Raw genomic sequence first — 144,179 nt, 5'->3', positions numbered from 1 at the left:
CCCTGTATAAATTCAGCTAGCATAAAGTGCCAAGTTTTTGGGTTGTTCTCACTTCAAAGCAACAAACCAGATATAAATGCAGTACTCCATATAAAGCTATGCAGGCTGGAGGACAGTTTAAAATGTATGACAGATTTAGTTTACTTACAGTGCTTATAATACAATAGCAAAATCTGCCCAATACCAAGTATTCTATTAACAGAATAAATAGACTATTTTAAATCTGAAAGTCACTCTAAATTACTGTGACAAAACCCCCAACCATGATAAGAACTCCTATATAATACAATAATGCAAACAATGAACAGTGAGAGTGATAGAGTATTTATTAACCATTATTTTCATTCCTGATTTATCATCCTACCTGTTCATAAGCCCAGAACTTAATAGCTGTTTCAGGAGCTATTTTCACAACATTTACACCATTTCCCCTCCAGAGGGATCGGACACCACCTTCCTTCAACATTTGCTTAAAACCACCGGCTATATTCATTTTGTTTGATTTTGAACCATGAACCTAAAATAAACCAAAGCCACAGTAAAGATTAGACTGTAAACCTCATCACCTAAGTATTAAATTGCTTAAATATGTCAACTAGCAAAAACACATCCACTATTGAAAAAAAAGTATCATTTTAGTGGCACAAGTACTGTAATGTTTTGTTTACATTTTTGCCAATATCACTGTGGAAAAGACAACTTTTAGGAACACAAGATGTGGAAATTGTCAAAACACAACTAGACCTCCAGAATTTAGATATTGCATTTGGCCATCAGTTTTCCGTAACAGCTCTCTAAACACTGAAGTGATACACTGGAAACTAAAAAGTTCTTGAACATTGCACCTACCTGCATCATCACTTTAAGGCGATCTAATGGTGCTGTACCTGTTCGAGAAACAGCACCAGCCACTCCTCCCGCCAACAGCTGTTTCCACCACTGTCCAGTCTTTTTCTCTTCCTCTGTGAACTCATCTGGGACAGTCAAACTATCTCCTATATCCAACACCTGTTAGAATCAAAAGCAAAGATGTACAAATAACAGTCTCATTCCATCATCTCAATTTTATCAACAGTTCTAACTCCAAATTAACCTACCACCTCAGAATATGCAAATAAAATGCTAGTTAAAAATAAAAAAATCTAATTTACATTCTATAATTAGCTTGCTATGGATTGCTACTGCTATTCAATGAATAGCAACTTTTAATTACTTTTACATAGATATCGAGTAATAACCCCACAGACCCACCATTTCAAAGACTGCACCATCATCATTAAAAATTATGACAAATTTCCCCCTTGAGCATGGCCCAAACAAAGACATTCTGTCATGATCAGTAGACCTTTACAGTGAGCACTAAAGCTCAAATGCGTATATGTTGCAGCTAACCTTTCACCAGACAGCCTTCTGGGATTAGTTTGGTAATCTCTTAAGGATGCTAACAAGAGATTTCTCTCTCACGGTAATTTATTCACACATATTCCCCCCACCCCCTCCCAGCATTGTAAAGTAGCATTTTTATAGCTGATATATTGGAATATTCTATTTCCGGTAACTGCTGTGTATTATCTTACAAAATGGCAAGTTTGACTAATGCTTTATAAGTTTTCTTATCATTGGTTACACTGAAAGACACATTAATTACTTTTATCAGCTATAAAAGTTTGAAATTTCATTAAGAAGTGCATGTTTGTATTACCATTCTATCTGATCATAGAAGAACATTACCGTAGGCTTTAGCGATAAAGCTGTCCAAGACATAAGACTATAGAATCTCACATATCACTTAAACATAGTTTCTGCTCTTCATGTAATTTGTAACCATGATATACAAGAAAAAATACACTGTAGATAATGCAAAGACAATATTATGCATAAATTAAACCTATAAAAGAAGCAAGAATGTTTTAATAACTGCTAAGTACTGACCAGAAAGCGTGTTAACTGATAAACTCTTTTTTTTAACTACTGTTGATTTTAATTGTAGACACAACGTCCCTAATTTATGCTGCGTTCCCTATCTATTGAGTAGACAGAATACTGTCTTGGTCATTTGGAACACAAGAATTGCAGGATGCAGATTATAGATATAGCCACTGGACAAACAGGATAAGCACCAACTATTCTGGACATTGAACACAGAACAGATCAACTGAAAAATCCTTTCATCTGTCTGACATTCGTGGTTTCCAAGTAAGGTGTCATCACTTGCTCAACTACATAGAGTCATCAAAAGATCAATCAGAACTCTCAAAATATAAATTCTATGTTCTTAGAGATATTATGCCTATCTACCAGGGTTTAAACCTTGTGTCTGCCAAGCCCTAAACACAACTAGGAAAAAAAGCTAAATTTGAGGGGGTTTATAACAGAAAGGCCACAGCTACCAACTCATAATAATTCTATGCCAATGCAGCTATCTGCTTGGAAGAGTCTAACAGCAATTAAAACTTTACAATAAAAACAGAACTGGAATAGCTGTCAATGCCAGCCAGGCATGTGAGGTCTCACATCTGCTCTTATCTGAAAGACCAGCTGTGTTGCTATATAGCTGGATTTTCCTTGCTGTGATAACTGGGTCATCAGCTGACTGCAACACTGGAAGATCACAAGAGACTTCTAAACTTGTTTCTTGGGGGTAACTAACGGCATTCCACAGTAATAAAAAAAATCCTATGGTTAATAATAGTAATACAAAGCATTTTATTGAAGCAAAGGAGGGGGTTTTTTTCCACTAAACAAGCTGAGACCAAGACTATCTGATCTCATAGCAGTGCTTCAAGAGTATTCTTCAGCGAACAGGGAGCTAACTCCCTTTTGGCAAGCATTTCTGAATTGAGGTTGTACAGTGTGAAGCACTCAAAGCTTTCAGATCTCAAACTGTTTTTTATTAAGGAAATGATGACTAATCCCTGAAGATATAAATGGTCTCACTATATTCAAAGAAATCTGTCTTTACCTAACTTTATGGATTACTCCAATAATCTACAGGAAGAATATTTAGCAAACAGGATTACTATTGGTTTACTTACCTTATTATTTGTTCTTAAAAGTCAGTCACTGAGGTGGCAAGAGCTCCACTCAATAGTAACTTAAAAAAAATTATCTGCACAGTGGATAGCCTATTGCTGTATATTCTGTTATTCTTAAATGAAATTCTATAGCACAAAAGAGTGTGAGAACATGTGCACAGAAAATAATCACTAATGACACCAGTATTTTTATGATAATATTACTATATAAACGCAAATACAGAACTAATTTCAACATAACAGTTAAAATGTTTCTATAATTTGTTTCAACACATCAAAAGCACTGAACATAAGAATGTACTGTAATGCGAGAAGAGAAAGAGTTAATATTCCACAAAAAGATAACCACAATATCTCCAAAGGAAGAAAAGGATTCCTTCCTAAGAATTACTGATAATTACTGGTAAAGTTTAGATGAAGTTCTTTGTTCAGAAGAAACTCACATCACACTATCCCGCTTGTAAATGGGTGAGTACGAAGTGAAAAGGAAACCCAAACAATCTTAAATACAGGTATGCTTGAAATATAACAACTGCGAAGCTGCTGTAATCAATATTGCAAATTAACCCATCAGAGATTAACTTAAGAGTTGCACTAAGTTAAAAGAAAAGTTGAACTTACAGTGGAATGTTTCCAATATCGAATTATTTCCTCAATGTCTGTAGCTGGGTTAAACATAAAATGATCTCTCCACTCATTCCAGTCTACTGTCATTGTCCCATCAGCATCAATACTGAAAAGAAATTCAACAAAACTAGATAAGGAAACAGTAGCAGAGATGGGGTTTTATTCTGTTTTGTTGCCCACCCCACCCCCCTTTTTTTTTTTTTAATGTCCATCACACCAGTGACAAATTACTATAAATTCCATATGGTGACTTCAAGGCTGGATCTGTCATAGCCTTTCAATACTATGCTTTTCTTAATCCAAGTGCATTTGGCATACTCCATTTAAAAACATCATATAACGGTTCATTCTATGAACACCATTTACAGGTAAATGAGATAACATTCTCCTCCCAGAACCAGATGCCCAAATAGTGACTAGACTTACTATCACCCAAGGACAAATGGAATATGTGAGAATTCCTATAAAGGAACCAGTGAAGGTACCAACACCTTTCAAAGTTATAATCCCATTTATCCTGTTCTCTGAATTATAAAAATACCATAATTAACAATGCAAAGAAGCTTAAAATACTTTAAGAGATAATAATTCCTGACCTTTGCAGGATCTTTTCTGCCTGTTTTTCTGAAATGCTTATACCCAATATCTTGAGGGACTGGACAACTTCTGATGCTTCAATTTTTCCTTGAAACATTAAAAGAAAGATGATACATACTTAAAACAGGGAGCTTAATACACTTACCACCTTGGAGCCCACCAAGTTCCACTGTAACACCTACATAATAGCAAAGAATTTAAAAATCAATTTAAACATAGATAATGTATTTTGATTGTCTACTACAAGGACTGAGCAAAAGTAAGTACATTAAAATCATGCAACGAAATGAGATTGAAACATTCAGTGACTTAAAAACTATTTTATCTTTAATAGATACTTAGAAACTTCCTTATAGTTTCTCCACCTGGGGAACAAAGAGCGCCAGATCAATGGACTTGGAAGATAAAAAAAAGGCTATAGTAATTTATTATTTCAATCTATAGTAAACTATAATTATGATCCTATTAAGGAAAAGAAGCAGGGGTTCCATATTCACAACTTTTTGTCTCCAGTTTAGACAAAGAATATAAATTTTAATGCTCAGTTTCTTCAAACAACGTTTGAACAAATAAAATAAATCAATGTATACCATCATTGTTTTTGTCCAAGCTCTTAAATGCCAATTTCATCTTTTTCTCATGATCTTTAAGATACTGCATAAATTCTTCAAAATCTAGCTGTCCATCCTGGTTAGTATCTCCAGCTTTAAAAATTTTCTGTTGAGAGAAAAATCAACATTTGACTTTTCCAAATTACAGCAGGTCACAAAGCAACAGCAGCATGGCAGCCCTGGCTTTAAGAAACACATCATACTGGCCACTTTGGGAGTCAAATCAGGAAAACACCTAAGCATACATTTCAGAGCTATATTTTGTTTTCAGAATTTAACACACTCTCAGTATTTTCATAAAGAGAGAAAACACTCAGCAGCAAAGACAGATTTAAGAAAGCATTATTTATTATTTACATAACTTTTAATAGTAAAAGATTTTAAGGTTTCTAACCAGCACTGGCAAGTTACACCTACAGGTATCAAATAATTTGTGGAGTAGTTGGTGGGGGACAGGACAAAATCATGAAAGAGAACAGCTTTAAGCCTGTGACTTTCCTGGTTATACATTAAATTTGTCAGTATGTCAGTAAAATTAAACAAATACAGTCTTAACTATCCTCTTTAACCCAGTGGTCTGTGAATTATGAATTATAAAGAAAAAAATACAAATAGCAATTAACTATTTAACTGCTGACCAAAACATACACAACAGTCTTGGCTGACTAGCACTTCTACCCCTCAGGGTTTGAGAAGGTTGGGCTTTCTGCTTCAAACTGAAGCCCTGACAAAAATTTAAAACAAACAACAACAGAATTGTAACAAATAGAAGCACAGTTATCTTCTATTTTTGCATGTGTCTCCTAGTAACTGTCCTACAGATAAGAAACATCTACACGTAACATTAACTACGAGTTGAATGCATGGTATACAATTGCCAGCACTGCAGGAAACAAGTCTGAAATACAGCCTAGGCATACACTTCCCCATCGACAAAAGGCCAGAATACTTTACCAACTTTGTGTGTGAAAACATACTTTTTAAAAAAGGGAAATTACAGCAGCCCCCCCCCCCCCCCCGCCAAGCATCAGCCTGTAACTGCTGAGGAATGTCTTCAAAGGCAAAGCCCCGAGAAGAGCGAAGCCCAGGCTAACAAGCTCTGCAGGATTTATTAGCTCAGGCTTTATGCCACAGCAAGGGCTGCTCCACACACGGAGGGCTGCAGAGAGAGCAGCAGGGCTGAAGAGAGGCAAGGCCCACAGCACACCGCCATAGGTGCCTTCCACCCGCTCTCGCACTTCCACACTGCTGTTGTCTCCCCTGGCAGGAAGCGGGCAGGGAAATCTACCCCAAAACACTGCTCTAGCACACAAGATTTAAGCGGAAATCACGCCTCATCTTTTTCTTTGGGCATCAGTCCCTGTGGTTTCCCTCAATGTGTGAAATCCTGCGGGGGCAGCACTCTGTACAAGACGGACAGGAGACCAACCTGACAGCAAGATCTCTTCGTTAATTTGCAGTAAGTTTCAGAGCACTTCAGGGTACACATAAAGCATATGCCAAAAATGCTTCCAAATATCTTCTATTCTGCAGACTGCCTTGCACAACTGTAGTTTCTGAATAAAATAACTCTCAACAAGATTTGCACAGCTGTTCTAATCTGCAAAATATGTTTTTAATCATTTTGTTTACTCCACTATAATTAGTAGAAGTCCTTAAAAGACCAACAAGTTCTAGCCTACAGAAACTAAGCATAAAGGAAGTTGAAAACTCTGGTGTATGTCGCAGGTGTCTGAAAAAAAATTGAAGACATCTCAATACATTTATGTGGCCTCCTTTATCTTTCCTATCCCTCTAGTAAAACAAATGTACTTTAATGTTTATTCTCAAAAAACCAAAATCAGTAAGATTATCATAGAGTTCTCAATGGAAGGGAGGAAGACAATGTGGTACTGCACAGTGAAATAAGAAGCAAATTATTTACCTCCCATAATACAGCATGTTAGGCACAATAAAATCAACGGAAGTTACTGCATACTCAAATAAAGGTGTTTGGTATCAGCTAAAAAAATAGTGTTCTTAGTATACTCATAAGTCCAGCTTGACTGTCATTTCTATAACCTGTCAACAAAAGTATACTCAGCAATTCAGTTTCATGCCCTTGCCAATACAGTTAGGGCTGTTCAGAATTTCCCATTACGAAAAAAATAGTTTACGTTTATTGAATTTTATGGATGCATTCCTGACCGTAACGTTCTCACAAGAAATTAAGAAAGGCCAATAGATTAACCATTCAAAAAAAACCAAACAAACATTAAAAAAAAAGCCAAAACCCACCATTAAAAATTACTCTAGCCAGAAAAGAGCCCCCCACTCAAAGACACTGCAATCTCAACCTGTCTCGCACTCCATGCACAGCACCTCATACCGCAGAATCTGAGTGCCCTGCTAGACTCCCACAAGCTACTGAGAAGAGGTAATTTACATGGCAGTCATACACACACTTTGAGTGAATTCTAATCAATGCGAACTGTTACTATTTCCTACTCCTTTCTGAACTACACAAAGAAAAACATAGAACAAGGAAAGCGTTGTTCTGGCTCACAGATATGACAAAACCTAAACTAAATTCCAATTACAAAACCTCCACTGCTGAGGATGACGTGAGCCAAAGAAAACAGAAATTCCTAGGAGGTTTAGAGAGCTGGCAATTAGCATGTGTGAAGGGGAGCACCTTTCATTTCATCTGCCAAATGAACAGATTTTATATTGCAACAACTAGAGAAGGGTAAGCACAAACATACTCTCCATTCCCTGCTTTTGTTTTTACAGTTATTTTCCAGACTTCAAGCCAGTCTCTGCCAGTCTCTGTGCAGCAGAACAGAAGCGTCAGGGAACAAAACCAAATGCTTTTCCTCAGCAGGCACATGCATTTTTCTCACATTACAAATCTAAAAATTCATACAGACAAAAGCCCCTTGTTGTCTATGAAATGTACTAATTATGTGGGTGTTAAAGTTTCAGACTAAACCCAGTAATTTGCAAGTTTGTGGAACAAACAGGAACACTGAAAGGAGCTTTCCTTCCGCTTGGAGGGCAGAAACTCCCTCATGGGGGGTTGTATACTCCATGGGCACAGCCAGCAGGAAGACACTTACTTGATTCTGTGACACACTAACTCCCAGGTACAAACTGCCCATTCACAGCATCAAATAATAATTCAGGTTGGAAGAGACGTCCAGAGGCCATGGAACACAACCCCGGCTCAAAGCACATCTAATTACATCAGGTTGCGCAGGACCACATCCAATTGAGTCTTGGACACCTCCAGGGATGGAAATCCCACAGCCTCCCCAGGCAACCTGTTCCAACGTCCAACCACCCTCACTTCAGTTCAATAAGGAACCCAACTCTGCTGTTCTGCATTTAATAGACTACCAGATTTTGCATAGTTACAACCACTTCACAGAATCACAGAATCACTAAGGTTGGAAAAGACCTGTAAGATCTTCAAGTCCAACCTAAAAAAAAAAACCAAACAAAAAAACACCAAAAAAAGAAACACACCCACACAAAAAAAGACAAAAAACAAACCACAACACACCAAAAACCAACCCACCCAACACTACACAGCACCATGCCCATCAAGCCACATCCCACAATGCCACATCCACACGCTCCTTGAATACCTCCAGGGAGGGTGACTCTACCACCAACCTGGGCAGCCTATTCCAATGCTTCACCACTCTCTCAGTAAAGAAATTTTTCCTAATATCTAGCCTGAACCTCCCCTGGCGCAACTTGAGGCCATTTCCTCTAGTCCTATCACTTGTCAATTGGGAGAAGAGACCAACACCCACCTCTCTGCAACCTCCTTTCAGGTAGTTGTAGAGAGCGATAAGGTCTCCCCTCAGCCTCCTCTTCTCCAGGCTAAACAACCCCAGCTCCCTCAGCCACTCCTCATAAGACTTGTGCTCCAGACCCCTCACCACCTTCGTCGCCCTTCTCTGGACACGCTCCAGCACCTCAATGTCCTTCTTGTCGTGAGGGGCCCAAAACGGAACACAGGATTCGAGGTGCGGCCTCACCAGAGCCGAGTACAGGGGCACGATCACCTCCCTGCTCCTGCTGGCCACACCATTTCTGATACAGATACACTTGTCACTGTGCCACTTCCTGGTTCACCAACTTCTCTGATGGAGGAGAACTGGATGCATTTTTAAACAGGCATGCTTACAACAATAGAGCAGGAACCAAATTAGATGCCAGTCCTCGCTTGGAAGTCCTGGGAAACAATGTTCAGTGTGCCTGCCACGTAAAACCTGCCATTTCTTGTTACAGACTTAGTGTGGGATCACCTCACCTTTATGCAGGCCCAGCACCAAGAGGAAAATGTTTATTTTTGAAGGCGTGCCATTTCTACTCTCATTGTCTAAAAACTTTAACCCCGAGCAATAAAGGTAATTCACTAGATAAAACAAAATGGTGACCACATAAAGAATTGCTAATTACTGATAGATACAGGAAGATGGTTTAGATGATCTTTCCTTCTAATGCTATGGGCCTTCATACATACTGACTACAATGCTCCTGTGCTGACCTATTTGGTCATGGCACTGCTGCCTTTTTCTTTTTTCCCCTCTTTTTTTTTTATTCTGCTACTTCTGTTCTTTTTCTGCTGTAAATTTTGTTAATAACAGCTGCTTTTGAAGTCTTGCACAGTGAGGCAACACCAATGTGAAAGGCCACAAGTAGACTGAAGCACCGAAGAATTTTATTATTTTTTTTTTATTCTGAGTTATATAAAGGATGTTGCAGTGTTGAATTCCTACTCCTCCAGAAGACCTCTGTATTTGGTGTGGAAATGTAAGCCAGTAGGTCTGTTAAAAAAAAAAATCAGAAAGTTACAGACAGGCTTTATATACACCTAAAAATCCTGACACTCTGTAAGTGTCCTGATGAATTACTAGATTGCTCTGGGCCAAAGTTATGAACTTCAACACACTCATAGCTACAATGTAAAGACAGAGAGAACAAGACACTAGAAATCTTAATGCTTTTATGTAACTTTTCTTTTAAATTCACAGTTTAATTTTTATATTACTTAGCATCATTATTTGTGTATTGCACATAAGCCTTCACATTCTGGTTACAAAACTGAATCATACATGAAAGGTGGGGCTGCTCGGTACAAATGATTAGCAATCATCTATTCGTTAGCTTGTTATTTCAGCTAACTATTATAATGTAAAGAACATTTAAAAGGAAGTGATCCATCAAGAAGTTACTAAGTGTTTCTGGCTTCCTATTATGCTATCGACAAGACGCAAGTTAAAAAAAGCACTTAAACATACATAATTGGTGCAATTAGCAATTCATTGTTCTGCAACCTATGACTAGAGTTCCAAAGGGCACAGTTACAAATACTGTATAGAAAAAACACCAGCACCACAAGGAAGAACAGCATCGTGTCTTTGGACATCCACAAATTTCACATTTTCTTTTAAAACCAGAGGTGTTACATATAAAACCAATCATGATATTCCCTTCTTCTCTTCTCCACTTTTTCTGTTCTCTCCCCCTTCACCTCCAAAATAATTAGTGCCAGTCTTTCACATAGCTCTGCATTCCACAATTTTAAGTTTCTTAAAACTGACAGATTGCACTGTGATCTTATTGGAAGCCAAATTCAGTCACAGCTCAAGTATTCGCAACTCTTCTCTCTTTACTGGATACATATCCTACAACACTAAAAACTAACGCTGTCCTTATCCTATCTGCCAAGACTACACAAATTTATGACACACAATGATAACCCAAAAATCAGTAGTAAAGATTATTAAAGTCAGTCTTGTCAAACAGCATCAGTTGGGAGATAAACCCAGCACAAAGGGAAAGGGCCTGAGGATGTGTCCACACAGTATTATACCCCAAGCAATGAGTCCACATAGCACATTAATGAACTAAGCTGCCACTTAACCTCCAGAAATCCAACATAACACTGCATTTTGAGCAAAATGGTAATTTGCACTGCCTCCATAGACCTCCCAATTTGTTCAAATGCTGCATTCATATTTATTTGCTTCCCTCCCAAAGGATATACCTACCTACCAACATATAACCAGTACCCAAGCAGGCTCTTTAAACCTGCTACAGACAGACCTTAACAGAGTCCCCCACTCCAGTACAGCAGACTTGCACCCTTGGCAGTAGCAGAGATGTTGCTATTGGTTGCAGAGCTTTCCCTTCTTGTTCTTTGTCCTGAGCACTACTCTTCCATGCAGGAGGAAAGCACTAGCAGCAGTCTTCACAGAATCATAGAATGGTTTGGGTTGGAAGGGACCTTAAAGATAGTTCCAACCCCCCTGCCATGGGCAAGGACACCTTCCACTAGACCAGGTTGCTCAAAGCCCCATCCACCGTGGCCTTGAACACTTCCAGGGTCTTCTCACTGGTCCATTTAAGGTAACAGAAGCTCTATAAAATGAGCCTAAAAAGGAAGAGATGCAAGTCATGAGTATGCTCTCCAATATACCTTGCAGAAGCTGCTCCGTCAGGACCTGGATAAACTCTCCAAACTCGTAGTTACAAATTAGATTCCAAGAATCTGAGACAGCATAAATGGGAGATGCAAACTATCCCTTGTACCTTAATTCATCATTCCTTGCAAATTACACTGGTATTTTTGACTTCGAACATACTCGGTGGACTGACTTTTTCCATTAAATAAGACTACTCTGCTACAGAGGTATCCCCACCTTAACAGTCATCTTGAAAGATTTACCCGTTTACCTTGTTTGTTTACCTGAGACACACTGCTGTCTCGAGACAGGGATTTAATAAAGCATTTCAACATACAGTTCAGAGATCTTCCAGAGGTGGGGGTTCCCATATTTGGTGCCTGGCATTCTTGTACTTTGCAGCAACAAGAGGAAGAATTAATCATTCACTGTACCCTGTCGCTGTTCAGGAAAAAACCTATCAAGTTAGTATTAAAAAAATTCACTTTATCTCCTTGGATGTTTAAAATGTTATGAAAACAAACTTACATTCATTTCGCTCTTTCATATAGAGACTTGGAGACCACAGCACATACCAGTTAAAAGCTTCTGAAGTTGTACACATTGAAATGAAATAATGACTTACATGTTTGCTTACAACTGAAGTCAGATACATTATTGAATATGTTTGTGGTATTTCACAATTAACTCCCCATAAATCAGACATGATCGTAACACCTCTTATGACCTGAAAAGCAAAGTTTAAAGGAACTAAGTGGTTCCAGTTTTCTACAATCACATGACACAACATCTGTTTTGGTAAAAAGTTGAAGATGCCTGCCTACTCTAAATCTATAGTACCAGTTTTTGGCAAACTATTAAGGTGAGAAAGCTTCATTTCACATAAAAAAAATGGCACACAGACATGAAAGTGCTGAAGCTTATAAGACTGCTTATATAATCTGCATATCACGTGTGGTAATTTTTAAGAGTAGATATCATGTGATCAAAAATGCCCATGTTTCTTCTAAGAAGTTGCCGAAGTAACTAGTGCTTTTTGTATGTTTCTAGTCAAGCTACAACATAATGAAGAGGCTTCAGGAAACTTTGTCTACTAGCCTTCTAATTTGCCATGTAAGGGAAGTTACCAAAATTAGGAAAAGCACAAAAATCTTAATAAAACAGTGGAGAAATAGTCAAGGACCTATTTATCTCGGTCACTAAACAAGTACGTGCTTTCTGGACTAAGAACAGCTATGATAAGTTTAAGCTCTGAAGCACTATCTAGCTGTAGTTTTTAGAGGCTAGAGAAAAGCACAGAAGGGAACAATACACACCTGGCCCTGTTCTCACTTGTCCTCTTGCACTGAGACACAGCGCTGTAACACAGCACGGGGGCCTGCCTCACCTGACGGAGTTCGGAGTTTTCTTTGGTTTAAACGCAGCAACACACTTCAAGTGTTCTGAGTATTTTTAGACTTCGTTGGACTAAAATTTTCATAAACACGGTCGATTACTCTAAACAGACCATATTCTGATTGCTGAGAATTTAGTCTCGTTGGGCCCCGTTTCCACCACACAGAAGTGTCTCATCACACGGATACTTCATCTAAAGGAGCCTTAACAAAGCCAAATACTTATGTCAAAACCTGACAGAGAGTCAGTCCAAACAAGATCATTATACTGTTTCCAGAATGTAGTTATTCATTTCAGTAACATCCTTCTACTCCTAGCTCCAGGACTCCATGTATAAATAGTACCTGAATTTGAATGCTTGGCTGTTCCTATCCCAAACTGAAGCTTGAAATACAGGGTTTGCCTCCTGCAGGTTTACTGTTAAGGATTGACTGCAACAGAAGGAAAGGGTGAACAAAAATAGTACTTCATATAACCACTCGCACCATTTATGGTAGTCCCACCTAAAAGACTCATGGCATTCTGAAGACACAGGATGAGATCATTTGAGATCTGATCCCAGCATCTATTTTGTGCCTCTACTGGACAACTCCGCTAATCAAAGTGACCATACAATAGCTGTTCATGTTGCTTGTAGAGTGCCATTTGATACTGTCACCACACTGAATTCCTTCTTCGTAGGTGCTGACGTATTATGTCAGGAACCTTTTGTAAAGCTTTGAGAAGTTACCCATTCCTGACGGGTAATATACTACAAAATAAAACAGGAGTCATCCTGGCAGCCTCTAAGCAGCACACATTTTGGATTTTCCAGTCGTTTACTTTTGTCTGTCAGATACTGACAGGAGACAGGTCAAGTAGAACACAAAGTCAGGAGCTTCTGTCACGTTGTGCTATGATGTCTTGCTACGGGGAAAAAATAATTCTTCCTTAGAGGGACATGCAACCTACCTCCAAAGCTTACCACATGGTTTCACATGAATTCTCGTATCTACAATGTTACTTCACCTAAGAGACTGTCTCATCACACATCAAACATTAATAAAACTGCCAAGACAACTGATGAAAGGTAAAATAAAAAGAGCATACCAGTAGTCTGTTACTCAAATGGATAGCAGCTTTGTATCTTTTAAAGACATGCATATTCCTTCTAGAGAGGAATTACATCCGAAGAGAAAAAAGTAATACTAGTAGCACAAACACTAATTTATACCCTGAAGATGACAACTCAGGATGAACCACCTGATTTTGCAGTGAAACACAGTACCACTCACATAGTCCCTCACCAGGAGGTAACCAGAAAGAAGCTGTGCCCCCAGAAGTACGGTCACCAACACTCCTGTGTACATGGATTTCATCCCATGCAACGAAAGCCAGTCCTGCAAGAGTATTTTTGGAAACCTAACCCAGACCTGCATCTAGAACATAACAATAGTGCAAGGCCTGAGACCCCAACCCAGCCATGAGGCACTGAAGCCTACTCTGCTTCAGGTTACCCCAAGGTCTGCCCATCCCACAGTGCCACCATGTTGGCAGGGCTGAGCAGTTCAGTAGCTAACACTTTGCCACATTGTGTAATATTTCCACGTCTCATTTCCTTACTCATTAGTTATTATAAGACTACTTCTGCCTCTCCCATTGAGGATCTGACTTCATTAATAAAATACCTTTTTACCAAGTAGTAAAAAGACACTTTACTGAATTCAACGTCACTTTAGAGCTTGCAGTGAAGTAAGTGGGAGAACGCAGCTTCGAGCTGCAAGAAAGCACAGGAAGCATATTAGCTACGTAAAGACAGGAAAAAAGCTGGAGGCAATTCTTACTGAGGCGCTCTTATAACAAGTCTAGTTATTAATAGTTATAGATATCTAGTCTGGTTTCTCATTCAAACCGTGCCCACCATTAAGTTTAAAATAGTGAACATATATAAGTTTCAGTGCACTCCAACAATTCTTCCACCCCTCTCAAACGTGCAACATGACTCATGGCTTATTTTGTTTACTCTGTGTTTCTTAAGCAACTAAAGGCAGCCAGTTCCTGCTCTCCATTACATCCAGGTAAGTTTAGCTTATCTCTGTTGATTTAATGGGTTTCACTTCCAGTTCATCCTGCAGCAACAGAGAAGAATTTGACAGATACTCTGATGTGCACTATTAATGAAAGGCATCACACCAATCTTGAGAAAGAACTTGGAACTTCAATTCTAAGTTGCTCAAAACTTAAGAAACATGCCACTTGCGTCTCAGGGCTTTCAGTGAATTATGTGGGAAGACCACCCTCATCAAACACCAGAAAATTAACTGGTCACCTGTTCCCCCGTTGTTCAATGTAAGTAAAAACCCCAAATTGTTACAGTCAAACTGGTACAACAGGTTTTCAACAATGTGGATATAATGTGTGACTGAAGTTAGCAACTAGCACACTCTTAATACTGACAACTCTCATGGATAAGCAGACAGTCCAACCTGTCCCTCCTTTATACACTGAAAACTGAGAACACAAAAACATACTTATTGTAAAGATGATTTTGACCAGAAGCAATACTGAAGTGAAAGCGTGCTTTCATTTATACTCTCACGCAAGCATCATTCAAGAGGCCTGCTAGGCATTTTTCCCTTAAGTATATAAGACAGAGAATTAAATATACTAAAAAGAGGTAAAATAGAGACCAAATAATGAGACTATGGGAAAGAATTGGCAGTGTCCCACAATTAGCATAAGGTCACTGAAATGCAATTACTGACCCAAAGTATCTCTTCACACTGCAGTCAAAATTTAAGTTCACTTTCCTGAACCTCTTTCAGAAAGTCTGCAACAGCTAGTACAGACATGGCAGTGGAATGCCATCTAACCATTCTTTATACTGAAAGAAAGAACAGGACTGTTACAATAATAGCTCCAGCACAGATCTCAGCTGTACCTGTTCAGCTTAACTGATGACTCGATGACTCGAATTTTACTGACTGGTGAGGTCACAACACTGACAACAGGGGACAACGGAATGTAGTAGTCCAACCTGATCACTGCAGAATCCACGGTACAAAGACAGCGTGCTCTCTGTTTCGTGGTTTGATGGCTGCTGTTACAAGTGTGCAATTTAAATAGAACGGCCTTGGTATCAGACATAGCTGATGCCAAGAAGAATCATTTCCCTGTCTGCGTGTTCATGGAGATCTAGCTTCAATAACTAATTCTGATATTGCAACCTACTGTTATACAGATTTACTTACCTGCTGCGCAAAGCAAACCTTAATTTATTCTGACCTAGATTATGCAAAGGTAGAGTGAGAGACAAAAGCTGTAAATTACCATCCTTTATCATGCAGCAGGAGGAATGTGCTATCAAATATCACGCACCAATGAGTCAAAGCAAGTCAAAAGTCGACACACGATGAATAAACTCGACCGTGCCCACTGGGCAATAGAACCGCCGACAGCCGTACTGCTAATAGCACTCGCGCTCAAGATTCCCTCATTTGTAACCCCGAGGTGTGCCTGTACAATACAGCCCCTGGAGCAGGCACGGCGTCCTCGGGAAGGAAAAAGGAAGGCCCGAGGCCGACTTCACCCAGAAGCGGCCCAAAACCCCCGGATGCGGCGCCCGGGTCTGGAGCAGCCCCCGACGCGCCGACTGGGCTCTGGGGCCACCAGCGCGAGCCCCAGCCGGAGAGCGCCCCTTCCCTCAGGGGCCGCGCGGCGGAGGGGGGGGGGGGGGGGCGGCCAGGCCGCGCCTCGCCCTCCCCACGGCCGCGGGGTGCCGGAGAGAGGCCGCTCGCCAGCGGCTGCTCCTCCGGGAGGCAGCGCCGGGGTGAAGCAGCTGAAGACCGGGGAGGGGCCGCCGCGCCCCCGGCCCGCTCTTACCTCCTCCGCCTCTTTTCCCAGGGGGATGCCCATGGCCCGGAGACCCGTCTGGAGCTCGGCGATATCCACCCTCCCATCTTCGTTGAGGTCCAGCTTCCTGAAGAGGTTGGCGTACCGGGAGTCGCCATCCCTGCTCCCCTCGCAGACGGCCACCGGCAACGCGAGGCCTCGCAGGAGCTGGAACATAGCGGGGCCGCGCGGTACGGACAGCGGGCCGCTCGCCCCTCGGCTGCTGCGGGCTGGGCGCGGACGGGAGGCACCGCCCGTGCGGCTGCCGACGCCCGCAGCTGCTGGAGGGAGGAGCCGGCCGCGGCCCGCCTCAGCGGCGAGGGGGAGGAGCGCCCTGAGGGCGCTCCCCGCCCTCCCTCCTCCCCCTCGCCGCTGAGGCGGGAAGCGGGAAACGAGCCGCTGAGGGAAGAGGGCGGGCGACAGCTGCAGCCCCTCAGGCCGGCCTCAGCTCTCCCTCCCGCACTTACACGGTTGTATCCGGCTAAACGGTTCTGGTACAAGCAGAGAACTACCAACAACGCAGCAAAAGACCTAATTTGGATGCTACGGCTCGTTCTACTCACCAACGGTGGAGGTCTGGGTTGAAGCTGTATAAAGAACCCCTAGTGTAAGGGCAGCCTGAAAGAGCTTGGCTTGCTTGGCCTAACAGAACAAAGACTAGAAGAGGAAACTAACGGGGTTTTTGCTTTGTAATTCCCTCATAAATAAATCAATGGAGTAAATGCAAAAGGACACAGCTGGTGTAAGAAAAAATGGGTAGAAACTGTCAGCAAGCAGGCTCTCTGAGAGAGAGCTGCAGTGAAAACGAGCCACTGAACAGTCTTGCTTTCCTGGTGCATATTCAGTCAATATACAACCATGGAAAGTGCATTTCAGCCTTATAGCAGGAACTTAGTAGCCTAGCTCAAAGAGTAATTAATAAAGCTACTGTGCTACACTGTCTGACCATAGACTAATTGGTGTTTGAAAAAGGGCTAGACACTACTATCACTTGCATACGTAAAGACTACCCGATTGTGTTATAGGTTCATTGAATCACAGAATAAGTGGGGTGGGAAGGGACCTCCAGGAGTCTGCAGTCCAACCTCCTGCTCAAAGCAAGCTCAGCCGTGAACTCGGACCAGGTTACTCAGGTCTTTATTCCATCTTGAAGACCTCCAAGGATGAAGACTGGACAACCTCCCCAGGCAGCCTGCTTTACAGCCTGACTGTCCTCACAGGGAGGAAACTTCTCCCTTTTGATTGACTCTGAGCCTTTCTCATTTCAGTTTGTGCCTGGTGTCTCTTAACCTCCCACCATTCCCCACTACAAGGAGCCTGACCCCATTTTCTTTATAAACTCTCCGTAGATACCAGGAGGGTGGAGGCCTCCTTTTAGGTCCCCACAAAGCCTTTCTCTTCTCCCAGCTGAGCAAGCTCAGTTTCCTCAGCCTGTCCTTACAGAGCACGTGCTCCAACCCACAGACATCTTGGTGGCCCTCTGCTGAACTCTCCAGTTTATCCATGTCTTTCAGGTATTGGAGACCCCCGAACTGGACTGGAGTATCTAGTCTTGCTTACGCAGAGTAGAAGGGGATAATCACTTCTCTCCATCTGCTCACCATGCTCCTGTCAATACAGCCCAGGATGTTGCTGGCCCATGCTCAGCTAGCTCTCTGCCAAGACCCCCAGGTCCTTCTCAGCAGAGCTGCTCCCTGGCCTGTGTCATTGCAAGGGGCTATTCCTTCCTACGTGCAGTACTTCACAATTGTCCGTGTTACATTTCATAAGGTCCCTGTCACCCCATTCCTCCAGCCTCTCTGAATGGCAGCCCTGCACTCGAGCGCACCAGGTGGTCCCCCACAGTTTGGGGTCATCTGGAAACTTGATGAGAGTGTACTTTGCTGTCTCCACCTAACTGATAAACACGTTAAACAAGACAGGTCCAAATATAAACATGTTACTTTGTTAGTACAGCTAACGTTGTGCATGGGAACAGGCAGAGTCAAAACATACTTTACTCCTTTCTGGAATAAGGAATGTTGTTGAGGTCACTGCATCCCAGCGATGTAACACTGCTAAGTAGTGTCATCTTTGATTCTGTTTTTCTGCTCATATCATCATCCTTACATCTTTATCTAACAAAGTACAGTGAGTGCAACATTCCCTTTTATCACTAAACAGAACATGCAAGTAATAACTATCTGTACTAGTTATTGAATCCAATACATAGAAATATGACATAAGTGGGAATGAAACAGTGCTACCTTAAGTTCCTATTGCACATCGCTAGGTTTCTAATATCCAGCACTGTCATCGTCTGAGGTCTTGATGAAGTACAGTTATTTTCTTATATAATTAATATCATACTAAATACTTAAATAATTAATATAATACGTACATAATTAATAACATACTAAATACTGTACTTGTCTATTAACACCATGTATGAACTAGAACCGTTCAAAAATTAACACGAAACACCTGAAGCATACACTCAGGCACTTTCACCCTGTATTGTGTGCTAATGTCATTTAGATGTTCAACATCAGCTAATCATTTCCACACAATCAATAAAGCTATATGCAAGCATTCACAGCAACCTGAAAGGCATTGAGTGGTAATATTTTCCCTAGCAGCGCAATGACAGACACCACATTTTGGTAATCACTTCAGAGTGAAGTATGTATGTTATATATACACACACTTAAATTTTTTTTATCAATTAAATATAACTATTACTTTAGTGGCAATACATACAAGTTTGTGGACTGATTGAGTATCTGCTATAATTTACCTGCAGCGTGGGTTGAAAGTAGTGTCTGATGGGTGATGACTGACTGAAGTAAGAAGTGGCATAAATAAAAGATCAAGACAAGAAGAGCACTTCAATGGAATACTGGTATTTTTTCTAAAAACTTTGTAGTTGTCATTAACACTTGTGAAAAGTTAGAGTCAATAGTCCAAGATTCAAGGTAAAAGAGGAAAATATATACTTGTTCTTCCTGAAGCAACAAGGAAAAAAGCTAGTTTTGGCTGGTTTGGCTTTCCTAAGTGCATCCTGCATAGTTATGATTTCTATAGCATGTGTCATACTGTTAGAAGTTGTGTAGGAAAAGTAGGCCACATAAAAGAGACAGATAATATAGCTTGATGGTTAGACAATGCATATTTGCAAACAGATTCTGCTTTGACTGGCGTGCATGGCAGAAGGTTGGAAGTACAGGTTGTATTTCATTGGTCCAACTGTTTATCCACAATGTGACACTACAGTGAAACTCATTTTTTACTGAGTTATTCCAGATTTGCACTGGTCTCCCTGAAAATGGAGTAAGTAGCATAGAGCTGTGCAGAAAGTTTAAATGCTTTGACTTTAGTATGACTGGCAGATACCAACATGAAAAGTAGGTAAGAGTTTCAGTTATTTTGCATCTGTTGATAGATAAACTCTTACACGTCTGAGGAAGCCATTGCCCTTGTTGAAAGCTACAGACCCTAGTCAGGCCTAATTAACCTACTGCAGTGACATCTGAGACAGCGGCCACAAACACAATTCCAGAGCTCTGCCTCATTCACGTCTCTAAAAAGAAAGTAAGTCTTTCCTGTTATTTGGAAGCTAGCACTATCATTTCTTCTACAAATAGTCTTCTATGACAGGTTTTGGGGCTGTATTGATTATAGAGTCCTTGTTTGTTAAAAAGGAGTTTCGAATAGTCCATTATCTTACACTCCAATTTTTACCTTGCTTGTAGGAACTGCATAGCCACAAAGGACATCTAAGTCAAGAAATACCTTTGCCCAAGATACACACCTAAAATAAGATTATTTTTTTCAATTCTGTAACACTTACTTGTATTGAGTATTATAAGGCTTTCTGATATCAACACTGATTAGTATCAGAGCATCAAAACCATATCAGAAAAATATATGTATTTAACTTACTAAAACACGAGCTTTTAATTAGTATACATATCAATACATGTACAATAAATGTTTAAATTACATCAGTGCTATCCACTCAGATGAAGTGCTATAAATATCACAAAACCTCAGAGGCTAGAATCAGACTTGATATATTTTATTAATAGACTAAAAGATAATTCAGCTGAATTGCATGATTCAGTGTCTGCTCTAGATACCGTAGCTCTTTTTCTGTGAGCAAGGAAACACTTCTTAATAATCTTAAAATTATGAAAATAGTCTACTGCATGAGCCAAAAGTAATTTCTGGCTTAACTCCAGGGACTGCAGTGAAGTTGAGTAATTTTTAAATTACGAGATCAAATCCAGTTCTTCTACACGGTTAAAAAAAGTGTCTGTTAAGTACATCCAGAAATTTTATGTCACCTGAAGGAACAATCTTCAGGACACACACAGGAGGATATAATTAAACAACACAAAGGCAATAAATATTTAAAAAGCAACAGACTAAGTTCAGTAGTTTTTCTTGTTTTAGAGTAAAATGAATACTTGCTCCATTATATAGATGGAACTAGCTCAGTTTTAAACTATCAGCCTGAAATAATTCTTCAAAACAAATATCTTTTGGAATCTTACTATCATATAATAACAAGCTACAGTAAATTCAGATTCTTTTATTATTTTTCACATATTTTTCTTTACTGGTACTTGTCTTTTCTAGCACACGGCATTGGACTGGTTTAGCACAAAAAAGGTATTGTATCTTAATTCAGAAAGATTAGTGCTGTAATACAGGTAAATACAGTTCCCAAATTAAGAAACCATGATTTAATATTGACAATGGAGGTTAAACTGGGTATGCATCAGCTGTATTCTGACTTTTCCTGTGACACATCACCATTTTGGAGAGCACAGAACACCTCACAGGATTGGGGCTGTTACCTGAGCTTTATTTACAGTACAGCTTTAAATAGCTGTGCCACATGAAGGCAGCGATCGTTCAGAGGGTAATCAGAGAGACTGCTCCTGTGGGTTTGTACTAAACATGTACAAACATATTCGGAGGACTGAGACTTCACCACGTATTTCTTAAAGCAGCACGAGAAGCATCATGATTATAGCGTTTACTTACCCGCGTTGCATTTAGCTCCCACTGGGCTCACTTTTTAGTTTAATTTGGTTTCGAACATCCAAGTTAATCTCTTTTGTGACCAAGCAGAGTGCTTACAATTGATTGCTGCTGGAAGCCCTGATCTGAGTACAGGTTGTAGCCCAGACCTTATGTCAGATGAAGAGCAGTGATCCATCTAAAGCCAAACCCAGGAAATGTTTCAAAGTTTTTCTGATGCCCCTACCCTCAGGAAAAAGAGACAAAGGTCAGGAATAGAAGTGCTCAGCAGGGAAATGATGCTGCAGAAAACAAATAGGCTGAGTGGAGGAAAACAGGTCACATTAGTACTGTCTCCAGCAATGATATATACACTGGTGCTCTGGAGAATTTAAAAATCACAGAGACCTGGGCTTCACCTGTGTGGTGGGTTGACCCTGGCTGGACCCCAGGTGCCCACCAAAGCCACTCTATCACTCCCCTCCTCAGCTGGACAGGGGAGAGAAAATATAACCAAAGGCTCATGGGTCGAGATAAGGACAGGGAGATGACTCAGCAGTTACTGTCATGGGCAAAACAGACTTGACTTGGGGAAATTAATTTATTGCTAATCAAATCAGAGTATGGTAATGAGAAAACCAAATCTTAAAACACCTTCCCTCACCCCTCCCTTCTTCCCAGGCTCAACTTCACCCCCGAATTCTCTACCTCCTTCCCCCCGAGTGGCACAGAGGGACAGGGAATGGGGGTTGTGGTCAGGCCATCACATGTTGTTTCTGCTGCTCCCTCCTCAGGGGGAGGACTCCTCACTCCTCTTACTGAAGAGGCTGACACGTATTGAAGGAACCCCAGAAACATTTCTGAGGCTCTTTAGGTGTAGATTTGTTTCATGGTTTCGTTTTGCTATATTCAAATATGCTGTCAGGGCTATATTCTGGTCTCAGTTGCGCTGATGTAACTATATATGTGCTGTGGTTTAGTCCCGATCGGCAACTAATCACCACACAGCCGCTCGCTCACTCCCCTTCCTCAGCTGGACAGGAGAGAGAAAATATGACAAAAGGCTCGTAGGTCAAGACAAGGATATAAGGAGATCACTCACCAATTACCATCATGGGCAAAACAGACTTGACTTGGGGACATTAGTTTAATTTATCACCAATCAAAATCAGAGTAGGATAATGAGAAATAAACCCAAATCTTAAAAACACCTTCCCCTACCCCTCCCTTCTTCTCAGGCTCAACTTCACTCCTGATTTTCTCTACCTCTTCCCGCCGAGTGGTGCAGGGGGAGGGGGAATGGGGGTTGCGGTCAGTTCATCACACGCTGTTTCTGCCACTCCTTCCTCCTCACACTCTTCCCCTGCTCCAGCGTGGGGTCCCTCCCACAGGAGAGAGTCCTCCATGAACTTCTCCAATGTGGGTCCTTCCCATGGGCTACAGTTCTTCACAAACTGCTCCAGCGTGGGTCCCTTCCACAGGGTGCAGTCCTTCAGGAACAGACTGCTCCAGCATGGGTTCCCCACGGGGTCACAATTCCTGCCAGCAAACCTGCTCCAGCGTGGGCTCCTCTCTCTCCACAAGTCCACAGGTCCTGCCAGGAGCCTGCTCCAGCATGGGCTGCCCACAGGATCACAGCCTCCTTCGGGCATCCACCTGCTCCTGCATGGGGTCCTCCAGGGGCTGCAGGCGGATATCTGCTCCACCGTGGACCTCCACGGGCTGCATGGGGACAGCCTGCCTCACCATGGTCTTCACCACGGGCTGCATGGGGACAGCCTGCCTCACCATGGTCTTCACCACGGGCTGCAGGGGAATCGCTGCTCTGGTGCCTGGAGCACCTCCTCCCCCTCCTTCTTCACTGACCTTGGTGTCTGCAGGGTTGTTTCTCTCACACATTCTCACTCCTCTCTCCTCCGGCTGCCATTGTGCAGGTTTTTTCCCCCCTTCTTAAATCTGTTACCCCAGAGGCGCTACCGCGGTCACTGATGGGCTCGGCCTTGGCCAGCAGCAGGTCTGTCTTGGAGCCGGCTGGCACTACTTCTGTTAGACACAGGGGAAGATTCTAGCAGCTTCTCACAGAAGCCACCCCTGCAGCCCCCCCACTACCAAAACCTTACCACACAAACCTAGTACAACCTGTCCGTGTAATCACCTGTCCATAAAGGAAGTTCCGTATTAATTCCTGCAAATTTGTGACAGAAATCTTGTACTCTCCAGGAAAACAAACAGCTTTTGAATTATTTGTTTTATCTTGGTGTAACCATGGTATTTTGAACACTGATTTTTCTTGAATCTTTGAGGTTTTGTACCTGTTTGAGTAGCATCCAACTTTAAAGATTTATGAATTTCTCCTAAAATAAAATGCCAGTGCTTTAAACTTGCAGAAGCTTTACATCAATGACAACACTGGATTGTTACATTATCCACAGTGTTTATCCTTTTTTGAAAAACTCCTCTGCTATTTTGAGAATCTTTTGATTAAAGGTTCTAAATATATTTAGAAGTCTATACTTCTGACACTTCTGACTTTGTGTCTCTCTGATCAAGAAGGTTATACTCAATATGGAAGACTTTTTCAAGTCACCAGTTTCAGAATGTAAATATAGCCCCTGAATAGTGTTGGCCTTTTTTGGATAAGAATTGCATTTCAGTCAAACCTCCCAAAGTCACTGAACAACCACCTCATTCTTTGTTTCAGCAGTTACCATCGCAGGGTGGCAGGGCACAGCAAGGGGCAGCTCTCTCCCCAAGGGCAGGAAGCTGGGTGCAGCAACACAGGCAGCAGGGCAGGGGTCTCACCAGCCAGGGCCTGTCCTACAGTACCAGAGCAAGGAGAGCAAGCATCTGCAGCAGCAAGGGAGGTCTGAGGTCATACTGGGAACACAACGCAGGGTCTGGTCCAGCAACAGCAACCATACATACCTACAATGAACAGACAGGTCTGAGATCCAGCTAGGAAACCAACCTGCAGGTCAAGGTCTACAACAAGGTGCAGGCAGGACTATAACCTAACAACCACCCCACTGGCAGGCAGAGCTACAACAGGCTCACACAAGGTCTGATGGCTTAGAGCTGAGCCTAAATGGGTCCCCCGGGCAGGGTGTGGGTGAGGACCCAGGTGAGGCTGGTCAGGGCTCTTACAACCTCTTTGTGCACTCAGCATATAAATTCTTACAACTTCCCAAGAAGTTCAGTTATATGGTGAAACCTGCTTGCACTAGAGACTGCTCAAAGAATATATACTGATTTATAGGTTTTAATAATTTATGGTAGTCCTTAATCTATTTCTTCTCCAACTGAGAGTAAGTTAGTTCAGATTTTCTTTAAGGTATTGTCTAATAGTTAGACCAATTGTATTTATCAAACTTCCAACAGATAATTCATTAGGTATGCAACCTTATTTTTTTTTTCCTAGATCTTACTACACAGGCTTTTCCAGCTAAATGTGGTAATTTCTTCCCTCAACCTGAAACATCTGTTTTTAACAAAACTCTGGAATTGTTTCTTCAGCCTTGAAAGAAAGAAGCATCTTGGTATAACTTGACACCAACCAAATATTAACTCCCTGCCTTTAGGTGCTGAAAACCTTTCACCTTCCATTTCTTTTAACAGAGAGCTGATGAATACAGTACTTGAATTGCCTTGTATGATATTTTATCGGCTTTTGGAGTCTATTAAAGAGAGAAGACTTTCAGAATGATTTTCGAGCAGATCAAAGAAGTGTTCTCAAGGGAGGAATTCCTAGGTCAAGGCCAAATGCCTAGACCTCCTCTGAAAAATGTCTTCGTATTCATTTTACTCTAGTTAAACAGCTTCTGTCAGAGCCAGTGATTACTTGACATTTGGGAGTTTTGGAGGGAAGTTTTTATTAGGAACATGAAACTGATGATGCAGTCAGAACTACCCTTGTAGTTCTTTTTACTGGAAAGCTCCATATATAATTTTTATACCCGGGATATTGTAGAACAGAAAAAGCAAGAGCATTTCTCTTCCATGCACTCAATTTTTGTTTTTTACTCTTTACTACTTTTTTTCTAGGATTATGCTACAGGACAGTTGTTTACATGTTGGTACACTTAGCCACACACATCACTTGTGATGTCTGTATTCATCAGGTATGTATTCCATGAAAAATATTTGGTTTACATATTCATTCTGAATGAGGGGCAGCAGTACTTTCACAAGCTGCCACAAGATTTCAGGGGCTCAGCATCACACTGCATGCGTAATCTTACAGACTCTTTTTCTTACTGTGTGAATAAATGCTTAGTTGCAGGAAGACACGCTGCGTGTTAGGGTTTTCTTATGCAACGCTTTGTGAAGAGGAAACTGATCTGCTGATGGAGGTCGCTCGGAGCTTGCTTTTTAGTCTCTTGGAGTGGGTTTTGGAGACAAAGCTGTGGCCTGGAGAGCACGTGCTGGTGTTGGACATTATACAAAAGAGCACTGCACTTGTGCTGCTGTGATCATCTGTGCCACAGGACTGTTCTTAAATGTAAACACAGATGTGCATGTTCCTCCTTCTCTACAAGACTATGAGCATCTGTTGCTTGTATCAGAAGTGGAGCTAGTTGTAAATTACAGGCTGAACTGCTGTAAAAGACCCTGATAAGGTTTGAATTACAGTAGAAGGAACCTAAATTCGAGTTGAAATTTCGACGTCTAAACGATGTTTTGTTTCGCTAACGTTCTTTAAAATAATACATGTAACAGATGTCATGCTAGCAAAGCAGTAGGTTTCCACTCTCGGGGCGCACCCCACCGCCCCAGCAGGGTCTCTGGGAGCGGGGAGAGCTGCCGGGGGTGGGTTGCACAAGCTCCGCTCTGCCGGGACCGCGGCCACGTCCCTCCTGCGGGCGCCCTCCGCTGCGCGGGACAGCGACACGCCAAGTTCCCGTTACTAAACAACCTCGCAACGGCACCGGCCAACTCCTTCGTGAAATGACACGCCGGCTTCGAAGCCTTTGCACGGTGGCGGCCGGGGCTTGGCAGGGCCAGCGAGTGGCTTCTGCCGGCCGCGCCCCGCCGTTGCCGGCGGCGGGCGGAGCGGAGGCGGGCGGGTTTGAAAGGGAGGCGCCGGCTGCCATGTAAGCGCTGGCCGGGAGGCGCCGCGGCCGCCAGGGGCTGCGCTGGGAGCGGCCGGCGCTCCGGCCCGGCCCGGCGGTGCCGCCCTCGCTCCGGGCATGGGAGCGGAGCGGAGCGGTCGGCGTGGAGGGGAGCTGCCGCGCGGCGCTGACCGGGCGTGGGGGCGGCCGCCGGGGAGCCCCCGGCCCATGGCCTTCATCATGATGAAGAAGAAGAAGTTCAAGTTCCGCGTGGAGCTGGAGCTGGACGAGCTCTCCTCCGTGCCCTTCGTCAACGGCATCCTCTTCTGCAAGGTGCGGCTGCTGGACGGGGGCAGCTTCAGCGGGGAGTCCTCCCGGTAGGTGCCTCCGGGGCTCGCGAGCCCAGCGGCTGCCGGGGCGCCCGCTGCCCCGCAGGCAGCCCCGGCCCGGCCGCGGCCGCCCCTTTCCGACGGGCTCCGCTCGAGTCCGCGCCTCCGCAGAGCCGTCTCCCCCCCGAGAGCCAGGGCGGCCGCCCGCCCCTGCGGCCCCCTCCGCCCGCTCCTCAGGTCCCCTCGGCGGCGCCCCGCACGGGGGCAAGGCCGGGGCGGGGGGCTGGCGCTCAGCCGCCTCCCGCGGTGGAGCGGCCGTTGGCCGGGCGGGCGGGGGCCCGGAGGAGGGAGCGGCCGCGCCGCTGCTCCCCGCGCCCGCGGTTGTCCCGGGGCTTCTGGCGGCTCCGGCCCCCAGCCGGGGCCAGCGCCGGCGGCTGCGGGCGTGCTGCTCGCCTTTCTCCTCGGGAAGGGAAGCGGGCACGGACGTTGAAAGCTCCCGGGGCACGGTTTGCCACCGGGCAGGCTGGCTGTCCTCGTCCCGTCCGCGTTACCAGCATCAACGGCAACAGAGAATTGATGTGGGAGCACTTGTAGACTCCTCGTCTGCGTGGCTGCTCGCTGCGTGAAGTCGTACACCTCAAAATAAATACTGAGGCTCTTAAACGCTGAATAACAGGGGAAATTAATCCATGAGTGGATGAGGGTTGTCCTAGAGAAACCGGTCGCTTGTGCCATAACGCCTCGAGCTGTAACGCCTGCTGATTGTACGGGTAACGGGAGGGGAAGGAGTTTCTTGCCACCGAGTCTGAAGGCAGAGCTGTCCCCTGTGAATGTGAGTTGTGCGACCTTCGTGTTTTATTCTGTTGGACACTGGCTCACTGTGTTTCGTTCTGTGGATATTTACATGGAGAGTTAAACAGTTTCACGGAAAAGTCCTCTCTTACTTCCTGTACGTATTCAGGTCATACACGTTACTGACTTCGTTCACGTTTAATTCTGCAGTGCAAGTGCAGCAGTAGATGGGTGTCTTCCTTCCTTTTTTTTTTTTTTCCTTTTTTTGTGCCCCAGCAGTAGAGCTGTCATCTGCTGTGACAGTGGCTTCCCGATCTGCTGGTGGCGATGGGTAAACAGAGTGCAAGTGGGTTAAATTTTTCCAGGTACCAGGCAGAGGCAGGATCTTGTCAATAGGAAGGGTGTGCTGTGGCTTCAGGTCTGGGGAGAAAGAGACTACCCTCCCATTACACTTGTTCGTGTTGTATGGGTTATTATATTACTTTAACGTTATTACAAAAAGGATTTACTGAAAAATGTCTCATAGAATTCTGGAAGCAGACAGAAATTGGTAACAAATCTATGAATACTCAGTTATTTTCTTATTAAAATACTGCTGTTACAGAGCTTGCTAAATTATCTGATTTTGATTCTGTAAATAGAATTAATCAAGGAGAATAAAGAGCATAAAAATGGAACTTTGGCCTAAAACCTCCTTATTTAACCATTCCGTTATACTAGCATGTATAATTGAAGATTAATTTTTCTTCTGTATGGTTGGAGGGTCTTCAACTCATCAATGTTCTGTTCTCATTTCACGTCTCTCTTTTTCTTCAATGTTTTTCTTGTGAGTGGCTTCTTCATAAGTAATAGATGATAATGATAATCATGATTTTAGGCACTAATGTGCTGTTGCTGTCCTAATGTGGCCCTTACTACCTTGAAGTCATTTTCACAGGCTGACATACATCTTCTGGACTGTATCTCTATTTTTAAGGAGTTGATTTCAGCTGAGCTGATGTTTTTGATATATTGTTGTGATCTTAGCCTTTTTTGCCTCGCCTGTTTACGATGCTAAAATTAAAAGCTTGAAATACATCTTTATGAACGTGAACAGTGTATTAGAGTAAAATATGCATGATAGGAGGTAGTATACGTATGTAGGAAGTGTCAGTGGAAGTGTGACGATGTAAAAAATTGTGTTAAGTATCATGTTGGAGTCAAAGCAGCTTTGAAATTCTTCCATTTTCTTTTTCTGGGGGTATGTCTTAAAAATAAGAACAGCAGTGAAACACATGCTGGTATGTGGAAGTCCCTGTGAGTGTAACTGGTCCATTCCTGCTGGACTGAGAAGTGTTGAGGTATGCTGATAGGAAGGTAAAGATTTCTTCTGCAGTGATCCTTCGGTGCCAATTTAGGGAGTGCCTTTGCTCTTGGCTTACAAATTAACAGATGGATTTTCACAGTGGTGATTCAGCAAAGGTCTGAATAAATAAGGAAGAAATTAAGTTAACATCAGAGTGGCAGCATTTCAAAACTTGTCAGTTGCAAACTTTTTTTAATGGCCACTGTCTTTTAGTTGCATGTGTTTATTAATTTCAGTGTGAGCTGGCAGTCATACCCTAAAGTAAGTGATCTTTGTAGCGTTATAAAAGAAGTTTGAAGAACTCCATTGTGTTTCAGAAAGTAATATACAAACTCATCTCAAATATTGTATAATACGTGGGAAAACTGACCATGTCTTCTTAATAGCTTTTATTTTTGTTACTGACTGAGGTATAGTAAACTATAGTTTTCTGGGGAGAAGTCATTGAGAATTAAGTTCTCAAGTTGGTACTGATACAAACAAATACCCTGCTGCCTCTTGCCTTAAAAAAAAAAAAAAAAAAAGGGGCAGTCATATCAACAGGCTATAAACCAGCCTAAAGTTACTAGCATTTTCTTTCCAAAGCTTACTCATCGAGAAGGAAATGTCATAAAAACACAGGCTGGCAGCATTGGGATAAAGGCCTATATGTAGTGAGTTGTAATGAAAACAGATTCAAGTGGTCTTCTTTTCAGCTCTGTGTCGATCATGCTGTCTGAGGAAAGCCCTGATCCTGCAAGCAATCTGATACCTACATCACCCCTTTGAACATTGAAGTAGGACGAAAAGAAGACAGATAAAAGTTCAAGCTACTGAAAAGTATTTTTTCACTTCTCAAATGTTTACTGAGAAAGAGATATGTAAGAAATATGAAGACATGGTCCATGTTATTGGAGACTTGTCAGAGTCCAACTACTTTTCTGGCTGACACAGATGTGTGCCTGAAGTGTATAGAAACTCTGTGACCAGATAAAACCAGCTTGTACAGTGCAATCTGGTTTGTGTATAAATAACAACCATATTAATTGTTTATACATCACTGTGGTTTTTTGTGTTTGTATGTAGTTTTTTAGAACTCCAATTTGAAAACTTCTATTTGAAAGTTCCCTATGCATATTTGTGAATATTTACTGTAGGAAAAGGAAATTCTGTATTATAATGCTAAATGCTTAATTACCTGAAAAAAAAAATCAACTTTTTAAAGTTATCTGGTACTGTCAAATAATATTTTGATCAAAGGACATTGAGCAGCCAAGTAGTAGCAGTGTTTAAACCTGGGGGGGAATGTTTGAGTGTGTGTGCAAGAACAGGACCCTGGAATTCCAGGGAGAATGAATGAGTTACAAGCTTTGACTCTACAACATGAAAAACCTTGAAGGGAGTTGTGGGAGGGGGGAGGTTTTGTTTGGCTGTTTTAGTAAAGTGCCAATCAGCCATACAGTGTAATTCCTGCTCTCCTCTTTTTGAAATTGCTTTCTAATATGACTTTTGGATCTTTACAATAATATTTTTAGATTTTATAACAAAGGATGGATTTTCAGCAAAGAGACTGTGGATGTATGCAAAGTTACGCTAACAAACCTCATTTGCATTGAGAAAACTTTCTAGCTTAAGCCTGGCTTCCTATATGGAAAGGCATCTCTCTACATTTCTAATTTCCCTGCACCAAGGAGAATAGATAGGTCTCTTTGAAATGGGATACATTAATTCTGGACACTTGTGCAGATTCGAGGATACTATGTATCTATACACTGCCTGGTCATAAAATATTATGCACATAATGTCTATTGCACCATGAAAGGACAGAAGATAATTCCAGGGCAGAAATTACACGTATGAATATTTTGAACAGAAAAATACTATCCTAAGGTATAGACTTGACTAAATACGAAGCATATTTATTCAAGGCTAGTCTAATGCAGCCATAAATATATTGAAAGAATAGGCTGTCTGCAACTGCCCTCATTTTAACAGGCTGAAGAAATAATTCATGGGCCCCTAGAGTAGATAACTGCTCATAGGCTCAGTTCTTGCTCAACCAGCAGCAGAAGAACAGGTGGTATATGAGGAAATCAAAGCAGTTTTGGAAAGTAAAGGATCTTATTTCTTGAGGGTGTACTTTTAACACTGTACTGTAGAGTTTTAGACTACAGTAGCTGTAAGCCTGGTAGTTACATTTTTAGCCCGATTTCCACCCGCACCCCACTCAAGGAAAGGCCTTCTTGGTTGGCGTGTTCTTATGACTGCAGTCTTCAGTTTGGTCATATTCCCCTGCCTTTGAGATCTGACTTCTGACGCTTTAGACTGCCGATATTTCTCTCTCCCTTATTTTACAAAACCGCCTTCAAAACTAAGCAGCTGATTATCATTGGTACCTGTATGACAAGTAGAGATTAGGGATGGCTGAGAACTAAACTTTTTCAAAAAAACCATTTTATTCTCCAACAGATTCCAGGCAAGTTTTTTTTAATGTACAGCACGCTCTTGAATCCTGAGAGGCAGGCTCAGAGATCTTGCATTACTTGCATAAATATATTCTTGTTCCTAATAGATACAGGCTAGAGTATGTAACTATCTTCTGCAGAAATTTATTTCCTTGTTCCAGATAATAAGTACTTCTTACTTCTAGTGATGCTTGGCGACTTCCTTCTTGACTGCCTAAAACTACATTTGGTTTTTTGGGACTCCAGCAAGTACATTTTCTGCCTCACTAGACTCTTCAAATTGCTTTTTAACTATTGTTTTTCTCTGTTGCTGCTGTTGCATTTGAAAGGGAAAATTTCTCCTGATAATAACACAGCTTAACCAGCTTTCCATTCTTAAACAAAAGTACTTGTTAGAAAAACATACCTGTCACATGGAATTACTGTCCCTATCACTGTCATCTTCCCGCATGATGTATGAATCCTGTTGACAGACTTCAGAGTTGCTAATGGCTAATGCTACTTCTAATAGCTTTTCAGCTGTAACCAGATTTGCAGTTGGATAAACTGAAACAAAAAAAAGGTTTCAAGTGCTGTGAGGTACTTTTACCAATCTCAACTAAAATATATAATGTACAAAAAGGTGCTGTGAAATACTATTGTTTTGGAAACCTCCCTAATCCCTAATATGGAATAATTATTCCATATGATATAACAAGATAGATAGATAATCCATCCATATGATAGAATGAAAGGAAATGGCCTCAAGTTGTGCCAGGGGAGGTTTAGATTGGATATTAGGAAAAATTTCTTTACTGAGAGAGTGGTGAAGCATTGGAACAGGCTGCCCAGGCAGGTGGTGGAGTCACCATCACTGGAGGTGTTCAAGGAGCATTTGGACATGGCACTGCGGGACATGGTTTAATGAGCATGGTGGTGTTGGGTTGATGGTTGGACTTGATCATCTTACAAGTCTTTTCCAACCTTAATGATTCTGGGATTCTGGGAGGTAAATTGGCGGTGGGGTAAAAATCCTGGCTTGCAATTTTGTAGCTGCTCTTTTCAGATTCACAAATGCTCAGTGTTTTCTCAGTTGTGAAGAGGCTGTTGGTTGAGCAGCTTCCAGGCCCTGTCCTTCTCTGGAGAGAGGAAGAGGTAAGAAGGGGAATTTCTCTACACAGATTACAACTGTTTTTTTTTTTTTTAAGTATGTAGTTTCTTTGTACTTCTTCAGCCTTTCATTAATAGTTACAATAAAATGGGTTTAGTCAACAGATTTAGAGAATGTGCTGTACGAGGATTGCTGTGGTGATTCTGGACAGGGCTGAAGGAGAAGAAACTAAGGCTAAAATATTAATAATATTAATAGTTCATGTGTAAAGGTGGAAGAGTAATGCTGTGGAAATAAGAGGGATTCAGATTGGAGGAAAATCAAAGAATTAATCAAAGGAGTAAAGAACATAAAATCAGATCTGAAGAGAGTCGTCTTTGGGCTACAGTAGGAGATAAAATGTTTGTACAGAGTGCATTTTGCATGGGATGTAACTGGTTATTGCAGTTATGAAAAGGGCTAATTCTTGTGAGATTTTTGTTACTGTAAGTACTGGTAAGAGATACAGCAACAGCTAGCTTTTCAAGGAAAAGTTCCTGAAAAGAGATGCATGACAGACATCTGTTAAAGAGGAGGGGGTGGGGGTAAAAGCTTTTATGCCTAAAGTGTGTGGCTTGTGCAGGAGAATAGGCACTTTGGTTTAAAATAGCTGGTGATGTTGTTTTCTCTTCCTCCCCAACCCCAGCACAGTACACGGAGCACAGTATTTTGCTGTCATAAACCTGCTATTTGCAAGCACCGTAGCACTGACTGACTTCATATTTTAAGGACTATTTCTCTTTGTGGAATAATTTAGGGTGGAGGGGAACGCTAGAGATCATGTAGTCCTACTTCTTGCTCAAAGTAAGACTAACTTCAATTAGCTCAGGAAGCTCAGAGCTTTGTCCTGCCAACTTTAGAAAATCTGTAAGAATGGGGATTCCAGTCTTTGTAGGCAACCTGCCCCTCTGCTTCACCACTGTTATTGTGAACTTTTTTCTGCTTATTTTATTGGAATTTAACTTGTTATTGCCTCTTTTCCTTTCTCCACTCCCCACTAAGAAACATCTGGCTCCATCTTCTCTCTAACTCAAGAGAGACAGCTGAAGATAGCAATTAGATCTTCCTTCGCCTCTTCTTCAGATTGTAAAAATCCCATACTCCCAACTTCTTCTTCATCAGGTGCTTCATCCTCCTCATCCCTGACTCCAGAGCCTCATCTCACACCCCCTGGACTTGCTTTGATTTATCAGTGTCTTACTTCTAGTGAGAGGGCCCCAAAAACAGACGCAGTGCTGCAGATACAGGTTCACAAATGTTGAACAGAGGGGAACAATCACTTCCTTTGAACTGCTGGCTACAGTCTTGCTAATGCAGTTTGCCCTTCATAGTGCCAATTCCCTTTCAGGTCTCTGTATTTGCCTGTAACCAGCAGTTTTTCATAAGTAAAAGTACTCCAAAGCAGCTCTATTTCCATGTGATGATTTTTATAAGAAATGCTTGACGTGAGATGTTGCTAGTTAAAGATTTAACCTGTTTATTACAAGTAAAAACATGTGGAATAGAAAATGATTGCTCTGTTAAAGTTTTGCATCTACTAACAGCAAATTAACTGGGGAGTTGTGCAGTGTAAACAAGTGGAGCTTTTCCTGCAGAGCCAGCTGTTTGCTGGTTTGCTTAGTGCTGAAATTTGTGAACATTGAAGCTCTGTTTGTAAATGACTGGTTTTGTTCGGGTTTTTTGCAATGCTTAGGAAAAAAATTATTGTTGGAGAGAATGTATCTTGTTATATGACTCAGGCATGGAGTAAACACAGAATATTAAAGGAAAATTAAACTCTATTTCTTCCTGAATATAAGAAATAAATTGAAGCTTTGCATAAGTCTCTTACTACAGTGTATACTTTGGAAATCATGCTCTGAGCTCTAATTGCAAGAGATGCATCTTTCTATATGAAGACTAAATTCAGCATTCTGGTTATCAAATAAAAATTTAAAGTATAGCTTGGTATTTTAAAAATTATATTGAATGGTTTTTTTGCTCCTTTGTAGCTCAATGTTCTTTAAACATGATGAGGCTGGAATTGGTAGATGCGTGGGCAGCTTGTATGTTACGTGTATTAAGTTAGGTGTATTAGATGCATAGAATACATGTGGATAAAATTGGTACTGGTGTTGGTGCTAGACCCCTTTTTATTTGCTTTAAAATACCTGTGTTAATTTCATGTTTGTCTATTTGTGTTTGTTTTTACTTCCATTATCAACTTAGCAGTTAGGATTTCAGTTTAATTTGAAAGTGAAGGATCTCTGGGTGATTATTTTTATATTTTTGTTTGTGTGTACAGTATAGATATTAAAAGACATGAGTAAACCATATTGTTTGACACTTCAGCTGCATGGATCTAAACCAAACAAGAAGACTACATTTCTGTGTAGTAAGAATAATCTTCTTCTGAGGATCCTAATGCTTTACAAATACCAAGCTACTTGGCAAATCTTGGGAGACTGAATAGTAGTGCACAATGTTTTGCTTGAAAGTGGACTGATAAGAGAGCCACTCAGTTGCTCTGGGAGCCTGTTGCACGAGTACCTGTATCTTTCCCTCAACTGTGAGACTGCACAAATTTGAAATGGAAGTAGATTTTGGGTAAGAGGGGTGCAAGAGGGTATGCCTCTCTTGCATGCCAAATGATTATGTATGCCCTAGTATAAATGAGAACTCTATACCCAACAATACCTTTCTAAGGCTAAAGATAGCCTAGGAAAGGTCAAATCTTACTGTAAAATACCTGAACCACTGAGGGCACTGAAAGTGTGGCTGATAAACTGTTAGATTATTGGCTGATGCCTTAATTCCTGTCTCTGTAAGGTGGGATCATGACACTGGCATTCTTTGTTAGGTGCTCTGGCATTCTTCAGAAGAAAAATGGGGTTTTTCTATATATATACACACACATACATATATAAAAAGTATATATATTAAATATATATGTGAATGGGATATTTAAAAATACTATTTCGTACATTAAAATAACTGTGTTACTCCAATCTGCTTAAAAACTGTATTTGTATCAGAAAAAGCTAACTAGTGAGTTTATTCAGCCAAGGGTTGATCAAAGGAAGCTGTTAGGGTATGTGATAAAAGTTCATATGCATACCCACAAACAAGCGCAGGAAACAAAGGTAGGGGAGGGTGGGGAGCTAAAATAATACCCTGTCCCAGCTACTCCCAGACCTGACACAGGAGCCATCAGCCCATCAAAGGCCCATCTACACAAGCCCAGGGACTTGGACAAGGGGACACACCGTCTGGGCCCCTCCCAGCACTGTCCCAGGAGAGCTTCAGCCCCATTGTCCAGGCAGGAATCCCATCATGTTGAGCTAACACTAAAGCACCTTTTGGACTGAGGGGAGTTGCTGCATAGTGCTATGAGACACATTATGGGACGCAGGGGAAGAGGCTGCTTATGGGGATGTTTAGGGGAGGAACTGAAGGTGGAGGAAGGGATGAATTTAGGTGATTTGGGGAGGAACAAGTGTGGTGAAAACAGAGAGGTAAAAGGATAAAAGGACCAGTTAGGTATAAATAGCTTGCTGTTTGGTACATTTGTCTGGCCATGTCCTGTTCCTAACCAGTGCACTCTATTTTATCTTCATATTAAACTACTTTCTAACTTCCCTGGGTGAAGGGCTCCCTGTTCAGTGGGTAAGGGCGGGGGGGTCTGAGTGCCAGCAACTGGAGTCAAGACTGTGCATCAGAGGGCCCGAGTGTCTGTGGTGCCAGCAACAGGAGACACCTGAGTGAGTGGACTTAAGTGCCAGCCACGGGAGTGGGACTATGGGTCGCAGGGGCCTGTATGTCCATTGTGCCAGCAACTGGAGTGAGTGAAAGTCATGGTGCCAGCAACTGGCCTGGGAACGAGGGCCAGAGCGCCTGGGTGCCAGCAACTAGAGACCGTATGAGTGAAACCAAGTGCCAGCCGCTGGGGTGGGACCAGGAGTCAGAGACCTGGGTGCCTGTAGTGCCAGCACCTGGACTGAGTGCAGGTGTGTGAGAGTGTAAATGCTATCAGGGGTCAAAGTGGACTAGCTGTTGAGTAGGCAGTGTAGCCTGGGGGCCATATATATAGGGGTCTTGCTAGCAGACCTCTGCCCTGTTCAGCCAGAGAGGGAAGTGGGGTGAGGCTGTTGGTGCTGGCTGTCTCTGTGAGTGCTCTCTGCATCTGTATGGCTGGCTGTGTATGTGTGGTGCGTGGGGATGCTTACTAGGAATGCACCTTCAGCCTTGCTGCTGGTTGGATCTGGGGAGTGGAACTGCAGCAGTCTCACTTCTCTCGGGCTCTCTGATCAACATGATATGTTTTCCCCTAAAAGAAGCAAGCAAAACTTAGGCAATATTGGAGAAGTTGCACTCACTCAGAGATAACTTCTAAAGGCATTTTATTCACTGTACTTTGGACTCTAAAAACCCAGCCTCAACAATTCTTAGAAGTCCAAAGCAACCCTCCCATCAAACTATCAGCTTTAAAAAATAGTAATTGTAACAATAATATTCCCATTTACCTCATGGAGTGAAAAAGCTATTAGTGAGGTTTTAGGTAACTCATGCTCTGTACAAAAGTTCTAAGTTGTCTAAGCAAACACCCCTTTCCTTAACATAAAGAAGCATACTGACCCATTTGATTCCAAAAGTATTTCTAGAAGTAGTTTCATATGAAAGTAGTCTAATATAAAGATTGAATGGCATCTTAAAATGGAAAACAAATGCTCCCAATCTTTTGTTTCCTTGGTGACCAATGATTCTAAAATAATTGCACTAGAAAAACAACCAGTGCAACATAATCATCCATATATGGCTAAATGTTCTAATTGGCTGTCTAGAATAATTCAGATAAAAACTTGAATAAACAATTTTCTAATTAATGGAACACAGTATTTTGGTAAATGCCCGCAAGAAATTTTGGCGTCTTTATTTCTAAGCCTCTCCTGCTAAAGCTTTTCCATTTGGCAAGTAGGGATTTTTCCCATGACACTTAAGATCCTTAAAAGTGATTTATTTTTGCATATGTGGCTATTTGCTGAAAAAAGCCATTATTCATATCCTTTATCCATGTGGAAATGAACAAACAATCTGCTGGCCATAAACACCTTCAAAAAAATTAAAAAGAGCCCATCATTTGTTAAGAAATTAGGATGAGGAGTCAATCAGATTAGGATTTGTTGTTTCTTTTGCATTGGTTTTCTTGTTGATTTTCTCTTTTGTGGATCAGAAGAGAAAAACCAAGACTTTTATTCATCATTCTAAACTGAAATTGTGTACAGTACGTAAAATATAGCTGAAATCTTCCATTTGAAATTAAAGAAAAAACACTTAATTTGTTAAACTAATGGTAACTTAAACTATATTTTGGACTCAATTTATTTTAAAATATCTATCTATTCAATTTGTTCTTGGCTAGGTCTTACTGACAGCGTTTGTTAAGTTACACCAAAGCACGACAACCTAGTATGTATTTGAATGCATCTTAGTACTAAGACACATTTTGATTCATAAACCAACTGGTTTTGCTTTGCATGTGGTAAAGTGACTGTAAGGCTCATAGGAAACTGACTCATAACGGAAAGCTTTCTCCAGCATACCCTGTAGCATAGGCACAGTTGCCAAGAAGTTATCTAGGTTCATTGCCATAGTAACCAATCAATGTAACTGTTTATTTTCTAAAGGCCTTGCACTTGAACTAAGAATCTCAGAAACTTAGATGTTACTCTTTAAAGTTAAATGTTCTGATTATTTGACTTGTTTTTTCAGCATGAGGGGAATAACTTGCTGGTGCTTTTCTTCACACAAAAATGACCTTAATTAAAATATGTCAAATTTTCCTTTATATAATGGAATTAGAAGAACTGTTTGGGGGTGGGGGCAGTTGGTTGGTTTTTTTTTTTCAGATTGTGTACAAATGTTTCAAATATCTTGTTTTTTAAAACAATGTGCCAGAGAAAGAAACTGAGGAGGAAGGGGTATTCCTGGTTTTACTTTATTTTATTTTTACAAGAATTAGAGCATCAGTATCTATAACTGAGGCATTTTTACTGTAACTTTTACTTTCTTGTTTATAAGAGAACTTAAAAACCTGATCATCCTATTTAATGTTTATTAAATTATTTGCCTGCATAAATCCTGACCTGTGATATAAGTGGACTGAGTCTTCCAAAAGCATAGTGGTTTTATGCTATCTTCCTTACTTGAACAATGATATACGTATAGTAGTATTGGTATGTTGAAATAAATTCAAAATCCTTAAAAGTTTTAAGGACATGTACATATCTCAAGCAGATGTTACTTACATTTATCTTGTATTTACAGGCAAAAATACTACATTTAATGTTCACTAAATTATCTTTTACTATAATGTTAGTGATATCCGGAACACTATGCAACTGTACAATGTAAAGCTGCTTTGACTTTAGTTTGCTGTAGAGGTGGAAAGCTGTTCTCAAAAGCAGAAACATAACCTGAACGATAATACTGAGTTGTACAAAGATATTGGTACATTATTTTGACTTTATAAGTTTACAGCAACATCCAGAAAATCAAAGGCATTGTTTATAGGAAAAAGTATTATTAATAACTGGAAATGTTACAGATGTAAAACCACTACAAGAACTCAGTGAAATGATGACTAGGAGGAGAAGTGATTCTGTTACTGGTAGTCCCAATGGTGATAAGGGTGGTGATATCTGTCCTGCTTGTATGATGAGCAGATGCTATGAGAAGGGATTTTCTGACCTTTATGGATGACAAGTGAACACTTTCAGTCTTGTAGCATTGTCTTATAGCCTTATAATGAATAGCAGAAAATCTACATTGCTTCTAGTTTCCAAAAGGACACTTGAGACTGGATTGTTTTGCAGAAATTATTGGATGCATAGTAATGCACAAATACAGGCTTTCTGTGGATTCATGGCCATAGCTGATATGCCTTGATCTGAAACTAGAGATGGAGCTTAATTCAAAGGATTGTTAAGAGTTCCTGCTTTTTGAAACTTTAAAGGTTTGTATAATTGCATGCATTTTAGTATTGATTAGGTATTTCTGGTAAGATTTCATTTCAGTAACTCTTTTAAAGTCCAGTAAAACAGACAGCTGACTACAGCAATCACTTTGTTTTGGCAACACCATTTTTAATTATCCTCTTAATGTAGAGGTTTTTTAATTATAGTGGTATGTTAAAACAAAGATCCTTATGCTGTGCTGAAACTACATATAAAATCTGATTCTGGGATTTTTTGTATCTATGCATTTGGATTTTTTTTGGAGGAATACTACCAGTGTGCCAAAATGTGATGCTTTAGTGACAGAAAGTCTTGACCAACTATATCACTTAGTTAATCTGCATTCAATTTCACCTTCCTGCTCAGTCTTTTTAGTCTAACAAGCTTCTGAAAGTTAGGGTAACTACCAGCAGGGTTGAGGGCGTGAGGAGCTCTACCATCTTTCAGTATCAGTGCAGGCCTGTTGCTTCTGGTCCTCACGAGAGGACATTAGTATTGTTTCATAAGAGCTTCTAGCATTCTTAATCTATCCTGACAGAACTGTTGACAGAAGGATCAGGGTACTACAGTGAATTTAATTACTTAAGATAGTGACATAAATATCCCTTCTCTATTTGGAGCAAAAATTTGTAGCTAGACAGCTCATGAAAAAGGTAAAACTGATTTTGATGTGGCGGTGTTTCTAAGAGAGAAAAGGGCCTTTTATTTTTTTGTTTTTAGGGTAAGCTCTAAATGTTACTTAGAAAAAAAAGAACTTTAAATTCTAGAGATTTCATTTCTAAGCTACTGGACCACTGTGATCTGCAGAAAAAGAGTGTTCTCCGAAGTTGCATTATCTTTAAGCACAGTGTATGAAACTTGCAAATATGCAGACCCCAGATACACACGGCATTTGGATAGCTGTGTTCTGCTTGACAGTGGACATCTAGTTGACTATTATCTTTACCTGAGAGTTAAGCAACTATCACGTAAGTGCTACAGTAGTTATTCCTAGGCCTTCTAAAGTGTAACAAATTTTAGCCGTTATCGAATATCCCTTTAAGGTTGTATTTTACTTGATGACTTCTTGCTTGAGCCTGTTTCCAGTAGAGGATGTAACTACTAGTAACTTGCCTTGTTTGAATTCAGGTTCTATTTTGGATTTCAACAACTCATATACTGGCAGTTTGGGATTTTTTTTTTTTCCAAAGCACACGAAAGTTTAAAATATGAAACATAACAGATAAAAGGTAGGTAGCTTGTGGTGTACAGAGCCTGTTCCTTTTAGGTCACATGCTTGAATATGACTCAGTGTTGTATCATCAGAATCCGTTAGTCTGTTGTGGTCATTGCACTGACTCATTTTAGGCAGGCTAGTTTATTCCTACCTTAGTAACTCACGGTGCCAGTAAGCGCTGTAGCTGGCAGTCTCACTAGCACAGCAAATTGCAGCTTTTGCATGAACCTTGCGATTCATCATTTCTCCGCAGGTGATAAACTCTGACTCCAGCTTATATGGAACTGTAGAATTCTACCTCTGTTAAAGATGTCAGACTGGATCTTCAATAATAAGCTGCTGCAAGACGTTAATATAAAACACAGGAATGTATGTATTAGAAAAACGTAAGAGAAAGAAAAGGACAAATAGTGCTTTAATATGTGAAGACTGTACTTGAACAATTAGAGCGGTAGAAGATATTATCACAGTTTCTCCATGGTTCTGAGTTTAGAAATGTGGGACTAGAAAAGAGCTTTTGATCACTGAGGTAGGCCCCTCAGAATCAGTCTTTACGTCACCTGTTAGCAACAAACTGGCCAACCTTGTCTTCAATTACAGTAAGATTTTTTTGCACCTACTTCTCTTATTTGAAGGCTGTTCTGGAAACTTGCTCTGTGGTTTGAGACCTTGTAATTTTCAGTTTTAAATGGGTGTTTGATTATGCCTTATTTTGGTCCTAACCACTTTTCATTTGACTTAAAGTTATCTGGTCTCTAAAGTGTTTGAATCACTAGTGTATTTTTGTTCTATGTAATTTTTTCTTAGAAGATACAGGAGTTTTCTAATTGTCCTCCCTGTACCTGTTTATTTTGGAGTCTGTTCTTGCTCAATCAGAATTACCCAAACAGAACAATGTGTTCCGTTTGAGCCTTATATAATGACATTAATATAGCTGAAAGCATCCTACATTTTGCCTTTTTCTCAGCTGCATCATACTGTCAGGTTGTAATCCTTCTGTGATGAACAAATCTGTTCAGATATTAGTCGTCTTATTTTGCTCTCAAATGGCAAGCTCCCAGTACAAAGCTGAAATTCTTGTTTGCCTGAAGTGCATTACTTTGTATCTTGTTATTGTACATCATCTCCTTTGTACTTTTCCAGGCCCTAAATCTATGTAGTTCTCCTTGTATAATGCTCCCATTCTCTGTATTGAAAAACTACTTGTCAAAGACGGTATCTTGAGCACATTCCAAAGCTCAGCAGCTTGGAAGACAGTGCCTGGGAGCTAATGTTCAGGAAGACTTCACTCTCCTGAGGCAACTGGAGAAATCATGGTATCATTCATTTGCAAAAACACATGGCTGTTGAATTTTTCTGTAGGTCTAATATTGTGTTCAAGGTTTGAAACAGTTATTAGTCTTGCTACACAAGGGGAAGAATGAAGGATGATTATTCAGACCTTGGATCAGATTTTGCATGAAGTGACCACTCTACAAACAGTGGAACCAGTGTTTGTTCTTGAGCTGTCCTATTGCATTTTATGGTCCTGAATGTATATGCAACTGATACTAAGCATATGTTCTCTATTTGCAGGGAGGTAGTACAGGCAAACTGTGTCCGCTGGAAGAAAAAGTTCTTATTTATGTGTAAAATCAGTGCCAGTGCCACAACAGGGATTCTGGATACTTGCATTTGCAGGGTGTCTGTACGGAAGGTAAGTAGCTCTTTTTCCCTCCTCCCTGCTCTTTCTTTACTTGTTATGGTTTAATTTTTAAATGTCTGATAAACTTCATAAAGCAAATTTTAGCTGCAACCATGTCAGGTATTCTTCTAGTCAAAATTTCATAGTAATCTTACTGATTACTTTAGTTTGACTAATTCATGGGTTTTTTACATTTTTATTGAAAAGGACACTTATTCCAGCAGGATGGCAAAGGAATCACTCATCAGGCTTTATAAAGTTAGCCCTTGATAGATACTTCTAGCAAGCAGCAGTAAACTTAGAAGCCTTGAACTGTGCCAAGTACCAGAATTTTGTATGCAGCACTTCCTACCTTTGGGGCTAGACTTTGCAAGAGCCAAATGCTGGTCGGCATCAGGCACTCACCCTTCCCCACCTCTGCAAGATGACAGTCTCCTGCTGGCCTGCACCGAGGACATTATTAATACTAAGTTCTAAATGACAACAGTACAGCCTAGCAAATGTGTGTTGAGCTATTTTAAAATGAAGATTAGTATTTGCTTTTCTAAAAAACCAAACCAAACCAAGAACCCCAGTCAGTATCTTTAATGGCTTAATGGCATGTCTTTTTGTCTTTTTTAGGAGTTAAAAGGAGGAAAGGCATATGCAAAGGTAAATTGAGATGTATCTAATTTTGCCTACAAATTAGCTTTTCTTTCTTGTTATTTTATGCCCTTTTAAAGTAATTCCAAAATAGTACTCTAATACCCATGATATCATTATGTGCATTATGCGACACAGTGGTCCTGGAACTCTCAATCAGTGTGTTTAATAAGTATGCAATAATAATATACCACCAGAATGTTTTTTTCTTTCATTTAGTATGTTGAAAGCGTTGATTAAAGTAAACCCTTCTGCATGTGTTTACTTTTAAAAATAAAGAAAACTCTCCTTGTTCTTTTTTCTCTTGAGACTTCAATTTTTAACTGAAAATAGAGCTATGCAGAATTTGACACTCAAAGTTTGTTTTCTGGTTTTTGCCTTGGGCCACTCCCTTTAATGGGCATCCTCTTACTCATATTTGAGAGAAACTGCTGTTGATTGGCACTCAATACTGTGCATGTAGCAAGTACCTTGATTTAGTAATAGCCTTGCTACTAACTTTGTCATTTTCTCTTAACAGCTGGGATTTGCAGATCTAAATCTAGCAGAGTTTGCTGGATCGGGAAATACCACTCGTCGCTGTTTACTGGAAGGTTATGATACCAAAAATACAAGACAGGATAACTCCATTCTCAAAGTAATTTGTTTCCTTTATCATGAACTAACAAAGCAGAGAACAAGTCGTATTATTAAGCTTAATGACATTGAAAACATATTTGCTGAACCTCTTTCTGTAAGGAAAACTACTTAAAGTAAAAACATCAGCATTGTTTAGAGAGAGTCATTAAAATCCATGCAGTCAAAAATAGAAATAGTCCTATTCTTTGAAATGGAGCAGCACAGCTATAAAAGAAAAGCTTTCAAAAGGTATTCCTATTCTAACAGGAATTTTAAAATGGAATAGGGAAGCACGATGAAAAGGTTAATACATTCATATAAATGTAGAAATTATATCTTTAAGACCAGGCAACTTCCTGTGCAGCTTTTCTAAGAGTGAATCTCTTAATTGGCTTATTTATGTATAAGCCAGCTTCAACATCACTATGACTCCTGGAACTTTCCCTTTTCTATTTGATAGTAATCAATGTAACAATTGGTGAGCATTGTTGGAAGAAACCCACCCTGCCGTTCTCTCCTACTAGTCTAGGCAGTTTAAAAAATTGAATAAGCTGCATTAACCTGAAAATAATTACATATAGACTGTTACAAGTAAATTTTTAAAAAATTTCTTTTCCTACCAAGACACTAGGACTAATTTCTCGTACTACTGAGTGTACCGTTAAAGAAATCAGAAAGTGCATACTTAAAGACAGTTGTAGACTTTTTCCAGAAAACTTTTAATTGATGGCTTTGACCCAGCTAACAAGCCTTCTCAATGCATTGTTGTCCTATGGCGTTATTTACCTTTTGTGGTTTTACTTTATCTCTGATCTTAGCACAACCAGTTCTTGTATGCTAGCAGTTTGCTAAACACTCTCGGCAAAGAACATACTTCAGCACCTAGTGTTTTAAACAATATTCTGTTTGCTCATTAATCTTTTAGATTTCCTGTCTCTTTATTTTTCCCTTGAAGCCATCTTAACTATTAATGATTCTAAGATTCTTCTCGATCAATGTTTCTTTTGCAGAAACTTGTATGTGCAGCTATGTCACTTTAATGCTATTTTGTGTTGTTTGCATGTGTACTAAGAAAAAAGATGTAGTTTTTTGCATAAGTATGTTTATTTGCATATGTGATGATGCCATTTTATTTTACTTAAATGTAAGATTTGTGGCAAGTATAACTTAATGACATGACCACGTATCACAGACCAATTCCATTTTTTTTCTTACAGTGGATTTTGTTTTTTTAATGTGTAGGTTTTGATCAACATGCAGCTAATGTCTGGAGACCCATGCTTTAAAACGTAAGTTTATAAAAAATCTGTGTGGAATGGTGTTTTGGTCATACATTCCATGTTCAGAATTACAGTTCTAAGTTGCATTTATGCATCTCTCCAATCTGGCAACAATATTAAAAAAAAAAAAAAGGCGGTGCACAAAAGAACGGGATGGTAGCTGAATAGTGGCTAACATGGTAAAAATACCAGTAGAAGTATCATAGTTCTTGCTGTTAAATAGTTAGTATATTTTCAAGAAACGTATACTAGCCTGTACATCTTTAATTAAAAAAAAAACCAAGAAAACCCCCCCAAAAAAACCAAAAACACTTAAGGGAAACTGTTGCTGCAGCAAGCTTATATAAATATACTTGGTATGGGGTGATCTGACTAATACTTGTGTTTGGAAAATATGCTGTTACACCTTTTATTCACAAATCTTGGATGATTTTAAAATATTTATTAAAAAAAACCCCAGAAGTGTGATACGACTTAGTACAAGAGAAAGCACTTACAAATACTTAGTTAGCAAAGACATTATGCAACTTAGTAAAAGATGCAAGAAGTAACACCTGAGGGGGGACGTAGCTAGGAAAATACACGGCTATATATTCAGGATCCTTTGGCCTCATTGTCCTTAATCTGTAGTTAAGGAAATGTAATCATTTTGCTAGAGCACATTAGCTTCCATAACTAACCACAGGACAGAAAAATCACGCATGCTATGGAAAAACCTAGTCATGAGTAAGATGAAATTGCAGCCTTCTTTCTAGACTAATAAGCCATTTTGGTATGAGCCACCCAAGCTTAGTGTTTAACTAAACTGAAACAGTGCAATTGGCAAGCTTCATATTTCCAGAGAACACCACTATCTTGCTAACCATGACTTAATTATCCTGATCAGTAGGAAGTGAAGAACTCTCACATGTCATTTGTATTGTAAGAAATATTTTATAATAACCTAAATGCCATGCATTTTAAGGATAGGCTTAGAGATACATATAGAATCTGCTTCCATGAATGCAGTGTGGAAAATTCCTCAATACTTGCCAAGACTCTTAATGCCACTGCTTTTCTGTAATTTAGAATGTTGGTAGACTGGGTTGTTCAAAGTGTATGTGCTTTTCAGTTTAATGTCAATCTTTTCTAATTCTATGTGACAATAGATCGCAATTTTGTCTAGATGAGGTTTAAATCAACTTAGTTGTATTTTACTAGATGAAATAATTCCTTCAAAATAAATTCAATCCCTTCAGTTCTAGTTTAACTCAAATTTTTCTTCAGTTCACTTCACTGACCACGTTGTTATACTGAAACTAGTAGGAGATGGAATCAAAATAAGAGGACCTATTTTTTTCTCACAACATGCAATTAAGCTGTGGAACTCCTTGCCACTACACGTTGTGAATACTAAAAGCTCAAGAAAGAATTAAGACAAATTCCTGAATAAAAAAAAATTTTGAGGGCTATTAAGTATAAAACATCTTATGAGGCTCAAGAAATACCTAAGCTACAGATGAGGAGATGCTGAAAGAATATTCAGGAGATACATTACTATGTGTGCCATATTCTCTCTATTGTTTGCTGCTGACAGAAAGAGGATGCAAGGCTAGACAGACCTTTGGTCTGAGACAACATGCTTGTTCTCATGTTAGCCTTTTCAAAAACAATCTAAGGCAGAGTTCCAAGTATTACATATAACTTGAAAAGAAAAAATGAGCTTAAGGAAAACAATCTGGAAAAAATTGCTAGCTTCATCCTTGTTATGTCAATCTCAACTGTGTAGGTTCTCAACTTTCATTTATACTTTCAGATCTTATGTTGGATCAAATATATCTTTCATTGTAAAGATCTAGTGCTTACTTACAAAATGCTACACTAAAACACTTCAGTACGGATTAGTTTTTTTATTCAAAATACTCTCACAGACTGAATTTAAACTCATCTTTTATCAGATTAATGTAGGCAATCAATGTCCCTCTGAATAATCCAATGAAGAGGGCTAATAATCTCATACAGGCTTAATCTGTAGCAGTAAACATATACTGAAGTCCTCCTTAAGTAAAAAAGATTGTCTTTAAAGTGAAATGAGGCTGCAGCTCCAAGAAAAGCAGCACGATTTCCTAACTCAGTCTGATGTGCAAGTATGAAGTAACTCATGATTTGTAGGTTTTATTAGGACAATCAAGAACTGTTTTCTGTAGCAACTAGACATTCTGTGCATTATTGCTGTGGCTGTATCCTTACCATTGTTTCTGAGGAGATATGAGAATGTTGCCTGCACCAGTCTAGCTCAGATGATTCACCACATGAACTCTTCAACGTCCCCTTGCACCACTAAAGGCTCTTCTCTCTCTCTTCTTCTAACCTTCAATAAGAAGAATAGAACACTGAAATGTCATCTTGTGCTCACTGAATAAATAGTAAGAGGATATTATCTGAATTTGTTTGATTGGGTAAAGCTTTTCTGTATCCCTAGTTATTTAGCACCTCTTGATTTACTTTGAGTCAGACCTGTTAACAAATACATAACCAATACTGATAAACAGTTTCTCAAAGGCAACTAACCAATCATTACCCTTGTATGCTAATAAAACAACGTATTTCTGTTCTTTACTGGCTGGTACTGAAGTAGTTGAAATTAGTGCCTAAATAGTTTTTTTGCTCCCTAGGAAAAGATCACTAACTGAAATTATTCAGACTTGGCATTTTCTTTCAAACTGATGATATAACCATTTCCTGGAATGTAAAGTTTCAACACAAACAGAACAAAAAATTTATCTAATCCAGATGTTCTTCATAGAAGGAAAAATAAACCTTAAAACAGTTTCACAATCTGGAATCAGCTACATACTTTATGAAGATGCCTAGAAGGCCTGATGTTTGATCTGGGGTGACATCCCTGAAAGCATTCAGTTCTTGCTTTCAAAAGTACGTTAGGCAGTTAAGTCACACAAGCATTATGTTTCCAGAAGTGCTTTTTCTCTCTCTCTTTTTACTTTCAAATGTAATATAAGAGGGGATATGTTACTGTACATAAAGGCAGTGACTAATTTATTGAATATGTCAAATCTAAAAATGTCAACAAATATCCATTTGTATGCAGACCAACAGTTTGTTCCCAAAGTCAAAAATAACAAAGCATTAAAAAACTAGGTAACATCTTGAAATGTATTTTAGTTGTATTTGCTTGCAAGAGAAGATTACTTTCACTTTGTTATTTTCTATTTGGTTTCTTTTGCACTAGCAAAACACAGACTTAGAGGTTTATTCATTTTAATAAAATATCCCTTTGGGTCTTGGTATAAATTGAAACAAGCATTTAAGCTTTATTAAAAGCTTTTTTAATATTGAACCAAATTTAAATTATGTCATACATGATGCTTTTTTTAATTTGCAGAAGGTAGAATTTAGAGGGGAATACACGGAGATAGTAACATAGTCCCCTTTGTTAGGAGTGGGAGGGTTATCAGCCCAGAATCTCCTCATGTACTGTAACAGAGATGAAACAAAGCCAGGAATACATCACAGTGCACAAGCCAAGTAGGCCAAGTGTTGTTGTGCAGGTTTGGGGTTTTTTTAACTTACCATCTTGCCATGTATTCCATGAAGTACTGAATTATACATATTCTTAGCACGTAAATTATCCTGTGATTCATACACTTAAAAAAATAATTAAGAACTTCAACATAAACACATATCACTCCACCAATCATCAAAAAAGGAAAAGCCTTTCCAAGGATCCCCAGAAGCCTAAAGGACTGAGGGCTGAGCAGATGGATTCTGTAAAATGTTCTGAAGCTCCATAACAAAAGTTTCTTTTTTTTTTTTTACATGGGGCTAGACAGCATGTTTTCAGAAAAAAGTTACAAGCCTATTAACTTGAAGCACAGTATGAATTATGCCAACTTACTCGAAAAGAAAAATCTGTGATCGATTTGGAGGGATTACAGCAAAAGTACAGCAAATCTTAACCACCTTTTTCTTACAGGCCTCCTTCCACAGCAATGTCTATAGCAATTGCTGGAGAATCAGAATCTTTGCATGAAGACAGGAAAGGCAGAGAAAACTTAAAAGTAGTACATCTGGGCCTAGCAGGTATAAAATAATGCTTTTAATTTCTCAGTTCTTTTATAACTGGCTTCAAGGAGATGTACGAAATACTTCAAATCTTAAAGGGATGCTGACAGTTGGCCCACGAAGGGACCTTCTTTGGTTATTTGAGACACACTCTCCTAGATAACATCAGTGGAATCTCTCTTTTTTACTTTTGTAACAGTTTATTTAATGGAAAGAAAGAACAGAAATTGGATTAATAGCCTGCCTTCTTTTTAACGTTTCAAATCTTTCATTTTCTGTGTGACACTTTTCTTGATTTGGATTTGTATTTTGACTGAGCATTTAATTTGGCCCTTTATTTTTAACTTATGAATCATAAGGATATGGATAACTGTGAGTAAATTTTGAGTGGTAAAAGTTCTAAGTATTGTTTAAAATTGAAGTAGTTACTCTGAAATGTAGACTGTTAGAAAAAAATACTATGAAAACACTTTATTACAGGTCGAAATTTGGGGTTTTTTTGATGGTTGTGTTGGTTGGTTGGTAGGTTTTTTGGAAGCTTCAGGCTCTTGCATAGCTTATTAATTTCAACCCTAAACAGAGGTTAGGTTGTCTTAACCACAGTTACTTTTTCAGCCAGAAAACATCTAGCACACCATTCTATTATGGTACTATGGAAAGCATGGTGATCTCTTTAATGTCTACAGTGTAGACAAATCTAAAACTACATTTCATACAAATCTTTCTAACCCAATGGTACTCTCTGTTTTACTCAGACAGAAACGTATCATGATTTTTTTTTTTAAGGAATGCATATTCATTAACATATATGATATTTTTGCAGCACTTGAATCTTCATAAGGTTTGTAGAAAACCGGTGTCAAGTCCCTAATCCCTCTGGGAAATCTGACACTTGAGTCTAATCAAGATTACAGGCAAGGTAATAACAAAGCTGGCTTTAGCAACAGTATCTGACTTGCACATGTTGCAGATGTCTCATCAAAGAGTGCCTCAGTCCCAGATGAACTTGGTGCATGTGGACATTCCAGAACATCAAGCTATGCAAGTCAGCAGTCAAAACTGTCAGGTAGCTGTTAACAATTTTGTTATGAATTGTTGGTGTTTATTTACTTTCACAGTTTTAGACTGTAGAAAATTAGTATACTTCATATGTTGAAAAAAATGGTTTGAAGTTTAAAGCTTTTTCCTAGGAGTTTCAGGCGTGGGGAGGGTAACAGTTTTTTCCTCTTAAAAACACAATGAATTATCTGTTCAGATGTGAGACAGCTTTTTCCCTTAGCTCCCTCCAATTAATGTATCTGAAAATAAGGATTTTACTTACCTCTTCCATGTGTAAAAACAAATAACTTACAAATGGAAACTTAGTTCTAAAAGCTGAAGGGGAAGTAATGACACCAAGTCATTATATTTGTTAGGAAGCAAGAGTTATTTAGAACAAAAAGGAAACAGCATGTGCTAGAATACACAACCCAAAGTAAATTGCTTAGTTGGTGTATGCACATACATTCATAAGGCTTCTGAATTCTCTTTATAAGAAAACAAAACACAAATTCTGCTTTCAGGATGGTAAAATATAAGTGATGACCTTGGCTACCAACAACATACCTAACCTAGCTCTCCTGCACTTTTCCAACAGGATATAGCACGTGTCACTCTAGATCATCCAGTCTGTCTGAACTCTGCCACAGGAGAAACACGTCAGCAGGTAGCACTTCAACAGGAATTGGAAGTATTCTAGAGCCATGTGAAGAGACTGAGCCAAAAGTAACCGAAGCTAATATTGATACATCTGTTAAAGATGCACCATCAGAAAAATTCTGCAGGTACACTTAACTTTGAAAGCCTTTTCTAGCAGAAGTAAAACATAATTTACTATATAACTTCTAAGAGCTCTATTTGTTTTTGCAGACATCCTGTAAAGCAAGACTCTGTGGAGTCACAGCTGAAGAGGGTTGATGCTACCAGAGTTGATGCTGATGATATAGTTGAAAAAATACTCCAGAGTCAAGACTTCAGTTTAGACTCAAGTGCAGAAGGTATGGAGATAAACAAGGAAGTTTAGGGAAAATTGATGCACATTACAGGCCTTAGGAAAATTCACTCTCTTCATAGTCCCTGTTGCTTGTAATCATAAGGACTGTGCATATGGATCACTACATTTTCTGCTTTGTTCTGTCTCCCAGAAGTTGAAAAGACCCTTGCATGACTCAGGTAACTTTCCCAGAGAATCACTTTAAGCCTGAAAAGAGCAGAGCGGGAGCAAAACTACGAGGAATGTAGTTCCTCCAACCATGTGAAGTTTGGTTCTTCATTACTTAAAACATTTGCATCTGAAAGTATCAGCTACAAAACTGGCAGATTTAAAATGACTTAGTTTTAGCTAGGGCAACATTAAAGGAAGCTAACATGTGTTAATTCCCTTGCTTTTTAGAAGAAGGTTTAAGATTATTTGTGGGCCCTGGTGGAAGCACTTCTTTTGGAAGCCATCATCTACCTAACAGGTATGTAGCCTGAACAACTAATCCATAGGCGATACTAAACAAAAATGCATCTTGTACAGCAATTATTCTGTATATACATTCTTGATCTTTGCATCTTTCTATTCTGTATCATTTAAAGGCATCAAAAGAACTACATCATCAGGTTTTAAAACAAAACACATAGGTTAGTTCCAAAATAAAACTGATGTGTCAGCCATAACAATTACAACTTTTGGAGATTCTGAAGAGTCTCAGTTCCAAAGTTTTCAGATATGAACAATGTTTCAGTATGAACACTGGCAACAGGTACCAGTTTGAAATCTTAGCTCTACAGACTCTCTGGAGCTGGAAGGAAGTCTTAAGTGTTTTACATATCCACCTTTATGGTATCTAACTTTTATGTCTTCCTGATAACAAGCCTAATTTTCTTCAGTTTTGCTCACAACTCTGTTTCCATATGCCACACTATTGTTGTTTCAATGGCTTGTTCATCTTCCAACTGTTCTAGTACTAGCTGTTCAGTTGGGATTTTTTTGTTGGTTTGGGGGGGATGGGTGGGTGGGTGTGGGTGTATGTGTGATTGTTTGGGGTTTTTTTTAAACAGTAAACTTGCTGATCTGTGATACTTGCTCTTTAGCTTCCATTTAAATTGGAATTGAGCTGATTTCTTTCAAACATTCTTTCAGAGTAGGATCTGGAGCATATGAGCAGGTGGTGATAAAACGCTAGACTAGGATGACAAACAAGAAGAAAACTTCTGGTTTTGTTTGCTCTGTTGCAAGAGTTGTGAAAGACAAAATGAACTTTTTTTGAAAAGTAATGGAATACCTCTTGCTCATAGAGCTTCATCTTCTGTGGTATGAAGGCAATGTTTAGTTATGTATACCTTGTGCAAACACTTAGACTGTTTTTGTAAGCTCTACTTGATTTTAGTGGAATTACTTTCTTTTTAAGTTATGCGAAACATTTTTGGAAGCATGATTAAGTGAGTCCCATTTTAGTATTTTATACAAGAGAGCACTTGACGTGATGTACTTTGTTTATAACTTCTTTTCTAAATAAGCTTCTAAAAGTTGGTCTTAAATGAACCTGAAGAAATTAATTACTCAATTTGATCCTACCTGCCATTTTAGTCTTACAGAAGCTAATTACTTCTATCAAGTCAAAATTAATACCAAAACTAAGGCCTCCACATAACAGCCCAGCTATGTTTTAACATAACCAAACCTTCTCTGAAGAGCACTGAGTATAACTTCATTGTAAGCTTGAACAGTAGAGGTAAACTTCACATGCATTTTAAAAAATATACTAAATAGATCTAAACCAATCAGTAATCAGTTGTGTTAACTGTAAATGAAGTCTACAGGCTTAAATGCATCAAATGTGACATCTGTTTTTGTGCAAGTGACAAAAGAAGTGGGATTCCACATAAAAATACTAAGGCATAGGAGCGTATTATCAAGAAAGCTGGCTTGATTGTTAAATCTGGAGTTCAAAAGCTGCTTCCACAGAAACTCACTTCAATAATGCATGAACCTTGAGATTCAATGGGATGGTACTGTTTACAAACCCAGTCAGTAGACTACTACCACTTAGAACTTTTTATTGTAGCTTAATCCTTCACAGTAAGTTAGTGCTTTGCTTGTGTTTTGAATGTGCCTTGCAGGATTGGGGAGGTACAGGGAGATTAAACTATTTACTAGGCAATTTAAGCTTTAAAACTAGGTAAACATCTATACTATTATCAATATAAAACTTATTAAGATAAGCACTTTATTGTAGATGTACTCTGCACTCTGAAAAGGTCTTACTGTGCAGATTTGTTGAACACTTCTTCCTTTGCTATCTGTCCACTGTTACATTAAGGTCAATGTACTGTATTTAAATTTGCACAAACAGTGATTTGCCGGACAGGCAAGAGAGATGAAAGGTCTTAATTTTCATTGAGAATTATGAAAGTATCAATTTTTAAAGGGATGTGTTAGGTGACGCAGTTCTAATTCAGTATTGGCTCTGCTGTAATTAATTGCAAACTGCAAATGACCTTAATTTTGTTATGATTACTTGTATTATTTATCAGTAAGGCTTGGATTAAATAAAAATACAAATAGTGTGGCCATTTTTGAAAGCTCTGAATGCTTCAAAGTCTGCTTAAAGTGATGTCTGACATCCTTTTATTGAAGTATAAGTAGGCCCTATTTAATAGGTTAAATTAGGAAAAGCAGGCTTTGTTCTCCATAAATCCATAATAGAGTTATTAAACAAATTTTTGTGATTTTTAGGGAAATTTCAGATTTTAAAGCTTGAGTACTGTTATTGAGTATGATTAATACGAGTTGTTTCTCAGTTATGGTACTTCGATATTTTTATTTCCTACTGTTAATTATAGTATCTTTTGAAGTGTTTTAATGGGTAAAAGAATTAATACAAAGATTATATTTTAGCTGCTGTTAATAGAAGTGTGGTATTATCCATTTCTGTCCTCCACAGGAATTTTAAACAGAAACTGCATAACTGCTAGTATACAACTATCTCAGAGCATGATAGTTTCCTTTCCTGTTATATAACTAATTTGTACCAAAAAAATCCTATTGCAAGCCAAAAGATGCATGAAATTTGAGTAAATTAAGTTGCTTTCAGTACTTTAACACTGCTACATTTGTTGACAAATCTATTAAAACCAGTAGTGGTTAGATGGTAGTGTACTTAAGTTTACTAGGAAAAATAGGCATTGTTTGAGGAAAACAGACTTTTAAAAAACATTGTACAGCTACTTATGTAATTCTTCAGGGAATTTCCATAGCCCAGATGAGTATACTATGTTAAAAGACACAGCTAACTGCCATAGATTAGATACTTTGTTTACTAGAAACCAATTATTTTCTTGCCTGAGCAGATCTTTTAAATAGGAGGGAAGTTTACATGGAAATCAAGCTTTTAATAAAACTGTATTCTAGTAATTTATTGTTCTCACTTTGAGTTACGACTCTTTATGAAGTGATTCTCTAACTGTGCAGATTTTAAGTGGAACATAACCTTCATATTTAGATGTAGTATTTTCTTTTTTGTAAACTGTGTTATAAGAATACTGGAGACGCTCATATAGTAAACTGTTCGGGATATGTTGGTGGTGGTTTTTTTTTTTTACTGTATTTAAATGCAAATGTCTCAGACATTCAATAAACTCATGTCTTCAGCTTAGAATATGTTTCTAAACAATTATGTCTTTTTTAATGCAAAAATTACAAACTTAACTGGAAGTTTGTGTCCCTTTCAGTTTCTCTACTGCTTTTCAAACTTTACCTCTACAGTTTGTTAAACTTGATCTCCAGTCCACAAAGCTCCATTGTACTACTAATGGCACCATTACTAGTACATAGTTAGTTATCTGTCTCCTGGAGAGGAGAATTAGTTTGTCAGTCTTACACAAATGAAAATAAATTTTAAAGTGAGGCATATCAGTAGATTAATTATTAAGCACACTCCACAACAGCAGTATTTAGGGAAAGTTCCTGCTCACCTTGCAAATGACAAAATTCATCTTCCTCAGCTGAGTGTAAAAACGTACTCCTACTTAAACTTTTCATACAGTTTGTATAACTTTGTAAATTACCTTCTTTTTTTTCTAACAAAACTTCTGTGGTATATATTTCTTTTCTCATCAATGCATTCAAAATAACCTAGCTTTTTGGTACTGCAGTAAGCATCTGTTCTTACATAAAACCAACTCAATTGGTGAAAACTGCAGCTAATTATAGTACAAACTATTTGGCACTCAGCTCAGTTCAGTCATCAGTTAAGTGTATAGTAAGGATTAAGAGAAGTAACTGTACCATGTACAACCAAGTCCAGTGTCAGCTGTATTTCAATTAAAAAAAGGAAGAAAATCTTTCAAAAATTTCAGCAGAATATCCTAGAACAACTTCTGTGGGTTGTTGTCTCTCTTTTGGTTTTGTGAATCAACAGTTTCCCTAGAGAATAAAAGGCAAATCTCATCAGCAAGCAAATCCCCCAGTTAAGGACCTCACAGCGGAGAGTTTTCTCAGAAATATGAAGTATACATGTATGTACATAAAACATTCATAGATGCTAGTCACCTTACTGAATACCAGCAGCTGCAAATATAATCACTAGGGGATTTTTTTAAATGCTTTCCTTTTTCTACTTCTGTGTTTTCAAACTGTTGAAGTGACCTATAGGTTGTAAGGAAAACATGTCATTTAGACATGGTTCTTTTTTAATCTGGAAGGAAAACATCTCATGAATGAAAATAAGGCTATGCGCACACGTAATATACCAGGGCAGAACCATCACTGTGGTGTAGGAAAATATTTTCCTTTACTACTACAGGAAAAAAAAAGTAGAGATATGAACTACCCAAACTTCAAATGCTGTCATCAAACACTGAAGTGCATTCTGTGGACCTTTTGACACAGGAAAAAAAAACCAACATAGAGACAAAGATCAGCATGGGAAAAAAATTACTTTCTATAATTCTTGAGAAAAAATAAGTAGTTCTGCCTTCTCCCTACCCAACTGCTCATTCTTGCCTGCTCTTCTCTTCCCACCTGTTGCACCACTACAAGTCTCTGTGACAGATTAGTTGATTCAATGCTGTGTATGGTCTCACAGTGGGATCTGCCAACAAGAAGGGGAAAGGCAAACACATCTTAATACATCTGTTAACATTTCTGTGGGACAGATTGTTTTTATTTTGTTGCTTCCTTGTTAAAAACTAAAAATGTTATTAAATAACATTTTTTCTTTTTTTTACGTGAAGGGAAATCTCCAAGCACAAGCTAGCAAAGCTTTGCTTAAGTTCAGGGTTGTATGCACTGCCCTTCCAATCACAACTAAAACTGTTCATATACTTGTAAAGACGACACTAGTTTTTTGGGTTTTCTTTAAATTGCCTCCTCTTATGATCTACTAATGTTTCCCCAGTAACCTCATTTGAGTACATGCTAGTGCCAGTGCATTTTATTTTGGGGGTGTTCCCAGGGAACTGCTTGCATACAGGACTGCATTAAAATGTGTTTGATTCTGTGAATGAGGAAGAAAGTGCAAAGGACTTTTGCATAAGAATTTTTCTGGCACTTCAGAAGCCCCTTCTTATGTTTCCTCCACTCAGATTAAACAGAAAAACAAAGAACTCCCAGCAACTAACCATTATGAGTTACACCTAACACAGCTGTAACAGAATGATCCAAACATCATTTAACAACATAACAAGTATGGAATAGAGCCTAATACCATGGAAACCCATGGGAGACAGGAGTGAAACACATCAGACATTTATTAGCTGTGAGATCTATTTGTTTGATAAATCTCTCAGGAGACAGACAATTAACTCCTCCAGCTTTCACAATTAGGCAGTTTTTTTATTTATTTTCATAAGTGAGGGGATAGTTGTAGCATTTATTTACATGACTTACTTGCTTTGTTATTATAATAAACACTGATCAGAAACATTCTGTTCAGCTATTCTGACCATAATCAATCCATATTAACTTGCTCAATAGCTATCAAGTTATTTCCCTTATATTCAGGATACTGCACTGGGGTTTTTTTGTTTTGTGGTGGAGTTTTTTTTGTTGTTGTTTGGGGGGGTTGTGGTTTTTTTTTTTAAGTATACTTTATTTGGATTTTACCATTTTGAACAACCTAATGTTGATCTGTTTTGAGATGTGTGCCATCTCCTGGTCAGTGATATTGCCATGAGTGTAACACATTTAATCTTCATAAACTTCCTTTCGGCATCCCGATTTAAGAAATCAGAATTGACCTTGGCCAAACTGCAAGTTTAAACGGGACACAATAAATACTGTGTTTATTCACAAATGTGTATAATAGGTTAATCAAAAGACCAACCTGAAAATGAAGAGCTGTGCACAGTGAATCTTGTGAGAGAGTTTAACTGCTCCTGAAAAATACAGTTAAGTCAGTAGTTTAAAGAAAATCTTGGCTAAAATTTAAGCCAGTTGAAACCTGGAAAGCTGGCAAACAAAATAGCATCCCTTGTTTTAGTAAAAGCTAGCAGTCCCAATTAAAATGTATATATTCTAAATAGCACTTCTGTATATGAGATGCAATAGCTTCTTCAGTTTCAGTACACATACTAAGGAACACTGTGAACAGGTAGGGCCAAACATCTGTAGTTTGACTTTAGATTTTCCCCAGGAAAGGCATAAGCAAGCATGTAAGAATTGATAGTTGCCCTAGCTATCATTAAGAACTAAAACCTGTTACAAAGAAGGGTGAGAGGATCTATGAACCCCTTAAAAATTGGATTATGGTTTAATCCCTTCAATCAGTCCACCAAATATTCACATAAACCATTTTCCACATATAGCTAGAAAGCCTTAAGGGAAGGAAATGTTTCAGAAAAAACAAGCCTGTATTCTTATACAGTCTTGTCTGTTCACAAGACATTCCTGTAATTAGATGTTACCTGAATACAAAATTCAAGGTAAATATCATTCCAAATCTGACAGGTCCTCGTCCTCTTCTCTTTTCCTCATTTTAAAGTGATCATGCTATAAAGTACTCTAAAGATATGTTTCAAAAAGAAATGACACACGAAGAAGTTCTGTGGTCCAAAAATCTTCTAGTAAACCATATAATGAACTGCAGAGATATTTTCTTACAGTAAACCAATACTGTTCTCAAACAGCTATGCTTATTAGTATCCAAAGAATATGTACCAATTTTGAATTTTACATATATTTTAACATACCAACTATGGCAAGTTCATATCACAATGTCAAAAAGTGAAACCATTCTAAGTATTGTATTACAGATGAACTTTAATTAAATTGATTCTTAAAATGAACTATAAATATTGTGATAAATTAATTTTTAATAACCCATGTCTATTTGTTGTAGGAGAAAAAATCTCCCACAAAAGACAAAGCTTATTAAGCACTTTTTAATCATTCAGTATGACAGAGCAGCATAGATCATTCTTCTTTCCCTGACACTCAACCTGTTTTATGTTCTGTACATTTCTCAATTCAGAGAATTACAGCTGCCTTTTCCCTTTATGTCTGATCTTTCACCTTAATCATTTAAAGTGAATTCCAAAAATTTATATAGTAGAATGCAGCCATCTTCTTAAACAGTCAGCCCTTACACAGATTTTTTTTTTGTTTTCAGAAAGTTGTGAAACTTTCATGTTACTCAAACATGAAGTCAGTTTTGATAACACCAGCTCATTCAAAGCTGCCAATGACTTTGTGAAACATACACAGAATGAGGCCTTTTAATTATCTCTTCACTCATAAGAAATACTTCCATGAGACATTAAAATTACTGGTTAAAAAATTCAGGTATGCGAAGAAACTTAAGAACTGCAGTGTGTTGCTTCATTAATCCTGTATGAACAAGCCAATCCTGTGTCTTCTTAAGTCCATCATCTAACATTTGCTTACTGTGCATTTACACATACAATTCAGCTCTATTTAAGGAAGAGTCATCCTGGCCAAGTTGGTAAGCTCTGCTATCTGTAACACCTCTGCTTTTTGTTTCTGTGAATGTGTCGTCAAGACTTTTTGGACAACAGCTGCATGGGAAAACACAGAAATTTTTTTCAGGTACACCAAGGCCAGTTTAGCATTCACAATGACAAATTTTTTTATTTTTTCAAAAACAGAATAGTCAAAGATACCAGTTCCAAATTAATTAAATTCAGCTTCTGGAAAGTTACAGCATGCAAGTTATTTCCCAAGCAGCAGTTATCAAGAAACTGGATAAAACAATAGGGCTAAACCTACCTTTTTTTTTTCCACCTTACATCCAACATCATGTCACTCTTCCCCAATATTGAATTTACTGAGCTGTAAGTGTTTGTGGCATATTCCAATTTCTCTGGAACAATATTTGTTTTTCACAAAGGCTGAGTATGTGCTCATCTTGAAAAAGGCATCTATAAATTTTATTCTATTAAGAAAAAACTTGCCCTAAATCTATGTCTGACTTATATTATTCAGCACAACAACATAGTTCTGTGTTATCATCAACTATCCTTAGAGCTAACAAAAGATTACCAAAAAGAATCTAGTCATGATAGCTACAGTATGGTAATATAAAACAAAACAGAAATACTTAAAATTTTTCTTCACAGGAATTAATTCTTTCCTTTTAGCCCCTGATACTCTTCTTTAAAACCCTGCAAGTTATGTGATCTTTACCAGAAGCACTCATCTTCACTAAATGAGAGAGGTGCCGATGGATAAATACTGGAAGGTTTAAAAAAGATTTTGTGGTTCTAGTTAGCATACAGAACACACCACTTAACAGCTACTAAAAAAAAATGCTCTCATTACTTTAACTGAACTTTGTATGAGAAATCTGTCATCTAATTCTCTCCATTTTCATGCTCAGTATTGAGCACCACAGCAGAACGATCACTGCTCAGTGTGACCTTGCCAGCAATAAACTTGCATAACTTCTCAAAGGTACCACAAAGTCGATTCACTTTGGGGAAAGAAAAGATTGTTTTAAGAGGTATATAAACCACATTTCCATTGACAAATGGTTCCATGCTTTTTTCAACAACCAGTTTTCCAAGATCTTCTGAAAAACAGTTCATTGAAGGTTGGAATTTGGATTTTCTCTCAGTAGTATCATTATAGTCCTCATGTTCTGACATTAAATGGTCCGACAGACTTCGCTTAATGATTTGTGCTGTGAGAATAACTTCACTGACCACTGCATTCTGCAGGTACTTCTCATTTTTAAGACTTGGATACACTGCTTTGAAGACCTTTACAACATACAAGAACACAGAAAATGTTTATTATTATCATAGGCTCAGATTTTAACATTTGTTTGTCAAAAAAAGCTTCTAAAATGTGAACATAATTTTTGATTCTATCCTGTTTTGCTTATTACTTTAAACATTTTCAGGTAAGAAGAGAAGTAGACAATAGGACTTGATTTTATGTATTACTACTACAATGGCAATTAGATAAGTTAATGGAACTTCAAAAAAAATCAGGCTTATATCTGCAAGCTATACTTGTAGATCAGGCAGGGTGAAACCCTGCAATTCTTTAATTCTTTTTAATCATTCTCTTACTTTCCACATTACTCATCACGAGGCTCTGGTGACAGTTCCACAGCTACGTAGATTCTAAACTACTTCTGAACTGTCATCTGGAAACCAGGACTGCAGCTATGTCTTTCATTCTGTTTTCAGAGTAAAACATTAAATATACTCTCACAGATGCAGAAAATGCTAAAAAATAAATTGTGACATGAAAATCTGTGTACTTGTGTGTTCTACACTGAGCTCTACTCCAATGCAATTAAGGAAACTAGGCAGGCATTCCCATTATTTTACTAGGAAGCGCTTTATACCAACACACTACCACAGAAGTTACAGTCTATAACTATTTCTTCTTACTTTCTGATTACATCTTGAAATGTTGATTTATTCCCATAAATTAGTTACATAACAAAATAAAAATTAATTTGATAGTCCAGGTTTGATAAGAAACACATGAGCTATAACACTCTTGTTTAAACTTAAAGGATACTGATATCAAAACTCCCTCCATAACGACCCTGGAACAGAAGATAATGAAAGCAATTTCTAGTACATGTCAGTCACCTAGATATATTTCCAAGTTTGTGGAGCATTAAAGAGCAGTTCACCATTCTATCAAGGGCAGTAGATGACAGGCAAAATTTCAAATGTATAGAATGTCTTTATAGCTTGGAAACAACAAAAGACATTCCCATAACATCACTATACATTTCACTTCAGGTCACAATTTACTTGAAGATACATATATAGAGAAAGAAGTGAAATATTAGAATATGTTCACTGAAACAAATAATTTAAGGCCTCATAAGATTGAGAAAACCCAATGTATTTCTCTTTTTGCATTATTGCTTCATGTTATCACTGAAAAAAATGTCCTTTGATTTATACCACATGGCACTTAGATGCATTAGGCTTTGTCAGTGTGACACACTGCAACACACAGCAAAGTACTTTGCAAAAATATTTTCTGATGTTATCTAAAGTGAAAGCCATTTGGTTCTAAAAACCAAAAAGGTTTGATGTGCACCATCAGAGAACAGGGTGCTTGGCAAGATCCCATGCCTCTGCAAAAACCAGAACTGGCTACCTCAAAACACTGAGATTAGGGTGTAACATCAAATGCTACTGAGTAAGGCAAACCACACAAAACAGGTCCTGTCAATCCACTTTCTGGGAAATGCCTTCCTTCTGATAATATATTTGACAAGACTACGCAGTTCTTTGAAACATATACTCTGTTAGAAATGCTTTTTTATGCTGTTTATTTTTTATGTACCTGAAAAATCTGCATCAGTGCCAGCAACCACATGATGAAAATATGACTAGAGGAACAATTATAAAAATAGTGTCACAGTATACCTGGCAGAAAGTAAAATTTTCATTCTAAAGGTAACAGTATGTTAAAAGAAGAAGAATTATCCATATTGCTATTTACCAAATAACCTAAAAGTTAAAGGCCTTTATACAATTAGAAACACAAATTATGGACTTAAGACTCTCTTGATCTGATGGTGTGTGTTATCATAGCTAAGACTGGAATGCAATAGTAGACCACAGTAAGAACACCTTCACAGGCAGGTCATAGAAAACTTCACTCTTTATTCATCCTCCTAAAGGAAGAAAATAATACTTACTGTTTTGTAAACTGTTTCAGTGGGTTTCTCAGACTGAGCAGATTCACTGGTTTGAGGATATTTTCTAACAAACACGCCTATCTGGGTACAAAACCCAACATTCTCCATTCCTGTTGGTGGGTGCCCTACACCAGTAAATTCCACTGAGTAATCATAGCGTCTAGCAGTCTCTAGAGCCCTAAGAAAGACAATTTATTCCGATCATACTAAATATTCATCTTTTAATGTGCTAAAGATGCATCCTCTAACAGAAGCAAGACCCTGAGCTTGTGAATGCTTGAGCATAATTTCTCTAATACTAACATGCTTGAAGATAAGCACTGTCAAAAACTTGCTGAATCAGAGCTGTAATCATATGCCTACCATAGTCTGAATCATTTAGTATCATTAGTAACACTACTGTTATTTCTAAAATATCTGCATAGAATACGCATGTTTACAGTTGCTTACTGTCTTAAATGCACTGAATGTGAGCTAAAAACTACCAATTTCAGAGAACAAAATTATTTAAGAACCCATAAAAAAACATACACACCCCAAAACCACAAGAGACCAGTTAACAGAAAAAAGAAAAGTGAGGTTTGTTGTAAATGTATAAAGAGTAAAATCTACCTAATCAAGGTTGCAACAACATATGACATCTAAGTGAAAACAAATCTTGTAGTACTGTACATCAGCCAGTGTAAAAAATGTGATGGGGCAGGGAACTAAAATGGCACTACCTACCTGCATCACTCTCCATGAAAAAGTATTAAACTAAATTAGTATCTCAAGTATTTTAGAGAATATTGCAATACTTATATTTCACAACACAAACAAAGACTTTCTCATGTTTGCAGTCCAAAAAATCACTCCTTCAGTGATATCCATATTTTTCATTCACATATATCCAAAAGCAGAATCTAAATTTACTGTAAGTCACATAAATGGTGCCTAAGGTACTCATCATTAAGCTGCTAATGCAGGCAGGTTTTACTATCATTATTTATAGAAGAATATATGCTTCAGGCTTTGCAAAACTATATACTCAAAAATCACTGCATACTTTAAAGTCTATGGCAGAAACAACCTAATTTAAGGGGCAAATTTTACAAAATACAATTTCTGACCAAGAGAAGGAAAAACTTCTTCACTGAAAGCGTTGTCAGACATTGGAACAGGCTGCCCAGGGAGGTGGCTGAGTCACCATCCCTGGAGGTGATGTGTGGATCAGGCACTGAGGGACATGGTTTAGTAGTGTTAGGTTTATGGTCAGACTTGATGATCTTAAAGGTCTTTCCCAACCTAAATGATTCTATGATTGAGGTATGACATCCTTTACTGTGCCATATATTTTCTTCCACAACTGCCTGTCAGTTGAATGTTATCACATGATATATGTCCCACTCCCTCTTTCTTTGGTTTTTATTACATCTACTGATACTAGAGTAAGATACATCTCATGCAACCCTCTGTCACATACATACGTTTTCCATAAAAATCTTCCATTATGCCATGACCTGCTAAACTATCCTTAACTTTATTCAGCATGCTCTGCTTCTGCGATTATTTGATAAATCTGCTTGCATACTCTTACAGAAAGGTCTGGACTAATTGAGTGCTTTGATTACACACCATATATAGTGAGCGCATTTCTTAGGTTATTAGGAAGCATTTTTATAGCACAGTATTATTATGTGAAAAGGTTAATTAATACCTTAGACTTCAAATGCATTAATTGTAATAAAGATATATAAAAAGGAAAGTAAAAGTTTTAAATATTTTTTCAGAGCAGTTACAGTAAAAGCAAGCCAACTTAACAACCATCATAAAATGCAAAACTCACAGAGCATGCTTAGCTATTTATAACAGCAAAGAAATGTTTCACCAAATCAGTAGGTGTGAAACTGCACTAATACCAAACCACATACAGAAACCATACTGAAAATGTATAGCTATTTCTTTCTCACATTACTGAATGCTCAAAGCTGTCTGCATACAATATTCAAGTAAACTTACCAGCTTTGAAATTGTGCTCGGTTCCATTCAAATTTATGGTCTGGATGCCTGCATGTCACTCCTGGAAGCAACGGGTTAAATTCAGAATTTGGAGTACTGATCACAACCATGCTTGGAGCCATGAAACCAAACACCACTTCAGGAAACTTCTTTAGTTCTGATTGTTCCAGGTGCTCTATTCTGTAAAGGGTAAGTTTATGTATGTCTATAAAAAACACCCTACTATATTTCAACCTTCTTAACAACCAGTCAAAAAACCCCAAACCCCTATCTGTACCTTCTAATTTTAAGCCTAGCTCTGCAAAATTAGCACTGGCACTGTGGCTGAGTGGCAGCTTAGAGGTTTTTGTCTGAGAAAATTTCTTCTTGTATTTTGTACTTTTTCATCAATATCCTTTTTCCACCATAAGCTAGCACCACTTGAATTTCTTAGTATTGTTAATTTAAGCACAACTTAAAAGATACAACATTCTGCTACTCTTCTGCTTGAAAAGTTTGATCAAGTCTGTTTAGAGCATGGACAAAATTCCAAACTGAACCCTAGTGAACTTAAAATGTAGTATGTTGGCCTAATACTCACAGTTCAATACACGTTACCAGGTCAAAACCAAGCATGCAAGGATCTTTATGGGCAACTGAACCATGATGCAAGGTAACAGTTAGGGATCTTTCAGACGGTTGCAAATAATCACCAGGAAGGGGAGACAACCTATGCCTACAAAAGTATTAAAAACATGGTGTCATAGAAAGGACATTAGAACAAAATAAATTGTGCATGTAACGAACTAGCTAACACCCTACATAGATACCTTGTAAATGTCAAAAAGGTTACCTATTTTACAGGCATAAAAAAAGAATTTTAATACAAACACTTTTTATGACTACCTACAATAGGACAGAAAGAGCAGAGCAGTTAATCCAGCAGTTGTCCTTCATGTTTACAACAATTTTCACTATACTCTTAAGCCACTTGCAAAGCCACTTGTAAATTCTGATAATAGCTCAACTCCAGACACACAGTAAGTCTGGCTTAGACACGCTTTACAGGGTTTTTGAGGAAGTTTTTAAGCAAGCATATTAACCTTTTTTTCCCAAATAAAATAGACTGAGAACTAAAATACATGTGCAAATTTCATTCTGAAATACTGCATCAGACAAAACACACAATAAACATTAAATATAATAAAAGGCTCCTGTTCTTCATTCTTGAGAAAGAGCAAGTGATAATGTCAGCATCTAGATCCTTACATATTCACTGAAACCATATTAATCAGCTTCCAAGAGAGAAACTTTGGTGTTCCTCACCAGTCTTACCCATGCTTCAAAGATCACATAAACTTCACATTTTAGAGCCTTCTAAGCCAGATGCAAAACATTGAGCTGACCTTCCCATTTCGAAAAGATTAACAAGAATTAAGTCCCCACCACAGTGAGTAAAAGATAGTCACACCCACATTTCAAAAAGATCAATTTGCATACCACAGTAATGTCATGTATGAGCACAGATACTACTAATACAACGTGCTAGTACCTTTACAAACAGTGCATTTCCCAGATGTACACACCTACAGGGACATTTCATGACTTGGACCTTTGCTACATTAGGTGATGTTACAGACATCGACAGCCCAGTAGTCCCCAGATACAGGTGCAACGTAACTAAATAACAACAATGGATAGCTCTTAACTTGCCAAGCTGGTATTTCTGCATTTACCTTCATTTTGAAATTCTTGACAAGAAATGATGTAACATGCCACTAGGTCGAGCCAAATACAAACTTTAAATTAACATAATGCAAAAGCTTACATTTTCTCTTTCATTACACTTGCACAGATATCTAGTCCAGCTAACACTTCAATGCAACTGCAGAATTTCAGCATCCAGAGAAGCGTACAGTCAGCACATCCTAAATCTGCCACCTGTAAATTAGATATTAAGCAATGTGTAAATGGTGCATATTTCCAAGTAATTTCAGAGATTTTCATAAAATAAAAATGCCATGTTTATGTCAAAATAACACTTTAATGAAAATAAAGCATTTCACAATCATAACTAAAGTTTACAGCTGCAAGCAGGATAGACACAGATTTGAAAATTCTTTTTAAAAATGTATACGAAGATCCTGCTAGATGTTTTAAATGGATTAACCTTTTGTTATTGCAGCTATAAATAAGTACATGTAGAGCATCCCACTGACTCTGGAGAATGTCTTCCACATGAAGGCACATTCCCTCAAATAACAGTAAGGTATGATTTGTATGTATTAAAGCCGTAGCAATTTTCACATTCACCACTGCTTTTCACTGGCCTACTCTCCCTCCAAAGCACTGACAACAGGCTCACCAGCAGCCAGGTTAGCAGCAAAGTGTCTGCATAACACCGGTTTAGGGGTTCAGTCTAATGTGTAAGTGGGGAAGGCTGGGGATATTCAGACCACAAAGTCAAATATATAATAGGTATTCTTTCCTGTAAGCTTAAGAGGTAGTTGAGTACACAAAGCAAACCCCACAGTTCTTTCTCAGGCTAAATCAAGGTTGAAGCACACTGCTCAGTACTCAGTGTCAAAATCCTGAATTGTTTCTATTCAGCTTACCTCTACCCTGTGGGTAAACAGAAAGTTTACACACACCCTCATTTCACATCCTAAGTCAGAAAATTCGAACCTTTAAATACAGATGCAACATTCCTGAACACATTCTATTTAAAAGCAGATTATAGAGCCATGACCTCATAGACTGGATTAGATTTTTATTAGCCACTAGAAGTATGATTATGCCAGCACACTGCAGGTGCATTTCTCAATTTCTTTCATGCTCCCCAAGACATTAACATCAGTTTCAGAGTTAAAAAGACAGAGGTATTTCTCAACTTTTTACATTTTGGAAGGAGGTGCTGGGAGGGAATATATATTAGAAAAGAGCAAACGCTATACAACATTACTTAAATAATTCAACTTTTCAATATGAGTATCGAAACAAGAGCCCTTGTGTATTGGGGGGGGAACAGAAGGGGGTGACAAGACCTTAAGGAAGTGGAGGAGAGTTAGCCTCACATAATCCCACACTCTTAATGTCACTTCTCATCTGAGAACATCCATGTGAATGATGAGGTTAACCTGATACTGTATATGGAACTAACAGCTCTAGAAAGCAAAACCAAACTATGATGAAAGCAGCTTGAACCAAAATCCGCAGCATTAAATTAAAACCACAATGCTACGTACTCTCCAGAACAGGATAAGGCATTTTTCTTTTTTAGATTTTCCCCTCTTCCCATCAATCAACATTAATTATATGCACCCCTGAAAACCGAAACATGATCAAGTGTCTGCTAAGGCAATTCAGTTTTAACAATAGCTCCTCCACTACTGTTCTGTGGTAATTAGGTCAGCAGGTTATCTAGGAATTTCCTGTCTTCCCAAGATACCTAATGTTAACTTTTTTTCTAATTTATAACATAAGAAGACAAAACATACCAACCTTCTTAGGTTTGTATTTCCCCACTAAATCTTTAATGAATTGGTAGCGTTGTTTGTACAAAGGAGGTGTGAATTTAATAGTTCTTGTAAACGGTTCTTCTTGAAAGTTCTTATCCATAGTATTTTGCTAATGCTAAAATAAAAAAGTTAACTCTTTTGTGAGGTACTTTGTAATATATCGAAGTACAGAGCTTGCTGTTTTCAGTGGTGGTCAATTCACAATTAAGCAGGGGTAGACCTGATCCCAGTTCTATTCAGAGAATGACAAAACCATAGGAATTAGTGAAATTAGGCACTAGCTGCTCCCTCCACATATAATGACGTAAATAACCTTTTTATAAACACTTGTAAATCATATGCAATCATAAAAAAGCAAGTCTCATAATTTGTCACTCTCCATCCAGCACACCTACATAGGGTTTACACAATGCAACATATTTAATCTTCCTTTATTTTTCTGCACTTGCCAGAAAAGCTAACAATCTCTCACGCAGGTGCCTGCTTTCTTGACTATCATCTATCATTTGTTTTATCTCACAATTCAGATTATTTTATATCTAGATTTGTGTACATATGGCTTAATACAAGTTCTACAATGTAACAACTAGCAGGAAATAGCCGAGTAATTACTTTGTTGTACAAGAGGAAAGGTTCTGCTAGGCCTTAGCTTTAGATTTACTATGAGCTAAACCTTGTTATTAATGGCTGCATTTTATAAGTAATCTATGGTAATTCAGCATGGCATTAGAGTCATGACCATTAGTGCATTTCCAACTCTCCCACCTTTTATTAAAACCTACGTTTTAGCACACATAAATATTTAACAAGAAATATCCCCATTAAACCTAAAAACAAGGCCCTAGTGAATGATGAATGAACGCCACGGGATTCACCTAAGTGAAGGAACGTGGTCCTGTGCGCTCATGGCTTTCCAGAGCCCTCCCCCCCGGCGGCAGCTGCAGCCCAGGGCTCACCAGCAGGTCTAAGGGGCACCGGGCCCAGCACAAAAAAAGCAGCTCGGCCGAGCCCGTTGGCAACTTGGCCGCTCCATAAGGTCTTCTATGCGTAAGTATAAATATAGATTTTTATATATATGTGTGTACAAAACCAGGAAACAGACTCAGCGTTCAGGCCAGTCATTTGTCCCCTCAGGAGCGAAGTGAACCTGTTGGACTCCTCTCACCAGTAACCGGCTGAGGAGCCGGTCCCCCGGCACCCACCATCCTCATCCGCAGCCTGCGCCCCAGCCCGCCCCAGGCAACCAGCGGCTGCCTCAGCCCTCGGCTCCCTCAGCTCCCCGGCCAGGACCGCCTCAGACCCGGCCCGGCCCCGGCCCTCCACCAGCACCCGGTCTCTCCCAGGGGCTGCTCTTCGCCCTCCCCAGGGCCCACCAGGGGTATGGCGGCGCGGCGCTGGCCGCCCCCGGCCCCTCGACAGCCATTTCCTCACACCCCTGCTGCCCGCCCGCCCCAGCCATCCCTCGCCCTTTCACCCGGGCTCCCCCGCGCTTCTCCCTCCATCTTCTCTCCCTAACGCTGACCTCCCGCCTCGCGCAAGCAACCCCCTCCCGCGGCCCGCAGCTCCGCCAGCGCTCGCCGCGGCAGGAAGGGCGCGCGACACCGCCTCCGGCGGGAGCTGTGCGCAGCCGGCCCGGCCCCGCGTCCTTCCGCGGGGAGCCGCGCGGTGGGGGCAGGCCTGCCCGGGGCGTCTGAGGGAAAGGGGCCGCCTTTCACTCTCCTCTCGCCAGGCCTGGGCGTGCGCGTACCGACTTCCGAGTCAAACCTGCCCCTGCGAGCGGAAAGCCTTCAGGCTTCAGTGTCGTCGGGAAACTGCCCCCCGGCAGCAGCTGACGGCCCCCCGGCAGCAGCTGACGGCCCCCCGGCGGGGTCCCCTCCGCCCCGGGCTGCAGCTCCCCACAGCCACGCGGCAAAACATTGATTGGCATCTTCTAACGTAGGGGAATGTCTTCTAATCCTTTTTAAGGCAAGACGATAGATTAGCATCACATGAGCATCCGAAGGTCCACCTGTTGTATTTATCTCTGCCTGTGCCACCCTCCCTCCGTGTAATTAAAAGGGGATTGGCGGGGGGTGTCCCTCATTTTTACACGAAAAAACAAAAATCCCACTACTCGCGCTACTTCTTTTAGGTTCTGCGTGACTCGGTACAGCTCCTGTGTCTGCAGACGCGTTTATTCCCATCCCTAGGGGAAACGCGCTGTTGCACTGGTGGTGACGCGAAGTGAAAGAGCTCTGCCAGGGTGAGGGAGGTACAGACTACAAAAAAATAAAATCGGTGCCTTTTGCAGGATCTCATTAAGTATTTTCCACACTGGGGCAGGATTTGTCTCTCAAAGAGCAGGCAGCTGTTCGGATGCACAGTGAAAGTAGAAAGGAAAACATGGCTCCAAATTTCCTGTCACTTTTTCTGTTCACAAGTATGTAAAGCGTTTTGCTAATCACAGGGTGGGGCTGCTATATAAAAAAGGGTAGTGTATGTTATATGCCTGGGACCTGAAAGGAAGGAGGGTTCTGGTGGCAGTGAGGGTTGAGAAGATTTGTGAACTAAATTAGACCTAAATTCAATGCTTTTTGGTTTAGTTTTCAGAAAACGCTAAAAATTTATATGTTGATATCTGCTTGTGATGGCTTAAACTTGAGTTTTGGCTAACATTTTAAGTTTTGCAGGATGTGGCCTAGGCAGAGCATATGTAGTTAACAGCAGGTTAGCTATATTGTTTACTCAATAGCTAGGAAATGTATGTAAGTGTGCTTGCAAACTGGCAATCCAGACATTTTTTCAGAAATTTCAAGTTATTGGAATGCTTCCATTCTGTTCTGTTTGAGCGTCTTTGTTTTTCAGGTTTTGGAATACAACAGCAATTAATTTTCTTCATATTAATTTTGGCTTATGAGTAGTAGAAATAGGGAGCTGCCTATACAATTTCACAATTGTTTTTCTAATGTTATAACAGTGGAGATCTAACAACAGTGTAGGCAAGTAAGGCAGCCGGAGATTTGTTATTTCAGAGTTTGGATTGTACACAGGTTTTAAGTAAGTGTTGTAATATTACCAATGTTTATGTATATAAGAAATTTATTTTGAAGCATATATAACACCTGGTCAATTATTTTTGCAGGATTTTTTCCCCAACAAGATTTAAAGACCTGCAAAACCCAATTTGGCCATGCACAGAAACTATATTTTTATAGGGAATAATTCCCATTAAATCCCTTTGACTAGTCTAGTAAATCGATTTTTACTTTTTAATTAGGTTTTTGCTTTTTAGAAAAGAAAATACACTGTAATTGAAATAAGGGTATGAATATCTTGTGCAAAAAAAAAAAGATAGTTTGGAGGCTCCTTGTTTTATAATTCAGTCGCTCTTTTTGGCTGTTGAGTCATTATTTAACCTTGAACTATCATTTAGCATTGTCTAAATTAGACAAATGTCTCAATTAGACAATCTATACACTGTGCATAATATTTTTTTACCTCAGAGAGATATTGTAAAGTTTATTAAGAGAAGTCTTTCACTTCCTAGCTTAAAATGCTATAGATTCTGGTATCCTGTAAAATTCTACTCATAATTCAGTACGACAGCCTTAAGAACAAAAGAAATATAGGGAAGAACAGTAGTAAAGTTATAGTATTCAGTAAAAGTAAATTCATAGCACATTATGAATTCACACAATTTCCTAATAGTTTGTGAGATTTCACCCCAAAATGTACCACAGTAAGTGAAACCTTCAGAATTATCAGATGTTTAATTCTCCATTATCAAACAATATAATCACAGACATATATTTTTCAATTGTTCCATATTAGGTGGTGAAACTGGATTGGAGACCCAATCTTTTGAAGACTGGCAGCATGAAAGAGATAGAGTGCTATTAGCGGCTTTAAGCTGGACAATCTTCTTTGACTCCAGGGTGTTTGGTCTTTTTCTTGCTAGAAAAAAGTTTTGAAAAATTCTTCTGATTATTCCTCATTACTTCAAATAAACTTTTTTTATTATTCTCTCACTGAAAAAAAAGTATTTCCTTTGATTTAATCTGTCTAAAGTTTTCAGGGTTTTTTTTCCTTATGCAGTGGTACATATCCTTAACAGTCTCAAGGAATTATAGAATAACTTGTATTGGAAGGGACCTTTAGACGTTATCCAGTGCAACCCCCTGCTCAAAGGAGGTCCAAGTCAATAAGGTTCCTCAGAAACTTGAGTTCAAAGGTATTTTTCACATTACGATCTGTAATTTCAAACTGAATATTCAAGTTGTATTCAGCTCGATATGCCCACAAATTAAGCAGGTTATTTTTAGAGAAGCATGTTACTTTTGTACCATACAGAGAGCAACAAATTATATGACTATATTGAAATAAAAGCATCTCACAGTAGAAAGTAATGAATGAAAAAATCCTAAACTGCTGGAACTTACTTTATCCTTCAGTAATTGGGATGAGAAAGACAACTGTATCCAATTCCTGTACTTTCCCTTTAAGGTTGCAGTGCATATAATTAAATGTGATGGCAAAAGTAATCTAATGCAGCACTACTGCCAGAGGACACTAGTCCACACTGATATTTGATAGGAAAATACATGCAGCAATACTGCTTAATCTGTAATTGAAGAGCTAACAACCATTCCTTTCAAAACAGATTCAGAGGATGCTTAGTGACTTAGTACTAGTATCTTTCTCCTCAACTACCAGATTAGGCCTGTTTGAAAAACTTCAGAATTATTCTGTGTGAATGAGAAGAGAAGCTAGGCTCTTACACACAGATCACCGTACTCTTTCTTTTTTATAATTATATATAGTTCCTTGCAGTTTGCAAGTGAAAATCACCTTCTGGATGATTTTTTTTTTTTTTTGGCACTTTGGCTCTATTCTGTGTAAAGACCAGCTGGGATGCCTGAGGGAAGAAAATATAATTTGGAGCAAATTAATTTATAGGTTGCAGCTATATCAAAGGTTTTAGTATTGCCACCAAAGAGGGGCTGCGTAAGAAGTACAAAAATGCTATCTTATACAGAGGAAAAACACTGATGTTTGGGAACATATTGACTAAATATTCCAACGAGAAAAGATAGATGCATGAAAACACAATTTGGGTAATATAAAATATAACAAATATTGTCTTGATGTGATTATACAAGACAAATTAGGGAAGTGCTCAAAGAGTCAAGGGTACCCTAAACAACAACAAAATCTACTCAGCTTCAAAGAGAAGTTACTACTCTAGCTAACTCTCTCCAAAACAAGATTACTTCACTGTTATAAGGACACTTTCTTAGAATTAATTTTGTGATTAGTTCTTTAATTACATATGAGATTGTTAAATGGATATTTACTGCATCAAGATGGTAGAGTGATGAGTAAAGACGGGTTTGTGAACATCTTTGGAAATCAGCTGAGATGGGAAGAGGAGGCCAAAAGGAAGCTGATGACGTTATTCCTGGAAAAGGGGGGGTGAAGAGCCCAGACAGCAGAACAGGCAGCTTAGAGAAACTGTTAACTGCCAGGGCCCTGATACAAACGCTTTTCTGCTATAGTACAAGCTCTAAGGTACAGTAAAGGGCCAGAGTAATAAAGATAGGTTACTGTTTCTCAGGTTTTCAATGTATAATGAAGATTGAAGATATTCTAATGTTACTTCCAACAGTATTTATCTCCTCATTTTTAAATTCAAATTCTAAATTAGTTGTTAAATAGCACACAGGTAGAGATGCTTTTTCCATGGATGCTTCCACAACAACTTCTCCCTTCACTGAGCAACATGGAGCCCTTCTCTGTGTGTACAACTGAATGTATTGTGTCTCACTATGCCCAGTTTGCAGGCATTTTGGTGGACTTTCAGTTATGTTTTTGCACAGTCATCAGATGTTTAGAATCTCTTGGCAATTCTTCTAAATCGTGCATTCAGTCTCCCTTTTGTACTTCAGGTTAAAGCTTGATGCCCAAGTATGTAACTAGTTTTTTTCTGTTTTTGCAAAAAAGCATGTAATTCAAAACCTGTTGGAAACCTTTGAATAAGGAGGTAAATGTAACCTGAAAATTCAAGTTCAAGCCATCTATCAGATATATTTCAGGCAAAACTGCAGGTTTTTATCTTTTGTTTCCTGTTGGCATCTGAATGTAGACAATTACTTTCTTAAATCCAGCAGTTTTCAAATGCATTAACCTAATTCTGATTGTTCTGAGTCTGTATGTAGTATTAGTAATTTCAGAGGAGGCGTTCAGCTTGAATTTAGCAGTAGGGAATAGTTATTGTTTTCTTGGCGTACGAGAAGATCCTCAGCAGCTGCTCAGCCATTGCCAGGTCCCGGCCAGAGGAGTGGGCCTCATACCCAGCGTTAGTTTCAAGTGGGCAGGCTTTGATGTATCCTGGTCGTCAGCCATCAATACACGCTCCTTCACCCCAGATTCCTGCACACTGAACAACTCCATCGTTATTTCTTATCTTCTCCACTAGCGCGAAGGCAGAAGCAGCAGGTAGGCCGGTGCTCGCTCCCCTACTCCTGCTGCGCGCTGGCCTCATTACCAACGACACGGGTGACCCGCAGGACCAATTTCCGAGTTTGCTAAGTCGCTAGCTTAGTATCTCGTGTTACGGTGACCGCAGCCGCCCCCCGGCACACCGCGGGGTCCCCTCGCTTTCCCCGGCCGGGATCTCCCCGCCGGGAGGGCCCGCGGCCTGGCCGTCAGGCGCCGCCCGGCTCGGGGCTGCCCCGCGGCTGAGGTAAGTCTCGGGCGAGGCACAACGCGACCCTCGGCGGCTCAGAAGCGAGAGGGGTGAGCTGGCGGCGGGGCGGCGCTCGCCTCCCCGGGTCTGTGAGGCGGCCGGCTGAAGGGGGGGAGAGAAGGAACCACGCGGCCGGGCCGCGGGAAGGGGCCGAGCCCCGGGGGAAAGGGCGCCCCCGCCTCTTCCCTTATCGCCCGCCCCCGCCTTGCGCCGCCGCACTCTCCCGCGGGGATTGGTCGGCTCGGCCCCGGAAGGCGAAGCCGTCACTTCCGCAGAGTCCGCCATCTTGTCAGCAGTTGGCGGAGGCAGCGCCCGGCCCGGCAGCCCGCGCTCTGGTGTGGCGCGGCCGCTCGTCCGCCTTGCAGGCCGCGTGCCGCCGCCCCGCTCCGGGCCCTGAGCCGCTATGGCCAACAACAGCCCCGCTGTCGGCGCCGGGAACTGCCAGGGGCAGCAGGCAGCCCAGCACCAGCCTGGCGCCGTCCCGCCGGCCCAGCAGCAGCTGCAGAGCGGAGCGCCCAAGCCGGCGGCCTCAGGCAAGCAGGGCAACGTGCTGCCGCTGTGGGGGAATGAGAAGACCATGAACCTGAACCCCATGATCCTCACCAACATCCTCTCGTCGCCCTACTTCAAGGTGCAGCTCTATGAGCTCAAGACTTACCATGAAGTGGTGGACGAGATCTACTTCAAGGTGAGCCTGCGGGCCGCGCCCTAGGCGCCGCGGACTCCTCGGGGCTGTGCTGGCGCCTGTCCCGAGCCTCCCCGTGGCTGGGGTTTTGGAAGGGGGAAGGCTTTGATTGCGGCCTGCGGATTCTCTCTCTTGCCTTCCTGCTCCTTATCTTGCGGTAAGGTATGGGAGCAAATCTGTTTTTTATTGCTTAATTGGGGGAACCCAAGGTGCTGCCTTGTTTCTCTTACAAAAGAAGTGTGTTTCGCGTCGGATTTGGAATTACGGAGTTGTAAGTTAGTTTTGAAGTGGGCAGCGTGGGCCAGGGCAGTGGGGATGAAATGGTCGCCTAAGGACTGCGCTCTCAGTCGGAGAGAGTGCAGAGGGGACCCGATCTGCATGCCACTTTTAGAGACAAGCACTCCCCGCAGCCTAGGAGTTGCTGACGCGCAAAAGGCCTGGTGGTGACTGTAGGTGGTTTCAGCAAGAGTTTGCATGTGGCCTTCTTAGCTAGAGATTAGGATCCCCCCTCCCCACCCAGTCAAAAACTAGTTCATTTTAGTGCTTCTCCTGGCCTTAGGTAGGATGTGCTGGGGAGATAACTGAACTGTGTCAGTGCACCCATGTCTCAGTTCTTGTTTTGTTAGCAGGATTGAATCAGTTTTGCAGCGAGGCTTCCATCAAGCCAGTCTCCCAGGTAGAGGTATGCATAATTAATGCTCATCAACACAGCCACATTCTTTGTTCTGATAGTGACAGCAAAACTTAAGTAATTCAGGCTGCTGTCTTCAGTCAGCTGTACTTTGGTGGTTATTGAGTTTTTTTTTTTCTCAGGTGAATTGATTCTGCTTGATAATGTTATTGTGTCAGCAGGATTCAATATACTTTGAAATGGGAAAAAAAAAAAGTAGCCTTTTTGTCTCATTGAACCAGAGCAAGTCAAGTTACTTATGGCACTATAATTGTGAAAAATAACTCCACGGAAGTATTTTGAGATTTTTGGCTTTGTTTGCACTTATGAAGACAGTGCTACTGGTTTTTCTCTTAACGACAGCACTTCTCTGCTTGCGCTCTGTTATTTGGAGTGGACTACTTCATTGTCCTAATACTTAGAGTAACATAGATTGTCGGCAAAGCTTGTTTTCAGTCAATTTACCACTTGCTGTATGTGAGATAGGATTAATTCATTCTGACTGCTTGAATGGAAAGCAGCAAAGTTTATTTTTGCAAGTGATGGCAAGAGCTGAAAAATTTACAAAAGAAACACATTTTCAGAAAATTTCAGAGCTTATTGTATTTTACAAGGACCCTTTCAAATGTAGTAAAAAATATTTGATATGATTTGTCTTCTTAGTATTGGTAGAGCTCAACTGCAGTAGGTCAAATAGTTCATTTGCGTGTCTCAGTGTTTAATTCCGTAAGTGGCTTGGTCTTAAATTGGGGAAGAATTTTGACATACCATTAAATATCTGCTTGTTAATCCAATGTAAATAAAGTTTGTTTACTGAACTTGACATTTATTCTGACTCAAAACTACATGCTAAATAAAGAGAAAACTCAGCTCCTTACTTACACATGAATAGTAGATGTGAGGGAGAAGATAATCTGATGATTAAGGTACTTCATTGATATTCAGAAGATTTGAATTCTTTTCATGTTTTAAGATTCCTGAAAAATTGCTGGCTTTTTGCCTTTTTTTTTTTTTTTTTTTAAATGACTATGATATTCATCATAGCAGGTGTGTTTTTGGGTGTATTTGTGTTTGGGAACCAAAATAAGTGGCTCATTTAAAAAATTTAAGAATGCTGGGTGCTGGATTCTTGGGAAAGATGATCTTGAGTCACACAGGCAGCTAGTGATAGGGACCATCTTTGAAGATATGGATTCTGTCTAGATATTTGAATTAATTCACTTGTAGTTCTGGTCTCCTGTTTCAGTTCTGTATCTGCAAAGTGGATGACTTCTTCTTTCTTTATCCCTGATCTTAGCACCATGCGCATGTCCTCAACTTCATTTAATCTGTATGCTTCCAACAAGTTAAGCATATGCAGCAGTCTTTGTAGGATCAAAACTTTAAATGCTCTTTCTGAAATGAGTATTGTTTTCAGGGCTTTGAGGGTTTTTTAGTTGATATCTGTCAAAACCAGCATGTTTATATTGATTGTTGCCAATAAATGTAACTGTAAGTAAAAAAAAAATTGAAGACTACCCTTGTGGTAGTGTCATATTTGATACTTTGACTAAAAGTACTTTTCATTTCCTGTGGCAGGCAAAACTGTAAATAATCAGAAAGATGTGCAGTAGTATTTGTGAACTTCTCATATAATGCTAGTAATATGAGAAGTCATAGTGGATTTTGAATTCTATGGCATTGGCATGTCTCATCTTTCCTATTTGGAGAAGTCAGCAACTGTAAAATAAAACAGTTCAGCAACTTCAGCCGTTAGTATGTCTCTGAATTCATGTGATTGTGTACATAATTAGCTTTGTTTCATGTATTGTTAAAGAATTCTAATTTGTGAACTACAGTACAACTTGGCCACAGACTCTTATCCCCAATCCACTGTAAGACCATTGTATTTTTTTTGTGTCTTGTTTTTACTTTTTTTTTTTTAGGTTGACATGTTTAGGAAATATACTTGTTTATTGAGCCAGACATCAGTTCTCTGAATTTTACAATTTCAAATGTAGCTTAGGCAGTTCTATAGTTCTTGAATTGTTTATGACTTGTTTATGTTTATTGTCAGGTTTAAGGAATGGTGTTGGTTAACTATGTTTGTGCACTCATCTCTAAATGCATCTCAGAAGATTTGAATTAGGCAAACTTTACTCGTACTTAGGAACCATTTTATCTAAGAACATCGTCACTGCAGTCTACAAGTCTACTGGCTTTTTAGATTAGAATACTACACTTAATAGACATCTTTCTTTTGTCCTAGTTGTAGGTGATGCTCAAAAGAAATCTCTAGCTAGGCTTACTGCATAAATGAGATTTATGAATATGAGACTGTAGATTTTTGACTTCTGTAGCTGTCATCATCAGGTATCACTAAACTTGTTAAGAGAAAGTTTAAATAAAGGTAATTTTTTAGTCAACATAGAAAATAGTAATGATGGGGTTTAGTCATAAAGTATTTGAAAGTACTTGGAGTATAGAATAAGCATGTATGCTTGCTTTGTGGTTTTTGTTTTGTTTTTTAAACTTCATCCATTATTTTGGCAATAATTTCTCAATGTGGTAATTAAAAAAGCCAAATGCTTTGCCTTAATGACAAAGCAGACTTGATCTTGAATTTGGTAGGAGAAGGCAAGCTATTTAAGATTGATTTAGGATAGCCATTGTTTAAATTAGGTTTGTACAAGCAGCTAAACATTATGGAGTTTGCAATTGTCATTTGCTTTCTTCCTGCCCCCCAGGTTACGCACGTTGAACCATGGGAAAAGGGGAGCAGAAAAACAGCAGGCCAGACAGGGATGTGTGGAGGGGTAAGTAGAAGTACGTGCCTTCTTAAATTTTTCTGTCTGGTAAATAAATTTCCCAAGCATGGCCAAAATTTGCTTGTATGTTGGCTTAGTCCCTAGATGTAAAAGTATTTATTATAAAGAGTTGGTTTATCCCCCTTGCTTGCAGAGCTGTAGATACTTTATGTGTTACTTTTTCCACATAGCTCTGTTGGTAGGTTTATCCTGTGTTAGTTCTCATATTCTTTTGTAGATTTGGGATAATGTCTTTGTGACTTCCTGCATTGTCACCTAACTTTTTTCTTTTGAAAGGTGCGTGGTGTTGGAACTGGAGGAATTGTGTCTACTGCCTTTTGTCTGCTCTACAAATTATTTACGCTGAAACTCACTCGTAAGCAAGTGATGGGCCTTATAACTCATACAGACTCTCCATATATTAGGGCTCTTGGATTTATGTATATTAGGCAAGTATCAATATAATCAACTGATGACTAATTTAATATACAGAAAGCTGTATTAAAATTTTACGTTCTTTTTGTACTTAAAGGTACACACAACCACCTACAGATCTATGGGACTGGTTTGAATCCTTTCTTGATGATGAAGAGGTATGTCGGCGAGGGTAATAATTTGTTTTCTTTTGTTTCTTTTCATGTTACTACTTTAGGTTTAAACACTGTTTGATAAGGTTTTATTTAGTTTGAATGTTGCCATATTATGTTGTTGTAATTTTGTTAATTAGTGCAAGAAGCAGGTCAGAGCCGGGACCCAGGTCGTTTTTCTTGGACATCAAAGATTTAACAGAATTTTCCGTTGGTTAGGATGTTACTGTGTCAAATATTACAAAGCCATGTGAAACAGGTCTATTAAATCAGAATGCAGACAGCAGGCTGTGCAAGTGCAGCTTCTGTGTGTTTTTTAGAAAAATAATTATTTTTAAGCAAGGTATAGTAAGTGCTGAGAGTGCTAAATTTGTATTTTGCATTTATTACTGGGACAGGGGGAATTGGCGCTCACATAGCGGAGTGGGAAGTATATAGTAGAAATCAACATTTACCTTTAAAAATATTACCAAAAATCTTTATGGTTATTCTTCATGTCCTGGCATAACTAAACCTAGGATTTCTTCAGAGGAGAAACAAACAGCCTAACTACTGCATAAGGTGGCATTGTTTCTGGTAACCTTAATGTCTTTGCTAACGGGGCAAAAAAAGAAACAAGAGTTGCTAACTTCAGAAGTTCAGTAAAGAGGCTGCATTATTATGCAGTCAGATAGGAGGATACCTTTGGTACCATAGTCCTGATTTATTGTGTGGAGAAATGGAGCAGGAGCTACTGGGTGAGGTTTCTTGGTCCGTGAAGTTGAATATACAGTCTGCTACATACTGTTGCAATTTGTATTTATTGAGCAGGTTTTAAATTGCATCCTAGATTTAAGAATGGAACAGGAAGGATCACTTGCCCTCTTCAGTGTGACACTAGGCACCTACTTCAAGAAATTTCAAACATTGCAGTTGCAAATGATGTCCGAGTACTTGTATTAAAAATAGTGTTAATGATACCTGTATCTGACTGCAATGCAGTGTATTTATTTTAAACAGCTTCTTTCATGTTAAGTATCAAAAACACTGTGCAAAGGAAACAGCTGTTATTTCAGGTAAACCTGTGTTATTGTATGTTTGTAACAAACATCAAAGCAAATTTAAATCTTGATTGCATGGCTGTGATATCCTCCTTCTCCCCCAGGTGGTGCTAGTTAATATGAACTCCTCTCTGCAATGTTGCGTTATAACTTATGAGGAGGATTGGGGTCGCTTCATTTTCAGGCCCCCACAAACAACTTCATTCTCAGGACAATAGAACGATCACAAGTGCAACTCATTGTGCAGGTTTTAACTGGTTCATTATTCAAAGCACCTTTTTTTAGTTTATATGTTTCCGTTCTTGCAGATATTGGTTATGAGCAAATATTTGTTTATTGTTGTTTAAAACTTCCCAATATATTTTTGGAATTAGTGTTTCTTTCCCAGCTGCTTTCAGTAGCTTTGTGTTATGTAGGAAAAAGTGTTTGGAGCTGCTTGTCTTAAGTTTCTTACCAGTCCTGGTCAAGCTCAATAGGATGAAGCAAATTTATATATATGGAATTATTTAAACCTACAGGACTTTTTTTTTTTCTCCAGTTCTTAAATATGTGGAAGCAGTTCATCTTTTGTCCTGCTGCTGTGAAAAAGAAAAACTTTCCAGGATACAGAGTTACTTTTCAAAATGCTTATGTTTATTTTGTTTAACTGTACGTACTCTCCAGGTGCTACGTTTAACTCCTTTTTTTCTTCTTTAGATCTCTGCAGCGATTATATTTGGAAAAACTGTATATCTGAACACTTAAATGTGTGTGAGTGCAAGCAGTTTTACATTTAGATTTTCTCTTCCTGTTTAGATAACAAATCTCACTTTCCTTGTGTGCTTGCACTATAGGTTTGGGACTGACAATAGCTGACTAACATGTCCTGAGCTGTGAGAGGGCATAGCAAGAAGGCCTTCATGCGGTAATGACCCTTTTCAGAGACAATGGTCATCATGGATTATGCGTTTCCAATTATTTGTTCATTTATTTATTTTTTTACATATTTCTAAATTAGAAACCTCACTGCTTCATGGCAGTTGGTTTGCTATTGCTTCCAATTCTGTTAGGATGCCATTTTGTACTAGAGGTTTTTCTATGATCATTTTTAGATAGGCAATGATGTAGTTTTTAAATGATTTAGGCCACAGGGTTGGGTATGATAGTACGCAGTTGTACATTCACAAAATGGAGTATTAAATGTAGTTTGAGAGGGCTTCTCAACTTTGTGGCATTTAAATAAAACACAAGATCATACCGTATAACCAGACTGTGTAAGGGGATTTCACCTTAATCTCTTCATCGACAGTCCCTTACCATCCAGATGGCTGCAGGATTAGTATGTGCCTGCATGCGTATATATTAAGTCCCATTCCCTATCTGTAACATACTGCCAAATCCAAAGGGTGCAGAGTTTGAATTTTTCTAAGGAAATGTATTAGAATATGAGACAAGTAAACTTTCATAATCATGAGACTTCAAGAGGGCAGTAATGTAGCAGCATTTTTTTGAAAACCAGTAAAGAATATTTTTGACCATCAGGATATTTTTTGCTTGTATTTTGTAGGACCTGGATGTGAAGGCAGGTGGAGGTTGCGTTATGACCATCGGGGAGATGCTTCGTTCCTTCCTCACTAAGCTTGAATGGTTTTCCACATTGTTTCCAAGAATTCCTGTGCCAGTCCAGAAAACCATTGATCAGCAAATTAAAAGCAGACCTAGAAAAATCAAGAAAGACGGCAAGGAGGGAATGGAAGAAATAGACCGGCATGCAGAACGTAGACGTTCAAGGTCATATACACGGTATTTTGAAAATGAATATCAAAAGTTCAATATTTAACTACTTATTACCAGAAACATGTCATCTTTTCACTGAGATAGGTTTTAAGGAAACAGGCACAACAGTTTATAGATGCTAATGGATTAAAATAATCAGATATTTGGTATTGAAGATTAAATACAGACTGTGTATGTAAAGTATAAATTGGAAAGTAAAGAGGGTCCCTTAACTTTAAAAGGTTCTGTTTCATATTGAATATCTTTTATTTTAAAAGGTCTCCAAGACGATCTATCAGTCCCAGGAGGTCTCCCAGAAGATCCAGAAGCAGAAGTCATCATCGGGAAGGCCATGGATCATCTAGTTTTGATAGAGAACTAGAAAGAGAAAGAGAACGGCAGAGATTAGAACGTGAAGCTAAGGAGAGAGAAAAAGAAAGGCGGAGATCTCGAAGTAGTGATCGCACGCTAGAACGGAGGCGAAGCAGAAGCAGGGACAGATACAGAAGCCGTAGTCGAAGTCGTGACAGGAAAGGAGATAGAAGAGACAGGGATAGGGAGCGAGAGAAAGAAAATGAACGGAGTCGGAAAAAAGAGAGAGATTATGATAAGGAAAGAGGTAGTGAGAGGGAAAAAGATCGATCTAGAGAAAGATCAAAAGAAAGGAAAAGTAAGGGTGATCTAGAAGAGAGAAGGCACAAGGATGATAAGGATGACAAGAAACACCGGGATGACAAGAGGGATCCCAAAAAAGAGAGAAAACATAGTAGAAGTCGAAGCCGGGAAAGAAAGCATAGGAGTAGGAGCCGAAGTAAGAATACAGGTAAGCGCAGCAGAAGCAGGAGCAAAGAGAAATCAAGTAAACATAAAAATGAAAGTAAAGAGAAGTCAAATAAACGAAGTAGAAGCAGAAGCAGAGGAAGAACAGATAGTGTTGAGAAGTCCAGAAAACGAGACCAGAGTCCCAGCAAAGAAAAATCTAGAAAGCGTAGCAGAAGCAAAGAACGTTCCCACAAACATGATCACAGTGACAGCAAGGACCATTCGGACAAACACGATCGTCGAAGGAGCCAAAGTACAGAACGAGAGAGCCAAGAAAAGCAACAGAAAAACAAAGATGAGACTGTGTGAACTCTTTTGGAAGTGGATCACATTGAATCCTATAAATGTTTGATTAAATCCTGCTTATTTTTTCTTAAAGTTGAGATTGTGCAGTAGTTGACAAGCACTCTTCTCCAACCTCCCTCTAGGCTGCAGATTGTCATTTCCTATTTTGGGTAGGGAAGTGCCTTTGTAAACCCATTCAATGCATTGACGGTTTCAAACCATTTGTTTAGTTTAATTCGTAATGCAGAGATTGTTCTTGCATTTTTATTGTTCAGATGTTTCTGAAATGTACAGTCTGTACATATGTCCTGAAAATGTTTTAATTCCTTTGGCATGGTTGCCATGTTGGTAAAATTTGTATGAGGCAATAAACTGCCACTAATTCTACTTTCATTTTGTAGATGTGGAATTATGGTTTGTATCCTGAATTTAGCATGGCTGTGCTTTACATAATAGTATGGCTTGTAGGGATGGATCTTGAATGTGTATTATAGCTGAGATATTTATGTGCATACAATGTACATTGAGGGCTGCAGATTTAGAACTAACATTTATGTCCACTGTACCTGCTGTTTTGTCAGAAGCTTTTAAAATGTATTATGATGTTCGTCACGACTGGTGTTAAATGGAGAGTGGACTTTCGAGGAGATAGTGGTTTTGATGCAAAGATTTAGATTATGTTGGGGCTTGTTTAGTAATTCTTTAGAAAGGCTACCTCAAGCGGACACTGTAAAGGTTGATGGATGAGTACCGTAGCCATCTATGCATTCTATTTGTTTGAAAAAAAATCCATGTAAGCTTCCATTTTCTTTTAAAACACAATTTATCCGTTTGTGGTCTTTTAATGTTTTTAATCAGCAGCTGCACTCTGTCATTTATGATAATCCTGGGAAAATAAAGGCATTTAAGATGGGAAGAGGGAGGTAGGAAGAAGAAAATTATTACAAAGGATTTCAGTTTCAAGCTTCCAAAGCATTTTTATAAGTGTAAACATTTAAAATAAGAATTACCTGATAGTGTCCTTTTTTAAATCATATTTTCTACAAATAGTAAGGATTGCAGTTTGTGCTGAACATTTCATCTGGCAGATTTTTTTTTTAAACAGGTTGTTAGAAGCAAAAACCAAAATGCATTATAGAAAAAAATCATATCATTAAAGTCCAAGTCTATTTGATAGATTATTCTGATGACTTGTATACTAAGTGAGGAGAACCATCTGGAATAAACTCAATTAATTCTTTTGTATTGGGTGTCAGCTTTTCCCTGCATGTTCATTGCCAGTTGAAGAGTGTTTGGCTTCCTCCACATTTCATTTTCAGACTAAGTGACACTTTGTATGAATAAGGGATTTTATGTAATAAGTACCTTATAAGGAAGATGTAGCTAACAAAGAAATGCAGCAGCCCAAAAATGGGAAGAACATGAAGTGTGACTCATTCGTGATCATGAAGTGACCTGAAGGTAGACATGAATTGATATTTGTGCCTTTTTTGATTCTGTGTGATGCAGGTCATCTAGGTATGACATTTAAATGTTCAGGTTTTTTTTAAACCTCCAGGAGAAAACAAACAGTACTTGAATTTCTAACCATACACTTCATTCCATAGTATTCAAAGAAGCAAAAATAACAAACTTGATTTTTTCTTCCTCCCTGCTCTTACTTATTTTTTTCTGAATTGTTAGTCTTTCCTTGTCACTGTGATCCTTAGTATTTGAAATCTTTTAATACTGAGGTTGTTCAACAATTGTCTGCTTATATTTTTGTTTCCTGATTTTAAATCTGAGCTTGGAACAAAGCTTAGGCTTCAACAAGTTCGTTCCATTGCAGTGTAAAACTAAAATATTGAGCTCTCATTTAACATGGGAGGAGAAAAACTGTATTGGCCATTTAAGAAATACCCTGATTATTAGTTTATTAGAACTGTTGTTGCAGTCTGCCAGGGGATTGCATGGGTTCTGTCGAAACAATGAGGACAACTTTTGTTTACCTTATTTGCCACTAGAAGGCTACTTCTGGTCTCATTAGTTTGTAACCTTCAGCTTATGAGTTTCTGAAACAAGTATGTTCTTGGGCAGAGTGGCTGCAAGGCCAGCCTTCTGTCAGAGAAAATGGATTACTGATTTCCAATTGTTCCTTCAGGGCTCCTCCTCCCCTGCCATTGTTGGGAAATACAGTGAGAGAATGCTTTATTTGCAGGCAAAATCCGGATACTTGAGAAACAATCTTTGACCTGAAAGCAGAGAGTGCCGCCTTATTACAACAAAGATAGTGAACATTTTGATACAACTTCTTCAAAGACTGGCCTGTGCTGGTATCTCTTACAAGTGCAGTAATCCGAGGACTTCACATTTATTTTTCAATAAACAGTACTTTCTGACCTTTGGATTTAATTTGATCCATATTATGTACTTGAGCTAGCTGTGTAATGGATAGCACAATATTCATGGCTGACCAAGACCCATGAAAACGATTTAAACCAAGACACCTGTCTTAAGTTATCACTGGGGGGATTTAGTATCTTGCAGCTCTTGGATTTGGATCCACGGACTCTGTAATTCCTTTTTGTTTTTCTGATGCCATTTTATTTCATGTGACCTTCTTTGAAACCGGAAGGAACAGATTCACAGAACTTCTACAAAGCAGCTCTGATGGAAAATGGTAAGATCGGTGGAGACTCCAGTGCTGCCTGGACTGACGCAGTTGCTAGCAGTACAGCTGCAGTGGGCATTTGGCACAGGGTCATTAGAAGACAATTTCTGCCAAGTTTAACTGGAGGTATGGTTGCAGAGCTTCTGTCTGACAGAACCTGTGTAGTTACTCTTCAGTTCTCGGGGTAAAAGCGCAACAAACCAAGCACTGTGAACCTGAAGCTTCCACAGTATGCCATGTGTCCATAGTTACCTAGCTGGCATAGTCATTCCTCTTGAAGCCTAATCTGTCTTTGAAATTTCCTGTGGCTCCTGCGATAAGTACTTATCTGGACCAACAATACTAGTTTGAGAAACACACCTGTACTTTGTTTTTACTGTTTTTTCTTTTGAAGCTACTACTCAAATTAGTTGAACAGTATTTCAGACCTTATGAAATAGCAAACTAACATTCTTTTGTTTTAAGGTCGGGCCAAGGCTTTGGCCCCAGAGAGTCACATCTACCTACTGCCACATAACTATGCAGGCAATTAGTGTCCGTATAAAAGGACTTGTATGTATCTGACTTGTAAACATATTAGGAGTGGTATTTTGATTGTTGATCTGTATTGAAAAAGGTAACTTGAATGGCAGGGCATTTTATCTAATCATGTTGGGGGGTACTTAGTAGGCCATGCATAGCCAGTTTTTTATACTTTCATTTATATGTTGATGAAGAAATACGAATGATCTGCTTTTAGTATTTACAGCTGAATATTACTGTAGTGACTCAAAGACATTATAGAAACACCCAGGATCTCTTAAGGGGAACCTGAAAGTATTAGATGACTTCTACTGGCTTCGGCAGACGTTTGAGCCCTTTCTGCACTGCTATGAAGTTCACATAACTTTACATATAGGAGACATCCACCAGCTATTAAGCAAGGTAAAACAGCATTTAAGTGCCACTCTTGAGGTTTTGCAATGTAGTTGTCAGTTTACCTCCCCCCCCCAGCCCCCCAATAGTTGGATGTGGGAGAACACTACTTAAATCAGCAATTTTGGGTCAAATCTGAAATGAACTGAAGGACAGAGAGATTTTTTTCAGTCCAGTTTCTTTACTGGACTGAGAACAGCCTATCCGAGTTTTGAGCTATTACTTCTGTGTCAAATACAATTACAAATAATTTGTATTTGGAACAATACATACAAATTTTTTTGCAACTGTTCATCTTTCTGTGATTGCAACTAATATATCTTTAAAATTATTCACGTAATTGAAATTTTTTATTAAGTATTAATGAAGGCATCTATTGTGAAATAACCTAGGTGGTTTTAATCACCTAATATGTTAGTATAAGTGATTTCACAGATACTGTTCTGAAAGCGTTCATTTTACTTAGCATACCAACATGCCGCCTACCTCTGAGTCTTCAACAGGAATTTTCTTGATTCTCAAGTTTTTCTTTTAACGAGTGGGTTTGTGGGGTTGGGTTGCTTGGCATTTGTTATTCTGGGGTTTATTTGGGGTTTTTTGGTTGGTTGGTTTTGCTTCATGAAGCCCAGAGCTTCATACTAGTAAATAGTATACAAACTACATCTATGAAAACACTACATCTAATTGTCCGTTTCTGTGATCTTAAAACAAGTCAGCGTGACCCATAAAAAAGCATTTGCCTCAATCTGGAGCAAACCTGAAATTAATCCTGACTAAAGTTTTTTAATCATCTCAGTGAGCGCTGTTGACATTTTGCATATCAGCAGTGTTAATAGACAATATCTAATGCCTGAGTAACAATGCCTGCAACGTGTACACGGCCACAGTAGGAGGTGTGGATCTGGCTCAGTTTGGTTGTGTTGCTTTTCCTCCCTGTTTTGGTAAATTGTCTGTATCTTCTAACTACTTTTTTGAACGGAATCCATGTGTTTTTTCTTGGAATATTGACTCCTCTTTGGCTTTTTGTAGTGGTGGGTTTTTTTTTTGTTGTTGTTGAACAGACATGCAAATAATATATTCTGTTGTAATTACACTTCTTGTTTTCAATCATGAAGATGAGCGGAGCTGATGAAAATAGTACTACAGCATTGTCAAGGTTGGTGTGTAATTTTGAGATGTCAATGTCTGTATGCCAAGAAGAATGGAGAAAAAATACACCAACAGTTTATAATTGCTTAAAATACATTAGAGTTACTGTTAGAGCATGGAAATATCAGAATTGTTTATATGAAAAGAAGAAAGCTGTGGTCTGAATTTGATTCCAAAAGAAACTGTTTGCTTTAGACCTCTGAAAATCCAGTTGATAGCCACTTGGTTAAACCTGTAGGCTCTGGTGACAGTGTTTGACAATTACGACTGCAAAGAAAAAATATTTAAATAAAATCTTCGAGGAAGAAAGTTGTAAACAATACTTATTTTTACATTCTTAAATTTTTTTTCAAATCAAATGAGAAATAAAACCAATTTTTTATTAAGTAATGCAGGGCAGTTTTAAATAGTGTTTCCTAAAGAAAGACTTGTTCGACAGTGAATAAACGCAGATCATTTTCTAAGAAGCAACATGTAATTCTTGGGCCATCTACAATCAACTTATTGAAGAGTGAGATTCCCATGAGATTATTTTGGGCAAGTGATCAGAAGCAGTGACTGAGATACCCAGTACAACTGTGTTCTGTGAAGAAAGGAAACTTTTCAGAATCCATGGTGTCTATTTTTATAAGCTGAAAATAGTGTTAAAAACCCTATTGCCTTTGGTAACCTTTATACATAAGATACTGAAGACTGTTTTTGTAAGATATCTTTGAGTAATTGTTTTACTTTATGTGTATGTAGAAACCTTGAACTTGAACTTTGCTTTCTGTGTTGGCTGAAAAAGTAAACACTGTGGAGTATGAGAAAAGGGTCTGTCCTTTCTGAAAAATGGGAGATTAAGATTTCGGTAGTACCTGTCAGTTCTTCATTAGCTACAAAGCAAAACAAGTCAGTTGATGTGAAGAGGACATTATGTTTATGCTCATGAGTCACCTCTCAAAATCGTAAAGGAAGAAAATTTTTCAAATTTAAATTAAAATTAAATAGCTTCAGAATACTTGATTAAGCCTCAAGCTACTTTTAATTGGGTGCACCTAAACTGCTGCTTTTTTTTTAAGGAGTTAAATGTCACTCTTAATCTTTATTTCAGTCTTTACTATTTAATTGACACATTAGGTCTAGAACACATCTACTGATCAATAACTCTCCTGGAAGAGCTTTTTACTGGTTGCTTTACAGGGAGAATTACAGTTCAAGATTATGGAGATCTCTATTGGTGTTCATCTGCATTTTAAAAATTATCTTATCAGCTGGGGCTCAAATTTGATGTCCTGGATTAGATCTCAGATATGGCTAGCTGTTCAGCTTCCCTCCTCCCAGTCCTCAAGACATGGTGACTGTTGCAGTTAAGCACAGATGTCATCTTTCCAGCTTCAAGGAAAGAAAGACTGAGAAGAGCATTTAGGGAGAATTGTGTTACCAACAACCTTAACATCTAGGACAGCTGTAAGAGAACAGCAGCAAAGAGGAGATGATTAACCTTGGCGGGGGGGGGGGAAGTCAGCAGTGACTTCTTGCCATCCTTCTGAGACAAGGGCAGTAAATAGTGCAGAACACCAGTACTTTTTTTGGAGAATGAGCAATTTTAGCTAGCAGAGAAAATAAATGAGTGCTGAAGAGTACCTTGATCTGTTTGGATTTTGAGGGCTTTTCTGGGGAGCTATAGGATAGTATTAGAAAAGGCTTAATGAAGTGAAAGAGGGTTTTAGTGTAAATGGAGGAGAGGACAAATTAGTATTGATAGTAGGAGTAGATGACATGAGGTTTCTGAGGTAAATATGGATTTTAACAAACCAGTTCTATTTAGGATATACAGGATTGGTGAAATTTATCCCTCCAATCCCAAAGATTTATGCAGCAGGAAAAGTTTGATTAATAAATCCTAATCTGAATTATGACTCTTACAACTTACCTCCTTATCTGAACCAGAATTTCCATCTAGATATGTTGTTCTGCATTGCTTTTTCCTCTGTAGATCACTATAACAGAATTCAGAAATGAAGACAACTTCAGTTATGGAAAAGCAACTGTCTTGAGAAATGTTTGTTTCAGTGGCTGCTTTTGGAGTTTTCTAGCAGTTTACACAGGCAAATAAAGCACAAGACTATCCTGCTGAAACCCCAGAAGAAATAAGGTAAAACAGGTTGACGTAAGCCACACTTATAACAAAATTTTTTAGAAACAAAAATCAGAACTGCGACCTACTTTAAATTGTAATGGGATATGGCGAGGCTCTAAAAGATAAGCCTCCCTTTTATTATGTGCTATCAGATAAGTTGTAAATGTTGTGAAAGTGTAGAATGCATGATGGTATACAGGCCACAATATAGGTTAAGACTTTTTTTTTTAATTATACATTATAAGATTGGGGGGGTGAGACAACCCTGCATAACACTGACACAAGCCTTGATTATGAAATATATGTATTATCTGAGTTGGAGTCACATGATGCTAACATGTTTTACAAGCATCATGGATTTGGAATGCATGTACTATGTGCTCTTACCCATTCCAACAGAGCTTCCAGAACAGGTCACTGAAATTACATGAAACAATAGTATAAATGTTAGGTGTCAGGTTATAAGCTGGAAAACATTAATAGTTTGTAGAATGTAGTCCATGCTACACAACTGTGCAATCCCATCAGATAGCAGTATTTTTATAATGGATTAAATTTATGCCCTGGGAAAGGAATGCCAAGGACATTACTACTCCTTTAAACAACTTTTCACTTAAAATATGCGCTTAGGAGTGGTTCATAGAAGTTCTTGATTTGTTTCTTTATTCAAAAACAGTAATTCTATAAAACAAACTAGAAAACAAAGCTATTAAAAATCCTCATTTATTTATTTTTGTATTCTAACCACTACTAACCTCCCAACTGAAAATTAACTTCTCCGTATTTACCAGGTTATGGGTGATCCAGTTAAGAGGCACCTGTGTAGATAAGTATGCCCAGTCTCAAAATACTCCTGTGAAATTCCCGTCACAGATATTGCAAGATAGCACCCATAAAGTTTATGCTGGAGTCAACTCTAGAAAAGAAAAGTTCTATTCCATGCCACCTTTACTTGCATAACTTCGGATTACATTTTAACAATCTAGCATGCATGGACAAAAATACACCATTCAAAGAAATTTAAGTCTTACCTGAATATATTTTTTTAGGACAAAATGTAAGCTTCAGCCCCTTATCAGTAACTGGAGATACTACCACTGTGTAGACATCCCCACAAGGTATCTCAGTGATATCACAGTGACTTAGACCTGAACTAGGGGTACAGGTGAAATTGCCTTTTGAGCCATGTACATCAGTATTGTAGTTTATTGTTTCTTCAGAAGCTCGCCAGTATACCCTGATACTATTATTGCCGAGTCTATATAGCTTCACCCCAGAAGGGCAGCAAGAACCTATTAAAATAAGAAACATTAATAAGCAAGATTTGTGAACCCACAATACATAATAAATTTCTATAGCGCATTTTAACCCAGATGATATGATTACTATCACACTAGATACCAGCATTTCAATGAGAAATTATTATTTCACAGAAAGCCAAAATAATAGGGAAGAAAATGTTCTATCAGACTCATATTATGGAGCTGGAATTCAGCCATTGTTTTACACGTTGGAATATTCTTGCTTTCTCCTGGCTATGGAGGCACTAGGGCTACCCTAGAGTGCCCAGAATCCTTTTGTGGTCTCTAAAGTTTAATTATGCCATAGCATAATTTAAATTAAAAAATTGTTTCTGGAGCAATGTTATAAAAAGTTCTTTATATGGTCACCTGATAGCAGTTACAAGAACAGGGTTTAAATTATATGTGAAAGTAATCCAAAGTGCATTTATTTAAGAGAGAGAGCGCTGCAAGTGTATTAACTATGTATTGAATTTCAGCTGCACTATCTGTATGAGAGGAAGACTATGCAAAGTAAGTTGTTATTGAGCCTTTTTCTTCCCAATTGCATTTACATTTTACATACTGGAAGAATATCCTTGATATGTGCAACTCGATGTCAAACCCGTTTCACTGATTGCTTTCAGAGATACTGTATAGTTGGTGCTGCATGTGATGCATCCCAGGAGACAGTAGCTTTGAAGAGTGTGGCACTTTGCCTGTCCTTTTGGAGACTCCAATGTTGTTACGTATGTCTGTGCACCCATTGCAACAGACCAGCTGATATTTGTCACAGACTGTGTCACTTGAGTTAGTATCAGGTCATTAGGGCAACAAGGAGCTTAAGAAGAACAAAAAATAGAGAAGTCAGTTCTGTTTTGTACTTGGAAAATGGAAGGTATTTTGAGGAGTTACAACTAGAATAGTACACGATCAAGAGCAAAGGAATGAAGACTTGCATACTTTTCAGGCAAACATTAGCATGCTGAAAAATACTTGACTATTTTGGCAAGCTTCTAATAAACAATATCAATATAGAATCAATTTGTCTATAAGAGTGAATTACAACCTTGGTACTTCACCAAGGTACTAAAAATTACTGAAATTTGTCTTGTCATTAGAATATCAGGGTACATCTGTAGTTTAATTAAGCAGGGTCCATCTCTACCCCTCCAGCCATATAGCTCAGTTCAGATCTGTCTCTGTAAAATGACTGCAGCCAAACTGCCTATTAAAAATAGATCCTGGTGTACTTTAATCTCTGAACGGTGCCTGGGGATTGTCTGGGTAAGTGGTACAGGACAAAACTCTGCTAGCAAATTCATAGCGGGAATGGTGGGTAGGATGTGCTTTAATCTGTTCTTCACACTGTTTATTTGTTGACCTGGACATCACCTCATTGCCTCTCCTGGTAATATTAAAAGTCAAAATGCTGACAAGGAACTTATGCATTACATTCGTGGATTATGTTACTATAATTTAGTTAGCTGTGCCAGATGATAATTGGTTGCACTAAGGCTTCTCTGTATGAGGCAAGTGCCATGTGATCCTTCCTTCCACACAAAGATACATACCTGTTAAAGCAGAGACATCTGGCATCCAGCGATAGATAATATAATGTGCACACATTGTAGTTAAAAAAAAAGCCAAAAACATATAGACATAGAACTATTTTAATAATATGCTGCTAAATATTTTCCACTATATACAATTCCCACATACCTGTCTCTAAAGGGACACTGTAGCTTGGTAAGCTCTGTCCTGCTGGTGATCTTGCTATAGCACTAACAGCGAATGCAGATCCACAGGGAAGATTAATTAGTGTACAAGAATTTCCAGAGCTGGTGCAATGCCAAAGTCCAGCCTCTCCTCTGGCAGTGACAATATATGTAGCTTCTTCGTTGTTAGATTGCCAGTGCACACTGATTACAGAAAGAGCCTCCTTTGATATATTTTTAATTTCAGGACTGCAGGGAGCTGAAATATTTCATATTAACAGTATTTAAACTGATTGTTTATGCACACTATGTAAGTTACACATGAAAATTAACTTCCCATTAGAACTGACGAACTACTTTGGAAAAGTATATGATCCTTAAATGGTTACTCCTGATGAGAATTTAGAACTTATGACAGAACTGACAACATGAGGATTTTGCATACAAAACCAGAGATGAATTGTAAATCTTATTTTCAAAAACTTGGAGCATTCAGAAGCTTTCAGTCCAAATCTGGTTTTAGGTCCCTGCTTACAGTATATTTTTAAAGACTTCCAGTATTTTATTTTTTAAAATTTTTATCAGTGACAGTAACTTAGCACTCCTGTAATGCTGTTCATCCGTGAATCACAGCAGCGTCTAACTAATTATTTCTTCTGCTAAAGGAGAATAAGAATGATCACAATACCTGTTTCCACGTACTTGGATGCACAGGACGTGTTGCTGCCCCTGACCTCACTGAAAGAATAAACCGTGATACTGTACTGGGTGTTGCACTGCAGGGCCGACAAGGTGCAGGCCGTGGCGGTGTCGTTGCAGAGCACCGCGCCGCTCCGGTCAACGGCCCTTGTCTCGTACATTTCAGCACCTCGGACAGGAGCCCAGGTGACCTGCACGGTGTCGCTCGACACCAACACAGCCCTGAAGTCGCGGGGGCAGCAAGGTGCTGGGAAGAAACGAGGCAGAGAGGGGAACTTGAACGTCAGCTGGAAACCGGAACGAAACCGAAGAGCCTTGTTTCGTTTGTCTATGAGCTTCACGTCTTAGACCCCCAAAGGTGACCGATACTGTGCAAACGGTCTCATTAATCCCAGACTTACTTCTTGAATTAGTTCAGTACCCCTCCTTCCAAATCAATAGAGGGCATTCTAATGTATAGGTAAGACATAGGAATTATGTATAGTCTTGATTTAAAATTTCAAAGCATCTAGAGGTTGCATAACTCTAACAATGTTCTTCACAATTTCCCATTGAACTAATTTTTTCATTTTCCAAATATGAAAACCCTCTACAAGGACATTTAAGACTCTGGTACACCCTTCCTAAGGCAATAGAAAAAAAAAAAAACCAGGACTAGAATTCAAATTATGAATTTGAATTAATTCAAATTATGGCATTCAGTTATGCCACGACTGTGCGTTATTCCTATGAGCGTGAATCCTTAAAACTATTTTCAGATTCGTAAGCATGTTGTTGCACTTGACTACACAAGTTAAATTCAACTGCAATGTGAAGTGGTTCTTTTTCTCTGTCAATCTTTTGTGATTTGCCCACAAATTGAATAAAAATAGAAGTTTAAGTCATTATCTTCCAATAAAAGTGTCCAATCAGCTCTACCATAAACACAGTTAAAGGATCCAAAATGAATTTGCAAGAATACATTGCTACTTACCAGTAGTGTAATTGAATACATCACCTAAAGGACTCTGCCCTGCCTTGTTATATGCAAAGACACTAATGAAGTAAGTGAAGCCACAGTCCGACTGGAAATGGCATTGAGTATGTGATGTGTTGCAGTGCACTTCTAAGCCATCATCACTCTTCACAAAAACCACATAATAATGACCAAAATTGACGCTAGACCATGATATCAACAAGCGGCCAGGTTCATCCTCTTCAATTGATATATTTACCGGTGCACAAGGAACTGAAAGAAAACATTTTAAAAAAGAAAGAAAAAAATAATTGTAATCAGAATATTTTTATTGAAGTTATACTTTTGGGGAATAAAGGAAAGTCAGCCATATACAGATTTATTCTACTCGGCTTGAACAGTTGTTCTGTCTTGTTCAAGAAAACAGCAACTTAGCTGCCTTTACAGAGGATGCTACTTACATTTAGATGAAGTGAGTATGATTTTTACAGAATAAAATAGATGCTACCTTCATGTTTTACAGAAAAGAGATCTGCTTAAGGAGCCCTTGTGAATAAAAACAGTGACATCAGGCACTATTTCAAAAGGAACTGGCACAGTCTATGCTCACAAATAGTAGTTTTGGATGACAATCGGAATACTAGCTTGAATAGCAATTGGCATTCAAAAGCCTTTATGTGGAAGCCCTTTATATATTGGTATGAATCTCACTAGCTGTGTCGGAATAGAGCTGTCCTTTGCTTGGGTTTCCTTTTGGGTGGCATCCCAAAAATTAACCTGCGAACTCCATGGCTTTTGCTTAAGTAACATTTACTTTCTTTCTAGTTCAAAAAGTTTAGCTTGCTGCTATTAGAATGAATATACATGATCTAGCTGAAGCAATGTTGGCTGAGAAGATTACAGCCCATAGCTTAAAAGTTGTCTCTTGCTTAAGGCTCTCTCATCCTGTTAGATCCACCTCTGAGTTGCTCACATGGATGATCTTTAACTCATCAATGAGAAGTCAAAATGAGGCAGGGTACATCAAATAATTAAGTAAATAATGTTGTGTCTTTAAGGTGGCACATAATAACAAAAATGTTTTATGTTTTGCTTACATGGGCCGTTCATCTAACAGGTCAGGAAGCAATAACCTCTGACATAGCAGCGGCGCTAAGTAGCTGAAACAGCAACCTTTTGTCCTGACAAAGCTGCTACCTCCAAATGCTTTGTGACGGTATCTTAATTTAGTCTAGTGGTGCTACTTTAGCTGAATGTGGTTTTGTTGACCTCCTTTCTAACTAACAACTAGATTTAGCCTAGAACAGTTGTCAGCCTAGGGCCAGTCCTTAATGCTACTTCGTCACAGACTTCTCCCTATCTATTTGTGACAGACCTGACACAGTAGGACAGATCTGTTATTCCTTACATTAGTTTTACACTCAGAAAATTGATATTAGAACATGTATTTCAGGTAAGAGAAGAATGCAGGCTTACAGGTTCAGCCAGCAATATATAGACCATTGCAAGTTTTTCTCACAGAAATATAAAGAAAGTTTAGGCTATTATCCCCAAAATAGAAAAGTATATGGCACAGTTCATGCACGAAGTTCAGAAGCAGAAATAACTATTTGAGAACCACTCGTGAATTGTAATGGACTAATTTACATTTGAAATTAAAGAAATGTATGTTAAAATGCCATAAGCTATATAAGAATCAATGACACATACTAGTTTTTAAGCTTACTGCATCAGTAGGTTTACTGGATCCAGCATCATTGTATGCTGTGACAGAAACATAATATTCAGAGCTGCACTGGAGTGATGGCACCATGCAGGAGGCAGAAGATGTGTTACACTTCAGTTTCAAGAGTCCACTGGAGGCTGTCACACTGTAAGTTAGAGCTCCTTCTGTTGGCATCCAAGAAACAATAGCTCTTAAAGCACCACTATTAAAAGCTACTTCAACATCCGTTGGTGCATTAGGACCTACGGAATATCAGTTTGGAACACATAAATACAACATAGCCTATGGCCTACAAACATGATCTTTTTCATAACCTGCAAACTAAATACAATTTTTGTGGTGCAGACCTTACCCTCGTTCATATTAAAGTGACAATTTTTTAAAGAAATAGTTCTAGTTGTACACCATCACAAAGCTTTCTGTTGAAACTCCTTACCTTGTTTGAGTATTTGCTTCTCAGTTAGAAAAATCCTCAAATCAGTCTAAGCTAGTGTAATCCTTACCCAGGCCTGTCCTAGGTACAGCTTTAGTGGTAGTTAATGGTATCTTTGCCTCAGTAATATTCATGAAACATAGCCATGCCATCTGAGCTTTCATGAACTTTGAGACGGGGTAAAAATTACATGATCTGAAAATCTACCCAATGTAGCTTTGAAAAACATAACACAATCACACTTACACATAAATACTTCCTGGTGTGTGTGTATATATATATATATATATTTTTTTTTTTTTTAATGCGTACTTGGTTTCAGAAAAGAAAATTTCTTACTTGTTCTTTGGTTATATGTGAAATCATCTCCAGGTATCCCATTGACATTCCAGGCATATGCCTTGATAGTATAGAGAGTTCCTGGATGTAGATTTGTAAATATCAAGGAGGTATTGGTGGTGTTCTCCTTCAGCATTCTGCCCAAACCATCTGATCTCATGAGGGACACAGAGAATCCAGCTGCCATATACACAGCTTTCCAGCTCACCGCTATGGAGTCACAACTCAGAGAACTAACAGACAGAACTGGGGCAGCCAGGACTGTTGAGAAAGAATGCCAATTAAGCTTTTGGTTTTTCAGTAACACTGTTTGAAAGGGCCAAATTTGAAATGAATACACAGAAACGACAATCACCAAACTCTGAGAGACAAATTCAGCGACAACAAAACCAGAAAAATAAATTAATGCAAGGCTGACAGCGTAAATATGGAAACTGATTTGGTGCATCCATTATGATATTACAGGTTTTGTAAAATGAATGTAAATCATACACAAAGTATGAAAGGTTGAGTGTCACCAGGAATCACCAGGAAGATACTGCATTTCCTGTCCTCTAAGTTTTACACTGTCGTATTATTTTATACTTTTAGTTGTTTCTTCATTTCTTCCATTCCGTCAAGTTATGTCTTTTGTTAAAATAAAATCCAATTTTATTAAAATAAAATAAATATATTAATACAAATTCTAGTAAAACTTCCTATTAAACATTTAACTTACAGTACTGTCATAAAGTAAACCATTAATTCAGGCTCTTGTCCTGGTCATTAAGTCAGATGGATGAATTCTAGTCCTCAAAAACTGAAAGAAGAATGTGATCAATACAATTTAAAATGCAAGATTATAATAATCCAGTACTGGTACATGCCTGGGCTATACTGTGTGTTTTCTGTTCAAATAAAAAAAAAAGAAAAGCTTGCATGAATGCTTCATATTACAATAACATTACAGAATTTGAAATAAGAATAAGAATTTGAAAGTCCACCTGTTTTTGCTTTTCTGAAAGGTGAAGGCTGGCTTTTTCCTCCTGAATTTATAGATCTGATAGTGATTCTGTACAAGGTGGCAGGTTTCAGTCCCGTCACTGTGCCTGGAGAATTTGTAACTACAGTTTCAATGAAGGAATCTCCATCTTGTGCAGTCAGCAGATAACTAGTAGCCCCAGGTACCGCTCTCCATTCCACTGTGATACTGTTGCTAAGTTTTGAATAAGCTTGGTCAATAACAGGTATGTCTGGAGCTAAAATGGAAATAATGATCAAGATACTGAAGTTGGGGAACTCAGCCCTGTAAAATGCTAAGTGCTCTGAACGTTTCACAAAGACAAATTGTAGGACAAATGGCCTACACTTTCTATGAACATTTAAAATTTAAGTTAAATGACATTTAAATGAACATTAATAAAATACACAGAGTCTAGAGATATTCTAGATTAACCTTCACCTTTCAATAAAAATATTCTAGTACCCTTGAAATCACTATTGAAAACGACCATTATTTAACCTAGGTTGCACTGAGAGGTCTCTTTTTTGTCTTGCTCTATAGCAAATTATCTATACTGGATGTCTATACAAAGCAATATACAAAGAAGAAGTGGATGCTTATACAAAGCAGTCTGAAATAGGAGGCTGAATAGTAGGCATTTCTATAGCAGAGCAACATACGATAATTTAGTTTGGAAGGGACCATGGGAAGTCATCTTATCCAAACGCCTGCTCAGAGCAGATATACTTAGGTATACAATAACATGACACATCAAATATTGCAATTAAATGCTTTTCTATTATGCTATGCTGCAGGCCATTCAGAAAGAGCTCTTGTGTACTGCAGTCACAAAAGTAACTACAGAGGCTGTATTTCTTAACCACAACTAATTTATGTTCAGTAATCAGGATTTTCAGACTAGAATCAGCGTATGTAAAGCAAGTCCATATATTGCAAAGCTGCAAAAAACTCACTAGAAGAGAAAAAAAGATAAAATGAATGTGTATCCCACCTAAAAGGAAGAAAAGGAATGAAAAAGTATTTGGGTCAGAAGTATGCGCCTTGAGGCAAACTTACTTATAGCAAGGCAGCTAATTTGGGATTTCAGAGACCCTAACAAGTATTATACATGGTTATACAACTCCTGAGCATTATGTCTACTTTCTTAGTCCCAAGCATTTTCTTATTCAGCTATAGTCAGACACCCTCTTTTGCCCCATTTATAAAAATGGTAACATATATTCTATATGACCATGCCTATGGAACATTGCAGGTGTGTCTTCTGCGATACTTGAGCAAGTTATTGCACTATGATTTTTTTTTTTCCTTTTAAAATATTGTCTTTAGTAACAATTTATAAAATATTCTGTGCAGGAAATCCTTATGCAAGTCTAAGTGAGTTGCTTCCCTAACAGCAGAGAGTATATGGCACATTATTTTTATCAGAAATAAATTACAGAGCATTAATCATTAACATCTGTTCTCCCATAACTAAGCTAGCAATATAATTTTTTTATACTTATCAGGATAAACTCTGCTACTTTTTTATTTTCAGTTTTTATTGTAATAGTTACTTTTATAAGAAACAAATTCTACTGGAAAAACAATGGCTATTTCTAAAAATTATCAGTTAAATTATTTTAAAAACAGAATTTCAACAGAATATTTTTTCAATTACATTTCAGTGATTAAATAAAAAAGCACTTTCGTTTATGTAGATTCTTCTTCAATATCCGTCAATTACTTACATGCTACAAGTCCTTTTGTGAATGAAACAAAACCACCATTTATCAGCATCAGTACTGAAAAATGTATATAGCTTCATATCTGCATTTGTAATGAAAGGGTAAGTGATTTGGAAAGCTGCAGTCTGAGCAAGCTGTGCGTGACAGGTTAGGGAAACATATATGTTAAAAAAAAGCAGAGGGGAAAAGCAGCTAAACATGCTAATACTGAACTCAGTAGGAAAATCAGCAAAAGGCTTCAGCAGGAATGGCAGCTATTGCTTACCAGTACAATGAAACATCAAGGATAAAATCCCAGTCAGAGTCAAAGGAAATTATACTTCACAAAGTTTCTCTTACTAACCTGTTGACTGCATAATCTGTGTTTCTGCAAGAATAATTCCATTCTTGTCAATGGCTTCTGCTTGTATAGCATAAATAGTATTGGGAATTAATGAAGTTAGAGTTCCTTTAAGCGTAACATCACTAAAATGAGCCAGTAATGAATGGCCTACAGTATTCAGAGCTGTAGCTGTGACTCTGTAAGAAGAGGCTCCTGAAAACTTGGGCCATCTGAGATAAATGCTTCGTGATGTCACATCGTATATAGACATAGAGAAACCTTAAAAAAATAAATCATTATCAACAAACCATTTCAGTCATTCCTGAATTTAGCCAAGTCTTGACAAGAAGATTGTTCAGTCCCTTATCAAGAATCTATGTGACCTAATTCTCAGATGATAGGCATTCCACTGACTTTGGAGTCCTATTTCCTGTGTCCACTTTTGTAATACATTAATTACCATAATAACTGCTGCTTGCTCTCATAATATCATGTTGTGATGACGGCTGTTTTTCTTAAAACCCTCATATGCTGTAGTCTGATTAGTCTAAAAAATACTGCGTATAATCCATATGTGAATATACAACCAGTGTCAACAGTATTCCACAAATGAATAGGATCAAATGCTTGTTTTGCAAATCATGAAAAGAATATGCTACAGAAAGTGTCCAGATACTGCAACATGTCTGCAATGATTAAGCATTTAAGACTCTTGACCATGCAGTATATGCAAGAACGTGCATATTCTGAGAGCATTTCTTGTAATGTTGCATTCCTCATATTTTAAACTAGTCAGTATTCACATTTAAGGCAAGAGGTGCTGTCGGCACAAAATACGAGATTGAAGAAAGTATAAAATGTTGTAAAACATTGGAAATATTTGCGCTTCGGAGATTATGCTTCTTCTGGTGTGTTTTTTGGGTTTTTTTTTGGGGGGGTGTGTTTTTTGTTTGCTTGTTTTTTTATTAAAAGATACAACAATTAATTGGGTGCAAATATGGGACAGTTTGAATCCTATTTGTAGCACAGTTATGTAGGTAATGAACAGCACAATTAGTCCAGCTGAGTGTTCTCCCTGGTTCACACTAGTGTCAAGGTGTAAGTGGTCTGTCAGAATCTTTGTGCGAGTGTCCAACAGAATTGGGACTCCTAAAAATTAGGTTTAAAATTTATAAAGATATCAACATAGATTTTTTTAAAGCTGAATCAAACTTGAAAACAATTTTTGTTTATAAAGCTGCTAGAACTTACGGAATGTTTTATTAGAAATCACACGTGTGTGGTCTCTTCAGACCCATTCAAAAATAAGCAGGCAAAACCAAAATACCATTTTGAAGATTTACCTGTGTTAGCTGAAAAGATCTGAAAGGGAAGATGTAAAAAAATTAGAAACACAAAGTGAAATATTTTATTTGGAAAACTAAAAATAATGTTAGTAACAACTTAAAAGACTACATTTTTTTAACACATTTTACTGATACGATGTTTTTGCTCAGATTCTTTAAGCACGGAAAGTTTATGCAACCAATGAGATTTGGTACAGGTATGGAGATTGTATTACTTCTTAATTTTCCTCTCTGAATCTGCCTATTGATCCAGTTTTCAGTTGTTGAAAGACTTTGAAAGACCTTGGGTCCTAATATATTATTTTATTTTTCAGTCACTTGTAAACACTGCAAAAGTGTAATAGTAACAAAATATGAATGTAGAAGTGGGTGTCAGATAGTCTCCACCCTAACTTTTAGTTTACTTTCACAAAGAGTACAATATCATTCCTGAAAATAGTTTTAAAGCAAATGAGTTGCACTCACCATTTCTAGGCAGTTGAAAAGCAGTCCAATAAATATTAATGATTTACTTTTTGCTCTGCACATCTTGTCAGAACTTTGTTCCAGCCTTCACATGGGACGAGCTCAGGCCGATCCCTGCTGTGACCATAACATTCTGCAGCAGTGCTGTCACGGAAGGTTTACTCCCTGGGACGAGAAGAGGTCGTGTTAGGTTGGGCCCTCCTCCCCACTGGACCACAGCCTGCCAGTGGTTACCAAAACTGTGGTGAAACGAGTCCGACATAGCATTGAGCTTTTAGGTAGGCGGGTGGTGGGTTTTCTCCCCTTCTCTTTCAGGATGCAGTTTCTGTATTACTTATACAAGATTCGTAGAATAATTAGGCCCAATGTAAATTTGAAATTTGCTGTTCAGCTTATTATCTATTGCCATTTTTGTCCACTTACAAGGACCTTTTTTTCTGTCAGGAATGATGCCCTCATCGTACTCCCCTTTGAATGGAACACCACCATACCGATGGGGTACCACTCTTCCTCATGCTTTGCGTTGTGGAAAGAGAGTTTTTCCTCTCATTTCTTCGTATTCATACCAGCTGCCGGTTCCCCTTTGACAGCACGCCTTTATGTCTTCAAACTGTAACTTCTGACAGACGATTTTAGGCGTCAAGAAACGGTATCTTTCTACGAACCGACGGTGTTTACTTCGGTGGCTTACACGAACGTTAACAGGGAACCTGGGGACCGTTTTTATGAGGGAGTCAGGGTGGCGAGGGGAGTTTTACACCCCGAGGGACCCGGGACCACGGCAGGTTTCGCGGAGGCCCCCCGGCCAGGCGGTCTCTCGGCCCCCCCGGCTGCTCCCGGCACCGCACAAGGAGCCCGCCTCGGGGCTCGGGAGGCGGCTCCCGGCGCCCCGGGCTCACCTTCTGACGAGCAACAGGACGCTCCTTTCTCAGGGAACGAGCCCTGGTCAGCCAGCGCTTCCCCAGCGGGAACTTCGGACCCCATCACTGCAGAGAAAGGGAGCCCTGCAGCTGGCACGGCTCCTGAGGGGCTGGCACGGCTCCTGCGGGGCTGGCACGGCTCCTGAGGGGCTGGCACGGCTCCTGAGGGGCCGGGCCCGCCCCGCCCCACGAGCAGGCAGCGCACTCGACCGCCGCCGCCGGGCTCCGCCCGCCGCTTCTGAAGAGGGCGCGGCGGGGCCGGGCGGGGGAGCGGAAGGGAGTGGCGCGGTGGCGGCGCGAGGTGGGGCTTGCAAGCAAGATGGCGCCGGCGGTGAGGGGGCTGAAGAACTTGGTGTGGCAGAGTGAGTGTGGGGTTTCGCTCCGCGCCCCCTTCTCCCCGGCCCCCGGGGCTGGGAGCGGCCTGGGGCCGTTCGGTGACTGGCGGCGCGGGCCGGCTGGCCGGGAGTCTTCGCCGTTGCCGCTGAGGCGCCGCCTCCCCGTAGCCCGGCGGGTTGGGGTTGGGGTTCCCCTGGCCGCCGAGGGTGGGACTGGGGCCCCTCCTGGCGCGGCTGAAGGCGCGTTAGGAGCTGCGCTGCATGTCGGAGCTGAGGTGGGCGGCCCGGCCTGCCGCGGGCGCGGGGAGAGCTGGGCTGGGCTCGGGCGGCTCCGTGGGCAGCCTGGTGTGCGGCAGGGGCTGGAGGTGGTGGCTGTTCCCCGGCTGTTTCAGCTAGTGACTGCTCGGGCTGGCGGGAGGCGGCCGCTCCGGCTTGCGGCGGTGCAGCAGGTGCCTGCAGTAGTAGCACCTGGGTGGAAACGTTTTTGCTTTATTCCGAGGGAAGGGTGAACTATAGAGGACATAGCCAGCCATGCCAGTTCCTGAAGAGGTTAAACTGAAGTCAGCTCTTCAAGGACTTCCCTGTTGCTTCTGAAATGGCCGTTTTGGAGAGTGCTCGCGGTTTCAGAAGGGGCTCTCTGGTTGTCTGTCACGAAGTGGCACTGCCCACTTTATGTTGGGCTTCACGGTTTCCAGAAGAAGCAGCTGAAGGTGTCCCTAGGTGCTTTCATAAATGAACTGCAGGTTTTCATCGCCATGTATTTAGGAACAGGTTCCAGCCGAGTGACTGACTGTCACTGAAATGGGAAGGTCCTGCTGCCATCTCGTCTGCCTTTTCCTCCTCTGCTCTCACCTGCAAGCTCCAGTCTGCTTGCTTGTGTCACTGGAAGAGAAAATAGAAAAAGAGGAGAAAGAGGAAAGCAGACTGATCCTGTGATGTTCAGTCCTCGATTGCTGACATCTGTACGTACCCTGCTCGCATGTATTGGATACCTTTGTTTAAAACTTGGCCTTTAGAAATCCCTACTTCTGCTGCTTTGCTTGTCCTGTCTTGCTCTGTTAAATCATTTGTGCCTTTGACTGTAAAGTGATTGATTTGTCCTGAGGTGTTTTGTAGAAGGCTTGCGTCTTAAAAGGAGAGAACCTGATCAAAGTGCTAGTGCGTCATCAGGGCGTATAAGGACTTTTGAAAATGGCATTGCCAGTGCAGACAAGACTGTAAGGAAAAAAGATTAGAGTGATGGTGAAGCAGTGCGAATAATAAAATATTATATTGCAAACTTTTTGTAAAAAGGAAGCTGCTTCTGAAGACAATGCTTTGTTAGATAACTAGTTACTCTTGTCTTTTCAAGACTACAACAAGCATGAAGACTGATGAACTAGGTTTTAGACACTGTCTGGCACTTTGTTTATGGCTAATTCAAGGCCATAAACTGCTGCTTTCTATTGTTCCAGCAAACGTGGGTGGTTTTTTTGAGGCTGCTTTGTCTGAAAATATTGTGTCAGTGATGCTGATGCTTCATGTAGCAGCTTGTTGTCAGTGTGTAGCTTATTCCTGTTCTGTGAATAGGCAAAGAAGTTGTACCTGTGTTGTGTGTACAAAGAGTGTTGTACCTGTGCTCTGGTATGGCGCTGTTAAAAACCCTTCTTTCCGTTGTGATAGCCCTTTCTGTAAGGTGCAATTTTAGACTGAATCTAAGCAGAAGTATGTGAAAATGTTACTTCAACAAAATTTGTTGACAGTTAAGTTCACAGTTATGGGGGTGGGGGAAGCTACCTGCATTTAGGAGGCAGTAGTTCCTGTGGATAAAATTATAAAACTAAGGGTATACTGCATCTCTGTGTGTGTATCTGCAAATAAGGTTATTTCCACAAGGAATTCTGTCTTTAATTTTTTTTTTTACAACTTCAAAATATGTTCTAGACTGGTATAATAGGATTCTAGCCTAGCCATAGATATCTGTATTAATTTTTTAAACGATTCAGCATTTCTGCAACTTTATTTTCCAGAACATTTGCTTACAGTGAAAACTGTGTTAGTCCTTTCTTCAGGAAGTGTGTTATGAATGGGTCATTAACTTTGCCAAGGTGTGGTTTGCTTTTTTTGTTTGGTTGGTTTTTTTCACATAGGGATTTAGCAGTCTGCTGTTCCGTCATGATTGTGTATAGTTCTTATCTGAATCAGGAAGTAAAAACAGAAGAAAAATGCCTTAAACTAATTTAATGTATTCAGAGAAGACAAAATTAGAGAATGTAGGTAGGATGCATGGTTGGCATGAAATTTGTGAGAAGGCAATGAAAGCTTAGACAAAAACAGCAGTACTCATACCTGGGTTTATCATTGTTTTTGGTGTATTCAGAATGCTTACTGGAGACAAATGAGATGATTTTGAGAGCCTGTAAACCAGTGTAGGTCAGTTATTTGGGTAAAGCAGCTGCAGATTGAGGACAAAACAAATAGCAGTTGGAATGTTGCAGGGGCAAGTACACTGTATCTGGTGTACTGATAGCTTGGAATAAAATTCATGACGGGAGAAAGCTGACTTCTATTTTTAATTACAGAAATTAAGCTCAAGACACAATTGGATTACACATTTGTATGTTCTGGTTTATTTAATAGGCAAGTAAGTTGAAGTATTGTAGAAAAAAATATATTTGAGGTTTTGGACAAGGCTCTCAGGCACTGAATCTATTAAAAAGAATGCTGTGTAATGCTGAGGACTAATTCCTTGGTAAGAGTTCTCAGAAAATATAGAGGTTAATGAAATTTTCATGAGGCTAGAGATTTGTTCTTACACCTTGTGTACAGACTTAGAAAAATGTAAGTAACAAAACCACACTATAAAAGTGACAGGAAAAAATGTGCCTGTATTACATGCTGGATTTCAGGTATTACCAACAAACACCTCTTAGTAGCAGCTATGGAGTGATGTGCGTTCTGCAATTTTATAGAGAGTATATCCAAAGAAGTCATAGGAGTCTACACCAGGCTAAGCAGACCTAGAACTTGTTGAAAACTGTGGATTGTGTGTAACAGGAAGGATGTTGAACTGGAAGCAACCCAGAGGGCAAGTTTGAAGAATGATAATGGATTTCAGGAGTTGTATACGCAGAAAAGGCTTCAGGAGAACTGAGCTTGAGTTCTATTGTTTAGGAACATAAACAAAATACACTAATTGCATCCCTCTTGAAACGTGTACTTTTTGCTTAAATAACTTCTAGACCAGTATTTTTGTCAGTTTTAGATGGAGTTTAAGGTTTTTAAGTTGCTATGAAGAATGTCCGTGTTGCAAAAAGTAACTTGAGCATATTGGAAAGCTAAAGCACAAAGTACTCGTCTTTAAAAGAAACATCTTGTGTTAGTGTGAAAGAGTCCGTGTAGCACATCTTTGTAAAATATAACCATGAGAAGCATGAAGTGTGACATCTTGGGAGCAGTGTGTGCTATGCAGTGTTAGAGTTGTGAAACTGAAATGAAGTGAAGGCTGGATGAGCAGGTAGGCTGCTCAGCTGGAAGAAACTGCTGAATTCTGAGGCATTGGAAGTTCGGGGTAGAGATGGACTATCTTGTGATAGTGTCATGCCAAAGGGACTTGGCCGTAATGAATATATTGAAGAAATAGGTGTACTTTTTGTTGTATGTGGACCTACTATTCTGAAACTTCTTATGGTTCTTTCACTTGTCAGTAATCATAAAATGCGTGCTGAATTTGCTCATTTGTATTTTAGGCTTCTGTTTCTACTACTTTCATTTTTTCATTTGGGAAGAAGATCCAGCTATTTTAGTAGCAGTAGTCATCAGCTTAATCTGAAATTCTGTTCTCTGGGAGAAGAGAACCGAATAATCAGACCTCTTTATTGCTATGTTTATAAACACCAGGTTTTAAAGAGTTCCCAAAAATCTTCTGACTTTTAATTAATACGTACCACTGCTGTGAGATCAAATCTGCATTAGCCTGATGGTTTCAGGAGTGGTGTCAATTCATAGTTCTGGTGATCTTTAAAAGCTGTGGGTCGTAACTAGATGCTGACTCCTATTGCTGAGTCCTGTACAAGATTTTTAAATGACATTTCTCCCAAAGCTGTCATAGCAGGAAAAGATAATGAATACCTTATTTAAACTTTCAATTCCTGAAAGAACTGGTATTTTCTTAGGCTTATTCTGGAATTCTAGAGAAAGAACAAGGACATCTGAAGTTAGCATATATTTTAAAATAGGTCTATTTGTGAATGTGTTAGTCCAGCTGCCTTATCTTAAAGAGTAGCCTTATTTTTTTTGCATGTGCACAATCCATTTAGTGGAAGAGTTCACTAAAAAAATAGAAACAAAGTGAAATATTTACAGGTCTGTGATCATTCAGACTGATTTTTATGGAGCTGTTTAATATTAGCAAAAATGAAAAATTTAGCCATATCTTTCTGAAACAGGCAGGGACAGTTTGTGGTCAAGAATTATGTAGAGGTATTTATCTGGGGTTTTTTTTGTTTCTCCCTTTTTAGGTCTCTAAACATGAGTCTAAATGGGTGAATTACTTTTTTAGTAACGATTTGATTCCTCTAACTGGTAAACTGTCTATCTCTGTTTCTTCTTACAGAGCTGAAATCATCAATATTTGATGACTGCAGGAAAGAGGAAGAATGGAAGGTATAGTTTTCTTACAATTTTTGTAAGAATGTTAGAATCACTTGAACAAGTAATCTGTATCACTGAGTACACAACAAATAAGTATCATTTAATGGCTGTCACTTTCACTTAAAATTATTTTCTAGCCAAGTAATGGATTTTAGTTCTGTTAACTCTATCTCTGTATAATATGTAATGAAAAATCTAAGGGCTAGCATAGTAACAACAAATGGCTAGTTGTCTCAATTATTTTTCAAGTTTTGGTAAAAAAAAAAAAATAGAAAATGTTTCTGTTCATCTTCACTTTTCTTTTGAAAGACTTGTATTGCACAGCAGTATAATTTTTGAAAATAGTAAAGTACATGTGGAGCAGGATTCAGCAGTATGATACCTGTTAGAGCTGCTTAAGCTGTAAAACAGTTTTAGAATAAGTACAGATATATTTATGCAGGCCATGGGATAAATTAGACAGGAAATCAGAACCTTGTGTCAAAGTGCAAGTTTCTAAATACTTTCTAGTAGGTGTAGAGGGGACAAGCTACTTATTTAAGGTGGAGCTTATAATTTGAAATCCTGTACGTAGGGAGCTGTCTTCTGATGCAATTTGAGATTAATTTGCCACTGCAAAGTTGCTATATGCAGGTGATGAAAAGATATAGAGTAATAAAATAGATTTCAGCTTCAAATTTCCATGGCAAGTTGTTAAGGAAATAACATGGGTTTACTATAGCTGATTAATTTATCTAAATACCTGTGTTTTTTAATATATTTAGATAATTCTTTTAGATGATTACACTACTAAATTACTGTCACTGTGCTGCAAGATGACTGATCTACTGGCGGAGGGTATCACAGGTAAGCATAATTCGTTTTAATGTACAGATGGCAATATACTGATAAGAAAAAGGGAAAGACTAAAACTGATGGTACCCTGGCAAGAAATTGTCTTAATTTGGGTTGATGAAGACAAGTAGCTATGGGATATTAGACTAGCAGACTTTATGGCTTGTACACTAATTACCCAATTGTGATTTTTTTTTTTAATGAAAAACCAAATGTTTCTCTGCCTAGAAGCTAAACCCCTTTTTATTTTAATCTTTTTGCTAAAGATGTCTCTAAGTGTTTTTGGGTTTCGGGTTTTTTTTGGTGTTTGTTGGTTTTGTGCTTGGTTTTTAAATTTTTGTTTGTTTGGGGTTTTGTTTTGTGGGATTTTTTTTTGGGGGGTGGGTGTTTGTTTGCGAATGTCCAGGATGGGGTAAATGAGAAAGTTATCTGTTAGAGTGATTTTAAAGCTATTATCTGTCAGTTGAAGTTAAGGGAAAATGAGCTCAGTAAGGAATTAAGTGATTGTTAGTAAAACATAAGAATATGCAAATTCCTGTCTGCATTATTTCCTAATGTGTTCTGTAAATCAGTAATATCTGCCGCTTTGAATTCATTTATGCTCGTGAACAGTAGTGTTAGGATACAAGGGTGGAGAAACCTGAGTACTGAAGAAAAAATGAGAACAGGAGACAAACTGATGAGAGGTGTTTGCAAGCAAGTGGATGTGATAGAGGCAAGAATTTAAATTTGAGTTCTATGTTGTGCAGATATATTTTAGCCTCCTCTCAAAACGAGAGCTTTCCGTAAATGAAAAAACAAAACAAAAAAACAACACAACAAAAACTTTTTAAAATTATTACTTTTACTCGAATAAACCCATAAGCAACATTAACAATAATTAGATTGTCACTTTTCCAAACAATTTGGGAGTAGTTTCTAGTGGAGTGGAGTTTCTCATCTGCTGGAATGTCTCTCCTGTTCCTTGATGTTGGCCTCTGTCAAAAGTGAATAATATGGATTGTGATGGATAATATGGAAAGTGATGGATTGTGATAGATCTCAGTTATGCAGTATGCCTGTTTAGATAATACTTTGTTTTTCTATGTGTATTTTTAAAAAGTATTTTCTCTCTAGTAAATGTTATGGGCTTTTCTTCCCTACAACTTAAAAAAGGATGTTTTTCCTATCATAAAACACTTTTCAAAGTTGCTTTTTATGATTGACCTTTCTGTAGTGTTTATTAATGTATCATTCTGCCAAACTTTTTTCCTGCCTGTTTTTGAAATTGAAATGAATACACAAAATGTAAATGGTCTAGTTTTTAAGTAGCTTTAGGTTTTTAGAAACACTTTTGTAAGAGAGTAGTATTTAGACTTAGTTATTCAACTATTCAGTATAACATGATTCTTCTGGAAGTATAGTAGCAAAGCTGTATACATTTCAGTTTTTGGAGTGTATTTTTAATCATAATAAATACTACTTATCCTTTGTGAGAAACATTCAGTGGGCATGTATCCTGTTCATAAATAAGAAACCTTTTATTTTTAGTGAGTACACTACTGAAAAGAACCTGTCTTTCCACATCCAAGTGTCTGATACTTATCTTCCTTGTTCTTCCTTGTTCTTCCCCCTCAAAATTACTGAGCAACATGAATCTCTGCATTCTCAAGATGGTGTACTGCAACACTATATAGTAATGACTTCATTAAACAGAGAAAACCAAGAGTTGAATCAAGCTGATTTGCTGAAAATGTCTAATTTTTGCCTGCAATTATATTGAAACAGAGTAAGTGCACAGGAAATTGGCAAACAAAGGACAGAAGAGGCTCTAGTCCAAAATGATGCCCTGCATAGTTTCATTCTCCCCCTCCTTTTGCTGAGGCAGTTCTCTTGCAAGGTAGTTCATACTGGGCCCCATAGTTTCAGTATGTTTGTATTGCCATGCCTTTCTGTGTGAGGGTAAAACTCTGCTTGTGTAGAATAGCCAGGAAAAATGTAGTCCTACAAATGTAGTTGACACTAGAGTGAGTGTTGAAGTTTTGTGGTAACTTGCTGTATTTAAAACAATAAATTAAAAACCCAACGCTCTCTTGGCAGAAGGTAGGTCCTTGCCACTAGTTTTGTGGACAACTTGATTGGTGGTGTTTTATTTTTATCACCTCTATACTAAAATATATATGGTGCTTTCCTTACAGGTGCATAAAGCTCTTAATTATAAAAATATTTCTTACTTTATAGTGGTGGAGAACGTATATAAAAACCGTGAGCCTGTCCCACACATGAAAGCAATATATTTCATAACTCCCACCAAAAAGGTTAGTATTTTAAAGAAAGTGTAGCAAGATCTTTCAGACTGAAAAAGCAATTTTATTTTAAAATATTTATTTACTGTGTACAACTATACAGTACTTAATTTTTGCATTTTGTGTGATGCTCCTCTGTGAGATGCTTAGTTTTCCATAATGGAACAACAGTGCAGTGTCACCACAGAGTATGTTGCAAATGTGTACCTTTTGATCAATGGAGGCACTGTTTCATTCCGTACATATTAGTAACCTCACTGAAAGGGGTGTTGTATCAAATAATGATGCAATACATTGAACAACAGAATTCAAAGTAATGGCTCCAATAAGAGATTACTGTTACTTCCTAAGAATTCTTGAGAGAATAAATCTCAGCACTGTTATAGGTGGAAAGTGATGCAAGTATCCTGCTTTGCTTCCTAAAGTGATCTTGGTGCATGACTGACCTTCTGTAATTGTGTGGGTTTTTTTTTGTCTGAAAATAAAAATCTTCTACTTCAGTGTTTTCTTTTCTTATATGTTGATTTGCACTATTTCTAAGGGGGACTGGGTAATTAACAGGGCAGGAGGAGAGGATGGAGAAACTTTATCTGGTATGTGAGGAAAGGCAAAACACGGTAATAACTTTTTCTTTTTTCCTACCCCCATAAGTCTGTAGATGGGCTTATTGATGACTTCATCACTAGATCATCCAGCAGATACAAAGCAGCATATGTGTATTTCACTGACTGTAAGTAAGGTTTTGTGTTGTAGTTTGATAACTTTACATATATAAACAAGTAAGGTTCTCAACTTTCTTTTCTATAGGTTAGTAAATGAAAATTTTGGGTCCTGTTTCTTGAGAGAAGATTTGAAACAAGTCATTAAATGTATTTGGGTTGCCAGAACGTGGAAATTATGCCGTATGGCAACAGTAATTTCTTTCACAATTACCAAACAATGTTGATCGTTCCCCACCTCAGCTTTTAATTTAGGTAATCTGGTTTTATTTTTAAAGTATTCCAGTCTTCTCCGATGTTGGAGAGTGTGGAGGAAGACAATTCAAGTAAACCTATTTATCTCATGTAAACAAAATAGTTCTCAAATACAAATGCATGAGAGTTTGCTGCAAGAACAATGTTTTGTAATTGGTTATTTTAGGTAGTTCCTTCAGACTCAAGCCAGCTTTTTTCCATTCACCTGAAAGAAGGTGCCTGCTTAGCCCTTGCATGCATGATTTACATTGCAAAGCAGAGACAGTTAGTCAGGTGGGGTTAATGTGAATGCATGTTCCTCTGCAGTCAGGCAGTGGGACTAAAATGGCTGTGTAAAGAAGGGAAAATAAAAAAACCCCAAGTATGCCCCTTTCTCTTTCACTTTAGGAAGATTTGGCAACTTTTTTATATGTTACTGTTAATTAGTTCTTAATTTAGAATTGTCTGTGTGTTCTGAATACTGTAAGCTTACAAGTGAGTTAACAGCTGGAACCATGCGCAAATGATTTATACTTGGAAATGTTTTTTTCTTTTTTCCTAGTTTGTCCTGACAACCTCTTCAATAAAATTAAGTCTTCCTGTGCAAAATCAATAAGGAAATGCAAGGAGATCAACATTTCCTTCTTCCCATATGAGTCTCAGGTAATTTTCGTTCTTTATCTCAACAGCAGAAAATAGTCTGGAAGACTAATAAGTGTTGTTGACCTGCTAGAAACAATTAAATAGAATGTAACGCTTTTTTACTGACAAACTGTATGTGAGACCTGTTGCTGTTATGGCATATTTCCAGTGCTTGCCTATATTTTTCAGATGAAAACAAATGCTCTTGTACTCAAAGTTTTACTGTTTGCACTTGAGCTATTTGAAAGACCTGGAGTCAGTTGCAGTAGAGAGGTTAGAGAAGGAATCTGTTCCTTAAGAGAAGGAAAGTATTCTGGCTTGTCTTTAAGCAGTAAAATTTGTTACTGTTTATCATGAGGTGTTACTTTGACAGACTAGGTAGAAATAGGAATAAGTAGAACTAACTACTTGGTGAAAATCAGAAAAGGAGAGCAAATGGATGAAGAGAATTGAAGGGGAGGGAACAAAACCAAAGCCTCACTAAAAGGAGAAACGAAAACTGTAACAACTTGGCAAACTTTTATTTAGAGGAAAAGATGGAAATCCATGTTTTCTCAATTAAAAATTTGAGACCACCAGTGAGTGGTTTTGATGTGAAACAACACAGTGGGTATTGTGTTGAGAAATAATTTGCTGCTTACGCACTTCATAAGATACAGAAGGCTGAAATGCACTCTGATGCCCACTAATACAGGGAAGCCCCCAAACCCTGTCCGCTGTTAGGAGTTGTAGAACTAACCGTGAATGTTTCCTACAAGTCTTTACTGTAGTCTTCAAAACTTACGAACATATCAAGGGTCAGAACTCTTATGTATACCAAGTGGCAGCTGAATATAGGAGAGGTTGCTGCTATCCATGTTTTACTGCGATGCAGTTTCCTAGTTTATAAAACAGGGTTTTTTTAATAATTATAATATAGTTTTTGTAATACAGGTTTTTTATTATTTAGATTGGGAAGCCATCAGAGAGTAATTAGTGTGGTGGTTGGTTTGTTTGTTTTCCAAACGTGCTGATGTTCCCAAGCTTTGTTTCAAACTGTTTCAGGGAGTTCTGCTAAAGCTACTCTTAAGAAAAAGTTTTGTAGCTTCCTCTACCAAATAAGGCATATGAAAATTTTGTTGTCCTGGTTCTCTGGAGGACTTACCATGAAAGTAGAAACTGGGACTACTTTTCTAAAGTTGAAAATAAGCAGCACTTAGTCTCTTACTGTTTTTAGTTTAGTTTTGTGTTCTCAGTATTTTGGGTTGTGAGAATATTTTGAATCCTTAGCAAAGGAACAGAGAATGTTAACTGGTTTTCCTAATTTAAAACCCCTGGGCCTGCTTTCTGGAGTGATAAGAGTAAATAGTCAGACTGAGCTCTGGGCAAAGTCCAAGTGATTATCTACTCAAATGAAACAAACATCTTTATCTGGATGGACGTTCTTCTTTGGCTCTGTAGTTAGAGAGTCCATCTGAAACTGGAGAAAATCCATTTACTGTCAATAGGATTGTTTCCATGTTTGCATTCCATTTAGTAAACTGTTGAAAAAGTTTTTCTTCTGTGTAGTACTAAACATCTTTTACGAAAGTTTAATGCATTTAAAGAATTTCAGTTCTTGGAGGTAAAGTCTTCATATAATAAACACAATATGTAAAATTCTATTTTAACAAATTTAACTTGATACCGTCTATGATCATTCTGGTATTGCGTTGTATGGCTCTGTATGAGACGCTGGGTGGTGTTTAGTTCTGCCTGTCTCGGGTCTCTCCATCTGTACAGACAGTAAGCAATTTGAAAAATATGGTAATTTACATAGGGGAGGAGAGTAATAGAGGAAAAGAGTGTGAAAACAAGAAGCAGATGAGCTCAAGAAGCAGATGAGCTCAACAGGACATAGAGGACTGAAGTGTGGGTTTGTTTTTGTTTTTTTAAAGTATATTATGTATGACTTTTTACTCCTATTTGAACTATTAACAATTCTTTTACCAGATATTTTAGAAATACATAATTTAAGCCTTTTTTTTTTCTTGGTTGTGCTTTACATAGGTATTTACTCTCAATGTCCCAGATGCATTCTACCGCTGTTATAGTCCAACTCTGGAAAAGACAAAGGATAAAGATGCTGTAATGCAAGTAATGGCTGAACAAATTGTTACTTTATGTGCCACACTAGATGAGAATCCAGGAGTACGATATAAAAGGTGGGGCAAAAATAGTGTTGTATAGTAGTTGCTTTCGCTTCTAGGACTTCCCACATTGTTTGGTAATAGCTTGAGGCTGCAGCATAGTTTCTTTTATTGTGGATTAATTGTTTTTAATCCACAGGTCTGAAATATGGAATGATAGGAATTTGTGAAGTGTAGGAAGAGCAGTGAATTATTTCTCTGTGTATATTCATATAACAGCACTTACTATACCCTGTTTTCTTATGAACTGCTTGTTTCATGTTTGGTCAGTAGGATGGCACTCTAATATGCTGCATTCTAATACACTGCATACATAATCCTGTAACAGAACTGCTGCTGTTAGAAGTTTTGCAGCTCCACATGGCATCAAGGAATTCATAAATTGCTGAGGCAGGTAGGATTAGGATTTCTTTGTAGTACAGATATTGAGGAGAATACCTCTTTTAAGCTTTGATAGGGTACAGAGTACTATCTTTGAAGCCAAAGTAGGCGTCTGAAATTATGCTCAAGAATTGTGTTCTGTGGTGTAATATGAAGTGGTGCCTTATTCTCTGCAAAGGTAACAAAGAAGTAATTGCTTGACTATTTCTTCTCTTTCTCTTTTTCCTTTTCTTTTTTCTTGTTTTCTGCCTGTGAGTGAGACTTTTAGGTGCTGGGCTGTATGCCAGCTAATGTCAGTCTTTTGGCTGAAGCTGTTTCTACTGTATGAAATACCTGAAGCATTCAAAGAATGGAATCGTAATGTAAGAGTGAAAATATATTGGAAATACTTAGAATGCAGTTCAGAAACTGCTTGTGAAACCAGAGGATCAATCTAGGGAGTTCTTTCTGTTTTAAATGTAGCTTTTTGAAGAAATTTAAGTTACTTCTGCATGTTTCCTTTTTTCCAGTGGACCATCCGATAAAGCGAGCACACTTGCACAGCTTGTTGAAAAAAACCTTGAAAACTACTACAAAACTGATGAGAAAAGCCAAATGAAGGTAGGAAGTGAACTAGAATGTTTCTTTTTTGTAAGTCTGGGGAAAAAAAAAACTTTGGAATATGTTTTGACAATAGGTTCTACAAAACCAGATTTTACTTATTAATAGAGGCAAGTAGTTGCCATTTAGTTGTTTTTGTGTATGAAAACAACTTAGAGGTAGTAACTGATACAGTAAATCTGTATGTAAGCAAATAGAATTTGTGTGATCAAACTAAATGTATTTGGAAAATTGGCCTTATGATAACTGAAGAAAAGTGGATTACTTTTGTTTTAACGTCACCTTTCATAGGTCTATGTGTAGAAGAGACTTGTCTCCCATTAAGTGATTTATTGTTCACAAAGATACAGCTTTTCACTTAAAGTTTTTGATCTGTCACTACAGATTAGGGCAGCTGCCTAAAGGCAGAAGTATGGGGTAAACCATTCTGACTTGGTGACATTCCGCTCTGCTACGGAAATAAATGTACCTGATGCTACTGCCACTTTACTAAACACCAAAATGAAACTTTCAGTTGAATGTTTGGAGATTTTTTTTTTCTGTATTGCAGCACAGTATAGGTAATCTGCTCTGAAATAGAAACTATACACTTATTTGTGAAAAGTCAGTGAGTGGCTTTTTTTTGTGTGTTTTTTTTCTTTACATTTGTTGTTCATTAGGTGAGGTTACTGAATGCATTGCAACGGGTTAAAAGCATTGCCTTAAAATTGGTATTTAAAACCATTGTGTTCTGGTTGTCATTTAAAAGTTTGTTTCTATTTATGTTGATAAACACTTGGACCATACTTTTTAGGTTTTTTCAGTTATTTTTCCAAAAATGTCTGCAGTGCTGTAACTTACTGTAAATAGATTAAACATGCATTAACTCTGTACTGTATGTCTTAACTTTGCATTTATTTGATGGCTTTCTAGGCTAAAACCCATTCCCAGCTAATAATAATTGATCGTGGCTTTGACCCTGTATCGACTGTACTTCATGAACTCACCTTCCAGGCAATGGTGTATGATCTGCTACCAATTGAAAATGATACTTACAAGCAAGTACTTCTTAAAAATCTAAACACTTCATTCTTGACTACAAAAATCTATGGAATTGTTTTGCTGAATTGCACCATAGCAATATTAGCTGCTTATATTACAAAAGGGTTGCTTCACTTATTATTAGTCTTTTGTCTTGGATTTGTAACTTTCTCTTTTTGTTAACTTCCTCATTTATTTGAGATAAGGTAGGATCTAATTGGCATTTATGCTAAGTTTTGAGTCTAACAAATTGCGTTTTTTAAAAAACAAAAAACTTTGTAATAGACTTGAAGCAAAACCTTGGTAGTGCACGTTCAGATTCTCTACCTTTTCTTTCATATTCTCAACCTTCTTGGCCTAACAAGGCAAACAAGACCAGTAATCAAATACTGAGAAAAAGCTTAGTTATTTTCAGGAGGGCTCACCTTTATAGCTCCAGTCATTTCATTTGTGTAGCTTGTTAAAATTTACATGTTTTTATCCTAAATTCACACTTAAATAAGCCACGTTTGGTTTATAAGCATTGTTTTATCACTGTCTGGAATAGCGTAACGTTGTTTTGCATAAGGTACATACTTTGCTGTCATATTGTTCTAACACCAAAGATTTTGGTGAAACTTTGCTTTCTGATGACCCACTACAGCAAATGAGACCTAATTGCCTTATTGTTTAGTTAATCAAACAGGAATGCGTATCTTCTCTGTCAGAAACACTGGGTGAATGTTTTCATAGAAAATGTAGAATTCTATGAATCTGAAATTTGCTGGGTGTGAAAATGTGGCAGAGTATGTTTTCTAGGTAGTCATGATCTGACTTTCACAATTAATCTTGTAATTTTTTTATATTTTTCTGCTTTCTGGCCGTATACACTGTGTGAGTTTCTGTAACTGTGAAAATGTTATGTAGTGTGATTGCTGTCTTGCTTTATAGGTTTATTTCTGTTTGTAGAAAAGTAATGGCTGGTCTGTAATGCTGTGAAGCATGTTTCTTGTATACGTGAAGTAATTTCTCCTAATTAGTCTATTTTGTGGGTAAATGGGACTTCATTTGCCTTCAGAGTTACCAAATGTCTTACAGTAGATCTAGAAAGCTGCACTTTGCAATGTCAATGTGTATTACTTTGCACACAATTTACATTTGAAGCCAAAGGGAAGTTGACCTTGGAAGCCGAAGAGAAATTGAGGTGCATGTAAATGTATGATGGAAACTCTAGTTCCTGTTGGTTTAAAAGAATGTCCAAAAGCCCCAAAGAATCATTCTAAAATTAATCTATTACTTCTGTGTTCAAAGATGTAATCTGTAAAATCCTTATGTAAATTATATTTTGTCAGGCAATAGTTTGGCTTATAAGTGAAAACCTATGTACGTTATTGCTGTTACCATATATGTTGATTAAACAGTAACAATTAATACTCTAACAAGTTATTAGAATGAGGGGGGGTGTGGGGAGGGGAGGGGAAACTCAAAACCAAGCAACTGTCTGAATTTTCTCTTGGAAGATACAAAACAGAAGGACCTGCTGGGAAGGAACGGGAGGCAATTCTGGAGGAAGATGATGAGCTCTGGGTGCAGATTCGGCACAAGCATATTGCAGATGTGATAGAGTATGTGAACAAATAACAAAACCTAGTTAAAAATGCAAGTTATAAGAGTTTCTTTGAGAGGGAATGTATTTGAGCTGTTAAAGTAGGAATACAGGCAGTAGTGAAGATGGTTTGCAATATAGGCTGCATCCTGTTACATAATCGATGCCAGGAAGAAAACATACTTTCAAAAATACAGTATGTACAGAGGTATGCAATTTTACTAATATTAATTACAGTTCTTGAGGAAAATGGAAATAAAATTATTTCCTGGGAAGTTTCTTCAAATCTTTTAAATCTGAAGGGATTATTTTGTATAATGTACTAGCAAGTTATTGCATCAAATGATGTTATGCAGATACCGTAAACAGAATGTTTAACTTCAGTTTCTTATGTCAAAAAAACACTCCTCTGAAGCCAACCTGTATTGAAGCTTTTAATTTCATTCAGAAGTTCTTGTTGCACAGTTTTAAGTAAAGATTTAAGAACTATGGTGCTGTTGCATTTGATTACTTTCCTTTGTTTTATTTCAGGGAAATACCAAAACTCTTGAAAGAAGTTTCATCAAAAAGAAAAGCAACAGAAGGAAAAGTGAGTTGTTTAAATTAATGTATTGTTGTTTTTCCTGGTAATATGATTATTTCCAGCTGATCAGATCTATGTAATTCACAGACCTACTACAGAAATTGAGGCTTATCTCAATGGCAATTTTTAGTGGGGCCGGAGGGAGAGCAAGGCTGCAATAGGAACGGAAATAATGATGTCAGATACTGGGGGGGAAAAAAATTCAACTTGTATCATTTTTTCACAGTTATCGATATCTGGTCTGGCCCAGTTAATGAAAAAGATGCCGCACTATCGTAAAGAGATTAGTAGGGTAAGGGGTCTTTTGTACCTACAAAATGATTTATTGTGAAGTTGTACACTATTAACTTTCTGTGTTGTTGAAGTCTAGTTTTATTCTGTCATTTTCCTGTTAAGTGTGCTATATAACTTTTCTCCAAATTAATATGTCCACCTACTGTAAAATTTTGAGAAGAGAACTTGTTTCCAGGTGTTTCATTTTAGTATGTAAAAAAAACACTTGAAGGATATGTGTGCTTTGAGGATTGAAGACAGCATAGCAGTTTAATGTTTTAAAAGGTATTATGGGGGTCAAGCTCTAAGTGAAGGGTAAAACACAGAAAAAGCATGATGGTGCTGAAGCATAGGTGAAGGATTGACTCTTGTAATCAGTAAAAATGATTGCTTGATGTGTTTAAAAAAAAAAGGCAAGTTATGGCAGCTTGTGAGTTGTTTTTTTTGTCTTCTAGCAAGTTGTGCATCTTAACTTAGCAGAAGATTGCATGAGCAAGTTCAAATCTAACATAGAAAGGCTCTGTAAAACTGAACAGGTATGTTTAGAAAAAAACCACAAACCAAACAACTTACTGCAAATGCAACTTTTTTCTTTGCAGGAATAGACGCTTGTTTTAAACTGACAAAAGTAATGTGTATCTTGCCTTTTTTTTGCTATCACTTTTTGAGGTAGTGTTAAAGCTAAGTGAGATATACAAGGCTCTTACTCTGCCAATAAAGGAGGTGCTTTTAGAGTTCCGTTTTTTTGTCTTTGAATCTGGCTGATTTGTATAAGGATCATCTTGTGTTTTCTTTGTTCAAAACTCCTGTGAAGTTGCCTTACTATTCTGCAGAAGGAAGGCCTTTTTAAATGTCTGGGAAAAACACCTGTTAGGGTGAGGCATTACATTGTACTACTAATCTCAAGTTAAAACCTATAAATTTATAAATATGTGAATTCTAGATATCAAACAGTTTTAAATGTTTAAGTGTTATGTAGTGTTACTATAATGCTGTAACTATTGAAATAATTATGTCAAAGGCTTTTCATACTGAGTTTAAATTGATGCAGCTTGATTGTTTCCTGAAACCTAATTTTCATAAAAATGCATTTCAGAACACACAAACCAATGCTTTTTTTAATGTTTACTCACTAAACCCACTTATTTTAATTTAGGACTTGGCTCTTGGAACTGATGCAGAAGGTCAAAAAGTGAAAGACTCAATGAGAGTCCTCCTTCCAGTTCTGCTCAACAAAAGTCATGAAACCTGTGACAAAATTAGAGCTATTCTTCTGTATATCTTTAGCACAAATGGTATGATAAGCTGCCCTATTTTTTTTTTTTCAGTGCTATGGACTTACACTCAAGTTTTGGGATAGTCCAGTATTTTTAGTTAACTTAAGCATCTGTACTGGAGTTGATGGCCAAGTTTGAATAAAATACTGTCCAGTAGGAAAGATACTATTGATAAGGAATTAAGAGATTCAATACAAGTGCAGATCCATACAGTGTTTTAGCATCATTCCTGTGCTTGGGTGTATGCAACAGTTTAAATTTTCTTTTTTCACATAGTATTGAAGCTGTTAAAGGGGGAGTTCCATGTCCATTGCAACCTGAAAATGAAGTCAATGGGGAAGAATTGTAGTCGAGGAGGAGGAAATTGACAGAATGTGGGTCTGAGGAATCTATGACAATATTGGGTTTTCGCGTCAAAAATATACCATTAATCAAAATTTTATCTAAAATATAGTATTATGTTAAATATCGAGTAGACTGGCCAAAGAAAAAAAAAAATGCTGGACTAAATAACAGCCCAGAATATGTGAGACAAAATTGGTCTTATTCACAGTCACATGGTAATTAAGTTGTATGTTTTCCTTGTATCGAAGGAACTACCCAGGAGAACTTGGACAAGCTGATCCAGAATGTACAAATAGAAAGTGATAGTGATATGATAACAAATTGGAAATACCTTGATGTTCCTGTTATCTCTTCAGTAAGAATGTATTTATTTATTTGGTGATTTCCTGCCACCCAGGCACTTGTCTATATCTCTGTTAGCAACTCTTAGCAGTATTATCCAGGTCTGTTTTGGAAGCAGGCAGTTAATAGGAATTCGTGTTTTTATGTGTCTGTGGTAAATCCTTTAAACAATTAACACTGAATAATTTTCCAAGTAAGATACCTGTAATGTTCCCTCTAGAATCATCAGAAGGTGACTTGAGCTAGTTGGTTTTGGAAAGTGCCAACTTCCTCAGTTCCTTGTCTCTGAAATTAGTATTTCTAGTGTGTCCTGAATTCTACAGGTATTAATTGTTGTTCTTTGTTATTATTATTTCTTTAATAATTATTTCTTTCAAATTTCCTACTGATCACCCCACCTGCTACTAACTGGAAATAAGTTTCAAAAAACCAAATACACTGTATAATGCAACCATGTTTTGAAAATCTTTTCAGTCTGCTGCTCAGCAGCATAAACACCCAAGAAGGGACCGTTCTTCAGAAGAAACTTTTCAACTTTCTAGGTGGACGCCTGTTATCAAAGATGTTATGGAGGTAAATTTGATTAACTAGTTAATTCGTGGGTGCAGTGCAGAAATTTACTCGAGCGAGCATTTATAGCCAATCTTTTGAAATTCCATAGTATCTTGAGTTACTGTTGTTAAATGTGTCTGAGCAAAGTGATTGCTTCTAGTCTGGAATATAGAACATTAGACTGCTGTGTGTTAGCAGTGCTCCTTATTAGAGGTTGTTTTAAAGGTGAAGCAAACGAAAGTGAAAGCAAAAAGTCCTTTTGAACAGCTTGTCCTGCGATTATCAGTGTTTAGTGTAATTTAAAGATTGGGATTTTTTTTTTTCCCTTCCAGTGAGTCTTTAAACTGTAATTCAAATCTCAACTGTAGACTTGTAGAGGCTGGAAAATGTTACGTGCCAGAAGTCTAGTTGCTTTGTTCTTAAACCTCTTCCTAAGCATCAGTTAGTGTCTGATGCCAGACAGAATAGTGAGTTCACGGGACCTTTAGTCTGACCCAGCGCTGCCATTTGTAGATTCTTTGTGACTTCCACACGTTCATTTCTGTCTTCAGGGGACCCTAATTTCTCTCATATACTGCTACAGAGAAATGAAATATGTTAGGGTAGTTATAGATGAAAAACTACTGGTGAAATTTGAACAGTTAAATCAATACTATGTTTATAAAGAAAGCATAGGTACTCCCAATTCTTTGTGATATACAAATGCCTTGTAATAATTTTTAGCATTACATGGTCCAGCATTTTGTTACGTAGGAGTGTAGTTCAGGAGATGCTGCTTGTGATTCGTTGTTCTAAGAAATTGCATGTGCTGGCATTAAATTGCAGTTAGACATCCTTACTGGAAGTTGAAACTTGATGGGGTTTAGGTCTACTGACTGTTTAAGGTGGGTCTTTGTTTTGCCCTTCAGGATGCTATAGAAAATAAGCTAGATTCCAAAGCCTGGCCTTACTGTTCCCAGTGTCCTCCTACCTGGAATGGTTCAGGAGCAGTAAGGTAAATTGTTTTAATTTCTTGAAACATAATTTACCCATTTCCCAATATTTTTGTCATGTACATTCTAAAGCATTATAAAAGTGCGCTTATAAGCAGTGAAATAATTTATATAAGGTAATGTTAATGTGTAAAACCTATACTTTTATTTCATCTAAAACATACTGAAATTGGTTGTTAGTTTAAAAAAATCTTCCTAGCTGTATATAGCTTTTTGTGGAGGACACACTTGAATTGGAATTTGTACCTTACTAAATAAAAGACAAAAGGTACAGATACACAGCCTTAGGAAAATAGTTTTGTTACTTCCACTGCTAACCGAACTGTTGGTGTGTCCTTGTGTTCCTACCTATCCACTGTGATGATCAATGCAAGGAAACACTATGATAGGTCCTTGTATGTTGTAACTGGATCTCTCTGTCTTATAGGCTGGTGAAATTTGGGAATCTTTTAGGCACCCCAGCAAAGAGAGATCAGGACTGCAGATGGTTTAATCTGAATCTGCAATTACTATATGTGTGTTAGTGTATTTTAAGAGCATTATTTTTTTGTTCCTAGCTGTCTAAATCTTATTTGATAATAGCCAAATATTATTTTTTGAGATTCTGTTCACATTTGGCAATTGAAAAACCTAAGACTCTAGCTTTTTCAAATGACCCTCTCAGGAAAAATGCCATTGGAATTGCTAGCATGCAGAATTAAGCTGCTTGGTAGAAGTCCTTTGTGTGTGAGCTGTGTGTGCAACAAGGTTTTGGCTTTGTATTTATTTTCTCCCTTGTGATAACTGAATAGTTTCTGAGTAGTGTGCGAACTTGTTTTCATTAAAATACTTTTAATTATTTTGCTTAAATTCTTTTGCTGAAATTATAATCAAACTGTGAACTGCATAACAGAAATTGTTACTGCTTTAATTGTATAATTTTTACCAAAGTTAATCAGTAAAGCTATATAAATGTCATCTTATGAAATCTTTAACAGTGCACGCCAGAAACCTAAAGCTAGTTATCAAGATGAGCGAAAGAGTAGTGCAAGACTGATTATATTTGTGATTGGAGGAATTACGTATTCTGAGATGCGCAGTGCTTATGAAGTTTCTCAAGCCTACAAGTCCTGTGAAGTTGTTATTGGTAAGCTTGTCTTGGGAAAAGGGTGGTATATAGGGGTTTACTACGTGTGTTTGTGGAAAATGTAAGGATCTTTGTTTCTTTCATTCCCTAAGTTGGTTCAGTAACCTGATACTATAGACAATGTATTTTTTTTTTAACTGCACTTAGCAGTATCTTTTTTAGTTTATCTAGATTGCTTGATGCTTGGGGTTTTCTTGCAACAAGATATTAAGGACAATAAATACAGTTATGCTCTACAGAAGAATCATCATGACTTAAGTTAGAAAATGTATTATTAAAATATCCTGATGTATAGCAAAAAGTATTTAAACAGACCTATATTGCCTTGCATTAGTTTCCTCCCAAACTTTTGCATCTGCCTGTGCCTTACCTGCAGCTGCACTTATTACTCTCATTGCTTTTGGAAGTAGTAGGAAAGCTGGCAGACTAGTGCAAAATTAATCACTTTGCGAGGAAGGGAAGATAAGTCTTTTTTTCTTAAAAACCTGAAACCTAAAAACCAAAAAACCCCAAAGTCCAAACAAAACAAACCAACCCAAAAAACCTTTTTCAGTGTAGCTCAGTTGATTTTGCAACATCTTCTATTCTTATCATGGCTTCTTTAAAGACTTTATACAAACCATACCATGATTCTTAGCTTTTGTCCTGAAAACTGGAGTAACCTTCCTAATCTTTTTAAGATTGAGCGGTAAATGCATGAGTTACCAGCTGGGGTAGTAAACTCTCAGTTAATACTTCAGAGGCAGCAAATGCTTGTTCCATCAGCTGCTGTGCTTCAAATACCTATTTCCTGTAACGCTGTTTAAATTCAGGTGCAAAAACTTTTGCCTATATGATATATCAAAACAAAGCTCCTAGATGTAGGACTTTACTGGAGACTTGTATCCTTCTGGAGTGGCAGCTGGTGTCTGGGTGCAGGGTCATCTAAAGCATTCTAAATTGCTTGAGATGTCTATGTCTGGCAATTAAATCTAGTCTTGAGTTTCGAAAAGGATTAAATCTATCTACCATAATTTTAAATAAATACTCTTCCCTAAAGCAATGACAACCTTGATTCTGAGATCTAGAGTCTGTTATCTCAAAGTAGTATGGGTGTTGTAGGTGTGTTTGTATGTATGGTTGGGTTTTTTTGCTGGTTTGTTTGCTGGTTTCGGTGGTGGTGGTTGAGGTAGGTTTAACACTGTTCCTGGTTTTGAGTTGCAGTGGAAAGACTGGGACAACAGGAATGTAGTTTAACAAGACTGTTTCTTCATCTGAGACTTGTTTACAAAACCGTATTTGGTGTAGGTCACTCCTTCACTGTAATACCTGGCACTAACCACAGCACCATCTTCCTTTTTGATTAGAGATGATTCTTGTAGTTTTGTTTGTAAACCTGATTTCTGAGGGAAGGTGATAACTGCCAAATTTCTGTGCTGTTTACTGCAAGATGAAAACCATCTTGCATTCCTGAGTCAGAACTTGAGGAATATTAGCCCATTCAGATTGACACTACTAAAACTCAAGGTTCAAGACAGCCTTAATCTTAAACAGTTTAGAGTTCCCTTTATAGGGTGACCCTTCACAGCAGAAGTTATAATCATTCTCTGTGAGAACAAGAGAGGTAATTGTGCACTCCTGAAGAATAGCAAGGATTTTCTTCATTGCTCCAGACTTGGAATTTGTTGCAAATTTTTCAAGGCAATGTTAGTAACAGACAATTTTCTGAAACTGATACTTCTGTGGAAAACTACTGTCTGTGATAATCTTTATCCAGATGGTTTTTGATTCTAGGATAAAGCCTGCCGTTAACGTGCCCTTTCACAGAATGGGCAGATTTCTTCCAGGCTGGGACAATCGCATACAGTGAAAGTGGCTCAGGTTCAAGCCTATGTTTCAAACTGGGCAGAGCAGGGACTTCAAACTTGTACCCAAAGTAAGAGTGCTGATCTGGATGTCTCCATGTGTGGAAGAGGGACACTGCCTACCTAATGTTGACACTTACATGAAGACACTTTGAACTGTTGCACTGTTTCAGTTTTCCAGGTACAGCAAAAACCACTGGCATGTAACTGATTTTTTTTTTTAAAGAGGGAATGTCTGAAAGTCAGAATTTCAGACTGATACAGTTAATACTTATGTTCTTTTGTCAGGTTCTACTCATATTTTGACACCTAAAAGACTACTGGATGAAGTAAAGAGCCTTAGTAAACCGAAGGATATGGTCTGCATTAAGGATGAATAGAAATGGTCATGTTTATGATGCATTAGGAAAAGACAAATAATAGGTACATATTCTTATGGAATTGACTTTTCTAAATATTGTACCAGGATACTACATGGTTTTGACTAATGGAATGTCATTTAGCGATTTAAATTTGCTGCTTTTTGGGGGGGATTAGAAGGCAGAGAAAGGAAAAAATCAACACGTATGTTTCTTAGGTTGTATTTAGTATAGACAATGTTACACTGTAAGTGGTTTTTCAAAAGGGCATGTTCATTCCTAATAAATTATGCTAAAAGTTATCATGATTATATATAAACTGGAATTGTTCTTGAGAACTGTGAAACCTTTCTAAAATAGAGTTTATTTCTAAAAATGACTGAATTAAAAAGGGCCTAGGTTTTTAGGTAGAGGCTTCAGAAGAAAATTTGTAAATATGAGTTTATGTTAAAAATTTCACACAAGTGCAATGTCTCAAACTGTAATATTTTCTGTAAAATAACTCACAATTCTTTAAATATGTAATTGTGAAAAATCAAAAGGTTTTTTTTAGATGGTGGTGGGTAAGGTAGAAAGTTAATCATGGAAGTACTAAGCAGTTCTAATTTCAATAAATAACTTTGGAGAAATGCTGTCAACTGTGCACTGAAGTACACTTTATATTTAAGTATGTACAGGGATTATTAGTAAAGGTTTTCAAAAAAGCTCCATTTCTTGCAAACTTCTTTATGATTGTGTGTACATAATCCATCTGTTTCATACGTTGAAATGCCTGTGATATAGAAGTTCCAAAATTCTAAGCATAAATTCTCTTTTTGGGGGAGCTGGGGCAGAAGAAAGGGAGAAGAAAAGTAGGAAAGCAGTTGAATCTTTCAAATGGCTTGGTAATTTAAAAAAGAAAAGCAGAAAGCAAACCAAATACCAGAACCTGATGCATTCAAGAGAATTTACTGTTTTCTTCTACTTTGTTACATACTGAGAAATACATAAATTTGTGTTGAAGGGGATCAACTAAGTTCTAAACTATATTAATCCTGTAATACTGGTGATGTTTAGATTTGTCTTAGAAAATTATTTAAGTGTAAACTTACTAACCTTTTAAAGGGATGTTGTATTGATGTGCCTTGAAATATTAGTTTGTTGTATGTAGAATCTGAGAGAAATGTCATAATGAAAAAGAATAGATGACTCATGGCTTTTTATTTACATTTTTTCCAACTGTAAGGGTATTAATTTTTTGCTTTGCAGAAAGGTGGTTTTGTTTCTTTTCCCTTAATTTTGCCCTCAAGTTAACTAGTAGGTTAAGAGAACATCTTTGCTAGGTAAGTTCATTCAAAGTTAATTAGAAGGTGGAAAAAAGTCAAATTCCCCCCTATGTCAGAGAGGAATGAAATGTGAGAACATTATATAATGATTCTAAAATGTTGCAGGACATGGGGCATGATGAGGATAAGGGGCTGTAGCTTTTAAATGCACCTATGAGTTAGGCATCTAACTTATACTGACTTTATTTTCAATAGGAATATGGGAACAACACCTTTTTTAATTTAACTGGTTCATCAAACATCATGTGCATCAAAACTTTAAAAAAAGTTCTACTTAAGGACTGAAATACTTTATTCCAGTAGTTTTTAAAATCCATTGCATTGATGTTTATTTGTTGCATAGAGTTGAAGAAATAAGAGCTTGAAATGTTGGATTACTTTTGCATATTCAGCAGTTAGACTTTCTCCAAGTGTCTGCTTTAGGTTTAAGTGCTATCACCAGCTCAAAATTTGATAGCTGATAAATACAAGGCTAAGACTTTGAAGTTTGGAATCCATCAACCACTTTTTCCAGAAGGCAAAGCCAAACATTCCTCTAAAAGTGGATTAATAGAGATGTTTTAAGATGAGAAATCTGACAGCAATATGTAGCCCAAACCAGCTCGTCGTTTCTTACAGGAGGTTGTGAAGGAGGGGAAGAAAAGAATTCTTGTAAAGATGTTTATTTTTTCCCAAGTATCTTCTCGGCTACTTCTTTGTAGATCAAGAGTTGTTTTATCAAGATCTAGAATGGGAAAGAGCTGTGTCAAGATAAATGTCTCCCCCCAAAACCTACTATTTTAGAGTACACGTACAAAGTATATTACAATTTTGAAAGTTCCTGTTTTCATATTATACATCTTAAAATAGATACCTGGCCCGTACATGTGTGCCCAGATTCACATAAGCACCGATGTTGGTCTGATTACCCTGGATAATAAAGATGGATATTTCCAAGTGCAATTTATTTCTTAAGTTGAATCTGGACATGATTCAGAGATAACTAAGAGGAAAATCAAAGGTATGGAACAATTTCTATGTCAAGAATGGCTAGAATAGGATCCTTGATCAAGGGGAAAAAAAGATGATAGAGGAGTCTGTGATGGAAGCCTTGAAAAAATCATGTTAGTGTGCACACTGAAGACAGACATGTTACCTTCCTATTCAGTGTGTGAAGTGTTAACATGTGAAACTTGCAGTTGTCAAATTCAAAACAAAAGGACTTCTAGCATCTGAGACATAATGCAGTAATGCCATGCTTTAAATTGCTATGAGGGGAGAAAAAATCTCAACATACATGAGAAAAATCTTTATAGGGCTATTAAATATAAAGATATTACTGGTGATTTGGAAGGACTCTGAGCTTTCAGTTTGCCAGAGAATGTTCTGAGGAGATGTCACTATGTGCTTGTTGTCTTAAATATGTTATTTCTCAGGCATTTGCTGTCAGGCCCAGGACAGCAGGTTCAGACAGTGACCCAAGATAAACAAAAGGTCCAGCTGTTCTTGTGGTGTAGAAAGATTTCTATGGAAAAGATTAATCTTTCTTATTGCATCTAGGAAGCCTACAGCAATTACTTCAACTATTAAGTTCACTTGCAAAGTATCCTGTTAAGGGATATTCCAAACATTAAGCTAGCACAGGGGAGTAAGCCTTTCACTATCCTGTGCTGTTATCTTAAACTAAATAAAGTGAAAGCATGGATAATAAGCAGAGGCAAAACGAGTTATAAAGATACACAGTAAGAGCTGAAGGGAGAAAAGCAAGATGAATGGTATTGTTGGCTGTGAAGTGTGGAAGAAGCCCTGAAAAAAGGCATTTATTCAAGCTAGTAAATCAGTGGTAGACAGCAGTAAGTTTGGCTATCGCTGCTTGCGTGAACAGAGTCTGGATTATTTCACTATCCATCAACTGATGAAACCACTCAGGTTTGCCTGACTGTCCTTTTAAAGCAATGTACTGTCACTTCTCACTTGAAATGATGATTTCCGTCAGCCCATGTATACTTTGGAATTGCTTCAGTGAATAGCAGCCCTGATAATACAAGGCTGCTAACTGTCTGCTTGCTTTTAATCACTGCAGTTAAATGGATTTCAGAAGGAAAGTAATAAATGACTTTTCTTGACCCACTGTATTTCTACAGTATTTTAAAATTTTCCAACCTACTTGCCATCAGCTAAAATCTCAAAGCCAGATATATCTGACAAGGGAAGGACACCATATTAAAGAAACAGACAATTTAATTGTTAGGAGTACATAGACAACAAATAGTATTACTTCGTTGCTGAGACATGCAAGGAAGGATCTTAAACAGCTCTCAATGTAGGGCACTCTAAAAACAAAATAATTGCATGTTAACTATGACTTAGTATGTTAGCATGATGCTTATAGATGTCTCAGGAGCAGAGGCTGTTTCCCTTCGTGCTTAAGCAGCTGCTGTTAAGGTGTGGGAAGAAAATACATGTAGTAATGACTGACACTTACTCTCCTATTTGGGGGTGGGGAGAAATTGGAAGTTAAAGTTAACATTGCTTGTTTAAGCCAATTTTTATTAAGTTACCTTAAGTGAATGCTTAGAGAAGGTAGCTGTACACAGTAGCAGGAATTAGTCAACATAGTGAAGGCTTTCAGTAGAATTAGCAATTTGTTTTCCAGTTCTGAGACTGAGTGTAAACATGGAATACCAATAAGCTCTGGTTTAGTTCAGTACTGATAGTTACAGAACAGCTGTCAAGGTCAGCTAGCTGACTTTCTGATCTTTGTATTTATCTTTTTATATTTGCAGAGATACTGACACTTCAGTATCAACCAGCAAAACAATATAGCATTGGAAACTGGGTAATTAAAGCTGTTTTCTTTTAACTTTAGCTAGGTCTTCTGAAACTGCTTGTATCATTCGTTCTGTAGCTTTCTTCAAACTGTTCGCTGTCTGTATGGCATGATCCAGAGTAGAACTTAAAACCTATTGGGAATAACAAAATGTAGCCTTGTTAATACTGAAGGCAAATATTTACCTAAGTATAGAATAGCAAGGGATGTTTAATTAAGGTTCTATACAGCATTTTCACTCTGAAGACATGCAGAGAAGTAAAAATTCTGAGTCATGTGATATACTGCTCCAGGATTCAAGTTGGAAGTATGTGTTATTTATTTCTGTCTTTAATTGTGTACTCCTTTGAACTGAGGGATATTCACACCTTTCTAAAGCAGCCCCAGTGTGGTGCATGTTTGTTGTATGAGAAGGTTTTCTTTTGGTTTTGATAGTGGTTTGTATGGCTAGGGTGACATTGTTTCAGTATATGAAAAACAGTCCCTGTATGAATGGTGAAAGGGACAGAAAAGGAGCACTGGATCTTACCTGTGGAATTAAGTTGGATAAAAAGTTTATAACATACTCATATGAAGTAACACACTAACACATAAGCTAAAATACTTGGCTTTTTAACTTCTTCCTGTCTTATCCTCAGATGGATTAGACATGCTTAGATTGTAATAATCAACTTGCTAAGAATGGGGATGTTCAACAGTGCCATGGTGTGGGGATGTACTCTTCCCAAGATAGTTGTGTGGCTTTTAATTTTCACTCTAAAGTCTTACATTTGCATTGGAATCATTTGTACTTCTGTTTCTGATGTTGATTGCAGATTTGCTTCGGGCAGACTTCTTGCTAGGTAAGCATTGATGTGAAAGGATAATTTTATCATCTGTGCTTGAATAGCAGGTTTTGGCAGCCTCAAAGTTTTGCCTAAAGATGAGAGAGAGAGAATAAAATACAAACATTTTTAGTGAGCGAAAGAATTTCTAAACTAGAAATTAAATATGTACACCTTGATAGCATACTCACTTGCAAGTTAATTTTACACTGAGTAAAATTTTTCATTTAATTGTAAGACACAGTCCATCATAATTTGTGTTACATCTGTATTGCAGTAAGACACAAAACATTCCAGGATGCAGAGTCAGGAAATCTCTTATAATAGCATCACATTCTTGGTGTTGTAACCTTCTCTGAGTGGTCTATGCCATTGATTCTCAAGTGCAGCTGCTGTACTTCTAGGCAGTATTACTGCTATTGAATAATGCAGTCAAAAACTATGGTGACAAAACTTCTCAGTTTCAGTCTAGTCTGTGCTGTAGTTAAGAATCCATTTTACTTCAGACTCCCAGTGTAATTTAATGTTAACGACAGTTAAAAGTGGGACTGTTACTTATAAAGAAATAGCTGGTAGCAAACAGAATTGCATCTTACATAATACAGACCTGCTTTGCAATCTGTGAATGGGAACATCCTCTTAATAAAGTGAGATTTTCTTAATTTTTTTTTCTACCAAATGTGTCAGCTAAAGAAGTCAGATGTTGACTCTTCATTAAATTAGAAAGATTGAAGAACTAGTCTAAGAATTATTTACACTTGCTCTTGGGGTAAATATTTTAATTATTAAGTAAAATTCTAATATACAGAATGCACTGCAGAAGATAAAACATTCATCCTGCTTATGATACTGGTGAGTTTTTTCCATGCTGAATCTTCAACAGTGGCATTTTCTCTTGTACTACATATAGTTAATGCTACAGCTTACCTTTCAGAAAGTCTGTTTACAAGTTCACGTGGCTGTTTATTTTTTTGAGCCTTTTGAGTGGAGATTTTCTTCTGTGAATAAGCTGGAGTCGTTGAGGCTGTGTTGAAAACAAAAACCAAAAAAATGTTATTTTCCATATATCTAACATTTTTCTGTATTTAGCATAAATTAAAAAATCAAGTAACTATCACTGCTGAATAGAACTTGAATATGTTTAAGATTCCTTGTAAATAAGGACAGATTAACCTTCTTGGGTTTGCTGTTGAATTTAGTTCTGTGACAAATGGTATGCAGATTTATATACCTTTTCATACAGTGAAAGACTGTAGGGGGAAGTGTAGAATAATCAGACTCTCATAATCCTAATAATTACATGAATACTACTTTCATTTATAGTTTTATAGTATTTATACAGAGAAGTAGCTAATTTATACTTTCTTCCCACTGTTGAAAATTTGTATTTTTCTGCATGCAGTTTCTTCTTGCAGTATGGAGACAGGAGTCTGAGATAAGTGACTTGAAAATTTATAATTTAAAATTGATGTTAAACTTTTTTTTTTAAAATAGGCTTTCTTTCCCTTTGGTGCATGTCACACAATTTGAGTGTAGAGCTGGAATTTTCTTTAGTATTTGTTTACACTACATTAGGTAACAGCTAGCACTGAAGAAGTTGGCACAGTAATGCTCAATTTCAATATTCTTCCACATGGCACTGCAAAATGAGATTTTCCTGTCATAAATGAAATATGAAAGGGAATCCTCTCATAAGGAACCAGAGAAGGTTAAAGCTCTCATGCATGGGGATTAAACTTGGCTAGTTATGTTAAAGTTGGATTCACTGATCTTGCTCTACAAGATCTGTACACATCCACTATTTAGCTACAGTGCTGCTGATTGCTTATACTAAACTAAATTTGGCCTGATATATGTGCAGTGTGGCTTTCTGCCCCTTAAAACCTAGCCCGCAATTGGTAATTATTTTCAGTAACACATTATACTTGCAGGATGAACCGGAACTTTTATTTCTACATAGGGCACGAGACTGAATAGAGTCTTCGTAATTCCCGAGTCTAAATTGATCTCTGCTTCCTCTAGGGTATCTGCATCTAAGTCCTGAAAATAAAGACATGTTGTTTAGAAAAATAAACACTATAAGCAAGATGATTTTTGTGTAGACTTTAATATTTTTGCAATCACTATACCTTTTCTCTCTCCACGTAATCTTGTATTGAATGTTTTGTAACTTTCAGTCTTGCAGTTCAGATGTTCCTCGCTTTGTGAATCATTAAAAGAATCATAGGCTGAGATGTCTTCTGAATTGCTGCCTAAAATCCCAAAAATACATTTAAAAGGTCTGAAATACTGGAAATTTTGCCCTGTGTATCTAGGTAATTATTTGGCTTTCAGTACCATAATTTCTGAGCCCTTCGCTGCCATTAATAGTACTGCAATTTGAAAGTACTTTTTCCTCCATTTTACAGGTGGGGATTGAACTTTAAAGACTGTAAGTCACAAATGTAGATTTTTTTTTTTGTAGTCGTCATTGTTTCCAGTCCCAGAACTGTTGTTAAAAAAACTTAAGTTGTCCATCTACCTGTCCTTAGGTTCTTGTTTTGAAGGTTAAAATTTCTGCAAGTTGAAGTGTTACAAAAACAATGCAGCATAAGAGGAATGTGACGAGAATTTGGGAGGTTCTAGTACGGCACTGCTTTAGCTATTGCACAAACCAATACTAACAATAATGGCCCTAGTGTATTATATTAAAGTGGAAGGATATCATAGAGAAGCCAAGGACAAAAGGTAGACCAAAGGTAAGAATAACCTACATATTCATACGAAACTGAGTTCAGGACAGTTCATGCTGAACTGAGAAACTGAGTTCATGACAGTTCTCTTTTAGTTGTTGGGTATTAACAGCTTCAAAGTATTCTGCAGTGGAAAGATAAAATTGGGGTGCCCTGACAGAAACAAATGCTGACATTCTTAGTGAATGTCCAAGAGCTGGAGTCTTGGATGACTTCACAGCTGACTTAACTAGCTCACGGTAGCCTGTATGGGCTGTTGTTTGGATTCGGTGAAATTATGTTATTAGGAGCTGGAGTAAGGAGGGAGAATATTTCCAGTCTGTGTCAGCCCTGAATGGATTGGAGATTTAGGTAAACTTTTTTCCTTTTGTTTTCATGCAGAATAAGAAATTTGAATCGAAAAACTAAAAGTGGAAGTACTGATATAAAATGTTTCGGTCACCAAGTTTGGAAACTCCTCCTAAGATGTGAAATAAATGCACATGATAAGGAGAAAAAGCAATATTGAAGCATTGTGTGCACACCACTTACATTTTTGAAAATGTTAGTAGCAGTAGTATTTGGTAACTTATCTAAAAATGTAAACTAGAATTATAGAGTAATTCAGGTTGGATAGGACTTCTGGAGATAGTCTGGCCCAATCCCCTCTCAAAGCAGGACCAAGTTAGATGAAGTTGCTTAGGACCCTGTCCAGTTGAGTTTTGATATCTCCAAGGAATGGGGATGCCACAGCCTCTCTAGGGAAAACCGTTTCAGTGTTTGACTAGACTCAGAGTTAAAACTCTTTTGCTTGTATCTATCTGGAAATTCTGTTGCAGTTTGTTTGTTGCCTTTTGCTCTGTCACTGAGACTTCCAAAGTGAGTATGACTTAAGTGTCCTCTTTAGTCTCCTTTTTATTCTTAGTGTCTTGTGCTGTGCTAAGCAGTAACGTCTGTTAAGACTATGAAACAATTTTCACGCTGCTGAGACGTGATAGGAATGTATTTCTTAAGAGGATTCAATAGTAGGTATAAGCACAGTTCTGACTTTTGTATGCCATCACTACTTACTCCGGTTGGTATCTGATAAATCAGTTGGTTTCCTCTGAATGAAGAGTGAACATGTTCCAGTTTTCCTTCCCTGGATGTCTGTATTTCTTAGAGCATGAAAACAGAATGGTATTTTAATTGTATCTTAATACCTTTATGATGAGCCTTATAAGCATATTATATTAATGTCTGATCACTTCTTAGTTGAGGAGAAATCAGATTTACTCATAGAAAGAACTCTGCCTGTATCAATTATCTGAAAAGGTGGTAAGTAGAAGCTTAAATTAAAAATTAACCAATTGCAAAATAATGACCCCTTTAGTTAAAGGACACATTCTGACAAAAGGACCTTGACTTACCAGAGCTGTTAAAAATGCTTAAAAGTAGAGGTCTTAATAATCACATTTTTGAATAGCAAAGTAGTATGAAATCCTATGTATTTATATGTGTTCACGTATGTTGCATCAAAATATTACCAATGGTAAGGATTATATGGTTTCTTAGTAACTTAGAGCTATTAAGGTTTTAATTTTGCTGCCTTTAGGTAATCAGAGGAATATTTGAGATATTGTTGACAGAACAAGAACAAAGTTCCTTGTTTGCATTATATGACATAGATCTTTTCAACTTAGGGCATACAGTATCATCAAAGTCATTTGAAAAATTTTCCACACATTCATGGAAATAATGATCAGAAGATTGAGCTAACTTTCTTTAAATGCCAGAGGGAAAAAATAGAATCTAGGTGAGTTTTACTAGATAAATATTAACATCTACTCTGTAAAATAATCTGAGAGTGTGTTTAGATTATTGTGATCTACGCTGCATGAATTGTAAGATCTAGCTTTGGATAGAGAATTAATTTGCCAAAATTTCAAACTCTAAAATAACCCATGTAGAATTACACTTTATCATGCTGACATTTCTGTAAATGAAACTTTACAGATTGACCTTTACACTTGAAATATATGCAGAGGTATCAATATGCTCTCCTTCGAGGGCCACCAGATTAGTTCATGACAATGATTAATTTCAAATATTTTTAATTGCTGAACACTTAGCAATCATCCTGATTCGGGATGCTGACATGCATCGCTGAATAGAGAGCAAGGACAAAGCCTTTTCTCTTAATACACTATTGAAATAACTCTGTGCCATTTAAGCACCATAAACCTTATACTGGTCCACTGAGATGGGCTACTTTGTAATATGAATATAATCCTCTCTTTAATAAAATGCATGGGAGTTTTGCCATTTCTCCAGTGGTCTGGTATATCACATACCTTATGTGATTAACTGGTGATAAATTTGAAAACAGATCATCCTCTTGTTTATATGTATTAAAGACATTATTCATTGTTTCAGGCAGAGTCTAGTACTGAGACGTATCAGTGTACATACATGTATCTGTTCCCTTAGCTGTAGAAAACCACATCTATGACTAGCCAAAACATGTAATACACTTACCCTTTCATACTTTCTTCATCAGCATTAAATTTTTGACTTAATGTACCCCGACTATGGGATGCAAGACCTTCAGCAGCATATTTTTCCTCAGGTGAGAGGAATCTCTGTTGTACAGAGAAGGCAAAACAAATTTATATATGATTGTTTATATTACTGTGTATCTGTAATAGTATTACATATCAAACAGGATAGTATAAACAGTGGCATCATTTCCGTATCACTTTTATATTGCTTTTAGTTGCCATCAACTCTACAATTTGATTTATCTATTTACAATTATAACTGTAGAGCAGATTAGACAAAATATGAGCACATTTTCATCTGTGAAGTTGTAATTAGACAGGTTTTCATGTTGCTTTGAGAAGGATTAGCATATATTAATTTCTCTCAATGTCTTAAAATTAAATATTTTTGTTGGCAAGCAATTGCTTGTAGGTTTTTGCTTTCTGAACAAATAACTGTGTTTACTAGCCTGCCTTTAAGTCTTTGCTGAGAGAAGCATACTTTATTACAATTCCAAAAATGTTTGAGAGTCTTTCCTTAAATTTCTCCTTTGGAAACCAATTCAGTGATGTTATATTGTGTAGTACCTCAAAAGCTGAGCCATCATGCTGTGCAAAAACTGAAGAGGAAGATGTTGTGTGATCTCAAAGCTGAGTAAGATAATGTAAGTTTAAAAAACCCCCAAAAGGATGTAAACAGATCTCATACCATTACGTTGGAAGAAAGCTTGTTTGCTAGCAGACCTCCTTTTCCCAGAGACTCTGTTTCTGTTCTGGAAGTTGATTCAGCTCTCTTTTGTAACCTAAATTGGTTAAGGGGAAACCATTTATTTTATTTTTCTAATCTCACTGAGATGATTAACACCTATGAAATACTCCTGAAGAGGGCAGAGATGGTATCTAGAATTGTTTCACAAAGTTTTGATGGCTAATTAAGTAAATATCTCCCTTGTTTAATTAAAAATACCACACAATCATTGGCAAATAATTTTTTACTGGCACTGTACTTTGACTAGTCATTGACATCCTGAATTTGTGTGGTTGCAATGAATTTTCTACAGAGGTATGACTTAACTTCTAGTGAAACTGATGGTAGTGTTTTGGCTTCAGAAGTACTTTGAGGTCCACAAGACCCAGAAAGGTAGGAATGCCAGGCTGGAAGGAATTCTTGGGTATGTAGTTACAGAATTCTGTAGAAGTTTTATTCTGGAAATATTCCTGTTGCTTTCGGAGATTCCAGACATCCCAATTTTCTATAGTCAGCAAATAATTTTAGGTAAATTTTTATAAAAACTTCAGTAGCTGTTTCAAAGTTTTCACTTACATGTGAAGACAAAGCTTGCACTTGTCACCTTCTAAAGAAAATTGATTTGTCTGTGGGATTACATCAGTTGTCTGACTCTTTTCTTCCTCATTGTTCTTGTGAAGAAATGCAATTTCAATACCTCTTCTTTCTGGAGGATCAGCAATGTTTGAAACTACTGAGCTCTGTATAAAGTAACCATAGCATAGATACTTGTAGTATGGCATCATTGCATTGCAAGTACATGGCTTCTACCAGCCAGCATTTTCTGAGTGTCTTTAACTTGGGATCAGAGAAAAATGTTTTCTAGAACATAGACTATGAAAGCATTTGATAATACTTATCTGTAGATTTGTAGAAGGCCATAAGAATTTTTTTGTGCATTTATGATCCAGGACAAAATATTACCACACTTAGCAGTAAACTCAATTTTCTATAGCACAGTAATGTTTGGTCTTCTAGTAATTGTGCATGTTAAGAATCTTGAACAAACAAAGCAATGTTTCTTCCAACTAAATGATAGTGATTAATTCCCAAAAACAAAGACAGCTTTGTAAAAGCTAAAGTAGCTGCTCATATTTTCTTATTCTGAAATAAAAGCTTTTTTGAAGCTGGGATTAAGAATATTCAGTGGTTTTATACCTAGGTTTGTGTTATAATTAATGAATTATTATGAAGTTAGTATTTAATGGAAAAAACCCACACTTCCTTTGAAGTAACATGCTATCTAAAAGCATCATTCTGTTATTAGAGGAGAACATACTACCACACTGAGGTTCTTGAGACTTGCATCAGTAAAACAGAATAATGTTGTCTTTAAATAATAAAACTCACTGAGTTACCTCACAAAGAGAATATGATGAGTGGTCAGATTCATAGGAAGTAAGCAAAGAAGACAAGTTGCATTTGCTGTCATCAGTTTGTTCTTGGATGTCTTCAAGCAGCATGCCAAGTCTAAATATTTCCCCTTCCACCTTTCTAAACCCAATTGCAATACACAGTTAGTGAAACCTGTATAAAGATATTTTATTTCTTACTATAATAACCATATTGGGCATTTCAGTACACTTCTCATAGGAAAAAATAATGGAGTTCACTGAATCCCTTTTAAGAACTTGAATTAATCAATTAGATATTCTACTTATAACTAGGATATGTAAAGCCCAAGATAAATTTTGGCCAAATCACTTCTAGCTTACCACATATAACATTAAAATAATGTTTTCACTTCAGAAAAATTCTAATGGCTAAATGAAGTAATGGTTGTAAGACACTCAAAATCTGGAAAACATACTGATGTACTACTTAGCACTTATCTTCTAACCTTTCAGGATCAAACTCTCCAACGTTGATAGATTTGTCCTTGTAGTTCTGCAGCTGTAAGTTACGGTGCTTTTCTCTAGCTGTTAAGTAATTCCTTTCCAGGACATCAAGGTATCTTTTCAATTGATTTAATGCCTTCACCAATAAGAAATAATTCAATAGCAAATATCATTATGATTTAGCAAGCTACAGTGATAGTTACTTATGCTATGTAAGCCAGGTGCTATTTGTAGTGCTGTTGGTAAGAATTTTGCTACTGCTCTGAATTGGAACAGGACTGCATCTTGTATGTCCACCTAATACTCTGTGCTGCTCTACTGTGTATAAGTGAAATATTAAACCATGACTTCTGAACTGATAGCCTTCATGTCAAAATTAATAACTTACTGGCAACTTAAGGCCTTTCACTTATTTTTGAGTTGTAATTCTTAAAACAGATTTAAGAATTCAGTCACCTATTGAACACCTTCATTTTTGCCTCTTAAACTCCTAATTTCAGTCTGAGATTGAGGAAAAAGAGTATTTTTAAACATCTGTTTGAGAAAAACATGGAGTATCTTGCCAAAAAATTGTGAGTCTACATCCATTTAAAGTGCATTTCAGATAACTGAAAATACATAAATTAATTTACCAGATAGTTGTCTTCTAAAAGGAATGTCTCTTGGGTCATATGCTTAGAGAAGTCTTCCACCTTCAAGACACAATATTAGACTTTTATTTGGGATTTTAAAAACGAATATGCCAAATGAATATACAATTTGAGCATCAGTGAGAAGTGCATATTGAAACAGAGCTCTTTACTTTTTTTATCAGTTGATCTGTCTGATCCTTTAGTATTTGAGACATCTTTTCTCCTAGAGTTAGTTCTGGCAGTAAATTAGCAGGATTTAGACAGTGTGCTTCTACTGTACCAGCTGCTGGTAATGCTGATGCTGTTGTTCCACACTGTAATCCTACACAATACAAGATAAGATTAATCAATTGGAATTTCTGCCCAAAGGTGCTATCAAATTACATAAAATAGTCATTGGCATAGTTATTGTAATTTTATTTACTTGCTTTAGACAAACCACGTGTGGATGGTATAGCAATAGCAGCATGTAACGTAAAAACTTGCCTCCTGAGTAAATGGCAATGCTGGCATTTGGAAAATCTGACTGAGGAAGTATCTGTTAAAATGAGAAATTTGGTTATAGAAACAACGTATAGAACACTTGTGGACATAAACAAAAATTTGAGAAATAAAATACACAGGTCAAGTTATTAATACTATTGAAATCTTTATTGTAACAGTACCATATAACTTTCTGTGTTTATAGTTTGATATATGTATAGTGTTTCATTGCGTAAATACTTCAGGTCCATGTTGTGAAAAATCTAAAGAGGATTTGTATAAATGGGAAGTACAATATGAAGGCGACAAAATAGTTTTGGGGAATATTCGTAGTCCTAGAGATAAAGGAGAATGAATTAAAAAAAAAAAATCTATTTTGAGATATTTACCTTAGGATTCAATCTCAGATGGTCAATACGATTCTGGGTGTCACCATGATGTGTCAGCGTCTTGCTTGCAGCCAGGAAATAATAGGGAAATCTATTAAAACTTGTTCTATTTCAAACTATTTTGAAAGATATAAATCTAGGAATGGACTTAAGCATCTGCATAGCTCTGTGAGTGAACTCCATGGCAGGGCATAAAATTGAAAAGTGATTATCTAATTACTAACAAACTCTAGAAGAAATTTACCCCAATAAGAGAAATACTGTTGTCAAACAAATCCTCTAAAAATAATCGACTCGTCAATAAATACCAGTATAAATAGTTGAAGAGTGTCAAGATGCGAAAAAAGGCAAAGATGTCTTTAACATAAGCACAGGCACAGTATGAAAAAATACTTTTTAAAAAACTTTCAGTTTAGTACTTCTGGTGAATTTGAACATTTGCATATAATACTAGAAATAACAATTTATACTGGATTTCCTAATTATTTGACAGGATGCTTTATAATCACAAATAATACTCCAGAGCATCATTAAATACTTGGTAGTGAAAGTTCCATATAAATTCAGTCTCACAAAATTTTATTTGTGAAAGCAATTGTTAACTAAAGTGATATACTCGCTGATACCTATAGACTGCCTGCACGAACTAGTCATGTTAGATTTTACTGGACACGGAATACCTTCTTACAGTAAACATCACTCTATCAAGTATTAAGAATTTGTTAAAGCATCTTAATTACCTCTAGCTGTTGCAACAGTTCTGTAATGCTCATTTCTTCTCGATTCGCTACTTCAGCAGAATCGAAATAGTTCTTATTTTCTAGAACGTTGTTCACAATTACTGATTTACTTAGCAAATTAGGGAAGGATTTTGCTCTTTCAATTGTAGGAACTGAGTTAATATTGTCACTTCTTTTTGGTACTTCAACTTCTGAAGCAACTTTGGAGAAGTCAGGAAAGCCATAGGGAGCTTGACCTTGGCCATATTTGAGCTTGTGAGGCGAATCTGTTTTCTTAAATGGGGTGCTCTCTTCTTTCATGTTTTGAAAGATGTGTGTATCTTCATTCTCATTAATCAATTGTGAATTTTCTTGTCTGCATCCAGACTTATCAGTAAAAGAAATAGTTTTCCTTGAAACACATCTATTTTGATTTAGCGAAGTTTGCTTTTTATCACCAGTGTTTACTTCCTCATACTTTTCTAAGTCATATTCTTCAAAGTTAGTTGCACACTGTTCATGCGCTAAAGGGCCTTTGACATGTTCTGAAGGCTCAGGTTTGTTCACAGTGTCATCGATACTTTCAGTAAGGGATGTCTCTGGTATTGTCTCGCATTCAATTAACTGGCATGCGCTTATTAATTCTCCCTTAGAAAAATGACGCAAAAGGACATTGGATATTTTTGAGTGAGTTAGATCTTCTTTGCTATCTGGTTTACTAAAACCACCAACAGGTAATTCCTTAAAGGAGGCTTCACTTCCAGGCATTTCCACTGAAATTCCTGTTGTTCCTATGGCACCTCTGTGGTTACTGCAGAATTCTTCAGGCTGTGGATGAGTTTCATAATTTGCTGTTGCTTTTATGTTTTTGTTATCTTCAGAACAGACTAAGTTTAAAATATCAGAAATACCTTTTGTACAAGTACAGTCATTGAAATTATCTGAATTATTGTATTTACAGGTTATTCCTACATCTCCATCATAAGGTAAGTCATCTTGTTCCTCATCAGTTGCATCTGTCATACAGCCTAATTCATCTGAAAAGGAACTATTCATTTGGATTTTCATCTAGTCTGACAGTTTGCACTTTTTTGTAGTCTCCATATCCAGTTTACGTAGAACATGAATGCCATTGCTTCTCCAGTTTTGGATAGAGCTTTTATTATTGCATGGATCAAAATCTGTAATATGAGAGTCATAATTATTTTACACTTAAATACATTTGAGAATAATACCTATGTACGTCTTGTACCTACTGTAGGTTTTTTAGAACCATCCCCCTGACGTGGATGTTTTCTCTTCATATTTACACTACTGTAAGTCTGGATTAACTACTGGAGAAAAGAGACACAAATGACTAAAGCATTGGGAAAAGGAGAATTGAGCTTAATGCCAGGTAACTGTCCTTGCTCGTTAATCCCTCTGCAGTATTAAAGACAAAAAACCCCTTTGTAACAGAGCCAACAGTGGTACTAAATTCAGCCTGAGTTAAAAAACAAGAAGTAAACTACATTTTCTGACACTTTACCTCACTGCCATAAAGTGTTTCTTCAACCTCTGCACCAGAGAAAAATCACCAAACTTTTCTCAATTTATTCCTCACCCCATTTAATGAGATAAAAGCCAATGAATTAATGAGATTCTGAAGTAGTGTACAGCCCTCTCGGCTTCATGAAATAGGTTGTTCCACCTCATCTGGAGGCACTATAACCCGACAGAAGCGGACTTACAGCACCGGTTTCCTCTCAGCGATAGTCAGCTCGCTTTTTTCGGTCTCTGGGGGCAGTGCGGTTGTGCTGCCCGGGCCCGGCCGCTCCTGCTTCGATTGGAACTCCCCCTTCCACCGAACTGTCTCGGCCGGGGGCGGCTGTGGGGTCCGTTGGAGTTAGGCTCCTCCGGGAACGCGCGCCAGCGCCCTCCCTGCAGCCGTGGGGGCGGTGGCACGGGGCCCGCCGCCGCGCCAGGTGTGCGGCGGGCGCGGCGCTGCCCCCGTGTCCGCTTACAGGCCGGTAACCCGAGCGCGGCTGCCGGTGCGGCGGGGCGGGCTGGGAAGCACCGCTCCCCCCGGGCGGGGAGGGGCGCCATGGCCGGGCTGCAGGTGCGGCGGCAGCTGCGCTGCTCCCTGCTGCCCCCGCCCCGCTCCGCAGGGAGGTGCCCCGGCCGCCACCTGGGCCGCTCCCTCCCCATTGGTCCGTATGAATGATGCGGCCTTCCGGCGGCGGGGCGGAGCGTGCGCAGAAGGCCGCGGCTGGCGGCGGAGAGCCGTTGGCCGCCCCCTCCCCGCGGGCGGGCGCGCGGGGATTGGTGTGTTCGAAGAGCGGCTGCGCGTGGGCGGGCGCTGCCCCGCGCTCCCTGCTGCGGTGGTGGCGCTGGGGAGGGCGCCGGCAGCGGGGGCGCGCGGCACCCAGGTGAGGCGCGGGCGCGGGCGCAGGCCCGGGCGGGAAGGGGCGCCGGGAGGCCCGGTCGCTCTCCGCCCGCTGCGAAGCCGGCGGCGGCTGGAGCGGGGGTCGCGTCGTGGGCGCAGCGGTGAGCGCTGGATGCCAGGGAGGGGGGCTTTGCGGCGGGCAGCCGCCTGGCCTCGGTGGGGCCGCTGGGTCCCGCCGCCTGGCAGCACCTGCCTCCGCGCCGCCGTCGGGCGGCTCCGAGCGCGGCTCCGGCGGCAGCGCCGGCTCCTCCGATGCCGGCTCCGCAAGGCTGCGGCGGCCTTTATCAGCCGCCGCCGAGCGGCCTGATGTGTCGGCGAATGAACTTACCGTGCGGTCAGCTTCGGAAGGCGGCTGTTGGCATCGGGGGTCTGGTATTTAGGCTTCAAGTGATACTCCTCCTGGCAGCCGTCGACCTCCCTTCTTTGGAAACAAAAGCAAGACGTGCCTATCAAACCTGCCTTTACTGACTGACTGTCGTTGAGAGATCCCTCCTCTTGCTCTGAAACGAGTTAGTAGCAGAAAGACACTCCATCAGATATCTTTAATCGGTTGTGCCGTGCTTAACAAGGTAGATGAGGGTGGTAAATAGCAAATAAAATTTTAAGGGGAGGACCGAAACAGGCTATT

General features: G+C 38.4%; 7 protein-coding genes across 8 annotated transcripts in view; 3 read left to right on the top strand and 4 right to left on the bottom strand.

Moving 5' to 3' along the window:
* Positions 1-16,774, bottom strand: part of SLC25A24 (solute carrier family 25 member 24) — a 23,945-nt gene extending 7,171 nt beyond the window's left edge. The window contains exons 1-6 of the mRNA XM_059821654.1: positions 16,588-16,774; positions 4,850-4,976; positions 4,259-4,346; positions 3,657-3,768; positions 850-1,008; positions 365-517 (exon numbers count right to left, since the gene is read on the bottom strand). Coding sequence (XP_059677637.1) covers positions 365-517; positions 850-1,008; positions 3,657-3,768; positions 4,259-4,346; positions 4,850-4,976; positions 16,588-16,773 — 825 coding nt within the window. The 5' untranslated portion in view covers position 16,774. The remainder of the gene's footprint in view (positions 1-364; positions 518-849; positions 1,009-3,656; positions 3,769-4,258; positions 4,347-4,849; positions 4,977-16,587) is intronic.
* Positions 16,775-26,876: 10,102 nt separating this feature from the next.
* Positions 26,877-52,561, top strand: EEIG2 (EEIG family member 2). Its single transcript, XM_059822046.1, has 11 exons — positions 26,877-27,028; positions 42,474-42,594; positions 43,204-43,233; positions 43,745-43,861; positions 45,085-45,131; positions 49,096-49,202; positions 50,155-50,250; positions 50,821-51,007; positions 51,093-51,220; positions 51,616-51,685; positions 52,351-52,561. Exons 1-11 carry the CDS (start codon positions 26,880-26,882, stop codon positions 52,391-52,393), a joined length of 1,095 nt encoding a protein of 364 aa, XP_059678029.1. The 5' UTR covers positions 26,877-26,879; the 3' UTR covers positions 52,394-52,561.
* A 7,405-nt stretch (positions 52,562-59,966) lies between these two features.
* On the bottom strand, positions 59,967-67,950 carry HENMT1 (HEN methyltransferase 1). Its single transcript, XM_009809424.2, has 6 exons — positions 67,826-67,950; positions 66,153-66,265; positions 64,926-65,060; positions 64,346-64,525; positions 62,348-62,525; positions 59,967-60,428 (listed from the first exon to the last, which is right to left on the bottom strand). Exons 1-6 carry the CDS (start codon positions 67,940-67,942, stop codon positions 60,021-60,023), a joined length of 1,131 nt encoding a protein of 376 aa, XP_009807726.1. The 5' UTR covers positions 67,943-67,950; the 3' UTR covers positions 59,967-60,020.
* A 7,019-nt stretch (positions 67,951-74,969) lies between these two features.
* PRPF38B (pre-mRNA processing factor 38B) lies at positions 74,970-84,477 on the top strand. 2 transcript variants are annotated; one of them, XM_009820375.2, is made up of 6 exons: positions 74,970-75,254; positions 78,648-78,716; positions 79,005-79,156; positions 79,240-79,300; positions 81,881-82,104; positions 82,368-84,477. In XM_009820375.2, exons 1-6 carry the CDS (start codon positions 74,970-74,972, stop codon positions 83,218-83,220), a joined length of 1,644 nt encoding a protein of 547 aa, XP_009818677.2. In that variant the 3' UTR covers positions 83,221-84,477. The 2 variants fall into 2 exon arrangements, with proteins under 2 accessions (XP_009818677.2, XP_059677848.1); XM_059821865.1 differs by having other exon boundaries at positions 75,139-75,254; positions 81,881-82,116.
* Positions 84,478-89,851: 5,374 nt separating this feature from the next.
* On the bottom strand, positions 89,852-102,105 carry FNDC7 (fibronectin type III domain containing 7). Its single transcript, XM_059822265.1, has 13 exons — positions 102,043-102,105; positions 101,575-101,593; positions 100,253-100,510; positions 98,166-98,420; positions 97,183-97,443; positions 96,395-96,652; positions 94,703-94,957; positions 93,719-93,976; positions 93,035-93,289; positions 91,899-92,153; positions 91,064-91,324; positions 90,420-90,449; positions 89,852-89,892 (listed from the first exon to the last, which is right to left on the bottom strand). The coding sequence occupies exons 1-13, from the start codon at positions 102,103-102,105 to the stop codon at positions 89,852-89,854; spliced, it is 2,469 nt and encodes an 822-aa protein (XP_059678248.1).
* A 1,176-nt stretch (positions 102,106-103,281) lies between these two features.
* STXBP3 (syntaxin binding protein 3) lies at positions 103,282-126,947 on the top strand. The gene is made up of 19 exons (XM_059821662.1): positions 103,282-103,324; positions 107,892-107,941; positions 108,694-108,775; positions 110,984-111,060; positions 111,700-111,778; positions 112,564-112,664; positions 114,672-114,826; positions 115,702-115,792; positions 116,705-116,829; positions 118,312-118,416; positions 118,929-118,986; positions 119,207-119,272; positions 119,709-119,789; positions 120,410-120,548; positions 121,124-121,230; positions 121,692-121,790; positions 122,678-122,763; positions 123,739-123,887; positions 126,020-126,947. The coding sequence occupies exons 1-19, from the start codon at positions 103,282-103,284 to the stop codon at positions 126,109-126,111; spliced, it is 1,785 nt and encodes a 594-aa protein (XP_059677645.1). The 3' UTR covers positions 126,112-126,947.
* A 3,272-nt stretch (positions 126,948-130,219) lies between these two features.
* AKNAD1 (AKNA domain containing 1) lies at positions 130,220-142,230 on the bottom strand. The gene is given in 15 exon segments (XM_059822121.1): positions 130,220-130,357; positions 130,993-131,140; positions 131,976-132,072; positions 132,978-133,088; positions 133,178-133,300; positions 134,831-134,916; positions 137,603-137,766; positions 138,424-138,559; positions 138,906-139,039; positions 139,536-139,595; positions 139,706-139,857; positions 139,960-140,022; positions 140,025-140,073; positions 140,408-140,467; positions 141,148-142,230. Coding segments are annotated over 15 exon segments (2,586 nt in total). The 3' UTR covers positions 130,220-130,237.
* Positions 142,231-144,179: the final 1,949 nt, after the last annotated feature.

This window comes from Gavia stellata, chromosome 10 (genome assembly GCF_030936135.1).
Source record: "Gavia stellata isolate bGavSte3 chromosome 10, bGavSte3.hap2, whole genome shotgun sequence".
NCBI classification, from domain to species: domain Eukaryota; kingdom Metazoa; phylum Chordata; class Aves; order Gaviiformes; family Gaviidae; genus Gavia; species Gavia stellata.
This window is presented reverse-complemented; position numbering and strand designations above follow the sequence as displayed.

Excerpts from the sequence above, each read along its gene's own strand:
- EEIG2 (XM_059822046.1), top strand. The coding sequence starts at position 26,880 with ATGGCCTTCATCATGATGAAGAAGAAGAAGTTCAAGTTCCGCGTGGAG. Across the intron at positions 49,203-50,154 it reads AGTACATCTGGGCCTAGCAG|ATGTCTCATCAAAGAGTGCC; the intron begins GTATAAAATAAT and ends CACATGTTGCAG. Across the intron at positions 51,221-51,615 it reads TTTAGACTCAAGTGCAGAAG|AAGAAGGTTTAAGATTATTT; the intron begins GTATGGAGATAA and ends CTTGCTTTTTAG.
- HENMT1 (XM_009809424.2), bottom strand. The coding sequence starts at position 67,942 with ATGGATAAGAACTTTCAAGAAGAACCGTTTACAAGAACTATTAAATTC. Across the intron at positions 66,266-67,825 it reads GGAAATACAAACCTAAGAAG|GTGGCAGATTTAGGATGTGC; the intron begins GTTGGTATGTTT and ends TCTAATTTACAG. Across the intron at positions 62,526-64,345 it reads CGAGCACAATTTCAAAGCTG|GGCTCTAGAGACTGCTAGAC; the intron begins GTAAGTTTACTT and ends TGTCTTTCTTAG.
- PRPF38B (XM_009820375.2), top strand. The coding sequence starts at position 74,970 with ATGGCCAACAACAGCCCCGCTGTCGGCGCCGGGAACTGCCAGGGGCAG. Across the intron at positions 78,717-79,004 it reads AGACAGGGATGTGTGGAGGG|GTGCGTGGTGTTGGAACTGG; the intron begins GTAAGTAGAAGT and ends TTCTTTTGAAAG. Across the intron at positions 79,157-79,239 it reads CTTGGATTTATGTATATTAG|GTACACACAACCACCTACAG; the intron begins GCAAGTATCAAT and ends TTGTACTTAAAG.
- FNDC7 (XM_059822265.1), bottom strand. The coding sequence starts at position 102,105 with ATGTGCAGAGCAAAAAGTAAATCATTAATATTTATTGGACTGCTTTTC. Across the intron at positions 93,977-94,702 it reads TGTATTCAATTACACTACTG|CACCTTGCTGCCCCCGCGAC; the intron begins GTAAGTAGCAAT and ends GTTTCTTCCCAG. Across the intron at positions 90,450-91,063 it reads TCCTAAAAAAATATATTCAG|TGACCTGTTCTGGAAGCTCT; the intron begins GTAAGACTTAAA and ends ATGTAATTTCAG.
- STXBP3 (XM_059821662.1), top strand. The coding sequence starts at position 103,282 with ATGGCGCCGGCGGTGAGGGGGCTGAAGAACTTGGTGTGGCAGA. Across the intron at positions 119,273-119,708 it reads ATCGTAAAGAGATTAGTAGG|CAAGTTGTGCATCTTAACTT; the intron begins GTAAGGGGTCTT and ends TTTGTCTTCTAG. Across the intron at positions 122,764-123,738 it reads AATGGTTCAGGAGCAGTAAG|TGCACGCCAGAAACCTAAAG; the intron begins GTAAATTGTTTT and ends AATCTTTAACAG.